The sequence below is a fragment of the Raphanus sativus genome, chromosome 7 (genome assembly GCF_000801105.2).
Source record: "Raphanus sativus cultivar WK10039 chromosome 7, ASM80110v3, whole genome shotgun sequence".
NCBI classification, from domain to species: domain Eukaryota; kingdom Viridiplantae; phylum Streptophyta; class Magnoliopsida; order Brassicales; family Brassicaceae; genus Raphanus; species Raphanus sativus.
The window spans coordinates 21,767,442-21,911,620 of NC_079517.1; the positions used below are offsets into that span (position 1 = coordinate 21,767,442).

Here is a 144,179-nt window from a genome sequence, read left to right on the forward strand (position 1 = left end):
GCCTCTGGCATTTTTCACATTTTCGTGTGAATTTTTCGTAGTCTCCGATCATCGTTGGCCAGTAGTATCCGTGGCGTTTTATTTTTACGGCGAGCGACCTTCCGCCGGAATGATTTCCGCAGGAACCAGCGTGGACTTCTTCCATTACCTTTCTGGCCTTATGTCCCTCCAAACAAGTCATGAGTGGTCCAGAAAATTTCCATTTGTAAATTTCTCCGTCGACTGTTACATAACGGGCAGCTTGGGCTCGGACTTTTCGAGCCGCCCATTTCTCAGGAGGTAATTTTCCGTCAATGATATACGCTCGTATCGCCTCTAGCCACGGCGCATCACAGCCGTACTCGTTTTGTTCTGGCGTTTCTTCTGATTCGACTGCGATTTCGTCCTCGTTATCATCCTGAATAAGATTGATGTTGACGGGAGGTCCAATGCTTGGATGTTCAATGAACTCTACCGAGATTACTCTTTTAAGTCCCGGATCTGAACTCGAGGCCAGGGCTGCGAGTGCGTCTGCTTGCGTATTCTCGGAACGAGGGATTCTAGTCAGGGCGAAAGAATTAAAGTCCTGGGATAAGTTTTGGACTATAATTAAAGTCCTGGGAAAATAATTGACTTTCCCTCTCACCCTTGTTTCATTTTCCCTCCCACTCTATTTTATTTTCCTCCAAATATCTTAAACCCCAAACCTTATACTCTAAAACTAAAATTTTAAAACATCCACTAAGCTCAAAATAAAAACTTTAAACTCTAATATTTTTAACATCAAATCTTAAATATAACTTCAAATCTTAAATATAATTTCAAAATTAATATTTTAAAAAACTAGTCTCAAATCTTATATCAGTATCTCTAAACTATAAACACAAACTTGAAACATTAATATTTTAACAACAAATCTAAAAATTTACCTAAATATTATAAATAAACTCAAAGATTATTATTTTTCAACAATTAATCTCAAATCTCAATACCCTAAACCTTTAGACCTATACTCAAACATATACTCTAAACTCATAACTTTAAATTTAAACTCTAAATAAAAACATTTCAAACTTAAATCAAATTCTTAAAATAAATTCAAACTTTAACTTAAAATCTTAAATCAATAACCCCAAACCTTTAATCCTCAAACCCTATATACATATCATACCCTAAATCAATCACATACCCTTTAAACTCTAACTAGAAGTCTAATTCTAAACAACATACTCCAATTTAACTCTATACCCTAAACTCCAAACAACATATTCCACTTAACTCTATACCCTAAAATCCAAACAACATATTCCACTTAACTCTATACCCTAAACTCCAAACTACACTTGGAAGTTTTTATATTGTGTATGATAAATCTAATGTCTAAGTTTTTATTTTTCTAAATCTTATTTTCAAATTCAAACTTAAATCTTAAACTTTTTTCATCAACTCTAAACTATATTTCTTCATCCAAATATCTATCACAAATCTTAAATACAAACTCAAAAACTAATATATTCAAAAAATAATGTACATTCTCAAATCATGCAATACCCCAAACTTTGAAATATAATCATTTTGTTAATGTTTTATTGTTTTCTAAATGTAAATGGCTAACTTATTGTTATATTATTAAATAGTCAAGTAATATAATTACAATTCATAAATAACTATTATAATTAAAAAATGGGTGAATCTTAAGCCATTGATTAATTTTAAATCAAAGGCCACAAATCAATCTTTTAGTTTTTATGTTCAGCCAATGAGAAGAGAGTGCGTGGATCGTCAATGTAGACCATTGATTAAAATATTCTATGGTCCAGATTCATTCAATCTGTGCTTCTTCCTCTCTCTTTTTCTTCTCTTTTGTTTCTACTTTTCTTTAGTTTCCTTCCTAATCTCACAGACCTATAATTTCCTTGGTTCCTAATCTCACAGTTCTCGTGTCTCTGATCTCTTTCTTTATCAACACCAAACCTCGCCGTCGTCTCCACCAAGCTCGTCGTCGTCACCACCAGACCTTGCCATCGTCTCCACCACCGCTCGTCAGCGTCACCACCAGACCTGGCCGTCGTCTCCACCACCGCTCGTCGTCGTCACCACCATTGCTTCGTCCATTGAGGCGAGGACGATAAAGATCTTTTGACATCCTCACAACCACTACATGTAAAGTCACTTCCCCTTCCTTTTATTTGTTCTCTCTTTCTCTTAATCTTCCTTGTAATCGATTTTCGTTTTGTTTATAGATCTAAGAGGGTCCTGGGAAGGAGAAGCATTGGTGTGTCAGAGAACAAGAGGCTTGGTGTGTTAGGATAGTTGTGAACCAACCCTCCATCATCTACACTAAACGCTAGGTTGAGCATTCCATCTACATACTTGGCCAACAACAATCCTCTCTCAGCAGCAAGATGAAATTTCTCTCTTCCTTGATCAAGTAAATGGAGGTAGAAGAACTCATACATACCGCGCAAGTAGATGGCCTCTAGATTACCGGTTTGGTAGCACAGAAGTCAGAATTTTCTTACAGTATTAACCTCATCAATCCAATCATTGAAGTGAATGAGATCAGCAGATCGGTAGAAGAAGTCATCTCTGCCAATTTGATTGAACCCGGAAAAAGCAATTCTAGCACTACCGAAGTCCCGGATGTGACGTGTTGCTACCTTTGAGAGAACCTTATGGAGGATGGAAGGAGGGACAGAAGCCAAGTTGAAGTTCGGCATGGAGAGATATTCGTTTAATCGAGTAAATGGAAAGATTAACGTTTTTGGACAGGTGAACCTATTTATAATGGGGATGATCCTCTTACCGATAAGATTGTATTTATTATCCCACTTAAGAGTGATTTGATAGACGTCTTTAGAAGACGAGAAGACACGAGACACAACTTCTCACTGCAAGAACAGGCGCATGGGTTGGTTTTGAAACTTTGAAAAACGAACATGCAATAAAGAAAAGTTCTGTGAATAATTAAGTGAAACTCACTGATTGAGATAGTCTAAATTCATGAAACTAAGAAAAAGTTAACGATTTGATTCTATTAATACATGAAACTATGTAAAAAATTAACAAAATTAGATATTATTTGTGTTTTATATTTTGCAAATAAATGATATGTAGAAGTAGAATCGAAAACTTAATTATACTGAGTGGGTTATTTAATAACTGTCATTTCATGATTTCTGTCATTTCATGATTTAATTATAGATTCATTCAATTACCCTAGCGTGTCCCGTAATATTTTCAAAGCGACACGACTTCTCAAGCACGCTTCTGACTCCAATAGTATCTCTAGGCATTGGAACTATGTATAACTCTATATATTTAAGTGAAACTAACTAATTTTGATTGTCTAAATTTATGAAACTAACCAAAATTTCAGAATTTAGATAGTCTAAATTTATGAAACTATATATATCTAGTCTAACAAATTTAGATATTATATTATTTTATTTTGCAAATAAATAGAAAAAAGATAATGGATTATTTAGTGAGCAAGCAGTAAAAAAGATAATTAATTAAAATGGAAAATGGATCAGTAAAAATCAAAAATCCTGTAATTAATGATATTAAAAAGTTTCTTATAATCATTACACTTGCGACTCTGCACTTGCGACTCTACACTTGCATTGAAACGCCACGAAACCATCATCACAATTGCATTTAAACTCCACCACAGTAACATACTTTAGTCACTCTGAAAAATTCACCAAAAAGAGAAGAAAGGATTCATCATCTCATCTCCTCTATCATCTCTTCTTTCATCTCTCTACAAACAACTCCAAGATGACACACTACAATAAGCTTTCCGAGGTTTCTTATAACCCCAAGGTCAGGTCTTGGCGTTTCAGAGTCAAAATACACAGGGTCTACCCTGTCTATTCACTCTCCTATCTTACCAACAGTGAACCTTTCTATACCTATGTCCTAGCAGATGAAGATGTAAGTGTTATCATCACCTCTCAAGTTTGTCATTCATAACATTTAACCGTGACAAACAAAAACTTGATCCTTGTACTTTATTTATTAACGTAGGGGTCGAAGATGGAGATGACCGTTTATGGGGATAATGATAGGTTTAGAGGCTTCGAGAAGCAAGAAGGAATATGGGTGGAAATCTTTCGGGTAGAAGTTGAACATTCCAATCCAGGTTTCCAGGCAACTAACTCTCGGTTCAGACTAACTGCTACGCACTACACAGAAGTCCACATCATCGAGCCTCTGAACAATCGGCTTTTCATGGACTTCAAGAACATCCATGCAATCCCTCACATGTCCTACAGGGAACAAAATTATCTCATATGTATGAGTTCTGCTAAAATATATTACACATATTTAGATGTTGGTAATGGCGACATTGTATAACTATGTAGAGGTAAGTGAAACGAACTGATTTAGAACATTGTATAACTATGTATAGGTAAGTGAAACTAAGTGAAACAAACTGATTTAGTTGAGTAACACTTATATGGTAGATACAATGGGAGTGGTCTTCAATACGGAAGCCCATTTTGATGACCCTACAAGACCAAGGATGGTGTTTTACATAAGGGACAACATGTAAGTAGAAAGTAACATATGATCCAAGATAAATTTATCTATATTGTAATTGACACACCTTCTCTCAACAGTGACAGCCAGATATGTGTGGCAACTGGAAAGCAGGCATATGCCTTCCGGGATGGTCTTAAAAACAGGAGAGGACAGGTGATTGTGGCCCTTAAGATGTGGAGGGTCTGTAAGCGTTGGAGTAAGTATAGTTTCTGTGTCTACTTTTAAATAAGATAGTTGAGTTAAATGTTTACTAAAATCATTATTTATACAGATATTATTGGTCCTGCTAATCTATGGCTTGAGACCGAAGGTGGAATGTCGGACTTCAGGTTCAATCCATGTTTGTCCGAGGTTGAGTACTTCAGGCAGTCTCTACTAAACAGCGACCCTTATGTTAAGAAATATGGGGTTGAAGTCTTGTGTAAATCTTGTTGTTCTCACTGTTATCCAACTTCTGGTTTCTCTTAATCAATTGTTCCAACTTCTTGTTTCACTTAAGTTTCATTTCACTTAAGTTTCATTTAATCAATTGTTTGGCTTTTCGTATAAATAGGTCAGATTTTGTGATAGTTTCACTTTTTCAAATTGTTCCAACTTCTGGTTTCATTTAAGTTTCACTTAATCAATTGTTCGGCTTTTCTTATAAATATGTCAGATTTTGTGATAGTTTCACTTTTTCAAATTGTTCCAACTTCTGGTTTCACTTAATCAATTGTTCGGCTTTTCGTATAAATAGGTCAGATTTTGTGTTAGTTTCTCTTTTTCAATTGTCTAACATCGTAAGAATAATAGAAACTTTTTCGATAGATCAAACTTTATAGTTATCCAACTTCGCAGAACTTAGGAGAAACTTTTTTGTTAGATCAAACTACATAGTTAATTGTACATCATAGTACCGGCTACAACTACAACGACACTGATGCCGACAATAACATGGACACAACCTCCTGATATCGTAGGCATTAATTTCGGACCTTCGCTCCTTATTGTTGCTTTGAGCAATTGAACTTCTTCTTCTAGGATTCGAACTTGGTTGTGCAACTGTCGAATCTCATCGGTGAAAGCTTCATCGACCCATTTGAAGCATGGTCGTCGTTCTCCAGCTACAACATTAGATCCCGCAACATTATGTAAAAAAAATAAACGTGAAGCTTAAGAGAACATGGAGAAACCGATAATACTCTAAGTGAAGCCGCATAGAGACACCGATAAAACTGGCGGTATGGATTTGGCCGGGATTTGGATATTACCTCGACGATTCTCTCCCCGCACAAACATTTACTAGGTATTCCTGCAGTTCTTACTCGTCCCCGACCACTGGTAACGGTAATATCTCCAGTCGTAGAGATGAAGCGGCCGTTATTGGGTTGGACATTATCTGACAGAAAAGAGGTTGAGAGGAGACGAATACTCGATTGAGCAGAAGAGAGATGGAAGAGAGAGAAAATTTGAGATAGAAATGGGGACAACCTAAAAAAGGTCTTTAACAAGATTTTGGGATTTTAGCAAATTGGGAAGAGGGAAATTAAAAATTCGAAAAGTTGGGCGGTAAAATTATCACAGGGTTTTTTGTGGTCTAAATATCACCAAGTACTCAGTTTTACATAAAGCATCAAAGTTCTACTTTTTAATTATTTCCATTTATCTTGGTTATACTCTACTTTGATTAATGATTTTATGGTTATACCAATTCAATTATGTTTCCTATGTTCATTTCTCATACGATCATGTACACATAAACTTGATTTCGTACCATTGAGAGTTATCAAATCTAACAAGGTCAGTTTTAGTGATAAAGCTATGATAACACATTGTATTTCTATATGATTGCTACAGATAGAATTTTAATAATTCCGATTAAATCATAATTAACATAACAGTAATAATAAATTACAGTCTTATTACCTCCATACCTTATAAATTTTAAAAGTTTAGAATTTACAATCATATTACTCAGTTTACCTATCGTAGTTATACCAGTAAAGAAAACAAGTTTCACTTAGTCATACAACACACAAATATAAAAAATTTCGCCTCAACTCCACAACGATCCCATGCGATAAAAACACCAAAACTGAAAGTGAAAGGCTTACAACCTAATCCACATCAAAACTGAAACACTGAAACAAAAGCTTTACAACCTACTCTTCTTCTGTTTCTGGTGGGGATGTTCATCGTGTAAATCAGTGCCCACATTCTCTTCTTCCCCATATCCATTCTCACGCTCACAATAGTTCCTACTACAAGATCTCTCTCCAACTCTCGACAGTTGCTCGGTTATTTGAACTATTTGCAATATGTCCTCCACATGCAAAATACTTCTTCTTTGCTCTCTATCCACTGATGTAAGATAAACATACACATCTTCATCATCCAAAATATATGATTGCCTCTTAGGTTCCACTACCAATGGAATGTAACCCAAATTGAGCTTCTTCGTAAACGAATTTATTCACATCTTCTTGCATATCCTCTCCTTCAACAACGAATAAGTGATCTCCTCCAATGATGATGTCTTAAAGGATATAGCATACAAACGAGCATCGGTTGGAATCCATTCATAATCATGTCCATCTTTCGAATAATGTCCATCATAATCAAAGTGTATGTTCGTCGAAAAAGGACACATTGTCTGCAATAAAAAAAAATTAACCCCTTAATTACACAGTTATACCATTAAAGTTATACTTGATTATTCAGTTATACCGTTAACGTTATACTTGGTTACACAGTCATACCATTAAAGTTATACTTTGTTATACCATGTTACACAGTTGTGTCAGTAATCAATTAGTAATCAGTGAACGTCTAATCTTCTTTGATTGAATCGTCCTTTCATTCCCGACATTCAATCAGAGTATTCATTCAATCATTCCTTTCCAATCCTCGATTAGTTCACCCAAATGAATAAGAATTTTTCAATTACAACTACAAAAATTTCGAGTCGAGTCTTCAATTCAAAACCAAATTGGAATCAGCTTTGATTACCGACATTCAGTTGTTGATTATCAAATTCCCTAATAAACAGACCATTCAAACTTTCCGATCCTCGACTAGTTCATACACAAATACGAAATCTACTATCTAATCGGAATCCCTGTGAATAATGAGTTCGTCTATGGTGGATTATATACATCGGTCTTAACGACGATTTGAGATACATACCCTGTAAATGATACAGCATCCAAGCGACGAGATCGCAATTCGATGATAGAGAGGAAGAATAAGGAGGGAGGAGTGGAGAAGAAGACTCGACAACGACTGAGCCGCCGATTGAGTAGCTCCCGATGATTATCGGAGGAGGAGGAGAGAGAATTTGAGTAATATTATGAATATATTATTCATTAAATCGGTCAGAGGTATTTTTGAAATCAACCACACTCCCCAAGAGTATAACTATAAAACAGTTTTTGAAAATCGAGATGGAAATAAAGAAAATTCGAATTTAGAATTGGAACAGATAAGAGTATGTCAGATCACGGGAGAGTATGCCAGATCACTTTTTGCCTCATTAAGAGTACCTGAGCACTTTACTCTATAATGAGATGCTTAGTAAATGAGAGTGCTATAAAGTTTAATTAAATGGACCAAGTAGACTTGTAAATAGTAGATTAAAATAGTATCTATTATATTAAAATAGAAGTCATAACTTCTAATTCATGTGTGATTTTTTAAAAAATGGACTACTTACTAGACTTGGTCACAGTGCATTTTTATCTATTATTAATCTTCATATTAAAAAAAATATCATTTAGTATCTTCATTTTTATTTAAGATAAAAATAATATTAATCTAAAAAATTCTAACAAAATCTTTGAAGAATCTTTTCAAAATTCTTTTAAAATTTATTTTCGAAAATTGATTAATTTAAATTTTAGTTGTCATAAAATATAACCAGAAATTTAAATTTAATTTAGTTTTTATTTATAAACAAAAAAATAAAATTATATAAAAATTGTAATGATAATAACAGCCACTTAAAATGATTACTTTTCAAAAATACATTTTACAAAGATTTTAAAAAGATTTTGTTGGAAAGCAATATCCATTTCTGTTTAATTATATAACATGTATAAAAAATTAACTTATCTTAAAATTTTATATATACAATGATCTATTATATGAACTGAATAAACAAAACAAATTACTAAAAGAAATCTAGCACTTTGAATTACGGATCGGGATTATAGTAAATTAAATACAAAATAATTCTGAAGTATCATTTCTAACAAATCTAACAATTTAATTAAAATTACTATATTGAACTAAATATGATAAAATTATTTTAAATTGATAACTTAGTATATTTTATTTTCATAAATATAAAACATTTATTCTAAAAATATAATATGTTGGTAGAATGGTTTAACATTAATAAACTATATAATACTTGTATAAAAAGTTAACATTTCTTAAACTTTTTATATATAATAATTTATTATATAAACTAAATAAACAAAACAAATTTCTCAAGGAAATATAGCACTTTGAATTACGGGTCAGGATCATAATAAATTAAATATAAAATAAATACATAATAAGAAGCAATCTATTATATTAAAATAGAAGTCACAACTTCATTTCATGTGTGATATTTTAAGTTGTACTATTATTTAGAAGATTTTCAAAATACACATAACTTAACTATAATATCATTTAGTATCTTCATTTTTATTTAAAATAAAAATAAATATTAATTAAAAAAATTCTAACAAAATCTTTAAAGAATGTTTTCAGAATCTTTTCAATATTTGTTTCGAAAATTGATTAATCTCAATTTTAGTTGTCATTAAATATAATCAGAAATTTAAATTTAATTTAGTTTTGATTTTAAAACAAAAAATAAAATTATATAAAATATTGTAATGATAATAATAGCCACTTAAAATGATTACTTTCCAAAAATACATTTTACAAAGATTTTAAAAAGATTTTGTTGGAAAGCAATATCCATTTCTGTTTAACATGTATAAAAATTAACTTATCTTAAAATTTTATATATACAATAATCTATTATATAAACTGAATAAACAAAACAAATTACTAAAAAAAATCTAGCACTTTGAATTGCGGATCGAGATTATAGTAAATTAAATACAAAATAATTCTGAAGTATGCCATTTCTAACAAATCTAACATTTTAATTAAAACTACTATATTGAACTAAATATGATAAAATTATTTTAAATCTCAGTTCAAGAAAAAAATATTTTAAATTGATAAGTTAGTATATTTTATTTTCATAAATATAAAACATTTATTCTAAAAATATAATATGTTGGTAGAATGGTTTAACATTAATAAACTATATAATACATATATAAAAAGTTAACTTTTCTTACACTTTTATATATATAATAATTTATTATATAAACTAAATAAACAAAAACAAATTTCTCAAAGAAATATAGCACTTTGAATTACGGGTCGGGATCATAATAAATTAAATATAAAATAAATACATAATAAGAAGCAATTTATTATGTTAAAATAGAAGTCACAACTTCATTTCATGTGTGATATTTTAAGTTGTACTATTATTTAGAAGATTTTCAAAATACACATAACTTAACTATAATATCATTTAGTATCTTTATTTTTGTTTAAAATAAAAATAAATATTAATTTAAGAAAATTCTAACAAAATCTTTAAAGAATCTTTTCAGAATCTTTTCAATATTTTTTTCGAAAATTGATTAATCTCAATTGTAGTTGTCATAAAATATAATCAGAAATTTATTTTTGATTTTAAAACAAAAAAAAAAATTATTTAAAATATGGTAATGATAATAATAGCCACTTAAAATGATTACTTTCCAAAAATACATTTTACAAAGATTTTAAAAAGATTTTGTTGGAAAGCAATATCCATTTCTGTTTAACATGTATAAAAATTAACTTATCTTAAAATTTAATATATACAATAATCTATTATATAAACTGAATAAACAAAACAAATTACTAAAAGAAATCTAGCACTTTGAATTGCGGATCGAGATTATAGTAAATTAAATACAAAATAATTCTGAAGTATGTCATTTCTAACAAATCTAACATTTTAATTTAAACTACTACATTGAACAAAATATGATAAAATTATTTTAAATCTCAGTTCAAGAAAAATTATTTAAATTGATAAGTTAGTATATTTTATTTTCATAAATATAAAACTTTTATTCTAAAAATATAATATGTTGGTAGATGGTTTAACATTAATAAACTATATAATACATGTATAAAAAGTTAACTTTTCTTAAACTTTTATATATACAATAATTTATTATATAAACTGAATAAACAAACAAAATTTTCAAGGAAATCTAGCACTTTGAGTTACGGATCGGGATCATAATAAATTAAATATAAAATACATACTTAATAAGAAGCAACATATACATATATATATATATATATTTATATGTGATTATTTGAAATATTTAATTAATTAACAGCATGAAAACTATAAAATTATTGTAGTTGAAATAATGATTTAAACATTTAAATATATAAATAATCTTAAAATATATACTAATTAAATAAACCAAATATATATATAAACATTTTTAACGATGATGTCAGAAACTATCATTAAAGATATGTTAAAAACTGTCATTGTTAATGGTTATGCTAGTAACCACCATTTTCATTAGTGATATGTTTGAAACTATTATTTTTAATGATGATACATTAGTTTTATTTAAAATTAATCTTTTAAATAAAATAATATTTTGAATTTTCCTCTTTTGTAATTTTATGATTTTTTATTTAATTTTATTTAATTTCAAAATTTTTATTTAATTTTCTATATTTTAGTTTAATCTTATTTATTTTAATATTATTTTAATCTAAGTTTTTTTGAAATTTTTTTAACTATGCTGAATTTCTTTATTATTTTATGAATTTTAATTTAATTTTCTGAATTTTCTTTAGTTTTCAGAATTTTATTTAATTGATTTATATTTAATTTTCCAATTTTTATTAATTTTATTTATTTTATTGATTAAATAATTATTTTTTCGGAAAAAAACGGATACATCATCAAATTTACATGTTAAACATGTTACTTTTCTACTTCATGAAAGGTAAGTCAAGTTAAAAGTTTATTGTGATACATATATCAATTTGAAGGTTTGAAGTGCTAGTAAAAAAACTTTAAAGTTTAAAATGTTAATAGGTGCCACTTTCAAAGTTTTTTATACGATTTTCCCGATTTTGTTTTAATAGTAGTCAACTAGATTTTGATCCGCGCTTTGAAAGCGCGGGATATATTCGAAACAAACAAATTTATATGATATAAATTTGTTTTTTCGATTGTGTATCTATATTTAAATGTTACACATGAAACATTATATTTAATTTTCTAAAACTTGAAACTGACCTGCGGTTAAACCGACAAAACCGACGACCCTATATATGTATTCTGGTTTTTTAAAAAACTTTGTGAGAACCGAAATTCACACTGTCGATTTTTAAGAATAAAATACGGAGGAAGGTCAAGATAACCCGACTTTCCCTGAAGGTCCGGATTCTCTGCGTAACCACACGAAATCAAAAGAGAAAACAGATGACGAAACGTAAATAGAAAACCGCTCGATGGCGTTTTATTAATTGATTGATATGAATACAAGGTTTCTCCGTAAAAAGAGAAGAGATATGCTAAGACAGAAAAGATAGAGCTACAGGTAGCAAAACGTCATAAGCCTTGCCTCGCTAGTCTAACCACCTAAGCACTAAGTTCTCTAAGCTAACAGGAATTCTCTAAGTCTCTGATTTTTCGGATCCCTTTTTCTTCTGCTCCAACCCTCCTTATATACATGTCTAGGTCGGTGGTCTTTCTACTCTCTCGCCTTTGGGCCCAAGTTTATCTCTTTTCGGAATTTTCATTTTTCGTCGATCTTCATAATTATCTTCGAACTTTTACATTTATCTTCGGAAACTTGACATTTATCATATTTTCGGGAAATAAAATAAACCGTCATAGCTTTGTTGGGCCTAAATCCTTAAAATCGTAAGTGAGTCCGTGGGCACGTTTCAAGCCCTTGAACGTTTATATGATTTCTCTGAAAGATTGTCTTTCTTCGTAAAATAAATCGTATAGCTTAAAGAATCGATGTTCAAGTCGATCGTTCTTGTTTTACACGATACACTTTACGAGAAAACCAACCTTCTCAGTTTTTGTCGTAAAACTTCGACGATAACTTCAATCGAGACGAATCGAGAGACACTAGGTCCGTAGCTGAGATGACACGACCATACAGAAGTATACGGAAGTCACGGGAATTGATCTAAGTTGGACAGGCCGGGATTAGGTTGTGCTCGCTGGACGAACTGGACCGTGACACGGTCGGAGCCGCCGGCGCCCGGGCCATGACACGGTTGCAGCCGCCAGCGCCCGGGGCCACGACACGGTCGCTCCCGCCGGCGCCCGGGGCCATGACACGGTCGCTCTCGCCGGTGCCAGGGGCCATGACACGGTCGCGCCCGTTCGCTTCCGATCTTTCTTTCAGTGATTGTTTTGCGGAAAATCCGTAGATATGAAATAATCTTAGCCGTTGATTTCGAGATAACCGTTTTTGACCCCAACAGTTAGCCCCCCAGCCCGTAAGATTCGGAGACAATTTTGCGGGCGAATGATATGAATTAGAAATCAAAATTTTTGGTTAAGAATATTTTTTTGCGGAAATCCACGTCACCCTCATATCCTTATAAGTAGTAGCTCATCACTTCTCATTCTTCACACACTTCTTCCCTCTTTGATCTCATAAGCGAAAATGTCTTCCTCTCAAAATGAAAAGAAGGATTCCGATGTTGAGATGGGTGAGGCCAGTCTAGCTCCGCCGGCCTCGGCTGTTCACGAAGCCCCTGAAGTCCGAGTGCACCCTTGTACCGGATTCGGAGGGCTCGGATGATCAGGGCCACGCAGTCAAGGATCGCGAGGCAGGCACAGATGAGGCAGGCAGTGGTGGTGCGACCAAGGGAGGTGACGGTGAGACCGTTCCTACTTTGGGCGAGTTTGAGGATGAAGGTGATGCTCCAGGGAGCGTCTAGGTTTATCAATACCTTTAGGGATTTTTATTTTGCTTGTGTTTTGACCGTTATGAGGCCATGATGTATGTTTTGGGACTGGCCGTTGGTGGCTTTGAATCCCTGCCCTTTTTAGGGCGGTTGTTGAACTTGCGGCTCAATCTATAAAATATTTCGGTTTTTATAAAGTTGAAAGAACTTTGAAGTTTAGAGGGAGAGGATATGAGTTGTCGTCTCATCCGTAACCCTTATATGATCACCATATCCATCGATTGTACAAAGCGAGATTTTTCGCGGTTTACTGATTTACGCGAAGGTTCGTGAAACGAATAGACTTAAGTGAAGAGACAAGTTTTGGGATCTCGTATCGGGTATTGATACTATGTCTATGATATGTCAAGATCCAGCGTGGTTGGGTTTAGGGTAAGACCTAGGTTTACTCTCAGACTGAGGCTTTGCGATGCCAAGTCGGCTTTCATTTTGCCTGTTTGCGATTTTAACCTGACTCTTACCGTTTTAAAATCCGCGAAGTGTTATCGGCTTATATGATTTGTCTGGGTACGAATTGAGCTACTTCCGTTTAGAAGTGCTAACCAAAATTTTGGATTTCTTGTATAGCGCTCTATGTTATCCTTGTCGGATGTAAGAGAGCCTACCCTTTCAAAGGAGGCTATTGTCTGTTTAGGACGTTAGAGTTCGTTTGTTGTGATAAGCAACAACGAAATGATACCGTTTTGAAGGCGTATGAAGTTTTCGTCGAAAAATATTTGTTCGAGCACGAAGCGACGTCTCACAGTGCTGTGAATTTATTTTTCTTATGCCATGAGGGGATTATGGGCTTCTGGAAGAAATGTTTACTTAGACCGGAAGTTGTATCGGGTAATTTTATCATTTTTCGGATGTGATAATCGTTTTGTGGATACTGGATCCGTTGTTGTAGTCGTTTAGTAGTTGGCGAATTGTGTTGTCTGTAAAGAGTTTCGAAAATTCAGAGTCTTCGAAAGTCGTGGGAGTATACGAGTATACGCACCCCACCCCCCCCCCTTTTTTAATCGGGGGAATAGCTGAACCCGTCGGTTAGCGAGTTGCCTACGTACCCTTTTTTGGGGATCAAGCCGTCTCGTAGTTCTTTGCTCCACTTGTGGTTAGTGGTAGTATTTCTTAAGATGCATCGCGTTCCAAGTTCTTGGTATTTTTACGTCTTTGCATATTCGCGATTTGATACGAACCTGGTCATACCACTTTTATGACTTTGTATGGTCCCTCCTAGTTTGCTCCCAGTTTTCCTGCGTTTCATTTGGCAGTGTTTTGGAAGACCTTGCGTAAGACTAGATCGCCTTGATTCTGCGATGGCGTACGTTCGCGTTATAGTATCAGGCGGCAGCGTGCTGGTAATTTTGGATCCGAATGAGCGCCTGGTCGCTGTGTTCATTGATAAGATCGAGATTGTCCAGCAGCATGGCATTGTTTAGATCTTCCCGTTCGGGGAGGAATCTTCCTCGTACACCGGGAAATTACACTTCCGCCGGGATCATGCATTCCGTTCCGTAAACGAGGGCGATTGGAGTTTCTCCCGTCGCCCATCTCGGGGTGGTTCGATGCGACCAGAGAACCCCTTCGAGTTCTTCTGCGCATCGCCCCTTTTTGGCTTCTAAGCGCTTTTTCAATCCGTTTAGGACGGTTTTGTTTATAGTTTCTGCCTGTCCGTTGCATTGTGGATATCTAGGAGTTGACTTGTTAAGATGTATTTTCCATTTCTCGCAAAATGCTTCGAATCGGGTAGAAATAAACTTAGACCCGTTATCTGTTACGATTTCGTATGGGACCCCATGTCTAGTTATGATATTTTTCCAGACGAAGTTCTCGACCTGTGCGTCTTTGCTACTTGCGTAGGATTCTGCTACTACCCATTTCGGAAAGAAATCCGTGAGGACTAAGAGGAAACGTTTCTGCTTTGATTTATGTAAAGGTCCGACAATGTCCATGGACCATCGCATGAAATGATACGGGGACGAGATAGAGGAGAGGACCTCCGCGGGTTGGCGAATCGTCGGAGCGTGCCTTTGGCACTTCTCGCGTTTCCTCGCGAATTTCTCGCAATCTTTGATCATAGTCGGCCAATAATAACCATGGCGTTTTATTTTGACTGCGAGAGATTTTCCGCCGGAGTGATTTCCGCACGATCTGGAATGGACCTCTTCCATGACTTTTCTCGCCTTTTCTCCTTCCGCGCATGTCATGAGAGGGCCGGAAAAATGCCACTTGTAAATGTCTCCCCCTATCGTGACGTACTGTGATGCTTGGGTTTTCACCTTTCGGGCTGCCCATTTCTCAGCGGGTAAAGTTCCGTCCACGATATAGGCTCGAATCGGTTCTAACCAAGGGCTGTCGCACCGTACTCAGTTTGATCCGTGTCTTCTTCCGGCTGATTTTCGATTTCTTCCGCATCTTCAATATGTGCCCTGATTAGATTGATGACCACTGGTGGTCCAATGCTCGGGTGCTCTATGAATTCGACGGGGATTATCTTTTGGGTCCTGGATCTGAGCTTGAGGTGAGGGCGGCTAAGGCATCGGCCTGGACATTTTCCGAACGGGGAATCCTGGTGAGGGCAAACTGGTCGAAGTCACGAGCCAAGTCATGGACGAGTTTCAGCTATGCGTCCATTCTCTCATCCCTTACTTCGTATTCTCCGCTGTATTGGTTTGCGACTAACTGAGAGTCGCAGTAAGCGTGAATTTTGTGGACTTTTAGTCCATGGGCTAGCCGTAAGCCTGCGACGAGTGCTTCATATTCCGCCTCATTGTTTGATGCGTGAAAATCCAATCAGAATGACTGCTCTAGGATTTCTCCGGTAGGCGAGGTGAGTCGAATTTCGATCACGGACCCTTGTTTAGACGACGATCCGTCGACGTGAAGGACCCAAGTTTTCCGAACGGGGAATTCTACCAAGAAATCCGCGAGTACTTGCGATTTAGCGCATGTCCTTGGGCGATATTAGACGTCGTATTCGCTTAATTCGATCGCCCAATTTGCGAGTCTGCCGGACTGGTTTGGACTGTGCAGAATTGTCCGCAGGGGGAACGTGGTGAGAACCACTATGTTATGGGACTGAAAATACGGTCTTAGTTTCCTTGCCGAAGTTATGACAGCGAACGCTAATTTTTCCATCAACAGATATCGAGTTTCTGCGTCTAGTAATGTCTTGCTTACGTAAAAGATTGGTTTTTGTTCGCCGCGTTCTTCTCGTATTAAGACGCCACTGACTACTGTTGCGGAAACCGCAATATAGAGAAATAGAGGTTCGCCTTCTACAGGTTTCGCAAGAACGGGAGGAGTGGCCAGGTAATGTTTTAACTGTTGGAAGCCTTTTCACACTCCTCCGACCACAACTTTTTGTGTTCCCTTCAATGTTTCGTAAAACGGAAGGCACTTATTCGTGGAGGGCGAGATGAAACGATTCAGAGCTGCGACCCTTCCGGTTAATCTTTGGACCTCTCGCTTGGTTCTCGGGGAGACCATCTCTATCAGTGCGGCGATTTGTTTAGGGTTGGCCTCAATCCTGCAATACGTCACGAGGTAACCGAGGAACTCTCCCGATGCTACCGCGAATCTGCATTTTGCCGGGTTAAGTTTCATGTTATGCTGGTTTAGCCTTGCAAAACATTCTTCTAGGTGAGTTATATGATCGCGTTCGTCAAGTGATTTCACGAGCATATCGTCGATATACACTTCCATGGTTTTTCCGAGTTGCTCGGAAAACATCCTGTTGACGAGCCGCTGATATGTGGCACCAGCGTTCTTAAGACCGAACGGCATCACCTTGTAGCAAGACGTCTTGCGATCGGTGAAAAATGCGGTTTTTTTGCGATCATCGGGGTTCATCATGATCTGATTATAACCGGAGAAAGCGTCCATGAACGATAAGAGCTTGTTCCCCGTAGTTGCCTCGACCAGTCGGTCGATATGCTGAAGCGGGAAGCAGTCCTTCGGGCATGCCTTATTGAGATCGGTAAAATCGACGCATACTCGCCACGGGATTGGCGAGCCAGTCAGGATATCTAACTTCTGTTATCGACCCTACTTTGAGGAGTTTTTCGACTTCCTCGTTGACTGCAGTGGCACGTTCGGGTCCCAGCTTTCATCTTTATTGTTTAATGGGTTTGTGAGTCGGGTCGATGTTAAGTTCGTGACATGTTATGCTGATGTCGATTCCCGGCATATCTTCCGTGGTCCAAGCGAACGTATTAAGGTTCTTATTGAGACACGCTACAGGCTTTGCTCTTAACGGTTCGCGGAGGTTGGCTCCAATTTCGACGCATCGCTCTGGAAGACTCGTCGAGGCAGATCGAGATTAACGGCTCGCAAGTGGGTTCACGCTTCCCCTCTACGGCTTCGGCTCTTTGCAACTGCCAGAAGACTTCCGGAGAGTCTTGCAATGCCGGTTCGTGAATCGTTTGCTTTTTCCGGGGGGTTTCGATTTCAGAGCTTTTTCATTTTAACACGGCGGCGAGGCAGACTTGCGATACCTTACGATCCCCTTGTATTGTTTCGACCCCGAAAGGAGTCGGAAACTTGAGGCATAGGTGGAATGTTGAGGGGATTGCTCGCATGGAATTTAACCATGGAGTTCCGACGATCATGTTGTATGATGTCGGACCGTCGACCACCAGGAATTCCACGGTTTTGGTGACACTCCCGGCTTTGACTGAGAGATCAATCGAGCCAAGGGTCATCGTAGTGTTTCCCGAGAGTCCGAATACTGGACTGGGATCGTCTGTGAGTGTGCTTAGATCGATCTCCATTCTCTCGAGGGTGCTTTTGTAGATAATATTGGCCGAGCATCCGGTGTCGACCAATACTCTTGCTACGTCGATGTCCTGAATTGTGAGTTCGATTACGAGGAGATTGTTGTGAGGTTTGGCTTGGCAAGCCATTGCTCGATCCTCGAATGACACTATCTTGCGGACATCCGAAACGGTCATGCTGAATCTTAATCGATTGGCGGTTTTTGAGTTAGAGAATCCGGCCCCCCCCTCCTTCTAGCGCCAAACTGTGGGAACCGAAATTCACACTATCGATTTTTAAGAATAAAATACGGAGGAAGGTCAAGATAACCCGACTTTCCCTGAAGGTCTGGATTCTCTGCGTAACCACAGGAAATAAAAAGAGAAAACAGATGACGAAACGTAAATAGAAAATCGCTCGATGGTGTTTTATTAATTGATTGACATGAATACAAGGTTTCTCCGAAATAGGGAAGAGATATGCTACGGCAGAAAAGATAGAGCTACATGCAGCAAAACGTCCTAAGCCTTGCCTCGCTAGTCTAACCACCTAAGCACTAAGTTCTCTAAGCTAACAGGAATTCTCTAAGTCTCTGATTTTTTTGATCCCTTTTTCTTCTGCTCCAGCCCTCCTTATATACATGTCTAGGTCGGTGGCTTTTCTACTCTTTCGCCTTTGGGCCCAAGTTTATCTCTTTTTGGGAATATTCCATTTTTCGTCGATCTTCATAATTATCTTCGAACTTTTACATTTATCTTCGCATACTTGACATTTATCCTATTTTCAGGAAATAGAATAAACCGTCATAGCTTTGTTGGGCCTGAATCCTTAAAATCGTAAGTGAGTCCGTGGGCACGTTTCAAGCCCTTGAACGTTTATAAAATTTCTTGGAAAGATTGTCTTTCTTCGTAAAATAAATCGTATAGCTTAAAGAATCGATGTTCAAGTCGATCGTTCTTGTTCTACACGATACACTTGATGAGGAAACCAACCTTCTCAGTTTTAGTCGTAAAACTTCGACGATAACTTCAATCGAGAGGAATCGAGAGACACTAGGTCCGTAGCTGAGATGACACAACCATACGGAAGTCACGGGAATTGATCTAAGTTGGATAGACCGGGTTAGGTTGTGCTCGCCGGACGAACTGGACCGTGACACTGTCGCAGCCGCCTGCGCCCGTGGCCATGACACGGTCGCAACCGCCGGCGCCATGACACGGTCGCTCCCGCCGGCGCCCGGGGCCACGACACGGTCGCTCCCGCTGGCGCCCGAGGCCACGACACGGTCGCTCCCGCCAGCGCCCGGGGCCACGACACGGTCGCTCCCGCCGGCGCCCTGGGCCATGACACGGTCGCGCCCGTTCGCTTCCGATCTTTCTTTCAGTGATTGTTTTGTGGAGAATCCGTAGATAGAAAATATTCTTAGCCGTTAATTTCAAGATAACCGGTTTGACCCGAACAAACTTTGTTATTTAAAGGGTGAATTAGGAAATTGGGCAACTTTTAAGTTTGAATTAGAAAATTGGGCAAGTCCAAGTTTTAATTAGGTTGTTGGACAACCTAGTAGAGAGAGAATAAATTTATAACTTTTTTAACCTTTTTGCCTATTAAACTTGGCAAGTTGGAAAAGTAATTTCGTGGGACCCAAAATCCAATTTGCCTGTAAAAAATAATTTTTTTCCCACTAACTTTTAACAACTAACTTTTGTAGACCCCATAAATATTTTTTATTCATTAAACTTGTGGATCATATTTAATATTTAAAGATCATATATGAGCAAATACTTTTAATATAATACAGTTTTTTTCATATATAAAATCAACATAAAATCTATACGAATTAATATAAAATCGATGTAAACTCTAAAATTTATGAAAGTTACCCAATAAATTATACATTTTGATCCATAAAAGAAACTTTCATATTTATGAAATCTACCTAAATAAATGATAATTCATAAAATTATGTAAATTTATGGATAATTATCATAAATCTGAGTAAATTTAATAAACTTGGAAACCTTCATAGATCCGTCATTTTTTGCCAAAATGGCAGGAAAACAAATTTGTCTACACTTAACTTTAATATATTTGGGTAAATTTAATAAATTTGGAAACCTACGTGAATCTTACATTTTTTGGTCAAAATTGATCTCACACTTTTTGTTTTGCCAAAAAATAGAAACACTCACGAAATATTACATTTTTTCCCAAAAATAAAATGACAAATTGGGATCTGGCAGCAAAGTGCATTCGTTATAATTTTTATGTTTATATAATGACAAAAATTGTTAATGAAATGACAAATTTGTTAATAAAATGACAAACCCTACACCTTTCACGATGAAATGATCTTATAGCTTTAATTTTCAAGGATCATATCTACTTGCTAGAACCAATATAATCTCATATTGAGTACAACCTGCAGATTTCCAACCATCCCAAGTTCTTGATTAGTCATAGGTAGAGCCGTGCTTATAGTCTATTGAAAAAAATATCCGCTATAGTGCTATTTCACCCCAAAAAATATAGGATAATTTGGTGCCCCCATGTCAAGTATCTAGTGATTTTTATGTCTTAAGAAGTTAAGACTCAACCAGAGTTTGACCAAATTCTCTCGCATAAACTTCTTATCTTAAATATTTAAAATCGCCAACAAAACACTAAACCTAAAATCTCTAAACTCTAAACCATAAATCCTAAATCCGGAACTCTTGGGTAAATCTGGAATCCGAATAAATTATACATTTTGACCCATAAAAGAAACTTTCATATTTATGAAATTTACCCAAAACCCTAAACCCTAAACCCTGAACCCTGAACCCTAAACCCTAAACCATGAATCCTAAACCCGGAACCCTTGGGTAAATCCGGAACCCTTGGGTAAATCTGGAATCCGAATAAATTATACATTTTGACCCATAAAATAAACTTTCATATTTATGAAATTTACCCAAATAAATGATAAATTATTCATAAAATTATATAAATTTATGGGTAATTTTCATAAATCTGGGTAAATTTAATAAACTTGGAAACCTACATGGATCTTTCATTTTTTGTCAAAATGGTAGGAAGAACAATTTGTCTACATTTATCTTAAATATTAAAAATCATCAACAAAACACTAAACCTAAAATCCTAAACTCTAAACCTTGAATCTTAAATCCGTAACCCTTGGGTAAATCTAGAACCATTGGGTAAATCCAGAATCCGAAACAATCTGGAACCCTTGGATAAATCCGGAATCCGAAACAATCTGGAACCCTTGGGTAAATCCGGAACCCTATGCCTAACGTTTAATACAATCTAATTCACTATAACTCAAGAAATAAGTATACGTATACATAAGATGTACGAATATCTAAAATGTACGAATATATAAGGTGTACGTATACATAAGTATACATAAGGTGTACGAATACCTTAGGTGTACAAATACCTAAGGTGTACGAATACCTAAGGTATACAGAAGGTGTACGAATACATAAGGTGTACGAATATCAACATAACCCATCTAATACTTAAGATGTACAAATATATAAGGTGTACATATACATAAGTATACATAAGGTTTACAAATACATAAAATGTATGAATACCAACATAACTCATCGAATACTTAAGGTGTACGAATACACAAGTATATGTATACATAAGTATACATATATTTAAGGTATACGAATACATCGGTGAACGAATACATAACATCTATGAATACCTTTTGTTTATATCCCTTATTGCATTGGAGAGTTTAAATACATATTAAGTATGAAATTTAAATACATCTACGAATACAACGAGAGCACAATGCTCTCCAAAACAATTATACGTTAATTATTTAGAACTCACATTTTACTCTATATAAAATTTAAATATTTTGCTAATAACCTATTGGTATTATAATCTAAAATTTTGTCAATCTCATTATAAATGATCTAATTAACTAAAAGGTGGTAAAAACAATCAAATAATTTATAACAACATTTCATTTGTGAAAGCTGATATACCAAAATATTTTCATTAAATTCAATAAAATAAATTAACATATTAGTTTAATTGTGTTTTCATATATGTGAAGCACATTCATTTAGACAACATAATTTTTCATATAAAATTTATGATTGTTTAGAAATGAAATGTTGAAATAAATAAGTGAAATACATCTTATAATAAAAAAAACTAAACAATTAAATATTTTTTATAATAAAAAGCTAAACAATTAAAAAAATTAAACAATTAAAGATTAAACAATAAATAATTGACATTAAAGACATCTAAAATGAAATATAATGAAAGATTTCTTTAAAAAAATACATCATATTTTTATTATGAAATATATAATACAGTTACAAAAAAAAATCAATAAAATCGAAATAAAATCTAGATAAATTTTCAATAGAAAAAAGACATTTTCTATTAATTGTTTAGTTTTTTTCAATAAAATCACAGCCATGAAAACTAGAATTTTAGATGGATATAAGATGTTTTAATAGAAAATAGACATTTTATATTATCTTGTATTATTCAAAGATTTTTTAAAAACTAAATTATTAAAAGATAATGAAATATAATTTTAACAATTAAAAGATAATGAAATATAATGAAAGATTTTTTTTTTAAAACCAAACAATTAAGAGAATGTAATATGTAATACAGTTACAATAAACTTCAATAAAATCGAAATCTAACCTAGATAATTTTTCCCATTAGATTACTTTTTAGAAATCAATTTTTAAATTTTAATAAACATTTTTAGTATTTATACTTTTAATAATTAATAAATGATATATAGTATTTTTGTATGATATTAAGCATCATTTTAATCATTTTTAGTGTATAAATATTGCATTTAGGTGTCATTAGGAGTTGCATATGTATAAATTTCATAAACATGGGCTTGGAGTGCACAGGGGCGTAATGGTTTCTTATTCTTCAGTTAAAAAAAAACGCTTTCTTCTTTCAGTTAATTTAACTGTAAAGGTGGTGGTGTAGAAAAGAATGAGAGAGAAAAAGAAGATAAGAGGAAAAGAAAGAGAGGGAGATGATTTTCGTAGATGATGGTTGGTGGTGTGGAAAAGAAGGAGAGAGAAAAAGAAGAAGAGAGAAAAAGAATGAGAGAGGTGGTGTGACAAATTAAAGAATGAGAGAGGTGATGTGACAAATTTTATTTTATATATATTTTAATTAAAATGGCAAAGATGTAACTAATCAATCTCACAAAGGTCCCAAATGATATTTAGACATAAGTTTACATGGGCAAATGCAAAAAGTTGCCCAATTGGCTAATTTAAATTTGAGGTCGCCCAACTGTCTAATTACAAACTTGCGATTTGCCCATTTTGCCAATTTTTTCTTATTTAAAAGTTCTATAAGACCCGCAAAAAATGCTACAACACGGGATTCGTCAACCGGTTGAACCGATGGATGACCCATTATGTAATACAATTTAACTTAAAGTATTCTAATTTAAAGTATTCATATTTAAAGTATTCGAATTTATGAATGTTTAGATGAATGGTGAATATATTATGAATACAAAACTTAGCTATATAAATTTTTATTTAAGTAATTAAACTAAAATTTACATTAATATAATTTTATGAAAATAAGATAATTCATTTATATAATCCGCATGATATCAATTTTACTTATATTTTAAAACTTTTGATTATAAGACAAATTTATTTTAATTTTCATATTTTCAAAATTTATTTTTATTATTATATTTGTTAATCATTATTATATAAATTAACTACTGTCATTTAACCTGTCTTATACTTGATAAAAATATTAAATTATTTTTAATATTATAATTTAAATATATATTAAAATATTAAATTATTTATTAGTTTATATATATATATTTTATATAATTTACGTATGTTATAAAATCCATAAATATATTTTATTTTGTTATTTTATAATTTATAAAATAGCTAATAAATAAATTATATTACTTTATATTTACTAACTCGTGTAGTAATTTAATTATGAATATAAATTTTGTATATAAAAATATTATTGAGATGTTATTTCTTATTATATAAATGAAAATGAATCAATAATTCGTTTTTAATTATAGTTAATATTAATTATAAATTTTATTATCTTAAAACTAGATATTAAAAAATGTATATTTATATTTTAAATAAAATATATTAAAAGATATTATCAAAATGTAATCTTAGAAAAAGATACTTAAGAATATCTTTTTATATATCTTATTTCGAAAATATTAAAATAGTTAGTTAAATATGATCTATATACATATATATATATATATATTAAATAACAACTAAGTTATTTGTAGGAGAAATAATAAGAAATTAAATCAATGTAATAGTCCAACATAGACTATTTGCAACTAGATAAAAAAATTTATTGTTTTAATAGTATTGATACGACAGTTTCTGATTTAATATATTTTAAAATATTAGACTCGCTGATTTTATTGTTATTATAATAATAAGTATAATTTTTTTTGTTTAATCAATATTTTTCATATAATTTTTAATTTATATTTCATATTTAAAAAGTATTAATCATATTTTATTAATATCTGAATAAAAAAATATATTCTCAAATCTCTTATATAAATAATAGATATCTCCTCAATCTAAACAAACCATCTAGAAACAATACAGTATTCTTAAATATCTGCTCTCAACCTAAACAAACTATATCAAAAATATTTCTAAATATGCAGCCAACGTTTATAACATATCTTAGTATCTTATTCTTACATTAATGCTTAGTTAATTTAGGTTATTGTTGCCGTTTCTTTGGAAAATTCAAATTAATAAAATGAATTTATAAACTCGAAAAGACAATTATAATTAAAAAGAGTTTAATTTATTATGTCAATGGCATTCTAGTGTAAATAACTTGAAAATTTAAGAGTTAATTTATTTTTGTATTTCTAATTTAATAATAGAGATATATACCAAACCGAACAATATCAAAACCGTACCAAGAAAAGATATTCCCGATTGTAAATCAAACCTATGTGAACGGAACCGAACCGAGTGTTCTTTCAACTTCCAAGTTCATAGAGTCACCGGAAAAACATATGACTGATAAACCCTAATCCAAAGAAGATGACGATGGACGGCTCAGATTTCTTTCAGGATGATTGTGATTCGATAGCTACAGAGATAAAGGATCAAGAGGAGCGGATTCAACTCAAAAGAAGGTTTATACGATTCTCGAATTATTAGATCTTGAACAAATCTCCCTATTTACTAGTTCTATCTTTATAAAATAATAAGGTGGCTGTTGGGTCTTGATACGCCTAAACCTGAGAATCTCACTACTGAGTTTCTCGAATCTGAGGATCACACTCCAGGAAAGACTGAGTTTCTTGAATCCGAGTGAGTTAGTTACTGAGTTTGTTTTTGTCTGTTGTACTACTTGGATTATACAACTATGATGAGCTTCTTGAGTGTGTTTCTTTTTGACAGATGCCTCCCTGAATCTTTGCTCAGGAAAGATGATGTAAACTCTTGCTCACTCTCCCTCCATATTTTTCATTGAGATCTCCAGCCTCTGATGAATCTTCTTTTTTCAGTTATTCTACGAGACAGCAAAGTCGCGTGTAGAAGAAGCGTTTGGGTGGTTCTGCAAGAACCAAGAGGCTCAACGTGAAGACTCCAAGTTATGCACTGAAGACGTTGTTAGAAGGCTTAGCATGTATCTTGATTCTTTAACTAATGAAGGTCTATCCCTCGTTGTAAAGATCATCACCGGAGGCTCTACTTCGTTTGACAAGACTCGGCCGAAAATGAAACAGATTATCAGAGAATCTGTCCGCACAGATTTGAAAGAGAGTAGAACAGACGACATTGTTAAGCAGTTGCATCAAGTTCTCAGTGATCCTGGAAACTTCCGGAAAGACTGCACCATGGATTCCGCAAAACCCATGTTTCCGTCTCATCATGATTCTGTGGTGAAAATACTTAATGAGCTAGATAAGTCGTCGACTCAGACACTACTTGCAATGAAAAGGAAACTTGTAGGTTCAGTGACGATACCTCGGTTGAAACCAAGTAAAATGGGTAAAAAGAAAATGGACCTGATAAACCAAGTGAAGCAAGCTAGCGAGAAGATGCTCTCGGAACTTTCTCCAGGGGAGAAACTACAGGAGCCATTGGCTAAGGCAATGTCATTAGTAGATTTATCACTTAAGTTAAGTCCTGGGTACAACAAAACTAGAGCTCCCACTGATTTTTTCCAGTTTTCACCAGAAACAAAGAAGCTACAGAGCGAGATAGTGAAGGCAGTTTGGTTACTCCGTTCGGCCAGGATTGATGCTGCGTTTGAAAAAGTGGGTCTTATCTTAGACCCAGAATCCCAAGTATCAAATCACAGCTTAAGGTCAGCGGTCGAGAGAATGTTGATTGAATATCTGTTTGAGTGCTGTGATATGGACGTCATTCCAAAGTCTTTGACAAACGCTCTTTCATTCGTCAACAAGTTTACGCCGAGTTTGGATCATAGAGTATGTACAGGGGAAGCAATTGAGGAAGAGACCGAGTGTATATTAAATGTGAGTGCTCAAGTGAAGCAAATAGTTTGGGAATGTAGACCAGATTATGAGCTTGATCAGGACTTTGGTGATGCTTATATGGAGGAGCTAGAAGACAGTGATGATGGTTACAGTCAAGAAGATGCTTTGGTTACCTATGATCCGTACCAAGACGAAGTTGGTGCAGAATGCTCAGACGCAACCAACCAGCATCATATCAGCTCTTCTCTTGTTATAAGGGACCTGACAGAGAGTATTACGAGAGCTCATCCTAGGTGTCTCTCTACCACTCCCACGTCCATTAAATCTACACCTATCAGTGATATAAATGACAGAGATAACCAGATCAGCCCTCGTTCGTTGTATTCTGTTGAAAACATAGAGAGTGATGATCGTGGTGCGCAGAATCCAATCAAAAGAAAGAAGAACCATTACCTCGCAGTCCAAGAAATTTGTGACGACACAAGCTTGGTTGCCTATAACCTAATAGGACGCTTACTTGAGAAATTTGCAGAACAAAAAGGCCTAGACATAGAAGTGGATCAACGTTCGTGTCTTAGAGGAGAATCCATACTTCAAGAAGATGTAGAAGGTGAGGAGGGTAAGCAAAACACCTTTTCTTCCCGTATATGTTCATTCTACTTGTGTTAACGTCTGCATATGTTTCAGTGAGTGAAGAAAAGCAAGCTTCACAGTTTCAAGGGAAGTCGTGTGAGTCCATCACACTTTCTGCTGTCCAAGAGATAATACCCTCCCTTGATAAAAGGTATACACTGTATTCCCATTTGTTTTTCATTTTTGTAATGATAGTTTCATCTGAAGCGTGCTGAATATCTCTGTTTTCAACAGTGTCTTATTGAAATTAAAGGAGTTAATGGAATAGCTGCAATGGAATGAAAGAAGAAAGAACGCAAGTATATTGACCAAGTTTTCTGTTTTTTTTTGTGTATGGTAAATGACCAGAGTACAGCATTAGCTTTTGATAAAGCATCCAACTTTTAATTCTCTGCTCTATCCAAGCTTCTCCTAAAACATCAAAGTTTCATGAAATTCCATACTGCTTGATTCGCTCTTTATGTGATGAAAGCTGCTTAGCGAGTAAAACAAGCCCAGCTAGAAGAGATTCTCTCAGAGACTGCCCAGAAGAACAAAACAAGAGAAGGCCGTTTAGAAGGGAACATATTTTCCTTAGAAACTTAGATTAGTTGAATTATTTACAAGTTATATCTGGATTATACCAGGCAATTAGAAGGGAACATATTTTTCCTTAGAATTAACTTAGATTAGTTGAATTATTTACAATTATGCTTACAGATCTAAACTAAGATATATCTATCTTATTAAAACAGAAACATTACAACTTCTGCTAGGTGGATTTTTAAGTTGGACCTTATGTAATTAATGTTATATTAATCTACTTATCATTAGACATGCCTTTTTATAAATAATTAATATCAACCATTACCATAGTTTTTCACTTCTTACCTTATTATTATATCTATCACGCATGTTTCCTTATATTACATATATTTTACTATAAGCTAGATACATCCACTAGCATATTATACTATAAGATAGATTATTAATAATACATTTACTAACATATAATACTATACGGCATATTACTAATAATACAATATATTATATGTATTCATTAACTTGCATCTATCAATATTAGCAATACTACGAAGACGACTAACTATATACTTTGGACCTATAAACCATGATATACTAATTTATAACAAAAATGATATTACTGTTTCAAATTAGTTTTTATAAAAAATATTTATAGCAGCAATTTGTAATATAAGATAAATTTAATCAAAGACCCAAATCTTTTTTTTTTCCTGTTCAGAAAAAAAGAGACCTACGAATATATATCATTAAGTTAGCCAGAAATCTTCCGAATAAATAGTAAATCTCACCAACCCAAAAAAAGAATTAAAATATTATGTTTGAAATTTAGCTCACTTGGTTCGGTATAAATCTGTTCATTTTAGGTATGAGTTCTTCGAGTTCTCAACATTTGGATCTAAGTAGATATTTGATTTTTTTTTGTCCGGATCGATTTTTTTGGTTCCAGATCATTTTAACTTTTTTATATTATAAATCTTAAATAATATATAACACATATATAAAATATGTGAATCGAAAGATAAATCCGCGCAGGCGCGCGGATCATGATCTAGTTTATATATAAACCGGAGGCCTCTCTTAACCTGTGACCCAATTTTCCCTTTTTCCTTTCTATTCTCTCAAATTATCGATTTCCTCCTCTTTCTCTTGTTTCCTTTCTCTTCGAAATGATCGCGTTATAAAATAGTTGAAACATGGCGGTTAGGGATGTTAATACGGGCAGCCTGGACCGTTTAGGCCCTGCCCGTAGTACCCACCCGTTTAAAGCCCGTCAAGGTCTTAAAAGCCCGTCAACGTCCCACCTGTTTAGCCGTGTATCCGTTTATTATGAAGATACCCGTGAGCCTTTTTATATTTTTGTTTTTTCTAAGTACAATTCTTTTTTTTTTTAAGAATTCTAAGTACAATACTGAAGATTTTATTCATAGACTTTTGAAAGTGAAAACACAACTCCATCCAAACGCAGATTGATGTACAGAAGATGGAATCCAAATTCTCAAAAATAAAAGGAGAATCAATAAATCAAAATCAAGAAAAGAGAGACGTTGAGCAAATATACGAGCGAAACCAAAACTGAGTTTATGACCTCTCCTACTCACCATTAATCCATGATATTATTACAGTTTAAAAATATCCAAACTATATCCTATAATTCCACCATCAACTAACGAACATGATTCAGCAATAAGCACTCGTCTCTTGTGTAACACACATCATTCATAGTTTCATACGCCATATCCAAAGTTCCCATTTTTCTTAATTTCGACAGAGGAAGAACATACACATAAGTTCCAGAACGAGAAGCTGATTCAGAGTAGAAGAAACTCACTTGAAGACTTCAAGTTGAAGTATTAGGAACAGCAAACACGCTCGCAGCAAAAAAAAGGTTTCATATCATAATTTTCTGAGTTTCATCGACAGAGACCTTAGAAAGTTAGAAGTGAAGAACTGTCGGCAACGAGATTAGTCTATTTTGAGATCAAAAGAAAACCTAACACACAATAAACGTCGTTTTTGTAAGTTCTGAAAGAAAGAAAAAACACTAAACGGGCACCCTTTTACTTCGCGGGTAAACCCGTTTAATAAACACTCTTAACGGACCGGTTCTGTTGCTACTGCGGGCTTTACGCAATCGATCGGATCATCTAGATATCCCTTCAACTCTTAACGGACCGACCCTGGACGAACCCGTTATAATTTTATATTGAATTAAACGGGTATGGTCGTCGCCCGTTTATAGATTATCCATTAGGCCCACGGGCGCCTTACCCGTTTAAACATCCCTAATGGCAGGATAAGAGGAAGATTGTGGAAGTTGTGGAGTCAACGGAGATGATGAAGGAGACAGCAACTGTGAAACATGAAGTGCTTTCAGAGCCGATAAATGTGCTCTTGGAGACTGCGGTGGTATTGATAAAGAATGCTATAAACTGAACAAATCTGCTCCGACTTCAGCGATTGGGCCATCGAAGAACGAGGAAGAAGTACTGGAAAACGACGAAGAAAAATTGGAGAACGGCAATGAAAATGGCAGAAAAAGAATCCACCAAAATGTCTTGGCATTGTTATCTAGGCTTTTTCTAGATCATCTATATGTTTCTGACTAATAGTATAGCAGAAGCTAGGTTTGAGAATATTCTTTTTGGTGTTTAATTAAAAGCTTTTTAGGTTTGAAAATATTATTTTCCATGCTATAAAACTAGTATAAAATCTTTTTCTTATTAAATCATCATAAAAATTGAATTTATTTCCAAATATTATTAATGAGATAATTTTTTTAGTCAACAACGAAAATAGACTCATATTGACTATGTGAATCAAACGGGTAACTCTACATCCATGTAAACGACGAAAGACGATTGATTCTTGATACTACGTGTTACACTGTCCGCCTTTGAATTTTGCGTTCGTGGTACATGAATGATCTCTGACTTGAGGAAACTTTTCTTCAGGGTCTTGATATCTTCTAAATAACTTGTAAAAGATGGCATTCTTTGGTTCCGAAACCATCTTCACTAATTGAGAATAATCTATTGCAAATGTGACCTAAAACTGACGTAAGTTCTTCATACATTCCATTGCCAAAAGTAGCGCCTCTATTTTCGCATGGAGAGGATAGAGACTAGCTGATAGAGCCAAAATCGGATCACTCGACCGGTACAAAGGGATATGAACTCCGAAGAGAACTGATGGATTGAACGCTGACACAAAGGGTTGCGGAAAGACCCAATGATACTACCAGACTTCGATTGTTGTCGGATGTGACGCATCGGTCCAACAAATGAAGGATCAAAACTTGGAGATAATCTCTCCAAAAAACTAAGAAATGTTCTTGACAAAGAACAGAGAAAAAAAAATCATAAAAATGAAAGGAAAATCAATTATTCATTCATCAGATCTGATTATATTATTTATAGAGTTTCTGAGTCAAAGAGAAATAAAAGAAAATGCAGAAAACAATACATAGAAAATATAAATTTTGACTAAAATAGTCAAAGTGTAGAAAACAAGGAAGAATGATCAATGTATGGCCTCAGATGTTTTACTGGTCGATACGTCCGAGTGTCTAGATTCGTCCATGATGATAAGGAGAAGGACATATGATAGACTATTCGCGATATGTTTTGAATGTAATATAATTACATTAAATGATTATTTATTTTATATATTAAATAACACTAAATTATAATATATAAAAAAATTAGTGTGTTACTTTTTTGACTGGAAAATTAAAAAAAAATGTAATTTTGAAATGAGAAAATTGGCGTCTATGCCTCTGCACATCACCCTAATTAGGAGAGTACCCTCCAACTTCACAAACTATTTTTATTCCTATTTTGCCCCTACTACAACCTCCACTGTATGTCTCCAGCTAGATCATTGCTTCTGCCACCCTATCCATCTATCTCTAGTCTGTCACCCTATCTATCTACTTCTTGTTGTGTCATTGTCTTTTCTGTTTTTCTTAATTAATTTTTAGTTTATATATTCTCTTGAGAGACAAATGAAACATACTTTTTTCAGAGATTAAATCTCAGTTTCAAACCAATCTTCCGACTAGATGATTATTCATTTGAACTTTGGTATGTTTCTTTTTTTCGCTTTTATCTTTCTCCTTGTGATTTTTTTCATTTTGTTTTAACAATTTTCTTCTCTCCAAACTTCAAATCTAGAATTTTTTATTTTTATTTTTCTACAGTTGGACGAGTTAAATCTGCCTCACATCCTCTATGCATGTCTGGATGATGAGAGTGAAGCAAAAGATTGAGATCTGATATTTTTTGTTGGGAGTTTATATTTTCCTCAGAAGAAAACGAAAGATTCATTTGGGATATATTCCAAAGAAAATCTGGTACATTTCACGGTATAGTGTTACAACCTCCTCTCCAACTCCATTTTTCTGTATTAGTTAGAAATCAATGTTTGGACTTCATCAACCACAACATTTCAGTTGACTGTTATAAATATGCATAGTTGTTACATGTTGCATTTCTGATTAGAAACTATGAAATAGTCATAGTTAACTGATACATATTTTTTTGGCTTCTACAATATAAGTTACAGTTTATTGATCAATTTTTTGATAAAATGCTACATGTTTGGTTAGCTGTGGTAAAATAATGTACCAATAAAAAAAGTTTTAATATAGGTCTTTACAACTAAATATTTTAACTAATTAGAATAGAGCAATCTTATTACATATTAATATACAATGTTTTTGTACATGGTTTATTAGGTGATATATGGGTAGATACATCAGTTGTTAGTTAATACATTGTTTGATAAATTTTTGGTGGTTGATTATTATTTGTTACATGGTACATGTTCATCACCTCCTTTGGTTGGGTTCATTACTGTTTTATAAATCGTTTGTTATCTGGTAAATAATTTGATATCCGCTACATGTCTTGTTAGCTGATACAAAAAAAACTTCCTTAATTGATACCAATCATCGATTATTGAGTGAGCATCACATACACCAAACAATATATACACACTCTCATTTTTACTCACCTAAATTTGTTTCTCATTCTCTTGTATTTCTTTGTTATCTGAGAAAAAAATTGTAGATAAACAATGAGTGAAGACGAAGGAGAAATCAAAGACAATAACATATTTGAATCTCTATCATCACAATACAAGGTATATCAAATGCACTTCTTTATTGTTTTACTAGGATCGACCCGCTCTACGGGCGGGATGTGGATTTTATAATAATTTCGAAAGATAATCTATATGTATAATATACATTTTGGTAAATTATTGTTGTAGTTTAGTTGTAACTTGATTAGTATTCGGTAGGTAAAAGAATATGATAAGTGTGATATTTTTTTTCCAGCAGGAACAAATAGATGTGAATAATATGCTAATAAGAAGGTTTAATTTTGGCTATGTAATCGGAAAACCACAAAACCATATGATATTCTAAACTATTATATATTTATATAACTTTCTATCGAAAGCTTAGGGGTTTTTAAAAAAAAAATCAAATAGAATCTTGCAATTGTTATGGATGTACCAATTTTTTCATCCGCACCGACATTTCTTAACGTCCTAAAGTGACAGAAAAATAAGATGCAGTGCTAACGACTAATATATTAATTACCGTAAACTATTTATCTATACACACTGACTATTATATTTATATTACTAGGTAATAATCCGTGCCTTTCACGGCATGAGATTATTGATTTTCTTATCTTTTTAATAGGTATGGGTATTCGGATATATCCGGATCGGTTCTTTCGGATATCGGGTTTTTTGAGTTTGAAAATTAAATTCTGTTCGGGTATTACAACTGAGTCGGGTTCTTCCGGGTTCGGGTGGGTTCGATTTTGATGTAAAAAATCTGAAAATAACCGAATAACTAAAGTATCTGAAATAGGTTTGGATAATAGTACCCAAAGTAACCATATTACACAACTCGGTTCGGATATTTCGTATCCAAACTATCCAAAGGAACCAAAAATAACTAAAATTACTCATTAGACACGGTTTTTTGAGTAATTCTATCCAAACTATCATATTTTATCCAAAAATACACAAAAATAATTAATATATTTATTTTAATCATAATTTTAATTTTTAAAATAATTATACATATAATTATAAATAATATTTTTAAATATTTATTTACATTTTGGATATCTTTGGATACTCATTCGGTTCTTGGTTCCGATCGGGTTGAGTACTGGTTCTTCGAATACATCAGTTTAAGATCCATTTGGTTATTTATCCTGGGTCTGATCGAGTTCAGGACCCTGATTTTTGGTCGGTTCTTCAGTTTTAGATATTTTTCTCAGCCCTACTTTTTAAGATAAAAAGACATTATGTCTGTTTAATCTGGATATTCGTTCGGTTTTACATTATTTTTTCTAACCTACTAAAATATAAATAACATTCTAAATCCATATTTATTTTGTTTTGTTCAGTTGAAATGATCGAGGTTTTTAAATTTTCGGTGATAAACCTAAAACTATTATATTTGTTTGGTTTCATGTAATATGAATTTTTGACGGTTTTTATGACGAACCAATGGTTTCATTTTTTAATTTTTAAATGCTTGCAAAATCAAATAAAATCTAAATAATAGTTTAAGAAAAAAGACATCCAATATTATTTGTATTGTTTGTACAAACAATATTGGTGACATTTTTAGATTGTGTATTTTATATAAGATAATCTAATATTATTTGTGTTGTTTAAACTTTCATATATGCTAGACATAATATAAAAAGTTGTATATTTATATTTATATTCATAGAAATTAGTTTTTGTTGAGTTTAATAATTCTTTAGTAAATTTGCCTAAAAAATCATAGGCAAATTTTGTATTACCTTACTCAACCGACTACATTTAATATCTTCTATATTCATTTTCTTTTCGAATATGATTTAGTAACTTATATAAACTTCCTACTCAAGCTAAAAATTATTCTAATTAATTAACTAAATATTTGTTTAATATTATTAACATACATTTCAAAAAGAAAACTATAAATATATGTCAAATTGGTGTAGACTAAATCAATTTTTGTACTTTGGTTTAGACTAAATCATTTTTGACTTTGTTATATGGTTTGGATTATATAGATATATAGTCACTGAGTCAAAATTCACCCGTCCGACAAAAACATGCACCCCTTTTCTAATTTTTAATGATATCTAAAAATGATTTTCCAAAATGATTAAAAAAAAAAGGTAAACATCCAGCCACCATCGACTTATTTGATTATTATGAACTTATTAATATATCTAAGTTTTTTTAACTTATAAAGAAAAAGTAAAATACATCCAAACAACCATGCATGTAAAGCTTAAGCAAAAAAAAAACATGCATGCATACGTCAACATGAATGTAACACTTGAAGGTTCGTTTTGCTATATGCTTGCAACCATGAACACATACGTTTTATTCTTTTTTCTTTATATATGTTTGCTAATTTGCATATGTGTACATATGTTTTGTTTATTTCTCTTCGCATATTAAACTTCCGCGAAGAAGAAACACATAATTCTTTATTTTTTGCTTCAAGGAATTCATACAACATATAACTTACATAACAGCAAATGACTCCGCATATAACTTACATACAACAAACATCTGTGTGGATAAATCTAGACGAATAATACTAAAGCATACAGAAAAAAAAACATAAATCACTATCAAACATTACTATAATGTTACTGGTTGGTTCCATAGCAATTATGGTTATACCATAGCAGCCAATGTCTCCAAACATGATTCACCCACTTGTCTTGTCAGAATCAAAGACTTCCTTTGAATGTTTGATCACAACTTGATTACTAACGTAATGCTTGCGAGAAACGGGGATATAAACATCAGCTCCACGATCAGCTCGGTTCTACAAAACATAATTCAACAGAGACATAAAAGAAAATTGTGGTCGAGAAGGAAGCTTTGTTTGGGTAATAGTTGTAGACCGATAACTAAACTAAAAATCAGTGTAGAGAACAAAATGTGTGATACAACTAAATTTTTAATATAAAGGACAACGAAGTTCTGTAGTATATAGTCCTATATACAGTCAAAGACTATGAAAAACATAAAGTTTATTCTTCGTAAACGTATCAAATCGTCTCCTTCTCTTTTACAATCTTCCATAGTTACTACTATGTCTCTGCTCATCCCTTAGCTCTCCCTGTTTGCAAACGGAAACCTCACCACGGATTTCGAGGGGAGTTTGGCCTTCGCAACTGGAGTTCCAGCCAATATAATGTTCTCACTAACTTTTGTCCTCCTCGTGCTGCCTCATCGATCTCGGGTCAAGAACCCGCGACAGAGCACAGCAAGAATCGAAGGGAGAGAATGATGACTCGGGTCCATCCATCGTCGACAGGAAATGCTTCTAAGTGTTTCTGGTTCGTGGTGGTGAGTTTGGTACGATCTTTATCCCCTTGATGAGATGGGGATTAAAACTATATGTTGTTATTGTGGTTGTTTCTTGTCGTTTAACGTCAAAGTTATGAAAAAAGAATGTCAAGAAAAACTGTTCGAGCATGAAAAAAAAAATCGTTAAGTTTCTTGTCATTGAAGCAAATAAGAAAAGAAAGCTAAGCATTAAATGATCCGTTTTTCTTAAAATCGCTCACAGAGTGACACGTGGAATGGAGTATTCTCATGCATTCTCACAAAAATCGTTTAAGGAAAGCATTAAAAATGCTTCGCCTGGATTGATAACATTATAAAGACCTTTATTAGTGCATGCGACGCTCACCTTACTATATGGCTACGTAAATTGGAATTTCATGCCCTAAACTAACTAATAGGATTATAACACATGTATGGAGGCAACAGCTATACCAAAATGCTAAAATCTCAAAATCAAACTCACACGGAAATGCTAATACTTAAACTTAAAATTGCCCATATAATTGAGCATATCCAAATTCGTGAAAATAAACAAAGTTGCATAAGCAGCCCATATAATATAGATAGCCAAAAGAGAAAGACATATCCAAATACGTGAAAATGAACGAAGTTGCATAACCATTATTAAAACCGAGAGTCTGAGCATAATTATTAATGGCTGATATATCTCAGCCAACCCACGCCTTCTTCACCCCCTTCGACAATGCAACGCCCGTCTTCTTATGCGCCGAACTGACTGTACCCGTACCTCCATCAGATGATGCCCCACCGATGGCATCAACATTTCCAAACTCATCAGTTGTCGGATCTCCAGGCGGTTTGTCATCACCGTCGTCATTGTTTCCTCCCTGTTCCACTAATGGTGTTATACATACACATACTTGCAAATAGCAAGACGATAGTGAGCGAGCATAGTACACAGTATACTTACATTGTCATCCACGTCATCATCTGGCAGACGACCATGATCTTCAGCAACACGCGTTACGGTGAATGTCTTATGATGCTCGGTGAAGTTATACGCAGTGACTCTAACTTGGAACGTGTATCCTTCCTTCCGTTTCTGCAATAAACGGAGGTATCCTGGAATACTCAGGATTCACTTCGTCCTCAGCCTATATGACATGATATCAGATGGGAAATAGAGTACGCTCAGCGGGTGACACACATGCATGTAAACAGAGAAGTATCGTACCAGCATCTGTACAGCCTCACTTACTCGGAGACTATGCAGTTTTGTCATTACCCCGTCAAACCAAACGAAAGTGCTTTCCGCAGTATCATCAGATATAGCCATTCCACATGATAGCTATAATAAGATAGCAAAGCCGAAGCCAAAGCCAAATTAAAAACAGATATATAAATAGTTATCCAGCAAGAGCGTTACTTACCGAAGAGTCCAACAGCATGCGAATTATTGCATTGTCCACACGTATAGGCAGAGTCAGTATGTTGCAATTTTTTTACTGCATTTGGAGCAAGCAACATAGCACCACCCCTTATCGGTGTCAACACGAACAACCCTCCCAGTGCACATGAAATCAATTTCCTGCATTATACATCACTCACATTCAAAGCGAACTATAAGATTCAAAATAATCCTAAAAGACACTGCCAGTTTTTTTTTACCTGAGACGCAGCAGAGACAACAAAATTGTTGAGCTCATGGATGGTCATCTTTTCGACCTTCGTATATGATTTGAGCAGCGGAGCGGCTGACGGTATACCGGTGTCCCTGGCGACCAACCTAGAATAATGATCAGGTATTCAAATAAGTAGCAGTACACATACATGTTTAACTAACGATAAACCTACTGATAGAAACCAACTCCCCCTGAATCAGTCTCCTTATCGAAATACACATGCGTTCCTGAAGTTGCATTGAGAAACAAACGACCTACACAGAGAAATAAAATTATAAGGATCCAAGTACTACGAAATTAACTAATACCATACGAACAGGAGCATGTCACTACCTCCAACCATTTTCGGGTTGATGCTCGTTTCAACAATGACCTTCGGATCAACACGCATAGACTCGAGTTCTCTGTGGAAAGCAACGGCCTGAGAGTCAAATAAGCTCAGAGTGACAGTTTCATCACTGCACACATCCAAAAGAGCAATCATTAAGACAAAAATACTCTGAAAAAATCCATTTGAACTACAGTATTTAAATTGCGGATTGACATGTACCTATCCAATTTCATTGTCACCATGACCCGATTCTTCTCCTCCGGAGGATCAGTAACAGTACTCCAAGAACCTCTCCTATGACATTTACAAAAAGTTCAAAACCTATATCACTTCTCCTTATAAAAAGGGAAATCAACAACATAAGAAACATGTGTGAAAAATGTCATCATACCTGGTAGCTGGCTGTTTGTGTTAGCCAAACCAAACAGTTCCGACTGGTTACGGAACCGGAAACCTTCTTTGGGCAAGGGTGAGACTGGCTCAAATATCTCTTCAAATGAGGTGGACTCATTGAACCGGATGAGGAAAGAAGAATCTGCAAGCCGTCAAATCCGGATATGGAGAACATTGATCCGGCAGTGAGTCTCTCCTGGAACCGTGGGAGCCGATTAGCACTGATGCTTGCCTGCACAATGGTTCCCTGGAATAAAGATGGGAAATTATCAACGTCCGGAAATCAAAATCAATTATAACAACAGAATAATAAATCAGACAAACAAAGATATTAAAAAGACAAAAAAAAGTCATGATCAGTTCACGATATGTTGTTTCGAAAGGATTATCAATCAGACAAATCAAGATGTTAATTAAAAAAATATTAAAACACAACCAAAGCACACTGATCAGTTCACCAGAACCCAATTACAAACAACATGGCAATAAAGACAAACCAAGATACTAACCAGGCCCGTCTCAAACATCAAATAAGCCCTGTGCTACAAAAATTTTGAGATCAATATTTCAATACACTTTTTTTTTGAAAAAAAATCAGACCCTAATCTAAGCTAAAAAATTGTCAAAATTGAAATGGACCCTATGCAAATGCACCTCCAGCACAGGGTCAGAACCGGGCCTGATACTAACATCTCGATTGGAATATTAACTCAGACCAATCGAGACCTAGAATCTAACAACAGGATAATAAAACATGCTCAGTTCACCGGAACTCAAATATAAACATCAGGATAACAAATCATACAAACCAACATACTAAAAAAACAAAACTTAAATAAAACCCAAGTAATGGAAACAGAGAGTTTAGAAATCGAAACCTCTCAGAAGCGAGATACAAACCAATTTATACACGGATTAGCCGACTGAAGAACGCAATTATTGACAGTCATGAAACAGAACGGACCGATTCTCAGATCCGATTTCAGTAACGGAAACAAAACGAATCCCAATCGTCTTCGCCGTAGACAAAGAAGCGTCGCGAAGAAAACAAAAAACCGTATATTAGAGTTTGTGGTGAACGATGTGCACAGCTGGGCCAGGACATGAAGATAACGTGATAGATAAAGCTAAGCCCAAATAGAAGCCCATTCATCAGGCGCAAAATAAAATGCATCGTTTCATTTAATCTGACGTGTCGGACAAAGAAGACATCAGTTTCCACGCTGGAATCTGACGTGGCTTAACCTGGAAAGAGTTAACTGAATTATATATAAATAAATTTGCTAATTTTTTTACTTAACAGTTAGAAATTTTTTATTTCTCAGATTGAAGAAGTTATACTTCATCGAGCTTATATTTTCAGATGACGAACAATCTAGGGGAGAACAAAGAAACTCGTACCCCAAAATAAATATGCTGAAAAAATATATTTTCTCACTGTAGGATATGTAAGGTTCTGAGTGACACTTACATTAACCACTATTGGTTATTTTAGCCGTAAAAGACACAATTAACTGATAATAGTTAATGTAAAAGCTAATTGGTTGCATTTAACCGCTATTAGATAATGCAATCTTTATATATACAGGTAACACATAAGCATAGTTATTAATGTAAGATGTAGTTGTTAATATAAATATTAATATAATGGATACTTGCATTGATAACTCGTACACTTTTGTAGTAACGGATGAATGTACCTTTTAGCAGTCACTATGAGGTTTCTTTCACCTTATCATTTTTAAAAATGCAATAATATTTAATATTTCATACTAAACCAAAATGTAGTTATTAACATAAATTTTTCTTAGTAGCAGTTACAATTATCAATATCAGTTATTTGTGGCCGTAGCAGTAGACTGATACCACTAATCTTAATTAAGAAACTAAAGCTAATCTAGTCTTATAAAAAATATTTATCATATTCAACATTTTGTAATAACTCATAATTTTTTATCCTTAAAAACAACAACTCCATTTTTTTTTTGGATATTAATGTTTTAATTAAAAAAAATTAGTTTAAGACTAAAGATCTTACAATCATCATTATTAATTTGCTTAATGTTCATCACTTTCTTTGGTTGGGTTTATTAAATTTGTTACAATATATTATATTTAATATAAACATCACTTACATGTTGTTCCATAATGTATTATATTACAAAAAATTGCCAAAAGAGAACATAAAAACAACTATATTGTCCCTTTGCCATAAATCACTTTTTGGTCTGTTTTAAACTTAGGGTTTGATTGGTAGAGCATTAGCATTAGCATTATGCTCCTTATTATCCAATCAACATTGATAACAAAAACATTTAGAAAAGCATTTACATGATGCTAATGCTCTCCCAATGCTATTTGCTCAATGCTCTCATATGAAGCTTTTGGAAGAGCATTTGCATTTAGAATATATATAAATTCAAAAATAATATTATATAATTAATTTATATATGTTTAATAATATAAAAGTTATGTTTATAATAAAAAAAATTATATTTTCAAAAAAAACTAAAAGTTGTGATTAATTATTATTATTTTTTAAATAACAATATTTCACATTTAAAATATAATAAAATTTATATAATTACACATATCATTCATTATTTTTAATAAAAAACATAACATAATATATATTTATATATTATAAATAAAAATATTTATATTATTTTTAAATAAATAAATTATATGTCATAGATTATTTTTATGATAATATTATATATGGATCATTTATTGCTCAACCAATAAATAAATAATGATGATTTTATATAAATTATTTTTAATTTATTATTTTATTTAATTATATCAAATTATTTTATATCCACAAATAATTTTATTTTAAATATATTTTATTTTTTAATAATATTATTTCACATTTAAAAATTAATTTAATTTATAAATTAAATAAGATTCATTATTTTTAATAATAAATATATTATTAATATATATTATAATTTAATATATATTAGTTTCAAATAAATGTATTATATAATAATTTTTATGATAATTTTAAAATTATATAATGCTACTGCTCTACCAATCACTTTATTAAAAATTTTAATGAAAGCATACCGCTTCTGCAGCATACTGCTTCCACAGCATTCTGCTACTTCTTCTTCATCTGCTGTACCAATCAAGGCCTTAGATACCCCTGAATAACTTTAAAAAATCATATCAATTATTTTAAGAGTCAGAAAAATATGGAAAAATAATCAAACTGTATAAATAAGTAACTATCATATGAAAAATAATTTTATAGACTAAATATTATTATATCAAAATATCATACTTAGATCTACGGACAGAAGAAAACTTAATCTACCAACTACGGGCCGTAGATAGTATATTCATTAAATAACTTAGTTATCTACATCTGGTAGAACAATTATATCTACCATTGTACATATCTCTACCATCGTAGAAACAATCAGCTGCCAGTAAATACATTTCTACCATGGTATATTTATTCAGCTTCCATTTTCCTTATTTCTGGATTTCAGTTGATTTCATTAACTACGTTTTCTAATATATCTACTGATGTATGCCTGGCATTTTCTACCAAAGTACTTTACTCTACCGTGGGCGCCTTATGCAAACTACTGTTTTATCTACTTTCTACGGCAGTAGAAGGTATATTCTACCAAGTGCGAAATGTATATTTTCCTAAAATCTCTCTAAAATCTGTTGAGAATATATTTTAAATAAATATTTTCCTTATTTATCGTGTTTCCTAAGTTAGTTTTTTAAAAAAAACGTGTTCTCTTCTTCATCCTCATCGATCTCTTTTTTTTCTTTAGAAACCATCAAAATTTTCTGAATTTCTTGTTGAAGAAGATGCATATTTATGCTTCTTGTGGGATGTGGAAGTTTGATCCCCAAAAAGGGTGGGGATTTGATGTTGATATGAAAAAACGAGGCAGAGTACTGGTTTTGGAATTGACAAGTTCCTTTGAAGATCTAAGGCTTATGGTTTTCAAGGATTTTGGAATAGACGAAAACGATGTCGAGCTTGAGTTAAGCTACCTACCTATGGAGTTAATCGGCACCATCGACTGTCCCCCAGTTATCATTGAGAATGATAGACAAGTCAAAAAATTTCTTACATATGTACGTGGAAAACCTTCGACAAGGTTGTGTGTGTCTACTTCGCTTATGTATGGGAACAACGACAGCTTTGGCGTTGATAAGGAGGAATCTAACTCGCCATTCAGAGAGGTCGGTGAAGCTTCATCGGTTTCAGCTAGAGATGAGAGTGGTAGTTCATCTGATTGTAACGCGAACGGCTCGGAAGAAGATGATCATCTCGCCATACGTGGAAAAGAAGATGATAGGGGGAAAACTGTTCGATTTTCTTTGATCTATGTTGTCAAGAAGGGTGAAACGTTTCAAAACAAGTCGATGTTGAAAGCAGCGTTGGAAATGTCAGCTATGAAGCATAACTTCAATTACAAAGTTGTGAAATCGGACAGAAAACTTTGGTACATTCGATGCATTGACAACCATTGCAACTGGAGTGTTCGTGCTGAGGGGTTATCAGGCTCCACATATTTCATCATCAAAAAATATGTGGCGGATCATACATGTGCTGCGTCCAGTATGAATAATGGTGGTCGGACAGCTTCTGCAAAAACTATTGGCAGTATAATAATGCATAGATATGATGGTGTGAAAGAAGGTCCCAAGACTAATGATATCATACAGATTATGAGAATGGATCATGGATGCGAGATATCTAAGTCGTTAGCATGGGATGCTCGTGAATTTGCAATTCATGTGGTTCGAGGTATTCCGGAGCAGAGTTTTGGAAAAATTCCGAAATATTTGTACATGCTGAGGGAAGCTAATCCAGGAACACAGACGTTTTATGAAACTGATGTTGATGGTAAATTCCGATTTCTATTCCTTTCGTTTGGGCAATCAATACGAGGTTTTCACACATCCATGCGGAAAGTTCTTGTTGTTGATGGGACATTTTTGAAGAGCAAGTACAAAGGAGTATTACTTGTTGCTACAGCTTTAGATGGAAACTCTAACTTGTATCCTATTGCATTTGGGGTTGTGGACTCAGAAAATGATCGTTTTTGGGATTGGTTTCTGAGACATCTAAAGCTTGTTGTTGCGGACGAGCGTTCTCTAGCTTTTGTGTCAGATAGAAATGGCTCGCTTTGCAAAGCAATAGAGAATGTGTATCCTCTTTCTCAACATGGAATTTGCATTCACCATTTGTTGAATAACGTGGTCACACATTACAGAGGCAAGGGACTGGTCGGATTGATTGCAAAAGCTTCCAAAGCTTATAGAGTCGTTGATTACGAGAAGCTATTCCATGCCGTGTGCAATATAAGTCCAGCTATTGGAAAATATTTAACAGATGCAGAAGTTGGAAAGTGGGCTCGCTGTCAGTTTCCAGGATACAGGTACGACATGAGGACGACAAATCCAGCTGAATCAATAAACTCTGCTTTGCGCACACCAAGAGAGTATCCAGTGATTCCTTTGTTGGATAGCATCAGAGAAATGCTGACCCGTTGGTTCTTCGAACGTCGGACTCTAAGCAGGAAGCACACTAAACCATTAACTATTGCTATCGAAAAAAAGATAGATAGGCGGATTAGAAAGGGTAGAACGTTTATTGTCCAGCCGGTTAACGAGCATCGTTTTTTGGTTCTTGGAGATACAATTGACTGCCTGGTTGATTTGGACAGATGAACTTGCTCGTGTGGGAAATACGATCTGCTAAAAATTCCATGTAGACATGCCATCAAGGCTGGTTTAACGGTTGGTCGAGCCCCATCCTCGCTAACGGATGACGTCTACACTACTGCCACATGGAGAACAGCTTATCAAGAGACTATAAATCCAATAGGTGTTCCTGAGGATAGTTGAGTTGTTCCAGATGTAGTTGGCAATGCTAATGTGCTTCCTCCTGAATCAAGAAGAAGAGCAGGAAGGAGAAGAAAACGCAGGTACGAAACAGTTGAAGACAAGCTCCGTTCATCGCAAGGAAGGCAACAAAAAAAGAGACGCAAATGCAGTCGTTGTGGCCAAGAGAATCATAACAGGGCTACATGTGACAGAGCTATTTAGACATTTCGTTGTTTCTGATTTTCTTGTTTTACTGGTTTGGTTACTGGATTTATGTGTTTTTCTTGGTTTTGGTTTTTGGAATTTGTTCTTCATTATCGTGAACTCTAGGTGATTATGAACTGAAGGTGATCCTTTATTTTTGCTCTGTTATTTGTCACTCTACTATAACTAGCTTTTAACACACAAAGAAATAAAAAAATCACGCATCAATAGTGAACTGAACCTCATTCAAATCAACCAACGATTGTAAACAAGAAGCCATCTAATGTATCAAAATGAAAACAATACTTTTGTTTAAGACAATAAGCCAACCGATCACTGCAATTTTCTCAGACAGCAAGAGAATTCCATATCCCGACAACAGCTCCTACAACAACCATAGCCACCGTCGCAATCTTAAGCTTCTGTTTCATCCCCTTTTCAATCTCTAGCTTACCTTCTCCTTGAGCTTTTCAGTCATCTCATCTTCAATTCTAGCAATCTCAGACTTAACATTTTCAATTATCCTTTCTTCAAACTTCTTAAGCCCTTGCGCAAATCTCTCATGTTTCGCATCTACCGTTTGTATCTCCTCAAGCAAAGCTTCATCGATCCATTTAAATAGATGATTCTCAGATTTTCTCTACAACAAATGAAAACAAAATTCTATGAGCAGAAACAAAATTCTCAGATTTCAAACTGTAGTTCTAATCGATATAGTATGTTTAATTTGAGCAGAAACGAAATGAAAACATGGACTTACATCTTTTGCAATTTGACATCGGTAGAATCGTCGATATCGATTCTCCGCCGTCGATGAACCAAAAGTTTTTATGCCCTCTCCACACCAACATCTTGTAGGCACACCATGAGTGGAGATTTAATGAAACCCTTACTGGTTTTGATTCCCCTTTTATGATCTTTGAGGGTGATTTGGTTTATGGGTTCGATGGGATTGATAGAACAATGGTTTCTTTGGATAATGAGGATAGATGGGAGATGGTTTATGGTTGAAGATAGATATGGTTGATGATACTTCAGTGTGAGATCGATGGGAGGATCAAACACTTGTTCGATGTGCTTGTGATCGAGCAGGGCACCGCTCAGACGTGATCAACAAGCAAGAGCAGAGGATTTTACTCCTAAGCAAACAATGTTCAAAGATGAACAAAGGATTCACAGTTTTAGAGTGTTTTTGATAAAAAGAGTGAATGATCTTATTAGAAATCGAAACAGAGTATTTGTAGAACAAAGAACAACATTGGAAAGTAAAACAAAGAAATCAAACTTGTAGTTTTCGAAAAAGAATTTATGAAAACTAAGTAAGACCAAAGACTGAGTAATTGAATATCTTGACTCCGGTTTGGTCTTGGTCTTTGATTGAATCCGAGTTTGGTTTGAAGCAAACCAAACCAACAATTGCTTCCTTCAATTTCCTGGTTTGTGATCGAGTGATTGGCCCACTAGGAAAAGAGAATGGGTCTCGGTCCATCTTGCCATCAAGGTTGAGCTTGCCACTTGTCGAGTGCTGGTTTAGCTCACTTGTCTCCTCATCAGTATCAGTGAGCTGGTTCAGCTCATCTGTCGCCAATTCTTCAGCAAGTCTAGGCTTGGTTGCATCAAGATTCGAGGAAAACGAGAAGAAGAAGTTGATGAACTTGTCATTGATATGCTGTTTCTAGATTCGCAAAGACAGAACCCTAATCTCCTCCTCTGTCGGCTTTCGTTTTCTAATATTTGGACAAATGAAAGCAAAAGACGTGTTTGGGGGGGGGGGGGTTAGTGGATCCGGGTTATGGGTCGGATCTAAAGAAATATCGGGTGGGTCTACTGGATATAAAGCATTTTAGGTTATACACTAAACACACATAAATCAAGTTCTAAAATAAGACTCTAATACACTAAATCGAAATCATAAAACTATAAGAAGACAAAAAATAGAGAACACTAATTTGTATTAGTGAAAGTGTAAACTAAATCTTACTTACCACTAAAATCGTCATGTGACATATTAATTTGTATAAGTGAGTGTAATACTATAGTTTAGTGCAATGATTTAGGGTATAGGGATTGAACCCGCTATGATTTAGGGTATAGGGGTTTGAATCGTATATGATTTTGGGGCTGTATAACCTAAAGTCTATAACTTAGTAAAACAGAAGTAAAATACTAAATTCATACCCATTCCATCTTAATGCAATTTAGGGTATAGGGTTTGAACCCTATACGATTTAGGGATTTAAACCATATCAAATTTACAGTTTAGAGTTTCAACAATTTCTTATTGAAAATTAAATAAGAACAAAACAGTTAATTATGAACTATAATTTAGTTAGGATTCAAAGCCTATTCCCTAAATCGAAAATAGATCAGTTTCATAACAATAATCATCAACTAAAATACAAGATCAGTTGCATAACAATAACAGTAGTGTATGAATTAAAATGATAAACCGAAAAATATCAAAGACATCATGAACTCAATTGAGGTCAACAGCTTTCCCAGGAGCACGCTTTGGAGGCTTAAATGTGGACATCCGAAACTGTAAGACCTCATCATTTGCTGCTTCCCAAAGATCATACACTATCTTGTGTCGGGCTTCTTGGATGTTCTCATCATTCACCAAAGAGAGATCCAAGCCTAGTAGATGGCATTCTATAAACTTCAACGAGTAAGCACCACAATCATTACCACTCATGTTTACGCATCTCATCGGGACATATGAAACAGTATACTGTTTAACATTGAAATCTTTCTTCTTATCTGAAGACTGGACAGCCTTGACGATTCGTTGAATGAGGACGGCGAATGCTTCCACGGCCTTGGTGTTCTTCTTACCCCCACAATCGAAGACATCTATTGTCCGGTTCACAAGATTGACGCATATAGAGATCCAGTGGGCTTGGTTAATACAAATAGGGATGTAGAGACGATCGATATCAACGTACCATACTGATCCCCTGCTTCCATGATATGGAAGGTCGCCTCTTCCATACTCTAGAAAACTCTCGTCGAGTTTGTACCCTCTCCTGTTTCCGTCAAACTTGCCGTAGGCAGTGATGATCTGATTACTAAACAGGCAGTTCAAAAAAGCAACTCGGTCTGGCTTCCATCGACGCAATGAGGTTCTTTCCCAAAACAAATACATCATGGCGTCCATGTCCTGAAAAAGAGAAAACAATTTTTTTTAAGAATGAGAAGCAACCACACAATTCATTGTACAAAATAAATGAGCTAAACTCACATGGTTCTTCAACCATTGATTAGGGCCCATTATACGCGAAACTAACTCTGCATCAAATTTAGATGGCCCAATCTGAAGTACTCTGTAAAGAGAAAGCATTGGTATAAGAGGTAGATTTGAGAAAACGAAGTCAAACAATAGAAATATTACTTACGTGGGATTCATGGTCCATTCCATTAGTTTGGCCCATTTGTCTTCTGGAACAAACACCAATTCGTAGTCGCTGTCTTTGCAACGGACTTCTGGATCATCAATATCATTCAAGAATGGTCGCTTCGAGATCTCTGGCCGAAAAGAAGTCATAGGCGTAGTGAAAGCACAAGGTTCTTCGAACTGCTTATCTTGAGATGGATCAAAACCATCAACATTTGACTCTTGGGTAAGGTTGCCCATCGTCTTCTGTAAATGCTCTTGGGTCCCTAAATTGGCATCTAAGGTGCCAAATAAGCTGCCAAACACATCAGACAAGTCTGTATCCTGGTTATAAAACACAAAACATGACATTAATAATTTTAAAACATATATATTACACCACAAAATACAATAATATTACACACATGATCCAAAACATCATCCTTACATCAATATTGCACACAGCAAAGACAACATCATCCTTACAAATATATTACAAACCGCAAGAACATCAACCGAGGACATGAAAAAAGAAGAGCAACCGAGCACATGAAAAAAAGAGCATCCGCAGACATGATTCAAAGAAGAGTAACCGAAGACATGAAAAAGCTCTACTTCTTGTTTACCTTTGTCTGAGACCTTGTCTTCGCAGCATTTGCAGGACCACCACTGCGAGAAGGAGCAGAAGCTCGACTGCCAGAAGGACCAGTAGCTCGAGTACGAGAAGGAGCAGATGCTCGACTGCCAGAAGGAGCTTCACCACGAGTAGAAACCGAAGTATGAGCTTCAGTAGAAGCCGGAATAGGAGCAGGAGTATAAACCGGAGCAGGAGTATAAACCGGAGCAGTAGTAGAAACCGGAACAGTATCCGCAGCAGGAGTGTCAGCCGGAGCACCACCCTGATTCTGAGATGAAAGGAGCTTCTCCTCTAATTTGGCAAACCGGTCATCAATCATGTCGCGTACCTCGAGCCCCAAGGCAGTGAAAGAAGACTTGAACATAACCTGGATATAAGACTTCATTTCCTCTTCAAGATCTCTGTACTTCTCGGTTGATCTTTGCAAAATCAACCTCTTCTTCCTTGACTCGGCACCAGTATCCTGATATTTCTTCTTTCTCTTCCTTGGAGCAGACACAGGGGTGGTTTCTATTTCTTCTTCCACTCCAGTCTCACTTGTTTCTCCAGCCTCCTCTTTATCTGAACCATCTTCATCAGAACTGTCCACAAATGGCTCTACAGTTTCCTTGAAACCCCACTCATGCTTACTCCAATCATATTTCTTTTCGATCATCTCCATCACCAGATCGACTCTTTCATCCTTCATCTCAGAAGCTCGTTTAAACTCCTCACCTAAAACGACATTGTAATTTCCAGTGGAAGATAAATATGGAAACACATCTCCTTACAAAACATAAAAAAATGTTCCATATTTTCTTACATGTCATCGATAAGCACAAATTGCAAAACAAAATATGAATTGAAGAGGAATTATTCAATTTAGATGAATTGTGTGGTGGAGAATGATGAAAAAATGATCTAGTCTATAGTCTGAACATATATCTGCAGTTCCGACACACCTATTTGTTTCAATTGTTGTGTCAGTCTTTTTTTGTCAAATGAAAGGGCAATTTCGTCTTATTTAATACTAAATGGCATGAGAAAATACGGTTATGTTCCATCATAGACAAGTTCCAAATTTGAACCTCCATTTGGGGTAATCTCCTAAATCTCCCTTTTGAAATTCCACTAAAGCAATCTAATTTAACACAAAAAATGGCGTTATCTGTTATGGATAGGAGATGATGCAGCTTAAGGTAGATATCTGATATCGCCAATCTAATTCTGCACAACTGAGATCTAGGTGTATTACAAAATTACTGCCTAAAATTCTAGTTTCCTTAAAAAATTGTTACCTTTGGTCAACGTAAATAATATTTGGTTTCTTTTTTTGGATCAAAATTTTAAAATCTCCTTTGAACATATCTAGTTACTGAAGAAAGACAACGTATTGATTTATTACCAATTTTAGTCAATTTTCTTACCATCTCTATATATATGTATACATATTTTTTGTTCAACCTTACCATCTCTATATTTAACATCAGAATCGTATCCTACTTTCCATCTGTTACATCTATCTAATCACAGCTTGTCGTCCCAACTCATTTAATTTAATCCAGTCCTTCTGTGATTGTTTCACCTAATTTCTGTTTACATGCATAAAAACTCTTTAATCTTCAACTTGTCCACCCACACAAAGTTTGCAATTTTTTATTTCTTGTAAAAACAAAGACTCTGCAAACAATTAAGTTATAAAATTTAGAAGAAAATGACTTCGCATGGTGAAGGGATCGAAGAGGAGCAAATATCAAGAATTGAGAAAGGCATGGGAAAAGATTGTCATGGAGGAATCGAGACTGTCATATGTACTTCTCCCAGCATTGTTTGTCTTACACAAAAGGTAGAAAACAATGTATTTTTTTTTTCTTGCATAGTTATAATGAATAAATGTTTTAAGAAAACTGATTTGTTGTTTCTTTTTTGAAAAAACAAAATTCTTATAGTTGATAGCAGAGTTGATTGGGACATATTTCATAATATTTTCTGGATGTGGAGTGGTGGTGGTGAATGTGTTGTACGGTGGAAAAGTAACGTTTCCAGGGATATGTGTTACTTGGGGTCTTATTGTTATGGTCATGATTTACTCTGTCGGTCACATCTCCGGTGCACATTTTAATCCTGCAGTCACCATTACTTTCGCATTTTTCCGGCGGTTTCCTTGGTATCAGGTCATTCATCAACTCTCAGTCTTAGTTTTTTTTTAATATAAAAGACGTATGCACTGTTTCAATTGTGTATAGCAAATGGATAGTTTGGACAACAAATGTGCGATTGAATTTCTGTAATAATTGTTTTGGGCAGGTGCCATTGTATATTGGTGCACAACTTTCTGGATCGTTACTTGCGAGTTTAACACTCAGACTTATGTTCAATGTCACACCTGAAGCTTTCTTCGGAACAACTCCGGCTGATTCAGTGGCACGAGCGCTCGTCGCAGAGATCATTATCTCATTCCTCCTCATGTTTGTTATCTCCGGTGTTGCCACTGATAGTCGTGCGGTTAGTGTATTATATATATGTCACCATTGTTTCATTTCTTATCTCCTTCTAGTTAAACATATTGGTAGTTCTTATTAATTGAAATGGGCACACAATATATTTTCGGCATGGTAAACAATAAAACACGAAACTATGCAACTGGAAGTTCTCATGTTTTGGGTCTTTTCTTAATATATATTGACAGATTGGAGAACTAGCTGGAATTGCGGTAGGGATGACTATAATCTTGAACGTTTTTGTAGCTGGGTAAAACTACTATCTTTTTATTTCATTTTATTAGAAACACAATTCATATGTAATTGTAAATGTTTATTCGGATTTTGATTATTTTGTTAGCCCGATTTCTGGAGCATCAATGAATCCAGCAAGAAGTCTTGGACCAGCAATAGTGATGGGAGTATATAAAGGAATTTGGATTTACATTGTTGGCCCTATCGTCGGTATCATGGCTGGAGGTTTTGTTTACAACTTTATAAGATTTACCGATAAGCCACTCCGAGAACTCACCAAAAGTGCTTCTTTTCTTCGTAGCGTTTCTCCTAGTTCTAAGAGCTAATCCTTCTGTTCTCCTTTTGTTTTTTTATCTTATTGTTACTTGTTTAATATTTTTTATATTATTCTAGTAACTCAATTATAGTTGAAATATATATTTAAGTAAAACAGAATTTATCATCACTTCAATGGTGTTTATAAAGTCCACCATGATAATAAAGACAATAATGAGTTGCATTCATATTTTTTTGTTAGTAGTATTATTAATTTGAAGATTTATAATGGACATTTAAAATTTGAAGTTTTAAAACAGAAGTAATTATCACTTCAGAAGTTTTTAATGGAATTTCCCAATTAAAAGTGAATCACGTATATTCTATTAGATGATGGTGATAGTACATCTGGTTTTTTCTCATCAAATACTTTCATTCACCAACATAGTTTCGACACAACCTGATACTTCAATTATATTGGCACTACATAACATAACTTAGTAACATTTGAACAGAAGTGAAAGATTCTTTTGATATTCTATCAGATATCTTATTTCCACTTCTAAGATAAACCCTCACTACATAACTCTGGATCTGCAACAAAGTTAAACGGGTCACGTCGATAATTGGTTGCAGGACCGGCTGAACCTCCTCACTTCCATTAATCATCTTTACAAGAGAAAGATAATCAGACTCGAAGATGATATTCTTATAGTCAAAACTTGCCATTGTCTCTACCCTCCATTTTAGTGCCTCTGCTTCCGCAAAGATGGATGATGCCGCATTTGTCACAACTCACGCCCTTGCCCATATTACTCTACCATCCTCATTCATGTAAATCTAACCTAAACCGCTGATCCATGTCTTTGTGCCAAGCACCATCACTATTACAATTCAGCCAGTTCTTAGGAGGAGGAGTCCAAGATCGTGTATGGTTAGTAGCCATGAGTCTTTTTGCCTCAGTTCTCTCAACCTCAGATACATCTGCCATTTTTCTTCTCTGCCATTCCTCAGCATCCTCTTTAGCTTTCCTTAGTATACTTTCCGCCTCATATTCCTTTCCTTTAAATAGCAATTCATTTCTGTTTTTCCACAGACGCCACAACAGCCAAGGAACTATTTCACAGTATATGCACCCGTCTTGTTGTATTCTCATATGTAGACATCTTTACTGTTTTTTTCCACAGGTTCAAATCTTTATAATTCTTTTCACTCCTTCCTCTGGAAAGATCTGTGTCAGTACTTCCAGGTTCCATTCCCGTCCTTGGTTGATCAGCAAATCTCTAACTTTCAGATTATGGGGGGGGGGGGGGATGTCAGGTTTTTCCTGTTCCATCTCACCACTTGCGCCCTCCTAGCCGGTTTCTGACCAATCCACAAGTCTTGAAAAACCTTGGTATTTTCTCCATTGCCTATTAAAGCCCTCATCCCCTGTTGAATCAGTTTTTGTGCAGAATGAATGCTCCTATTATAGGAGGGTCTAGATCCTAAGCCTGCACTAAGGGGGTCTATCTTGGCAAAATATCTACTCTTAAAGACTCTAGCCGATAGAGAATCTTTGTGAGCCAGCATTCTTAGGTTGAAAGATTCAATGTCTTTGAATCCGAGTCCTCCACAAGCTTTCGGTTTTCTCAACTGATCCTAGCTTTTCCAATTGATTCCTCTAGTTTCCTTCTTATTCCTCCACCAAAACCCTGACATGATTGAAGCAATCTTCTTACCAACTTCTTGGAGCAGGAAACATGACATCGTATATGTGGGGAGAGCTACAGCCGCTGCCTTTAGCATGACCTACTTTCCTGCCGGAGATAAGAAGCTTGTCTGCCAACCCTAAACTCTCTCACTCATTCTTTCTTTCAAATAACTCAGAATCGATACTTTGGAACCTCCAAAAAACCTTAGGTAGCCCCAGATAAATACTTTCTCCTCCTTCTTGATCAATACCCAGCTTAACATTTATCTGGCTTCTCCTCTTGTGCGGCACGTTCTTACCGAATTATATACTGGATTTTTGGTAGTTTATTCTTTGCCCCGAAACTAAGCTATAGCTACTCAGAATCTGGTTCAAGTGTTCTAGCTCCTCTGTGTTCCCTTTACAGTAAAACATGATGTCGTCCGCGTATAGAAAATGAGAAATCAGAGGTGCTCCTCTAGCAACCTTTAGGCCCGTGCACCAGCATCTCTGTGCAAATGACGAAGAGATACATGGAGATCGGGTCACCTTGAAGCAGCCCTCTTGAGGGCTTTTTATCTCCATATGGGCTCCCATTGATCAGAACTTGATATTGAGCCGAGGTAACACACGCCATGATCAACTGACACCACTGCTCAGAGAATCCCAAGGTTTTCATTGCCATCCTCAAAGACGACCACTCAACTCGGTCATACGCCTTGGAGATATCTGTCTTTACTGCAATAAATTCCTTTGAGCATTTGTTGTTTGATTTTAACGCATGAAGGAGTTCCTGACCGACCATGATATTATCCTGAATGATTCTATCTTCAATGAAAGCAGCCCGAGTTTCTGAGATGATCAGCGGGAGTATCTTTTTGAGTTTTTAGCCAAAAATATTTGTTATTATTCTTGAAAAACACATTACATAGACTTATCGGTCTGAAATCTGCTAGCCTATTTGCATTTAGCTTCTTTGGGATCAAGCAAATACTAGTTTTATTAATGCCTTCCTGTAGCTTCCCAGACCAAAAAAACTCATGCACCATCTCAGTAAGATCACTTCCCACAGATTCCCAATCAAATGAGAAAAAAAACATCCAAGAGATTTTATTGATTAAAAATTGTATTAGAAATAATTTTTAGAGTAAAGTGAATCCAAGAATCTATAAAATCCTTATAGGATGTGTTCTAAATCTAAGAATGGAAAACGAGATCCCTTCTAAAAAGGAGGTAACTCCTTATTTATAGAAGAAATATGTCTAGGGTTTCCTAGTGAAGTTGGCTTAATTCATTGTCTAATGAACCTTGAAGGAGATGTAAATCCATCCCCAACAGTAAGTACCCCCAAGTTCGTAGAGAGAGATGAAATCCCTCTCTGTGAATTTTATGAATAGGGTTTATTAGACAATGAACTAGACACATTCATGCCTATGCCGATTTAGGCAAGTTTAATTTGAACTTCTGCCTAGTAAAAGGCGACTTTACTTTAAACTTGTGCTTAGTAAAAGGCGAGTTTACTGGACTCATGCTAAGACAAAGGCGAGTTTACTGAGAACTCGTGCCTAGTAAAATGAGAGTTTCTGTAAACTCATGCCTAGCCAATGGTCCGAACACCTTTCCCCTTCTCAGACTTTGAAAATTTCTTTTGGCTGGACCCCATTGATCGAACCAATAACCAGCGACGACGAGTTCACCGGAAAACACTGAATCGCGGCAGTAGATTGGAAATATCAGCTGGAATTTAGAGAAGAAAAAAAAGAGAAAGGGGGAGAGAGAAGGAGAGAGAAAGTACCTTAAGCTGGAGAAGAATAGAGAAATGAGGGAACCCCACCCTTATTTATAGAAAAGAATCACGGAACCCGAGGTTAATATAATTATTATACCTATTAAGCCTAGGAGTCTACCATGTCTCTTGCGCGAATGATCATTATCCCTGATGCAAACCGGCCGGTTCGAGTCGACCGCTACAGGAAATGAGTCGGTTAACTAGAACCGAGTGATCGACGATCAACAAATCCGCGAGTTGAACGACCCGGACAATGGGAGAGCCCAGACTTGTGTCGATTGATCGATTGACTTGTGTATCCATCATGCGAGCACCTGTGTATTGAGCGATCGATTGAACCGAAAGCAGAATGACCCGGTTAACTAGAACCGAGTGATCGACGGCTAACAAGCGCTATCCGCGAGTTAAACGATCATGAAAATGGGAGAGGCCAGACGTGTGTTGATCGATCGATCGACTTGTGCATCCGTCCTGCGAGAACCTGTGTATTGAGCGATCGATCGAACTAAAAGCAGAAACTCTACTTCTAATGCATTATTATCAATCGACCATCCGGAAGCACCAACTGTAGCTCGATGCAATGGAAGAAGCCAGATGTGTGCTGATCGATCGATAGACTTTTGCACCCCTTCTGCAAGCACCTGTTTGCCGAGCGATCAACCGAACTCAACCGAGCATGCAAAAGGCGATCGAACTACGACGAAGAACAATCCGAATCCATTATTCTCAGAGCCAAATCTTGATACTCCACTCTTGAGGAATCAAGTTCCTCATAAGCGAACTAGGGGGCTTACTGTTGGAGAGTAAATTAACATTCCTCTACAAGATCCATCAAACAAAAGGATTCGGTCCGTTAACGCCAAAAGACCAGTCGAGATCAGCTCGCCTAAGTAGATCAATGGTTTTTGGACCCATTCAGTCTGGATTGTGCTAGCGAACGATAGATCTACCGGTTCGATATCGGACAAGTGAGCCCTTATCTGGATGGAAGGCCCATCAAGCATGGGCTCAGACACATGCCTAGGCCTTGTGGGATTAGTTAGCGCTAAGGCAAACTTATCCTAGGGCGAACGAGCGAGAGAAAAACTGAAGATATAAAAAGAGGACGAATAGGAAAAAGAGGAGGATCGGCAAATACACACCAGAACAATGACAGTAAGATCTAAAGTTTTACCAACCAATCGAGTTTTTGTGTTTTTGCTGGCGCTTTTTTGCAAAACTCCGGCCTTCTTTATTTTCCTTAATCTCTTCGTAATTCGTTCGTTTTCACATACTGATCAATAAAACATCTTTAAAGAGTCCACAGTCGAATTTAGTTTCGTTTCATTTAGCCTAACCAAACTCGGATTCGAACACTTCTACCCACCAAGAACAATTCAGGCTCAAAACAGAGCTATAAGTTATAATTACAACTAAGCAAACATAAATATACCCGACACCTTTATTGTCTTACATTTTTCAAGATTACACCACCAATGAAACGTTTTTACAATGCCTGAATCGTTGAGTAACAAACATAAAGTCAATTACAGCTTATTCACTACAAGTCCGAAGATATTTTGATTATCTTTTATTTTTTAGGTACATAAATAGCTCTTGTTCTGAATCAAGAGTCTTTTCTTTATTTTATTGAAAGTGGCCCACATCTGACACAAAGACACCAGCAAACATGATAACTTACGAGGGAATGATGAGTCACTCAAACGTCTGAGCCAAATCCGCCACCGCCCGGAGTAAGAATCTGTAGGATTTCACCGGCTTCCACGTGTACAGTATTCTTGCCTCCAAGATAGATTCTCCGTTTGTCTTTAGTGATGAGATAGTTTGCTCCACGAGCTCCATTTTGGCCACCGTTCAATCCGCGTGGCGAATGAACTCGTCTCTCTGACAGAATACTAACCACCACAGGCTTTCTGAACTCTATCTCTCTCACCAATCCATCTCCTCCTTTGTGCAAGCCACTGCCTCCACTCTTCTCTCTCAATCCAAATCTATGCAACAGAACCGGGTACCTAAAAACAAGCCCTTTTGTTAGTCTAGCTAGTGCAATGTAGGTTTAAGAGGAAGTTTTATTTTATGTACCTCTGCTCGAAGATCTCGGGATCAGTCATCCGCGTGTTGGTCATATGGCACTGGATTCCGCTTGTCCCATCCCATGTCGGTCCAGCTCCACATCCTCCTCCAATGGTCTCGTAGTACCCAAACGTATCATCTCCAAATGTGAGGTTGTTCATGCACCCTTGTGAACAAGCACAAGCCTTGAAAGCTGTTAGTACAACATCTGTAACTCTCTGAGATGTTAGAACGTTTCCTCCAACAACAGCTGCTTTCTCGCTTGGCGACAGAAACGAACCAGCCGGTATAAGGATCTCAACCGGAGCTAGGCAGCCTTGGTTTAGGGGAATGTCGACATTAACCAAACAACGGAGGCAGTAAATAACTGCTGCGGATGTAACTGCTTCCGGTGCGTTCCAATTACCGTATACTTCAGGGCTCGTGCCAGTAAAGTCGAAGAAGGCTTCTCCTCTGTCAGCATCGATTGTGAGTTTTAAGTGAATCACGGATCCGTCATCCATGTAATCCTCTTCTTCTATGGTCACAGAGTTACCCACTCTCGAACTTGGTGTTTCCGAAGAAACTCTAGTAGCGACAGATTTCAGCATTTCTCTCACTGCTTCTTCTGCGTTAAGCTGCACGTATTTCATATAAGCCTGAACAGTTCCAAGGCCATACTGCTCAATCAGCTCTTTAATAAGAGAAATTCCTCTCTGGTTGGCAGCTATCTGAGCTTGAAGATCCGAGAGATTGTCCTGAATCCTTCTCGTTCCAGGAATCTTAGCTGTTGTTTCATCAGAAGAAGGGAACTGAAGAAGTCTGATGATTCCTTCTTCCTGGAAAACTCCTTTTTCAACGACTTTAAACGCTTTTATCGCAGCGCCTTCCTCCCAAATCGCCTTTGAGAAAGGAGGCATGCTTCCTGGAGTTATGCCTCCAACTTCTGCATGGTGACCTCTGCTCGCCACAAAGAACACAAGCTTGCCCTTGTCGAAAACAGGCGTGATAACGGTTATATCAGGCAAATGGCTACCACCGGCGCAAGGATGATTCGTCACCAAAACATCTCCTTCGTTCATATTTTCACCCCAGTGTTTGAGCTGCCAGCGAACAGTACTCGACATGGCACCGAGATGAACTGGAACATGCGGAGCATTAGCAACCAAACCGCCGTCAGGACTAAACAAGGCACAAGAAAAATCCAACCTTTCCTTGATATTCGTCGATATGGAAGTACGTTGCAGGGTCCTTCCCATTTGCTCAGCAATACCCATGAATCTGTGATTAAAGATGGACAGTTGAACAACATCTGCAACATTCTCCGCAAGCTTCACACTGCTCACTGCAGACTCTAACTCGATTCTAATGTTCCCGTACTTTGTTATTATGGATTTACACCGAGGCTCTACAATTACTGTACTATTGCCGTTCATGATGATCGCAGGGCCAGGAATCTCATGGCCAAATCCTAAATTCTCCAACTTGAACAACGGTGTGTCATGCCATCCGCCTTCAAAGTAAACCTTGTAGTGACTTTCAACCTTAGGAGCACCAGGTGCAGCTTCGACTGCCCGTGGTTTTAGTATACTAGTCACTCCAATTCCCCGAACTCGAACATCACATATAAGAAGACTTCTGTTCTGAAGTTTAAAGCCATACTCTTGTTCAAAGAGCTTTAGAAACTCAGCAGCATAATCAAATGTCGATCCATCTCCAGTTTTCTTACCCTTTACCATGATAGCTGTATCAGTGCCGTCATATCTTATGTTCAAATATGTCTCAGTGGAGATATTCTCATCACTAAAGCCCTGCTCCTGAAGTTTCTCTTTCACTTCTGTCAGTAATAAAGTTTCCCTTCTAAAGACCTCCGAAAGAGACTCAGGGCCATAAACAGCTGAATACGGCTCTTGGGCATCTTCAATGACATCTGCCAAACCCATTCCATAAGCACTTAAAATTCCACAGTATCTGTGAACAAGAACTTCTTTCATGCCCAAAGACCTAGCTATTGCACAAGCATGTTGCGGTCCAGCACCACCAAAGCACGCAAGTGCGTGGTTCTTTGTCTCGTGACCCTTCATCTCCGTCAATTGCCGTATGGGACGGCACATCGTCTCATTAGCAACACTCACAAACCCCATTGCTATTTCCTCCACGGTCATGTCCTTTGCAGATGGATCCTGGCTCTTTCTATACGAATTTATCTGTCCAGCAAGCTTCTCGAATGCTTCTCTTGTTGCTGCTACGTCTAAAGGCTGATCTTCGTTGGGACCAAATATGGATGGAAAATAATCAGGAATAACAAATCCCAAAACAAGGTTGGCATCAGTGACTGCTAAATCCCCTCCTTTCCGGTAACAAACCGGACCTGGGTGAGCACCCACAGAATCAGGTCCAACCCGGAAAGCACCAAACTGAAACTTTAACTTGGACCCACCACCTGCAGCAACAGTGTTGATGTCAAGCTGTGGTGCTTGTATGATGGTTCCAGCAATCTGAGTTTCTATAACTTGCTCATAACTTCCATCATAGCGACTAACATCCGTTGATGTACCACCCATGTCGAATCCAATCAGCGGTTTTTCAGTTTCGAGACCAAAGAGTGTCTGCGAGTAACCAACAACTCCTCCTGCTGGACCTGATAACACAGCCTTGTGCCCTGAGAACCTATTCTCTGGTGCTAGACCTCCATCAGATTGCATGAACAGCACATTCACTTTCCCGAGATCATCGTCAAACTTGGAGATGAAACCGGACAAGTACTCTTTGATCACAGGTGTTAGATAAGCATCCACAGTGGCAGTAAGCCCCCGAGGAACAGCCCGGACCATCGGAGTCAATGCAGAAGACAAAGAGACATGCCTAAAACCCATCTCTAACGCCAACTTCTCAACCGCCAACTCATGTTTCGGATACGTGTAGGAATGCATCAGAACAACAGCCAAACAAGTAATCCCTTTATCAAGCAAACCCTTAAACAAGGGTTTCAAAGCTTCTTCATCAAAGGGCTTGGCAACTCTAAGAAGCTCGCCAGACACTCCCTTAATCAAACCCTCATCTTTTTCAAGGGCAAGCTCAACTCTTTCATCAACCTCGATAACCTCTTCATAAAGATTGGAGGGTTTGGCCACAGTGAGATCAAAGATATCAGGGCGAGCTTGGTTGCCTATCTGCAACAAATCTTTAAACCCTTTGGTAACACACAAAGCAATCCTTTCTCCTTTCCTCTCAAGCAAAGCGTTTGTTGCCACGGTCGTACCCATCCTTATCCACTGAATCTTGTCCGTTGGTATCTTTGACGCTCTTGGGATCTTCTTCCCCGTGTACTCTTCGAGTATCCTCCTGATTCCTTCCACCGGAGCGTCGTCGTAGTTGGCTGGATCCACCGATAAAAGCTTCAGAACACGACCATCAGAGTGGCCAGGGATCTCGGCGTATACATCAGTGAAAGTACCTCCTCTGTCAATACAAAACCTCAGCTTCCCTTCAACCACAGTACCCATCTCTGCCATACATAATCAAATTAGATATCACATGTTAGATCCATTAGATAGATGATCGTGATCAGTGGTAGATAACGAGATTTCAGGTACAATCAATTTCAAATTAAACTACAAGAGTAACGATATTCAGATACCTTTCGCAGGAGAGGAAGCTCGAAGATCGAGTTTTAGCAGAGAGTCAACAGAGCTTAGTGGGTGGGTGAATGATTAAGGTAGGTGGTGATGACGATGATCTGGAAGGATATGAAGGATCGCTCTGGTTAAATTTGCTTTTCTGGTTTAACTAAACCGTTTTTTTGTTTTATGGTTAGAACCTAACCGGATTACCAATTTTTCAGTTCAGCCTCTCCTGTTGATAAAGTTCTTTTTTTATTTTATTGTAATTTGGTTTGCGTCTGCTACATTTTTTTAAGATATAGATTTAGGTAGTTGAACATGTTTTATTGAAGGTTTAATTAGCCTAATTAATTATATGATAATATTTGGTAGCTGGACACATGTTAAACATGGGGTTTTGTATGTTATAAATAATTTAAGATTTCTAAATTATTTTAGTGTTGTATTCACCAGCTAATAAAGTTTTAATTAGTGCTGTATTCATGGAAATAGTGTTGTATTCTCGAGTCACATCTTTGTAGACTCCACCAATCCTAGGTGAAAGGTTATGGAACCCTTAGCTGGTTCTATCTTGTTGGGAATGATTGTAAATTAAAAATTTGTTGACAGAAACCCTCAATTTTAATTGCTTTACGTTTGTCGCCCTTTGTCAGTGATTATTTTAAGATCTATTTTGGTTGAAATTTTTTTTAAAAAAAATTATTGAGTGTTTTAGAATTTTTTTTATAGCTTAGACATTGCTTAAAACTCTCATAGTCGATTTATAAGCTTTTATAAGTATTTAACGATAAATAAAAGCTTAATGAAGATTTTAACTTCTAACCTTATAACCGATTTATAAAAATTTATAGATATTATAATATGCTTTTACAAATGATTAATAAAGTTTAAAAATGATTTTATAAACTTTTACATTCGTGTTACTTGTTAGGGAAAAATAGTGCAAAATTATTTATGATACTAATGAAACAAACAAAAAGTAAAACAAGAAAGCAAAAAAAAGTAGATCAAAAATATTATTTTATCGTTCAATATGGTCGAAGTACAACGTATTGGTTCCGAAATTAAGGAAAATATTTTTTTTTTGTATTTTTCATATCACTGTTGTAAATTATCAAATAATTTAAGATTTCTAAATTATTTTAAGTTTTAATTAGTGTTGTATTCACCAGCTAAGTAAGTTTTAATTAGTCTTGTTTGTATTCATGAAAATAGTGTTGTATTCTCGAGTCACATCTTTGTAGACTCCGCCAATCCTAGGTGAATGGTTATGTAACCCTCAGCTGGTTCTATCTTGTTGGGAATGAAGCATTTGTCATGTTCTTCACAACTTGCGCTAGTCATTATAGAAAGTCTTTGTTATCAAGTTGTTTTTATGACATTTGTTACTTTGATCTTAAGGGAGTCTAGCCTTGTTGCTTTGGTGTATTTCATATGAACTGTTGTTGCTGGATGTACTGCTGTGGTTTTGGTTTGTTGTATCTCTCTTTTCTCGCTGGCTTTGTGTATCACTCATGTAGCCGACTTTCGAATCCGTCAATGGTTAATTTACATTTTCAGTGTTCAAAAAATGCAGGGTTTGTTGTATTCATGCCTAGTGATCAATAAAACAATATCTTCAATTTTTTCTTTGTTTTATTATTTTACTACATGTTTTCATGGTATCACGAATAAGCTTGTATTACTTTACCTTTACAAATAGCAGAAATTCTAAAAGAATATAAATCATTATTAGACGTATTAATTATTTGTAAAAATATTAAAATATTTATAAAGCTTTATAAATCAGTTACAAAATTGATAAAAATGTCTAAGGATTTATAAACTAATTTTATAGACTTATAAGTTGATTCTAAGAGTTTTAAATACTACATAAGTAATAATATAATTAAAGTATTAAACATTTAAATGATTTTTACTAAACCTTTCAACTAAAGAAAGATCGTAAAACAGCCGTTCAACTAAAATTTTGAATAACCTTCAATATCTACTTTATTAAAACAGAAGTACACATAAAAAATACCCTTTAGATTTGCATAAAATTTACAACCAAATGCCATTCAAAATTTAATTAACTTACCGTAAAAAACATTTGTCTTTTCCACATATTCAATGTTGTCCTAAACTACATAAAACCAACTAAAACAAAGGAAACAAATAATTTAAAAGCTACGCTTTTGTTCTCCAGGTAGACAATATTTTGCTTTACCTGCCATATCATTTCTCCTGGAATAGCAACACTAAGTAAACTTCATGAATAATTCAAAAAAATGACAAAGCTCAGAAAGGGGATATATAAAACCTATCCAAAAATAAACGCTTCCATATGAGATTCGAGTTAGCCAATATATCCATATCAACTTTAATTACACAAACAGTTATAATATTACCTATTACTAAATCACAAAATTAATTTTCAAAATCATTCCTTCCCTTGACTTGCGGATCAATCAAATTTAATTTTTAAAATTAAATGTATAAAATCTATCCCAAAATCAATAATATTAAAATAGAAGGACTTTTTATCTACTTAATCCATCTATTAACTATTTTCTAAATTATAAAATAACATAATATAATAAATGCATGAATTTTACAACATACTTCAACTTATTAAAAAAATATTAAAGTACAATATATAAACTAATAAATAATTTCATAAGTTAATATATATATTTATATTAAATATTTTTAAAATTTTAATTTATTTATCAAGTATAAGACAGGTTGAATGATAATAGTTAATTTGTATAATAATGTTGACCAAAAAATATAATAATAAAATAAATTTTACCAATATAAAAGATTACAACAAAATTGTGGGTTTAATATAACTTTTAAATAGAGTTTAACGAGATTATATATAGAGTCATCGATGTTATCGGTTTAACAGCGGGTCCGGACCGGGTTACAGTACACTGAATATAACATTTCATCAGTAACATTTAAAAGTATATACGCAATAAAAATAAAAAAAATAATATTATTCGGAAGTAATCCCGCCCTTAAAAAGGGCGGGTCAAAATCTAGTTAGTTCTGTTAAAGTCTCTCACCCTTCATCACGGGTTATAAATATTAACAAAATTAAAATTAATAGATATCTATTAAACTAGGGTTGGTCCGTGCTTCACGCGAGATGTATATGTTTGATCAGTGTAGAATCGACCAATTGTCAGTTTATGAGGTTAATTAATCAGGTTTCGTAAAGTACATGTCTAGGATCATCCTCGTTGGGGTTTTATGCTCGTTAAAGTTGAATAATCATCTAACAGTTGCTGAGATGGATTGTGTCAACTAAATTCTCGAAAGCTATTTGAATAAGTATCTTTGTCATGGTATGTATGTACATGATTTTGTGTTTCTTTATTTCTCTTCATGTCACGGGTACGAAACATGACTTTGTTATTATTGAATATAATTTAAATTTCTGGAAAGTATTAATGATTTGCAGTGACACATTTTGAAATTTATTAACGGCTAGGAGAATATAATAGAAATGCATAAAATTAAAGGTGTGGATAGCAAAGGGGAGATCGTGGGTGGGTTCTGTAGGTTGAAGAAGTAGAATGCCACAGAATAAATTGGGAAAGAGAATAGTTGGGCTAGATGCATGAAAGATTAGTACTTCCAGCTGATGTTTTGTTCTCCTCTTCAAGCAATTCACAACGTTCATGGTGAAACTCATGCTAGAGTTATGGGTTTATATTTTAAAATGCAACAGGAAAACTGGATGTTTATATAGAAGATGTAAATAACAGTCTCTTTTCCACTAACAAATCTCCTTTAAGCTCTGCATCAGACTTGTATTTCCTCATATTCCCTTTACTATTTCTTCTTATTTTAGTTGTTGCACCTATAAGGATAGAATGTATTAAGGGACTTACGTGTAATTACTGATAGTATAAACCCTCACATGTACTCTCTATATATTATAAATCATTGTGTATAATGAATAATAAGCTTTCCATAATATGGTATCAGAGCTACGATTCTTTCAAACCTAAATTTTTTGGCCGCCTCCCTTCTCATCTCTTCTTCCCCGTTCTTCTTCTTCTTCTTCTTCTCTCTTACCGGCCATGTCGAGTTCTTCTCACTCTACACACACTATTCAACTCCCAGACTCTGTCTCCATCCACAACGTTAACATGTCAAATGTGACAAAGTTAACGGCAACCAACTATTTGATGTGGAATTGCCAAGTTCTTGCACTCATGGATGGTTATGATTTGTCCGGTTATCTTGATGGTTCCAACGAAGCACCATCACCAACTATCACCGCCGATGGAGACACCGCTGCAAATCCCGCCTATACGGCATGGAAGCGCCAAGATAGGCTTATCTACAGTGCTCTCTTGGGTGCGATCTCCATTGGAGTTCAACCCATTCTCTCCACCACCAACACCTCGGCTGAGATTTGGAGTACACTGGCCTCCACGTACGCTAAGCCGAGCCGTGCACACGTGAAGCAACTCAAGCAACAACTCGAACAATGGAAGAAGGGAGCAAAACCTATTGACGAGTATGTTCAAGGGTTTACAACCCGCTCTGATCGCCTTGCCTTGTTGGGCAAGCCCATTGAACATGAAGACCAGATCGACTTCATCATCGGTGGTCTTCCGGAAGAGTACAAACATCTTGCCGATCAGATAGAGGCACGAGACGCTCCTCCCTCCATCACTGAGATTCATGAGAAACTGATCAACTATGAACTCAAACTCCAAGTTCAACCTCCAGCCACTGTGGTACCTATTACGGCGAACGCGGCTTACAGTCGCAACACCAACAATCGAAATCAAACTCGATTCCTGCCAAAGACCAATCAGCCGTGGCAGCAGACCGACAGACCTTCATTGGCAAGCTGTGAAACGGGTCTTGAGATACCTTGCAGGCACAACATCTCATGGGATTTTTCTGAGTGCTACTACACCTCTTACGGTTCATGCATTATCCGATGCGGACTGGGCAGGGGATGTTGATGATTACATATCTACAAATGCTTATGTCGTCTACATTGGTGGTAGTCCTATCTCGTGGTCGTCGCAGAAACAACGAAGTGTTGCGCGTTCGTCAACGGAGGCTGAGTATCGAGCTGTAGCCAATACTGTTTCAGAATTAAGATGGATCTGCTCACTCTTGTCTGAACTCGGTATCAGACTTCCTGCATCCCCGGTCATTTACTGTGATAATGTCGGAGCCACATATCTTTGTGCAAACCCAATATTTCATTCTAGGATGAAACATGTTGCTCTTGACTATCACTTCGTGCGTGGCAACATACAGGCTGGAATCTTGCGTGTGCAACATGTACACACCAGAGATCAACTAGCTGACTCGCTGACTAAACCATTGCCTCGTCCGCTCTTCACTGAACTAAGAAGCAAGATTGGTGTCAAGGAACTGCCTCCATTTTGAGGGAGGGTATAAGGATAGAATGTATTAAGGGACTTACGTGTAATTACTGATAGTATAAACCCTCACATGTACTCTCTATATATTGTAAATCATTGTGTATAATGAATAATAAGCTTTCCATAATAGCACCTGATCAAACAGAGATGACGGGTATCATCAAACATGGAAGAAAATTAACAATCCTTATTTTGAATATTAGTGAATTCTAAATAGATTCCAAGAGCATCGTCTATATTACTCGAAAGCTGTGACAAAAATATGAGAAATAGTCAAACTTTTATGCAAAAGCATTGAATCAGTTTTCAATCTTTTTACTCTCTGATTCTCCAACAATAATTAGTGTACTATCACAAATTTCAACATGTGATATAACTTCAATCAGATGTTCAAAAAAGTATATGGGACGTTTTGTATTTTTAGACAGGAGATATAGATACAGTATAAGCCCACTGTTTTTTTTTTTTTTGAACTTCTAAAAAAATCAGTATAAGCCCACTGTTGTTTTCACTAAAGCAAGATGGAAAAGAACAGAGGGCTTCGAGAGAGAGATGATACCTATCAATCTTTTCCTTTGGCAAATCCGTAATAAGTCTTTTCAAAAAAAAAAAAAAAAAAAAAAAAAAAATCCGTAATAAGTAGTCAATCATCACCATAAAGCAACTGAAATAACATTCCAAAACATATGTACAAACGTAACTGGCGAGAAAAGACCCAAGTAATATAAAATAAATATTGTAAGAAGCAGAGTACACATGAGCCTTAAGAGCAATCTACGTCACTTTGTTCTATCCGAAGAAGAACGAGAACCATTAAGAACCAAAATACAGATCTAAGATTGAATGTGACATATATTAATCTCAGTTACATATACTCCATAAAAAAAAGAAAAAAAAAACAAAGAAACCGACATTCCATTGTGTCTAAACTCTTGTCTGAAGTCTGAACTCCTTGAATTTAATATTTCTCATGTTTTCAACAAAATCATATTTCCCGATAGTCTCTCTGATTCCATTAACAATACTTTCCTTGTGCTCCTCCCTTCCTTTCGCCTTTGTCTCCGACAAAGTAACTGCAATAACAGCAAAAATAAAATACATTTAGGAACCATTCATCCATTGATCTAACAATATAAAAAAGGTTTAGGCTTTATTCAAATGAGTTCCTTTAAAATATATTAGAACACCTAAACCATTGACGGCGTTCACAGAAGAACACACAACTTCCCAGCTTCCCAACATATAATAGCCTGAAACATGTGTAAAGGGCAAAACCTCATCAACAAACGGGATTGAAACTATCTCCCAAAGAGTGAAATAAATATTTGGAGAAAAAGCTACAAAATTTTAAGATCACAGCCGAATTCTGTTTTAAAACTACTATGGTCATGAGTTTGAAGAAGTAAATAACCTTACCGTCAAGGCGGAGCATGTCTACGCCCATCAACTCCCAACCACGTTTAACATTTCTTGCTTCTCAAAATCAGAGAAAATCTGAGAAGCACCTCCACATGGTTGAAGAACAACGGCCAGTCTTTTGGTCTTCAAATCAGAGAGTAGGATAGATGAGGTAGTATAATGATTTTTCTTTTTGATATTAGGAATTGTGAGGATGATGCTCAAGAGATCAAACCTTACCTATAAACCCCATAGAAGAGAGATAAGATTCATTGTATGATGCTCAAGAGATCAAATAAGGCAGTTTACCTATAAATATTATAGAGGATATTCAAATCGCTAGCAAATGTTCATTATTTAATAACTTTAATTTTCATATTTATTGTGAATCATATTAAGGTAATTCCTTATCCTTTATTTAAAAGAATGAGTAGAGGTAAATTTATTTACGAACATTAGTTAAATATTGGAGAAAAATGATAACACAAATAATATTTTTGTAAAAAATCAATAACCCGTGCGAATATGCGGATTTGTTTCCTAGTATTTTAAATAAGAATATAAAATCATTATATCGATCTATTTAACTTAATGATGGGACAGTCAACAGCAGCAGTGAGGATGAATGATAGATGGCGGCAAATAAATACTAAAAAGTATATGATTGGTTAAGGAAAGATTTGGGTTCTAACCGGTGACCAAAGGAATAAGTGGGAATGGATAATTCCTCTTTATTCTTTAAACTTAACACCATTTATAAAGAATAAAAATAATTAATTTCTCTTCATTCCTTAAATTCGACACCATTTATAAGGAATATCTTTTCTTTAGTATTCCTTATCATTCCTTTTAATTTAAGGAATCAAAAAAGAAATATATTCCTATGAAATCCGGGAAGGAACAATAAGAAACAACATTCCTATTATTTTTTTCCTTTCCATTCCGTTCCTGGTTGTTCCTATTATTTCTTGCTGGTCACCAGTTAGAACCTTGATGTTTGGTTAAATAAAACAATTGAAACTAAGAGGTTTGGTTTAGTGTTTATGTTGGTTTATGCCAGTGATAATCTTTTGTAATAATTGAGGAAAACTAAGGGTTAAATATTATTTATACTTCCATTTTAATAGATTAGATTACGCAATGTGGAAACATCGGAATGGATCAAGAGCAATTTGTACCGTTTATCCTCCCATTTGAGCAACCCCCTGCTGAGGGAGAAGTACTATGAGTAACTTAATCAACGATTTCCTCCCTTGATTATTAAAAGAAGGAGCAGGACATGAATTCTTCGACTTTTATTACCGAAAAAAAAAATCACACATCGGTAATGAAATTGCTGTTTCTATTAAAGGAAAGCATAAATCACAAATCACTCAGAATCCATTACAGGAAAGTACAAATCGACTCAACACTCAGAAATTCAAACCGGAGCCTTTGTATTTTTCCTGGATGATCATGTCGATTTTGTTTTCCATCTCAGGAGTCAGATGATTCTTGAAGTCACCGACTTCTCCTTTGCGGAAAAATGCAGAATATGGCACCTTGTTTAAAGTTTTTCCTGATTTGTTGATCTCCAAACCGCTCAGATTACGCAGAGAACAAAGTTCCAAGATCTTGTCCACAGAACCCTCTTCTTCTTCCTCAGTGAATGGACAACCCAAAAACTCTGCAAGTCTCTTAACCTGAGCAGATGGCTCTGATTTCATTTCCTCGTACCTCATGAAGAGAACCTGCTTAGGATATTCCAAGCTTCCTCTCCAATAGCTCAAAACATGTTCCCAAAAGGGTCCAAAAAAGCCAACTCCCTCGCATAATGACTCAAACAAAGGCTCCATGTCAACTTTTTTTTGAAGCTGAACGCACCTGAAATACCATAGCGATACCAACACGTCCTTCACGTTCCTGCACACGTACACGATCTTGCAAGGAGAGTCCTTGAGGGGTAACTGAAGCGTATGAAATGGCATGTGAGTCGAGAACACCCTCGGAGTTGAGAACTTGGTCAGGTCAGGTGTTGAGGTTTTGAGATACAGACCAATCTCCAAGACGGGTACTATGCGATGAGGATTATGGGATTGGAGAGGATGAAGCTCATCAGAGGAATTGTTCTTCAGTCTCTCAAAGAGAGCGATGGTGAGAGCTTTGAGCCAAGTGGCGCCGGATTTAGGGTAAGAAGCGAGGATTATGTCTGTTTTTTGAGGCTTGAAACCTCTCTCGAAATTCAGGACTCCTTGGATAGCGTTTGGATAGTACCAACATCCTCTGTAGTTGTACAGATTCCCTACAAAATCTTTATACGAAGGAAGTGAAGAGATTAAAGTCTTGGTTTCTTCGCTTAAGTTGTCTTCCCTGAATTGCGGGGGGATTTCCTTCTCATTCATTATTTTTTGTGAGTTATGAGGTATCAAGAATCTGATTTCTCCAAATGCGAATATCAAAATTTTTATATATGGATGCCTTGGCCGGTGGTTCACTGCCTATTTTATTATATCTCTTTCTGATGTAGCATGTTTCAACGTGAATTTTTTATGATCTGAGTCTATCATTGAGGAGAAGGGACAATGACAGCAAGAGAAACTGCAGACCCACAATCTACACCTAAACGTTAAGAAAAAAAAAAATTTCTAAGAAGACTATTTTTTTCTAATATTATTATTAAATGAACCATCCACGTGAAAAAAATAGTCTTCTTATAAAAATTAGTTTCCTAATGTTTTGGTGTAGGCCTGAATATTTTAACTTAGACTCGAAAACACGAATTAGAACTGATCCGAAAATATCCGAATCAGAACCAACCCGAAAGAATTGAAACCGAAAAGAACTAACACGAATAGATTTGAACCCAAAAAGAACCAACCCGAATACATCCGATAAGAACGGATTCATTCCCGACTTAAAAACATGAATATCCAAAACTATGTTTTTTTGTGTTCTATTTTCTATATATTTTATTTTATGATTTCGTTGATATATTCTTTGTTAACAATCTTTGTTATTATTTTTGTAACATTTTCAAGTAATATGAAGTTTTACATGTAAAATTTAGAAATTTTAAAATATTTTATTTTAATTTTAATAGTTTATTTTAAGTTATTTTGTAGAATTTTAGATATACATTATATATTTTGACTAAATTTGATAAAATTTACGTATTTCTTATCTTTTTAAATCCTAAATACTTGATCCGGACCTGAAAAGAACCGATCCGAACCGGACCAAAAATTTAGAAGTACTTATTATAATCAAATGTTTACGACTTGAAAAATGCGGATCCAAAAAGAACCGGCTTCAACCCGACCCAAAGATCCAAAGACCCGAAAATGTGAACGTCCAGATCTATTTTGGTGGCTCGTTGCAATATTGTGTTTATACTTTCAAAGGTGAATTTATGAAATGCAAATAGTAGAGAAAATATTAAGAATATAGCCATGCTTGATCGAGGAGAAAAATGTGACTATTAAGCATGTAAATAAACGACTTTCTCCTTCTCCGCCGCATGTGACCATTCGTCACATTATACTATACTACTAGGTGGTGATCCGCGCCTTGCGCGGATGATATACCATGGATTTCATTCATTTTCTACCATAGTATACTAGTATTTTATGATATAACTAATGTGTTTTCTAGCCTGTTAGGTATGTTTTCAGGTTCAGGAACGTTTCATGATAAAGTGATGTTTTGGAGCTTTTTGGAGTAAAAGAGATAATACACCGAATTGATCATTCAAGACCAAGTCGGAAGTCAACATTGTGATAAGAATCGATCTATACTCATCTAGAGTTGTCGATCGATGTAGCTGAGAAGATCCGCGTACTAGAAGATTATAATCCATCGATACACATCTTGTGTTGTTGATCGATATCGAGGACGAAATGGTTTAACCGACTACTTCACCAAGATATCACCAAATTACGAGATTGCCCCTGACCAGTTTTTAACCTAATGGAAATGCTTAAATATTCATGCTAAGTGTTTTTGACGGCAAGCTTGGAAAAGTCTAAGAAGCACAAGTCTTGAGAGGAAAAGCAGAGAGTGTGAGAGAGAGACTAGAGTTTTATATGTTTTGAGAGATTGGAGAGATTTGTGAACTCCATTTGTTTTCTACTCCTTATCTTTTTTTTTTTTGACGGCAAACGGCTATTCTATTACTCAAACTTGAGGTGGTCTGGGTAACCAGACCGGAATAGAACAACCAACAAAAAGTAACTTCCTATGGAAGAATCTAGCTATCTTAGCTAAATAATCTGACATCTGGTTACGCGCTCTTGGAATATAAGAAATCTTGAAGTCCGGGAAGCATATAAGCAAAGTCTCTATTCTCTCTAGCTCCGTAGCAAAGCTTGGCCAAGCATGAGGTTCCTTGATCATAGCAATCAATTCTTTGCAAATTCCGAAATTCTGACAAGTTGAGTGCTGAAGCATTTCCTCCATCGCCCATCGTAGAGCTTCCACCTCTGAGTGTAGAGCTGATTCTCGTCTGGGGAAGTTCTGTGATCCCATGATCTGCGTATTTCCTCCACTATCCAACCAGACCCATCCACATCCACTAAATTGCGCTTGAGGAGTCCATGATCCATCCAATAAGCAAATATTACTCAAGCTTATGACTTGTGTTTCATCTCCGTTACTCTCTTGTATTACTGATGGTATCGTCTCGTTAGCATTGAACCAAGCTTGACATTCACTCTCAGCATGTCGAACCAGTTCCAGAGGATCTCTGTCTATTCCCCTAAAGAGTTTGTCATTCCGAGCCTTCCAAATATACCAAATTAACCAAGGATAAGGATCCCTGTCTTGCTCTGGTTCAAGTGAACCGTTTTTTTCCCAGAAGAGATAGCTCATATTCGTGTAGATGCTTGATAGTGGAAAAACATCAGGATTCGTCGGAGTCGATGAGTGTAGCCAAACTTGAAGAGCAGGTGGACATTCAAAAATGGCATGTGTTACTGATTCCTCTGGTTGACCACATCTTGGGCATTAATTGTCGCATCTCATATTTTGCCTTACAAGATTCCTCGTTACTGCCACATGACCAGTTAACAATTGCCATATAAGATGACAAATTTTCTTCGGTGCCTTTAACTTCCAAGCAAAGGCCTGAAGCTTTGTAATACTTGGTTCTACCACTTGCTTTTCGTCTACATCCTTCAAAAGATTTTGAGCTACCCAGTATCCAGACTTGACCGTCTATTGTCCATGTCTTGTGAAGTTCCAGCAAAATGTGTCAAGCCTATGAGTTGTGCTTATGGCTAAACTCCTTATAAGGGGTATGTCATCAGGGCTGACATATTGTTCCAGTAGATTAACATCCCATTCCTTCAACTCCTGATTAATAAGATCACTCACTCTCATATTTGGATGTATAACTGGCGCTATAGGTATAGCTGGCCTAGCAGGATTCAATGGAATCCATGGATCCTCCCACATCTTAACCTTATAACCAGAGTGTATCTTCTGTCTTATCCCCAGCAACAAAAGCTCTCTCGCAGCGGAGATACTAGTCCAAACATAAGAAAGGCTGTTTACAGAATTTACTCGTAAAGGCGAGCTTAGTCTGTAATATCTTCCTCGTAATACACGGGCGACCAACGAATCCGGGTTCTGTGCTAACCTCCATAATTGTTTCGCCAGTAATGCCAGATTGAACTCATGAATCATCCGGAATCCAATTCCTCCTTCTTCTCTTGGTAGGAAAACTTTTTCCCGTTTCGACCAGTGTATTCCTCTCTTTGGTGGGTTTGAGCTCCACCAGAATTGGGCAATAGCGCTGGCAAGGTTTTCACATATCTCCAATGGGAGTAGGAAAGTAGACATTACATACGTCGGAAGAGCAAGCAAAATGGACTTGATCAATACCTCCTTTCCTCCTTTCGAAAGCCATCGACCAGTCCAGCCATTGACTCTATGCATTAGTTTGTCTTTTAGGTAGGCAAAGAGCTTGCATTTTAAACCACTAATATCTTCTGGAATACCCAAGTAAGTCCCCATCCCTCCATCATTCTGAATTCCAAGTACATCTTTGATCTCTTGCCTTGTAGTTGCGTTAATCCTCTTACCAAAGAGTACAGAGGATTTATCAAAGTTAATACATTGTCCTGATGCTTTACCATAGATCCTGATTACTTTCATTACTTCTTCACATTCACGGGGCTCCGCCTTACAGAAGAAAAGGCTATCATCTGCAAATAGCAGGTGGGATACTGATGGACACGCGCGTGTAACGCGCATCCCCGTTATATTTCCCTGGTTCTCTGCGTGATTAAGAAGGCTAACGAGCACTTCCGTGCATAGAATAAAAATGAAAGGAGACAAAGGATCTCCTTGGCGTAGGCCTCTTCCTGGAATAATGTTTCCTCTTGGTTGCCCATTCATGAGGACTTTGTATTGTACTAATGTAATACATCTCATTATCCATGTAATCCATGTTTCTGAGAAGCCCATCTTTCTCATTACTGCTTCGATAAATGACCATTCCATCCTATCATAGGCTTTGCTCATATCTGTTTTAATAGCCATTCTCTTGTTGCGTCCGCTTGGCTTGGTCCTAAGAGCAGGGAACATCTCTTGAGCAATCATAATATTATCAGAAATCTGTCTTCCAGCAACAAAAGCTGATTGCGTTTCCGATATCAATCCTGGCAGCACTTTCTTGAGTCTCTGGCATTGGACCTTAGAGATAATCTTGTAACTTACGTTACACAAACTAATAGGCCGAAACTGAGCCATATCACTTGGTTTTGTTGTCTTTGGGATGAGACAAATATTAGTTTCATTCAATCCATCGGGCATTATCCCTTCAGTAAGGAACTTATTAACCATAAGAGTTAAATCATCCTTTACTATATCCCAGAATTTCTGGTAGAACAGTGCAGTCATCCCATCTGGCCCCGGTGCTTTCTCTGGATGCATAGCAAATAGTGCAAGTTTGATCTCCCACTCCGTTACCGGTGCTGTAAGGCTTTCGTTCATTGGCTCCGTTATTGTCGTAGGAACTTCAGATAAAGCTTCTTTAATATCCTGTGGATTAGTAGACTCAAAGATTTGTCTAAAATAACTAGTAGCAATGGCTACTAATCCTTCTTCATCTTCCACAATAGTTCCATTTTCACCCAGAAGCTGAGTGATCTTGTTCCTTGCTCTCCTTTGTTTCGTTAAGGCGTGGAAAAATTTCGTATTGCGATCTCCTTCCCTTAGCCAAAATACACGACTCTTTTGTTTCCAGAACATTTCTTCTGCCTTAAGAGCATCAGAAAGCTCCTTCAAAGCTGCTGCAATTTGCTCTGTTGTGGCATCGTCATCTGCATATAGCCCCTCCACTCTTTCTTTAAGCTCTTCCACCAGTTTTGCAGAGTTTATATTATTTTGTCTCCTCCACTCACTCAACGCTTTCCTACAGCTGGAAATATGTTCCATTATAGACGCATTGGGAGGGAGATCTGGGGATTTCCATCCCTCCAAAATAACTTGTCTCAGTTCCTCATTGTCCAACCATCTTTTGTCAAACTTAAATTTCCTCGATCTCCGGGATGGTTTTTTGAGGATATCAGCAAGTATCGGACGATGATATGAACCCCATAACCTCATATACTTCGTCTTCGAATGAGGGAACTTTTCATGCCAGTCGGCATTTCCTACTGCTCTATCCAGACGACATCTAACAGTTACTCTTCCTGCTCTCTTACCAACCCATGATAGCATGTCTCCAGTGTATGGAAACTCAAGCATCCCACAATCACTTAGCATTTGCTTAAAAGGTAGAAATGAACTATCAGTACGTTGTCTACCTCATTCTTTTTCATTATGACCAGTAATCTCATTGAAATCACCTATCATAAACCAAGGTCCAGTTCTTGTTGTTGAGAAACGCGTAAGACGTTCCCAAACTTGATCTCTTCGTTCTAGTACAGGATCCCCATAAACGAACGTCATAAAGACTTTTATTCCATCAATGACTGCCTCAAATGGACAATTCTTATCTACTCCTTATCTATGCAATTCTTTTATCTATCTATTATCATGAATTGCTTAGCTATGTTTGAGTAGTCTACTTGTTAGATCTAGGGTAAAGCTGTCAAATGGGCCATCCAGAGCCCATTTGGGCGAAACCAACTGGACCATTTCGGGTTTGGTCTGTAATGGACGGGCCATATTGGACATGGTCCATAAAAATGCCCAAGACCAAAAAAACCCATGTCCAAATGGACAGCCCATGGACACCCATTACATTTTTATTTATATTCATATTTACTCACAATGATTTATTTATTTGTACTTATATAAATTTTATAAAATCTGTAATTATTTATTTGTACTTATATAAATTTTATAAAATCTGTAATTATTTATTTATACTTATATAAATTTTATAAAATCTGTAATTATCATTATATGAAGTCTCAAACTCACAAATATCAAAAACTCAAAAGTCTCAAAGAACTCAAACATATAAAGTCTCAAGTTTCAAACATATGAAGTCTCAAAGAACTCAAACATATAAAGTCTCAAAGAATTCAAATGCATAAAGTCTCAAAGAATTCAAATGCATGAAGTCTCATAATAGATAGCACAAACGTTTGGAGTACACATGAAACAAACACTCAAACAGATAGCACAGCTTCTTTGTGACATCTGATCCCACAGCTTCACAGAAACTTGATCATCCTGCATTACAAACAAGACATCAAGTCATATAACAAGACATCAAGACACGAGAGTGGCATCATAACAAAGATTCAAACATATCATCTATACACTTAAACTCAAGATAAGCAGAAGACAACACAAGTCTGAATTTTTGGAGTTCAACGAATCATTAAAACACATGATCCAATACAGAGAGGCAAAGAATAACTAACCTGTTGACATATCATCTCCTATCTCTTGAAATCCACGGAACCAGTTCCTTGCACAGATAAGAGCTTGAACGTTTGTGGGTAGGAGACAGCTTCGGTACTTGTTGAGGACTCGGCTGCCGATGCTAAAGGATGATTCCGATGCCACCGTTGTGAGAGGGATGCTCAGCACGTCGCAGGCCATTGAAGAGAGCTCTTTGAAGCAGCCTGCATTATCTTTCCAATATGATATAGCATCCAAACTTGAAAAGCTTTCCATAACAACCACTGGCTCATCCAAGTATATGTCTAATGGTGATTTCCCACTACCACCAGTCTTTTGAGAGAAGTAAGCATAAAAGCCCTGTAAACAACAACAAACCAACAAACGAACTTAATAAGAAATCTGAAACAACTTTCAAGCTGAAACAACTGTCTTAAGGTTACAAGTCTACAACAAATCAACAAACGAACTCACTTCTCAGCTGTCTATGAGTCCTAAAAATGCAACCAGGTTTAAGCATGTCTACGAGTCTTTAAGTTTCAACTTTCAAGCATGTCTACGAGTCTTATGGATCGTTGTATATTCATCATGTCCAAAAGAAAAGTAATAGAAAGGCTATAAACAACAGTCAACTAACAGAAGAACTAATCACACTTTTATTGTGTTACCAATATACAAGTTTCATGATGGTGAACCTGACTTTACAGTCATTTACAGAAATGCAGAAACAAATGTTCTAAAATTAATTCTGGACAAACTTACAGCACAAGTAAGAAACATATCTCTACTTGATCAAACCACACATAGACAGTCTTCAAATGCATCTACAAACAGTCTACAAATGTATCATATAGGAAGAACCAAAGGAGTAAGAGACTAGGAGGAACAAAAGCTCAAGCAAGTTCAAAACAGAAGCTCAATACAACTCTTACTTGAGAAAGAGGAATACACAAACGCTCATCAATACACTAAGCAATCTCATCCTTCTCAACATCAATACACTAAACAACGCTCATCCTTCTCAACATCAATACACTAAACATCAATTCTCAGAACAACCCAACATAACTAAGTCTCTCAGATTCTCAAACTCTTTAACAACCAAACGCTTACTTGAGATTGAGAGAGAGGTCGCCGGAGAGAGAAGGCCTGAGGGATGGAGAGATCGCCGGAGAGAGAGAGCGTGTGAGAAACGGAGAGAGAGAGAGGTCGCCGACTCGCCGGGGAGATGGAGTCTGAGAGATTGTGACCGTCGGAGACAGAGAGACTGAGAGAGAGACTGAGAGATCGCCAGGGAGAGAGATGAATCGTCGTTGTCACTTGTCGTCGTCGCTTCACCGTCAATGAACCGTCGTTGTTGATGAATCGCCGGAGACGAGAATCTAGAGACGAGAATCACCGGAGCGAGAGATGATTGATGAACCCAGATCAAGCTATGGAGGAGAAAAATCGAGAATCGCCATTGATGAACCCAGATCAAGCTTGACAAACGAGAAAGCGATAAGAAGAATCGAGAGATGGTTTTATTTTTTGGGCAGTTTGGGCAGACCGAAACCCAGTTGGGCAGGACCAAATTGCCTATGGGTGAAATGGGTTTTAGGCCCAGTTGGACCATTGGTGATTTGGTTGTAACCATGGGCCGCCCATCACAGTTTGGACTGGTCAAGCCCATGGGCTGGGTGACCATTTGACAGCTCTAATCCAGGGTTTAAATAGGTTTGTGGGATTAGTCCTAAATTATAATTTCTAAGTTGTGATATTCATCAAATAGATTGCACCCTAAGCTTGTTCTAGAGTAGCTAACTAGAGCATAGATCACTAGGATCTTTGATATCTTGAATTATCTGTTTGAACTAGTGTCTCCTTGGAGAAGAGCTAACCGTCCTCCTTGAGATCTAGTGTTCATTACCGGTTCGCGCCTAGGCATATCTAGAAGCCGTCGATCGATATCCCGACAGGTGAATCGATCGGCGCTGCAGAAAGGTGTATCGCTCGATATATCTAAAGGATATCGATCAACTCTTTTTCTCTGTCAACATACGACAGTTGAGGCCATAGATCTAGATTATTTAACCAGTGAGACATCACTGAGAGTTAAGCGGCTGAGTTCTATAGTATCATCCATTCCTGAATGAAAGCCCTAAGTCTAGGACTCTTCATTATCATTTAAACAACCATCATATTGTTAGTTAGAGCAAATACCTTGCTCATTTTAGGAATTGTCATTTACATTTCATCATTAAAACCAACTTCACCTAGGATTGATTAATTGATTAGATTTAATTGGTTCCCTAGCTCCCGTGATACGATCCCTAAGTACTACGGCTGAACCTCTTATTTGAGAGAGTAAGCTCTATAGGGTAATTTGAGCACTATCAAATTTGGCGCCGTTGTCGGGGAGGTTTGATCGCCATTAGATTTAATTTTATCAATTTTAGGTTTTTCTTTAGTTTACCCCCTTTCTGATTAAAAATTTTCTTGTCTTTTCAGGTACATGCCCAGCAGTACCAGAAGCAATAAGGGAAATCAAATACTATTCTCAAAAGATCATGCACACTTGGAACGTTCAATCCGCAAAGACCTACGCTCCGCATCGATCGACAGAACTGCAGTACCGTCGACTGATATTCACGTTCAACCGTCGACCGACACTCAGACAGCACCGTCGACCGATACCGTTCGCCGATCCACATCATTCGATACTACCCAGCGTACATCGATCGACACTAACCCGCGAGGCATGGTTGCGATTGTTATTCTCACGCAAGACGAGAAAGGAAACATGTATGACCAGGATGGTCATCTGCGTAATGCAACAGGTCATAAGCTAGATGCACAGGGAAACATAATCCTTGAGCCTGAAGCTGAGGCTACATGAGAAGCTCAAACACGATCGTTGGCAGACTACAATCGTCCTGATGAATACTACACCAACATATCAGCTATTCGACTTCCAGAGATTCAGAAGCCAAACTTCGAGCTCAAGCCTTAGTACTACTCTCTCGTGTCATAGATACCTTACTCTGGTTTATCACACGAGCATCCTATGGACCATCTGGAGAGGTTCGAGGATCTTATAGCTGCTATTCGTATGGATGGAGTCCCTGAGGATTACCTACTCTGCAAGCTCTTCAAATACTCACTGATTGGAGAAGCTTCACACTGGCTCAAGCAGCTACCTACAGGATCACTGACATCCTGGGCCGACATAAAAAACGCCTTCCTGCGTAATTTCTTTGATGAGGCACGTGCTGAAGACTTAAGAAGCAAAATCGCCACTTTCGCGCAAAAGCCTGGTGAGACTTTTAAAGAAGCGTGGATCAGATTTAAGTTCTTCCAGCGAGACTGTCCACACCATGGATTCAATGAAGTGCAGCTGCTAAGCACTTTCTACAGAGGTATCGCCTTGAGGTATCAGATGGCTCTTGATACTGCTAGCGAGGAGAACTTCAACACCAGGAAACCAATAGAGGCTGTGAGACTTATTGAGAACCTAGCCAACAGCAGCAGCACCAAGAATGCTGACTCTAACAAGAAGAAATCGGTTGCAGCCATCGGGGAGAACCAGATGAATGAAGTCAGAGCTAAGATAGATGCTTTACATGCATTTCTGGGGCAACCAGTCTGCTCAGCTGAAGAAGGAGAGGCTAGAGAAGATGATACATAGGAAGATGTGAACTACATTTGAGGTACTGGATTTCAGAAATATGGAAACCAGAGTGGAAACATAAACTTTTTTGGCAGTGGTCAGAATAGTAACTACAACCAGAGTTCACAGTATCAGAAACCCTTCACCAACACCAGGAACTACGGCAACTCAGATTACCAAAACCCACCACCACCCACCCAGGAGAGTAAGTTTGATGCCATGATTGATAAAGTTCTTGAAGGACAGCAGAAACTTACAGTGAATTTCAATGGAAAGATTGACTCTGTCTTCAACAATCTGAACACAAGAATGGATACCATTTGTACTCAAGTTAGGAAGCTTGAGACACAGATTGTTCAAACTGAAGACTGTATCAGGAGAATTGGAACTTCTAAGGAAGTAGGAGAAGGAAGCATGAAACACCACGTGAATGCCATTATAGATGATGATTTCTTGCAAGTGGTGAAGCATGAGAAGCTATAAGAAGGAGATTTTGAAGTGGAAAGTTCACTAAGTTTCGGAGCATCACAGTGGTGTCGATCGACACCAACTAGTCCACATCGATCAACACCAACAATGTCATTTCCAGATACGACTGCAGATTGCAACGCGGTTAGGATCTTGACACATGCTGAATTCACGGCTTCGCATCCTCATCCACCCACCCCCACCTACGAAGATATCGACCGATGAGACGAGCCACTCATCGATCGACACAAAGATGAGACACGCATCGATCGATCCTTTACTCCACCTATCGATCGACATGCACCTCTCACATACCGAGTGCAACTACCATCGATTGACATCAACCGAATCAATGCACTCCGACCCACACCGAAACCACAAGCTAACCCTGCAGAGACTACTAGTAACCCTTCAGACACTACACCTACATCAGAGGGAACTGAAGGAAGAAGGTTAAGGAGTAGGAAGGAGAAAACTCCTAAGAACCTTAAGAGGGAAGCTAATGAGAAGGAGATTGATGGTTTCACTAAGAGAGTTATCAGAATCCCACTAGAGAAACCCTTTGAGGAGGTTTACTTCACAAGTAGATTGTGGATGTTCTTCAGAGAAACAAGGGAAACTGAAAATGACATTAGAAGAAGGTTTGACAATGTCAGAGAAGATATGAGGGAAAGGATTAAATTGAAGAAGAAGATTGATCCTGGGAAGTTTGCAATACCCTGTGTAATACAAGGGATTGAGTTTCCTCATGTACTATGTGACACTGGTTCATCAGTCAGCATCTTACCAAAAGTAATTGCAGACCATCTGGGTATGAAAGTAGAGCCTTCGCCAGAGATCTTCACATTTGTGGACTACACTCAGAAAAATTATGGAGGCTTGATCAGATACCTGGAAGTGCAAATTGGTAATGCACTTGTCCCTGTGGATTTTCATGTCTTAGACATCAAGTTAAATTGGAACTCTGTCCTCTTACTTGGAAGAGCATTTATGCCTACCGTAGGAGCTATGTGTGACATGAACACCAACAGAATGTGCTTGACTATGATAGATCCAGATATCCACTACGACCTTGTTAAACTTGGCAAACCACCAGCCAAAACCGTGGTCAAAGAAGATGATCTTGGTATCATTGCAGTTTGTCATTGTGAAGTCGAGTATGAGACAGAGTACTCGGGATCGATCGACAACACTTCAACATCATCGATCGACACCAGCAAGTCAGAAGAGATCGACACCAACCATGTATTATCGATCGACAGAGGCCCACCAGATGATGAACTCGATCTACCAGATCATTGCAACCCAAATTTTTACCATCCAACCCAACATCAAAGAAGATGATTACTCAGTAAGAAGTTGGGCAGATAGCGGATTTCATGAAAGTTTTGCAGTAGATACAACCAGATCTTCCCACAGTGGTAATCACATTGAAGAATATGATGAAGATTATTGGGAAGAAAGAGCTTGGGAAAACTACATGGAGAATGATAAATTTGCAAATCGTTTCCCAAAATCGATCGACATCCACCGTCCACCATCGATCGATTATCTACTTCACCCATCAAAACGACATCGTCCATCGATCGACATCGCCAGCATCATATCGATCGATATTGACCAAGACGACTTAAAGGACAAAATCGGGATTTCACCGATTAGGGCAACCTATGGGTATATAAAGTTGTCAACACCAGCCACGCAAATTCAAACCTCAACAACTTATACCCAGCAGCTTCCAGCAACTAGCAACATAACCATGGAGGACTGCAACATCAAGAACAATCGATCCAACTCTGCAGCTAGACGATCACCATCGATCGCCACCACCACTGCACCATCAATCAATGCCCATACCAGAGCTCAATCTCGATTTCATGATCCATATGATATCAGGAATGTTTCACTAACACCTGAGGAATTTGGTATTTTCAGGGACACAAATGGCTTTGCAAGAGCAATGGATGGAAGAGTTCTGCACATAACCAGAGAGGACATAGAAGACATCCTTCAAGTTGCCAATGGACCAAAAAACATGTTCACACAGCAACGTGGCCATCCAGACATCCTAGCTCACGTCCAAGACAACGTCACCATGAGAGAGGATACAGATCCTCAAAGTTTCGGTCAACCTAGGAGTTCACCATCGATCGATATCGTTTCATCACCATCGATCGACGGCGAGCTACCCTGATCAATCGATAGAACAAGAGTCAGATCGCCCGACAGACGTATTGAGTTTGGACGACATGCCTTTAATACCGATGGATCCAGAAGATTCAGATGGGAAGCAAAGGATGAATTTGGTGTCCACAGAGATGAGTTTGGACAAGCTAGAGGAGTTGATGATGAAATCATCCCTGTTACCAAGGAGCACATAAGGAGAATCCTGGAGAGAGCATCTCTTTTTCACAGGGGTTGCTTACGCCTTCCAGATCACACACACCCTTACCATGCATACAGACCACCACCAGTACCCTACAGTAGAAAGGAGATAGATGATATGGTGACTGATGTATGGAGAGGAGATAGATGATATGGTGACTGATGTATGGAGAGCTCAGGCACACCTTGAGACAGACTTTCATACATTGGTGGAAGATACTTTCCAACCTTTGGATAGCAGCTATGAAGCTCTCCAAAGTGATATGCCAGTGCTAAGAATGGAGATTGAGAGCATTAGAACCATGCTTGAGAAGGAAGCCATGCCACCTGTATCGATCGAGACAGCACCTACACCATCGATCAACATCGGCAAGACTACATCCAAAGACCAACCAGAATGCTCATCACCTAAAAGAGATGAATGGGAGATTGCTTACATCAATACACGGATTGGAGACGTCTACAGCCCTCTCAACAACAATGTCGAATGGTTAAGCAAGAGGATTGATCTTTTACAGCAAGAGTTGGAAACAATTCGCGGGAAAGGTTAGGCTCAGAATGCTACTGTTCCGTCGATTGACACAAACTCTTCACCATCGATCGACACAAGGTTCACAGCAATGGAGGATAGGATGAAATCATACGAGAAAAGGCACAGTCGCTTCAGTTCACCTATCATGCTATACCTGGATACATTGTCACAACAGTTAACGAGTTGCAACAAGACATCGGCATAGTTCAAGATCATATGGTCTTCATGACAGAAACGCGACATCGATCGACAGGATCAGACCGGTATCGGTCGACATCGAGCCACCACCAGCGAAGAGAGCATGCACAGCAGCAGAAGTTGATAAGATCAAACATGAGATATACGAAGCCATGGATGCTATGGAGAAGAGACTCAACGGGAGCTGTGATGACATTGACAACACTGTCAACGAACGAGTAAACAGCCTATGCAGAACTACTCGTCAATTGAAGAACGATATACGTGCTCTGCAGTACCAAGGACAGCTTCCGGAATCGATCAACACAGTTAACACTAGATCGACCGACAGAACGCCCAGCGAAACGACCGACGCAAATGTTGTGGCATCAATCGACACAGAGTCCTTGGCAGACAGAGATCAACTGATTCATGACAAGATCAATGTAATACAGAATGAACTGAGGGAATTGTCAGAATACTCCTACAACACCATCCACAGGAATCTATTGAAAATACTTTGAGGGAGCTCACAGATACAATCCTCAAGATAGATAAGAAACAACTAAGAAGTGATGATGCCACAAGAAGCTTCATTGCCACATGGTTTGATAAGAGGAGACACGAAATTGAAGCTGTTGTCCGATAAGCAGCAGTTTCTGCACTATCTGAGTAACACGCCCACCAAAATCAAGCTAAATGACTATAACAAAGCGCTGAGTGGGAGGCAACCCACTATTAGGTTTTCTTTTATTTTCTTTTAATTTATTTTTACATTTTTACTTTTATTTTTCGCATTTGATTTTTGCAGTTTTAAAGATCCAAGTAGAATGATGATTCCGTCGACCGACACGATCCATTCACATCGCTCGACACCACACAACCATTACTAACGATCGACGTACATCCCTACGTATCGATCGACGCCAATATCGGTCAGGTTTAGTTGTTCTATCTTGTTACATTCAGTTTTTATGATTTATTCACTTCACTCCGGCTGTGTTACACTGGGACAGTGTAATTTAAGTCTGGGGGAGTTTACTAATATGTGTTTTTATTTTGGTTTTTATTAAAAATGTTTTTCAAAATTATTTTTTCACATAAGTATTAAATGGGGACATTGATATAGATTTTTACTTGATTGTCTAACCACTCTTTAGCACCATTCTAGATTTACTTATTGCAAATAGTACTAAAGATGCTAAAGTGGATCAACATGTCGCCTATATACACTAGCTGAGATTGTTTGAAGGAACTAAAGCTGAACTCCAACACTAATACTGACTTTATTTGCTTGTCTTGGGGCTTGGAAATCACTGGATCGGAATCCTCTTACAAGTCTGGAAGGTAAAAAGTCTGTGTGTTTCTGGTTCCCTTCCTTCTCTCTCTTCGGCATCTCAAAGATCTAAGTTTTATGTTATAAAAGATTGAAATGATTTCTTGAGAGGCAGAGGGGTAGGAGTGTCTCCTGCGACCCCAGTATTCTAAATCTCAGGAATGATCACACATTGTGGAAACAAGGGATAGGTAAATTACCTGAGACCCCAGTATTCGCTACACTTTGTCAAAATGTATGAGTTACAAATGCAAATGTCAATGAGATAGACTAGATGACCTTTGTGGCATCGAAACCTGTTGAAATTGAAACTAATAAGAGATTCAGAGAAGAGAGATGAGGGGAGAAAGGGATCAGAGAAGACTACATGTGTGTTCAGATTCTTGTTTGAATTGAATCCATGTGTCCTTTGATCGATACTCCAAAGGTAAAGCCTGCACTTTTATTTTATGTTAAGAAATGAGGTTAGTAGAGGGGAATGTCAGATAAGATTTGCTAAGTTGTTGACTAGATGAATTTGGTTGCTAAGCTAGGATAAGGCATAATGAACTTATGTGATTAGGATGTTTAGATATGAATTGCAAACCCATAGAGTGATGACTTCAATATTTTGAATCTTTGAGTCCCTACTATTTTCAAACCTTTTCCAAAGACTACTGGTTTTTGCTTGAGGACAAGCAAATGAGTAAGTCTGGGGGAGTTGATATACCATGGATTTTACCTATTTTCTACCATGGTATACTAGTATTTTATGATATAACTAATGTATTTTCTAGCCTGTTAGGTATGTTTTCAGGTTCAGGAGCGTTTCATGATAAAATGATATTTTTGGAGCATTTTGGAGTACAAGAGATAATACACCCGAATTGACCATTCAAGACCAAGTCGGAAGTCAACATTGTGATAAGAATCGATCGATACTCATCCAGAGTTGTCGATCGATGTAGCTGAGAAGATCCGCGTACTAGAAGATTATAATCGATCGATACACATCTTGTGTTGCTGATCGATATCAAGGACGAAATGGTTTAACCGACTACTTCACCAAGACTTCACCAAATTACGAGATTGTCCCTGACGAGTTTTTAACCTAATGAAAAGGCTTAAATATTCCTGCTAAGTGCTTTTGACGGCAAGCTTGGAAAAGTCTAAGAAGCACAAGTCTTGAGAGGAAAAGCAGAGAGTGTGACAGATAGACTAGAGTTTTATATGTTTTGAGAGATTGGAGAGATTTGTGAACTCCATTTGTTTTCTACTCCTTATCTATGCAATTCTTTTATCTATCTATTATTATGAATTGCTTAGCTATGTCTGAGTACTCTACTTGTTAGATCTAGGGTTTAAATAGTTTTGTGGGATTAGCCCCAAACTATAATTGCTAAGTTGTGATATTCATCAAATAGATTAGCTAACTAGAGCATAGATCACTAGGATCTTTGATATCTTGAATTATCTGTTTGAACTAGTGTCTCCTTGGAGAAGAGTTAACCGCTCTCCTTGAGATCTAGTGTTCATCATTGGCCCGCGCCTAGGCATATCTAGAAGCCGTCGATCGATATTACGACAGGTGAATCGATCGGCGCTGCGAAAGGTGTATCGCTCGATATCTCTAAAGGATATCGATCGACTCTTTTTCTGTGTCAACATACGACAATTGAGGCCACAGATCTAGATTATTTAACCATTGAGACATCACTGAGAGTTAAGCGGCTGAGTTCTATAGTATCATGCAAGCAACTTGTTAGGCATTTATAGATATTATAATCTCCATTCCTGAATAAAAGCCCTAAGTCTAGCAATTTTCATTATCATTTAAACAACCATCATATTGTTAGTTAGAGCAACTACTTTGCTCATTTTAGGAATTGTCATTTACATTTCATCATTAAAACTAACTTCACTTAGGATTGATTAATTAATTAGATTTAATTAGTTCCCTAACTCCTCGTGATTCGATCCCTAATTACTACAGCTAAACCTCTTATTTGTGAAAGTAAGCTCTATAGGATAATTTGAGCACTATCAGCGGAATGAATAGATTAAAAGATATTATAATTTTTAATCAGTCGATATTAAAAAGTAAAAGCCATACTCACAAATAATACATGTTATATAATAGAAAATGTAAAGTTTGATATAAAGAGTAATGAAAAAACTACAATTTGGGTTTGTATGTTTAATGGAATATCCAGTTACCAATAATCTAATTATGGACAACAAACTGTAATAGTCTTATTAATAAATTTGATTTGTTATAGTTTTATTAAACTTAATTGTTTTCTGAGTACATAAAATTGTGAACGAATAAATGTAATTTCAAGTATATAATATAACTTTTCAAATTAAATAGGTCGATTATTACAGAGGAGATATGGAAATTATTGCATATTCAAATCTGCTAACAAACATACCCAAAGTTTTGATACCGTAGATATTAGTTCACATCATGTATATATAGGAATAACTGATATGATTAATTCCACCTTGATTTGAAAAAAAAAACTAATATAATATCGCCAAAATTGAATCCTAAAAAAGTAAAAATCCCTAAGTTTTAGTTTATAATTAAAAAAATTGGAAAGCATTATAATTAAGGAATTAGCTAAAAAGACTTGATTCTTAAGTAAGAATTTGCAAAGACTAAATTTAATATTGTACAGTCAAGAGATCTTATCAATTATATCAGTTTATTCAAGTTGTAAATATAACTTGGAATATGTTTTACCTTAAAGCTAATTTGATTTAACTTTGAACAGTAAGAAACCTAAACTAAAGTTTAAAAATTCACATATGCAGAAATTGACCAGTTACTAAAAACCTTCCGATTTGATTTAACTATATAATAAAACCATTGAAAATTATATTTTAATCATTAAAAGTAATAAACCTAAAGAAATTTTATTTGTTTCAATAGTGATTCAGATAGTAAGATTATAATACGAAGAAAATATATTTGTTTCAATAATGATTCATCAAAACTATTGAAACTCATTCTGAATAGATTAATGCATATATATATATTTGTGAAATAAATATGATACAGAAATCCTCATTGAACACCAAGAAACCAGACACTTGATCATGTTGAGTATACTGTATTTGGTCAAGTCATATTTGAAATTATGGCAAGTTACCCTCGCCATACATTAAATTTGCATTGAACAACACATAATCAACATATATTCGAAATATATTCTAAGAATATAAAAGTATCATTTTAATACAGAATTAATTAAATAGTTATTTCAATACATATATATATATATATATATATATATTCGGTATATGTTAAACCAACAATATAAATACAACACTGCAAAGCTCAGTTGTGGTTAATTATTGTTCTTTGACCAGTTAATCAACCTATGTAAAATATGCAATATATAAAATCGCATGAGTATAAAACGAAGTGTGGTTTACACACAATATGTTATAAAATTAAGCGGGGAAACGTGTTTTTTGTTATTAATCTCGACCAGGGATCTTACATATATATATACATCATGTCGTGTTTATCCTAAGTGGATAAGTACAACAGTCGATAAGCATTATCTCCTACAGTCGGTACGGTCCTGGTCGGTCCGGTTATGTCGATCACAATCTGGTACATAACACTCCCCCTTGATCGACACATCCGGTATTGGTTCGTTGCATGCTTAATGTTGCCTCATTAAAACCTCTCCTGAAAAACCCCAAAACCAATGTGGCAAAATGGGAAACAATGGACAGGAAAAAAGTACAACACATGAACTCCCCCTGATGAATGCATCACTGTAGATCTTTGGACGATGCATTCCTATCTGGTCGATGAGCTCACTACAAGAAAATCGAGTATTAACAACACCGGGAAAACGCTATGTAACGATACCATAACGTTATTAGGTATGCTGTTTCATCGGCCGCGATAATAGGTCGAAAACATTAGATAGCGGTTTTTTGCACTGCTACCGTGTATGATTTGATATAGCGCTTTTTGTATGTAATTTAATATTCTTTAATAGCGTTTGTTTTTTGTTATTAATAACTTTATAAAAAATTAAAAAATACATAAATATTTTAAATTATATATATATAAATATATATATATATATATTGCAATTTATAAATCAAAATTGATATATAAATTAAACTTGAATTACAAATGATTCATAAGTTAAACTGGTTTACATATAAAAAATAATTCAAATTTGGTTAACATGTAAACCAAAAAAAAAAAAAATAATAAACAGAAAAAAACTAAACCTAACAGAACCCTAATTCAGACACATCCTCCATCGTTATCCTTACCCTAGCCGCTTCCATCACGAACTCCTCCTCCATCCTCGACATTTCAGCCACGCCGTCAGCCACGTCCTCCATCGTTATGCTCTCCGCCAGATCTGGTCCTCTACTCCTCTGCCTCTGCAGCTTCTTCGTTCGTCTCGTTTCCTTTCTCCATCTCCAAACCCGTCTCTTTCGTGTGAGCTTTAGGAGCTTGCTACATCTGTACTTTGTCGACAGGAAGAAGAGAAAGGCGCCACTTCGTCACGGAGAAGAGGAAGAGAGGAGGCGTCTCTGAAACCCAGTTTTATAAACACAGACAGAAAAATAATCAAACTTTACACATTCAAAAGGTTAAGAAAATGAGAAATCAAAAACACATTTCTATAGAGAAACTGAAAAGAAAAGAGAAATCTAGGGAAATAGAGGATATGAGGAATAGATATTGGGAGATGGGTTTGAAGTTGAAGCGGTTTTGGTGAAGAACAACATTGGTCGGATGCGTCAGATCTGTCAACACCAAAATCGATCTGTGAGGGTGGAGGCCAGAGGCCGAGACTGTTGTTGATTGTGTACAGAGACAATTTGAGATTGGAGATGGTGAGACACAGAGAGATTTGTGAGAATGAGAATGGTGAGATAATTGTGAGAGAGAGATTGTGAGACTTGACGAAAAAAGAACCACAGAAAATTCATTATGGACCCTTGGATTAAAAATATTAATGGTCAAGATAATGATCCATACACAAGTGTTTGGACCAATAGAAAATGAGTTGAGATTATTAATATTTTTTGTTTTGTTTTAATAATCCACACACTCTTATTTTAAACCAATGAGAAGAGAGAATAAGAAAACTAAAGGATTAATTTGTGGCCTTTGATTTGAAGTTAATCAATGGTTTAAGATTCCAACAAGAAATATTTTTTTTGATAGCTATTTTAGTAACTGTAATTATATTTTTGACTAAATTTGATTCTTAGAAATTAAATTAATAATTTATATTTATAAAACTAATAATAACAAAATTAACAAAATGGTTATATTTCATATTTTATAAGCAATTTTAAGTTAAATAAAACCAATGATATGAGATTGACCAAATGATTAGTGAGTTTAGGGTTTGGGACATAGTATTTTGGGTTTGGATTTAAGATTTAAGATTAGATTTTGAGATTAAACAAATATTTGAAGTTAAATAGTAAAATATAGAGTTTAAAGATTTTTTTGTTAGAGTTTAGGATATATGATTAATTTAGGGTATGATGTACATATATAGGTTTATAGTTTAGGGTTTGAGGGTATGAAAGTTAAAGGTTTGGATATTGATTTAAGATTTTAGATTAATTTTTGAAAATACTAATTTTTGAGTTTATATTTAAGATTTGAAGTTAAATTAAAGATTTCATGTTAATATATTAGAGTTTAAAGATTTTATTTAGAGTTTAGGGGTTGTGATTAAAATATCAGTTTTAGGGTTTAGGGGTTATGTTTTTTGGAGGTAAATAAAATAGAGTGAGAGGGAAAGTTAAATAAGGCTAAGAGGAAAAATCAATTATTTTCCCGCTTTAGTTATCAATAGCGTTTTAAAATTCAAAGTGCTATATATACTATGCTTCAAAAAAGCATTTGAAGAATTAAAATCGGACCAACCAAACATAGCGTTTGTATTTTCGCAAACGCTGTCTAAAAATAAGAGGTATGCCAATCATAGCAGAATCGAAAAAAACGCTATCCTGTTCTGCTATCAATACTTATATTTCTTGTAGTGGCTTCTTGTAATATTTTGTAATTTCGCCGGCCTTCTGGAACTTCATTTGGACATGGTCAAGACGTGCTCCTTTGATGCTGACCACTCGACAATGTCTTCATGTTCTGGTCGGATGGATGATGCTCAATCAGTACTCGGATAGTACTCGACCAGTACTTGGATGTACCTCTATCCTGCGATTAAATCTTTCTTGCAGGTCCTCTCATGTCCCACGGTTCCTCTAGTCTCATGGCTTTACCATACCGTGGACACTTTTATTTTATTATTGACTCAGACATTCTTCTGGCCACTATCTCTGGATGATGTCTCATGACTTCTTTCATTTTGTCGTAGACAATGCTATGTTTTCGAAAACATACATGTTAAGTCATAGACCTTGTCATCACACGCCAATATACTCATATATGGCTAAGGTTTCCAGTCCCATCATATTCTGTCCAAAATCAATCGATAACTTGTATCATTGAAATCATTGAACCATTGAACCTCTCTTTAGGTTGGTTTGGTATAAACATAAACACAAGGAATTATAATATCCTCTATAAGGATCTATGACTGATTGTACAAGTATTTTCTTAGTCTATCATTTGCAGCTACCTTGTTTCAGTCCATGAATAGTTTAGGAACAAAACTATTCTATGAAAATTTCTTTTCTCATATTTTTGATACTCTTATCATTTCTTTATCCAGTGATCAACATGCTGCTTACTACATTTCTTTCTTACTTATATCCAGACATTTATCATTTTCGAATTTATAGTAGCATCCACCACATAGGAGTACATCTCCTTATAATCTGTTCCTTAGTCTTTGTGTGTATCCTTGTGTAATCAAGCCATTCATTGAATGCTTTAAGTAGGAATATGAACACCTTAGTCCATGTCTCACGATTTCTTTTCCTTTCCCATACATGACCTATTTTCACTTGTTTATCTTATCAGATGGTGTTTATATATATGGCCAATACACCCATCTCTTTTATAGATTCTTTGAATCTTTCTTTTAAACCCCCACGGTTTCAACCTTTTAATCTATGAATGCATTCTTGTATTCACGTGGGTTCTGATTCTCGCTTATATATTTTAAACTCAAGTGCTATTTCCTTATGCATCTTTATCTTTTATGTGTGTATGTGTCGACACTCTTTTATATGTATGGTGACAGCTTGTCCTGTGGGAGAGTTGTTAAAGGGTGAGGTCGGGGGTTCGAACCTCACCAACAACAGCATATTGGGAATATATGTTTGATATGAGGATGCTTTCTCCCACGATTTTATAAGAAACCTTGAGCCAAATATGGGTGATCAGATTAAGGCCATGTTTACGGATTGCATGATTAAATCCGACTATCCAACATGGGAGAAAGAAATAAGCTGGTACAAGTATAAAGAAATGGAATTGTAACATCCCGAGTTGTGATATACGAAAATGCTTAAGAGAATTGATTTGGCTACCTATGAGCCACCCACACCCGCTCTCTCCGCCCGTGGGCCCCATCGCATCCGACGGTCGGTCCGTTAATTTTCCAAGGCTCGAAATCATTGTTTACTGACCCTGCAATCACCACCCGACCTTTCCCCGTGCTTTGGCCTCACTTACACGGTATCGCGAATCACTTCCCGATAGGCCACCCATCCTTTCACTACTCCAGCTCAAGCACGCTTAACTCTGGAGTTCTAAACGGATGTGTGACGGAAAAGGTAAGTCAACTTTGGTGACATAGGTAGCCAAATCAATTCTCTTAAGCATTTTCGTATATCACAACTCGGGATGTTACAATTCACCCCTCTCAAAGAACGCAACACCCTCGTTGCGCCCCACGACAGGTCTCCAGACGCCTCTCAGGTCAGAACTGAGACGGCTAACCAGCTCTGATACCACTTGTAACGCCCCGACCGCCCACGGCTAATGAGCCACCCACGCCCGTTCTCTCGGCCCGTGGGCCCCATCCCATCCGACGGTCGGTCCGTTAATTTTTCAAGGCTCGAAATCATTGTTTACTGACCCTGCAATCACCACCCGACCTTTCCCTGTGCTTTGGCCTCACTTACACGGTATCGCGAATCACTTCCCGATAGGTCACCCATCCTTTCACTACTCCAGCTCAAGCACGCTTAACTCTGGAGTTCTAAACGGATGTGTGACGGAAAAGGTAAGTCAATTTTGGTGACATAGGTAGCCAAATCAATTCTCTTAAGCATTTTCGTATATCACAACTCGGGATGTTACAATTCACCCCTCTCAAAGAACGCAACGCCCTCGTTGCGCCCCACGACAGGTCTCAAGACGCCTCTCAGGTCAGAACTGAGACGGCTAACCAGCTCTGATACCACTTGTAACGCCCCGACCGCCCACGACTAATGAGCCACCCACGCCCGCTCTCTCGGTCCGTGGGCCCCATCCCATCCGACGGTCGGTCCATTAATTTTCCAAGGCTCGAAATCATTGTTTACCTTCCGATTTGATTTAACTATATAATAAAACCATTGAAAATTATATTTTAATCATTAAAAATAATAAACCTAAAGAAAATTTATTTGTTTCAATAGTGATTCAGATAGTAAGATTATAATACGAAGAAAATATATTTGTTTCAATAATGATTCATCAAAACTATTGAAACTCATTGTGAATAGATTAATGCATATATATATATATATTTGTGAAATAATATGATACAGAAATCCTCATTGAACACCAAGAAACCAGACACTTGATCATGTTGAGTATACTGTATTTGGTCAAGTCATATTTGAAATTATGGCAAGTTACCCTCGCCATGCATTAAATTTGCATTGAACAACACATAATCAACATATATTCGAAATATATTCTAAGAATATAAAAGTATCATTTTAATACAGAATTAATTAAATAGTTATTTCAATACATATATATTTATATCTATATTATTAAAAGAGAAGTACACATATATAATGCCCTTTAGTTTTAAGTGTTATTTACACTTCCATGCCACTGGCATTAAATAATACTTCCTATTTTAATGTTGTCTTTTCCACTTTGATTAATGTGTTTTCCAAAATTAAATTTGAATTAAATACACAATTAAATAATACTTCCTATTTTAATGTTGTCTTTTCCACTTACATTAATGTGTTTTCTAAAATTAAATTTGAATTAAATACACTTCATTAACTTCTCAATTAAATCAATGTCAAATTCAAAAAAAATACATTTTTCACTTTGATTAATGTGTTTAATGGACAAACGATTTTTATTGGACAAACGATTCATGGAAATTATAATATCAACTATTCATTGAACAAATCTGAACGAAAAAAAATATTACCAAATTTGAACCGAAACTAGATAATATCCAAACGGATTTACCATTTTGGTATCTAGAGAACCATAACTAAACCTTATTCGAACGAAATATTTCGGATATTCGAATGTATTTAAATCATATTTATATACTTCAATATATTAGCTATTTTCGAGTTAATATCCAAGATATAAGCTATTTTAAGTTGATTTGAAATATAAAAAATAGTCAAAAGTAAACATCTAAAGTAGATAAACAATAATCAAAACACCAAAAATATTTCAAATATATGTATATTTATTCTTCATCCAAATATTCAAGTTAAATTTATTTTAATTTTTAATTTAGATACTTTAACTTATATTACTCAAATTTACATGTTATATTTTTTTAGATTTAAAGATATTTAAAGATATATAAATTTTGAAAATTTTAAAATAATTTAAACAGGTTATCAAACCCGCAAAGATCTAAATCAAACCGGAATCAAAGTTTATAAATATCCGAATAGAGCTAGAATCTTTAACTCAAAAATCTCAAACCCGAATAAATTTTAACCGAATTCGAGTGGATACCCAAATACATATCCCTAGCTTAGTCAATATAAAACGATCAAATATTATAAATATACTATTTAGTATAAATAAATAAAAATTAAAACTGAAAATTAATATCCGTGCGGTCGCACGGGTCAAGATCTAGTATATATATATTCGGTATATGTTAAACCAACAATATAAATACAACACTGCAAAGCTCAGTTGTGGTTAATTATTGTTCTTTGACCAGTTAATCAACCTATGTAAAATATGCAATATATAAAATCGCATGAGTATAAAAACGAAGTGTGGATTATGAAACTAAGCGGGGAAACATGTTTTTTTTGTTATTAATCTCGACCAGGGGTCTTACATATATATATACATCATGTCGTGTTTATCCTAAGTGGATAAGTACAACAGTCGATAAGCATTATCTCCTACGGTCGGTACGGTCCTGGTCGGTCCGGTTATGTCGATCACAATCTGGTACATAACACTCCCCCTTGATCGACACATCCGGTATTGGTTCGTTGCATGCTTAATGTTACCTCATTAAAACCTCTCCTGAAAAACCCCAAAACTAATGTGGCAAAATGGGAAACCATGGACAGAAAAAAGAGTACAACACATGAACTCCCCCTGATGAATGCATCACTGTAGATCTTTGGACGATGCATTCCTATCTGGTCGATGAGCTCACTACAAGAGAATCGAGTATTAACAACACCGGGAAAACGCTATGTAACGATACCATAACGTTATTAGGTATGCTATTTCATCGGCCACGATAATAGGTCGAAAACATTAGATAGCGGTTTTTTGCACTGCTACCGTGTATGATTTGATATAGCGCTTTTTGTATGTAATTTAATATTCTTTAATAGCGTTTGTTTTTTGTTATAAATAACTTTATAAAAAATTAAAAAATACAAAAATATTTTAAATTATATATATATATATATATACATATATCAAAATTGATATATAAATTAAACTTGAATTACAAATGATTCATAAGTTAATCTGGTTTACATATAAAAAATATTCAAATTTGGTTTACATGTAAACCAAAAAAAAAAAAAAATAAACAGAAAAAAACTAAACCTAACAGAACCCTAATTCAGACACATCCTCCATCGTTATCCTTACCCTAGCCGCTTCCATCACGAACTCCTCCTCCATCCTCGACATTTCAGCCACGCCGTCAGCCACGTCCTCCATCGTTATGCTCTCCGCCAGATCTGGTCCTCTACTCCTCTGCCTCTGCAGCTTCTTCGTTCGTCTCGTTTCCTTTCTCCATCTCCAAACCCGTCTCTTTCGTGTGAGCTTTAGGAGCTTGCTACATCTGTACTTTGTCGACAGGAAGAAGAGAAAGGCGTCACTTCGTCACGGAGCAGAGGAAGAGAGGAGGCGTCTCTGAAACCCAGTTTTATAAACACAGACAGAAAAATAATCAAACTTTACACATTCAAAAGGTTAAGAAAATGAGAAATCAAAAACACATTTCTATTGAGAAACTGAAAAGAAAAGAGAAATCTAGGGAAATAGAGGATATGAGGAATAGAGATTGGGAGATGGGTTTGAAGTTGAAGCGGTTTTGGTGAAGAACAACATTGGTCGGATGCGTCAGATCTGTCAACACCAAAATCAATCTGTGAGGGTGGAGGCCAGAGGCCGAGACTGTTGTTGATTGTGTACAGAGAGAATTTGAGATTGGAGATGGTGAGACACAGAGAGATTTGTGAGAAAGAGAATGGTGAGATAATTGTGAGAGAGAGATTGTGAGACTTGACGGAAAAAAGAACCACAGAAGATTCATTATGGACCCTTGGATTAAAAATATCAATGGTCAAGATAGTGATCCGTACACAAGTGTTTGGACCAATAGAAAATGAGTGGAGATTATTAATATTTTTTGTTTTGTTTTAATAATCCACACACTCTTAATTTTAAACCAATGAGAAGAGAGAATAAGAAAACTAAAGGATTAATTTGTGGCATTTGATTTGAAGTTAATCAATGGTTTAATATTCCAACAAGAAATTTTTTTTTGATAGCTATTTTAGTAACTGTAATTATATTTTTGACTAAATTTGATTCTTAGAAATTAAATTAATAATTTATATTTATAAAACTAATAATAACAAAATTAACAAAATGATTATATTTCATATTTTGTAAGCAATTTTAAGTTAAATAAAACCAATGATATGAGATTGACCAAATGATTAGTGAGTTTAGGGTTTGGGACATAGTATTTTGGGTTTGGATTTAAGATTTAAGATTAGATTTTGAGATTAAATAAATATTTGAAGTTAAATAGTAAAATATAGAGTTTAAAGATTTTTTTGTTAGAGTTTAGGATATATGATTAATTTAGGGTATGATGTACATATATAGGTTTATAGTTTAGGGTTTGAGGGTATGAAAGTTAAAGGTTTGGATATTGATTTAAGATTTTAGATTAATTTTTGAAAATACTAATTTTTGAGTTTATATTTAAGATTTGAAGTTAAATTAAAGATTTCATGTTAATATATTAGAGTTTAAAGATTTTATTTAGAGTTTAGGAGTTGTGATTAAAATATCAGTTTTAGGGTTTAGGGGTTATGTTTTTTGGAGGTAAATAAAATAGAGTGAGAGGGAAAGTTAAATAAGGCTAAGAGGAAAAATCAATTATTTTCCCGCTTTAGTTATCAATAGCGTTTTAAAATTCAAAGTGCTATATATACTATATTTCAAAAAAGCGTTGAAGAATTAAAATCGGACCAACCAAACATAGCGTTTGTATTTTCGCAAAAGCTGTCTAAAAATAAGAGGTATGCCAATCACAGCAGAATCGAAAAAAACGCTATCCTGTTCTGCTATCAATACTCATATTTCTTGTAGTGGCTTCTTGTAATATTTTGTAATTTCGCCGGCCTTCTGGAACTTCATTTGGACATGGTCAAGACGTGCTCCTTTGATGCTGACCACTCGACAATGTCTTCATGTTCTGGTCGGATGGATGATGCTCAATCAGTACTCGGATAGTACTCGACCAGTACTTGGATGTACCTCTATCCTGCGATTAAATCTTTCTTGCAGGTCCTCTCATGTCCCACGGTTCCTCTAGTCTCATGGCTTTACCATACCGTGGACACTTTTATTTTATTATTGACTCAGACATTCTTCTGGCCACTATCTCTGGATGATGTCTCATGACTTCTTTCATTTTGTCGTAGACAATGCTATGTTTTCGCAAATATACATGTTAAGTCATAGACCTTGTCATCAAACGCCAATATACTCATATATGGCTAAGGTTTCCAGTCCCATCATATTCTGTCCAAAATCAATCGATAACTTGTATCATTGAAATCATTGAACCATTGAACCTCTCTTTAGGTTGGTTTGGTATAAACATAAACACAAGGAATTATAATATCCTCTATAAGGATCTATGACTGATTGTACAAGTATTTTCTTAGTCTATCATTTGCAGCTACCTTGTTTCAGTCCATGAATAGTTTAGGAACAAAACTATTCTATGAGAATTTTTTTTCTCATATTTTTGATACTCTTATCATTTCTTTATCCAGTGATCAACATGCTGCTTACTACATTTCTTTCTTACTTATATCCAGATATTTATCATTTTCGAATTTATAGTAGCATCCACCACATAGGAGTACATCTCCTTATAATCTGTTCCTTAGTCTTTGTGTGTATCCTTGTGTAATCAAGCCATTCATTGAATGCTTTAAGTAGGAATATGAACACCTTAGTCCATGTCTCACGATTTCTTTTCCTTTCCCATACATGACCTATTTTCACTTGTTTATCTTATCAGATGGTGTTTCTATATATGGCCAATACACCCATCTCTTTTATAGATTCTTTGAATCTTTCTTTTAAACCCCCACGGTTTCAACCTTTTAATCTATGAATGCATTCTTGTATTCACGTGGGTTCTGATCCTCGCTTATATATTTTAAACTCAAGTGCTATTTCCTTATGCATTTTTATCTTTTATGTGTGTATGTGTCCAAACTCTTTTATATGTATGGTTACAGCTTGTCCTGTGGGAGAGTTGTTAAAGGGTGAGGTCGGGGGTTCGAACCTCACCAACAACAGCATATTGGGAATATATGTTGGATATGAGAATGCTTTCTCCCACGATTTTATAAGAAACCTTGAGCCAAATATGGGTGATCAGATTAAGGCCATGTTTACGGATTGCATGATTAAATCCGACTATCCAACATTAGGGGGAGAAAGAAATAAGCTGGTACAAGTATAAAGAAATGGAATTGTAACATCCCGAGTTGTGATATACGAAAATGCTTAAGAGAATTGATTTGGCTACCTATGAGCCACCCACACTCGCTCTCTCGGCCCGTGGGCCCCATCGCATCCGCGGTCGGTCCGTTAATTTTCCAAGGCTCGAAATCATTGTTTACTGACCCTGCAATCACCACCCGACCTTTCCCCGTGCTTTGGCCTCACTTACACGGTATCGCGAATCACTTCCCGATAGGTCACCCATCCTTTCACTACTCCAGCTCAAGCACGCTTAACTCTGGAGTTCTAAACGGATGTGTGACGGAAAAGGTAAGTCAACTTTGGTGACATTGGTAGCCAAATCAATTCTCTTAAGCATTTTCATATATCACAACTCGGGATGTTACAATTCACCCCTTCTCAAAGAACGCAACGCCCTCGTTGCGCCCCACGACAGGTCTCAAGACGCCTCTCAGGTCAGAACTGAGACGGCTAACCAGCTCTGATACCACTTGTAACGCCCCGACCACCCACGGCTAATGAGCCACCCACACCCGCTCTCTCGGCCCGTGGGCCCCATCCCATCCGACGGTCGGTCCGTTAATTTTCCAAGGCTCGAAATCATTGTTTACTGACTCTGCAATCACCACCCGACCTTTCCCTGTGCTTTGGCCTCACTTACACGGTATCGCGAATCACTTCCCGATAGGTCACCCATCCTTTCACTACTCCAGCTCAAGCACGGTTAACTCTGGAGTTCTAAACGGATGTGTGACGGAAAAGGTAAATCAACTTTGGTGACATAGGTAGCCAAATCAATTCTCTTAAGCATTTTCGTATATCACAACTCGGGATGTTACAATTCACCCCTCTCAAAGAACGCAACGCCCTCGTTGCGCCCTACGACAGGTCTCAAGACGCCTCTCAGGTCAGAACTGAGACGGCTAACCAGCTCTTATACCACTTGTAACGCCCCGACCGCCCACGGCTAATGAGCCACCCACGCCCGCTCTCTCGGCCCGTGGGCCCCATCCCATATGACGGTCGGTCCGTTAATTTTCCAAGGTTCGAAATCATTGTTTACCTTCCGATTTGATTTAACTATATAATAAAACCATTGAAAATTATATTTTAATCATTAAAAATAATAAATCTAAAGAAAATTTATTTGTTTCAATAGTGATTCAGATAGTAAGATTATAATACGAAGAAAATATATTTGTTTCAATAATGATTCATCAAAACTATTGAAACTCATTCTGAATAGATTAATGCATATATATATTTGTGAAATAAATATGATACAGAAATCCTCATTGAACACCAAGAAACCAGACACTTGATCATGTTGAGTATACTGTATTTGGTCAGGTCATATTTGAAATTATGGCAAGTTACCCTCGCCATGCATTAAATTTGCATTGAACAACACATAATCAACATATATTCGAAATATATTCTAAGAATATAAAAGTATCATTTTAATACAGAATTAATTAAATAGTTATTTCAATACATATATATATATTCGGTATATGTTAAACCAACAATATAAATACAACACTGCAAAGCTCAGTTGTGGTTAATTATTGTTCTTTCACTACAAGAAAACATATTATTTACCAGGGCGATATTCGTTGTAAATTCGTTGTAAAAGAGGGATTACGACGAATTTACCTCGAAAAGCGATTCGTTGTTATTCGTCCGTCGTAAAAGAAGATTCGTCGTAAACGCCACGTAAGGGTTACGAGTTAATGAATTCGTCGTAAAGGCGAAGGAAAGCATTCGTCGTAATGTCCACGTAAAGCCTCGTTGTAACTAACTCGTAAAGATTCGTCGTAAAGAAGTTGTAAAGAATTCGATGTAAATTCGATGTAAATATTCGATGTAAATTCGTTGTAAAATTTACGACGACTTTACATCTCCATCGTTGTAAACTCGATGTAATTGTTTACATCGTATTTACGAGTACTTCGATGTAAATTCGTTGTAAACTTTACGACGAATTTACATCGTTATTTTATTTATTATATTAATAATTATATTAATTTCATTTTATTTTATTTTTATTTATAATAAATTTGGAAATTATAAAAATTAAAATTTCAAATAATAAAAAACAATTGTTTAGAAAATAAATATTCCATAAATAAAATTTAAGTTTTAATATTTTACAAAACAAAATTATAAAAATAAAAATCTACGGGAGCGATACATCATCAAAGTAGCCGGTCCCGCTCGGTCCCTCTCCGCTCGTTCCCGCTCCCACTGGATCGGTAGATTCGGGATCCCGTTGTTGCATCCCGAGAGCTTCTCGTCTGGCCGCCAACGCTCTCTGCATGTTGGGGTTCCCCATCGCCATAATATCCAACAGGTTCTCGAGAGAGTCTAAACGCTCCTGCTGGGTATCCAATCGAGCCTGCATCTGAGAAGTCTCTTGGGCCCGTCTAGAAGAGTAAGACGAAGTCGCCCTTGCGACTTCGTTTACAGAACCGATTCCCACCGTCCGACCCTTCTTTCTTGGAGCGACCTACAAAAAATAATATTAAATAGTTAATATTGTTGAAATAGTAAAATTAATTTAAACAAAAGCTTTTAAATTTTACCTCCTCGAAGATCCTGTCGACCTCTTCCGTCGTCAATTTGACGGGTATTCCATCCGGAGACTGCTGGGTAAGTTGCGTCTCCCGCTCATCAACCCGAGCAGCCACAGTGTTGAAGAGCTTCTCGGATGCAGGATCAACAAAAGTCCCGTCCGGTTTGGCGTGAGTCATCTTGAAGAGGTCGGACAAAGATGGCATGACTCCGGTCTTCTCAAACTACAAAAACCAATAATAAAATATTAAATATTGAAATTCAAATTTATTAATAAAATAAATATTACAACTAAAACTTACAGCGTCGAGACGAATCCCGGCATGAGGTTTTTGCCCGGTGGTATGAAGCATAGGCAAATTCCCGTCTTTATCCTTGGTCCTACGGGAAGCGGAGCAGGAGTTGGCCTTCTTGATTGAGCTGGGTAGCTTCCAAAAGGCGATGAGGCCATCCCATACATCCTTGGTGACCCCAGTGGGCTTCCCGTCATAGCCGTAGATCTCCCACTTATCCTTCCAATCCGAGACCGTGTTGGTAAGGCGAGTCTTCGCCTTTGCCTCGAATTCCTTCTTCACCATTTCGGTGATTCCTAAGGACCAATTCCACCTTTGCTGAAACAAACAAAAATATGAAACCATTAATAATTAATTATTAATAATTAATAAAATTAAATATAAAAAAGAAAATTGAAAAATTACCGCAAACTGTTTAAACCAAGTGGTCTTGACGTGATCTGGAGTCAAGCTCCAGTTTGGATAAGCTCCGTCGAGGTATCCCTTCATCGTCTTTGAAACGCTCCGGGAAACACGGTTGTTGGCCCCAAACCTGCAAATTGAACCAACTTGTTAATAAAATATATAAAAATGATTTGAAAATTTTAAATTATAAATTTACTTACCAATAAGTACCCGGCGGTCTATCGGGGTCCAAAACGTCCATACCCTCCCGTCCAGGCGCGGAAAGCAAATCCTCCACTGTATATCTTGCGTATGGTGCATGAGGAGGCACCCGCAAGTCTGGATGAACATCTACCCCTGGAATGGGCTCCTGCGGAGCTGCTGGTGGAGGAGGTGGAGCCATCTGAGCTGCTGGTGGCGGAGGTGGAGCCATGTGAGGTGCGGGAGGAGGACTCCAAACTCTCTGAGATGTCTGAGAGTCCGGAACGGCATCAGAAGATGCTCGGCCGCCGGAAGAAGAAGACGTCCCGGCACCGTCGCCAAACATCTCATCATAAGTCGGTGGTGGTTTTTTCCTAGGAGCCATGATCTACATTATTTAAAAAAAAAAAAATTAAAAATCACAACACTATTAATTAATTATTTTTTTTAAAAATTCTCTATACTAACCACCTAAACTAATTCCCTAAACTAATTCTCTAAACTAATTCCCTATACTAACCACCTAAACTAATTATAAAAAAAACTAACTAGAGAGAGAGAGAGAGGAGTTACCTTAGAGAGAGAGAGAGAGATTTGTGAGGAATGAACGAGGCTTCCTCGTTCAGGCGTTGCATATATAAAGAAAACACGTTCCTCGTAAATTCGTCGTAAATTTACGAGGAATATACCAGGCCCGCGTTTTTGGGTTTACGACGAAAGTACCAGGCCCGCGTTTTTGGGTTTACGAGGAATATACCAGGCCCGTGTTACAGTTTACGACGAATTTACAAGGACACGTGCTTTCTGGGTTTTTGGGTTTACGACGAAAGTACCAGGCCCGCATTTTTGGGTTTACGAGGAATATACTAGTCACGTGTTTCAGTTTACGACGAATTTACGAGGACACGTGCTTTCAGGAATTACGACGAATGTACCAGGCCCGCTTTTTTTGTTTACAACGTGTTTACAACGAATCTTTGAAACCACAAATCAAATCCCTAAACCCTGATTCATGGTTAACAACGAAGTTACGACGAATCTAAACTTTACGAGGAAATTACCAGGCCCGCGTTTTTTTAAATGCATATTATATAAAATAGAATTTGATACACATATGAAAATAAGATCTTCTAATAAAAATCAACATTTGTTACATATTTTACATCATGAAGAATCATTTGAGTTCTCATCAACATCACTACAATGATCATCATCGCTTCTATCGAACTCATCTTCACGTGCTTCATCCGTCACATCTTCGGGAAGATCTTCATATTGACGGTTATCCGGGTCGATCAAAAGAATTTCATCAGTTTGTTGATCAGGTACCTCAACTTCATTGATTGCATCTTCTTCTTGCAAAGGTGGTTCTTCTCCAGCAACAATCCGTCCACGAGGTGTTATTTTGATAGCAGTTAACCAATTTATCCCAGAACTTCGAAGGCGAGGGTATGGAAGGAAGCTAACTTGTTCGGCTTGGGAAGCTAAGATGAAAGGCTCGAATTTGTTATATCTTCTCCCAGAATGGATATCCACAACACCAAATTTGTTAAACCGAACACCACGGTTCTCCACCGGGTCGAACCACTCGCATTTGAAGAGGACACATTTTAGCTTCAACAACCCTGGAAATTCCACTTCAATAATCTCTTGCAAGATCCCGTAAAAGTCTGTTTCACCTTTCACACATATCCCGTAGTTGCTTGTTGCCCGACGTCTCCCATACTCATATGTATGAAAAGTGAAACCTCGTGTGAAGTACATAGATGATGTGGTGACCTTTGCTACTGGACCTTGGATCAAATCATGAAACCATACAGGATAATATGGATCGTCATAATCAACCTACAAATTAATACATCACTGTTAGAATTTTACATTAATAATAATAGTACCAAAGATTACTTAATATGTTAATATTACCTGTCCTTTTAACCACTTGACAAAGTGCTTATCTTTCCTTGCATCCACCTCGGTTCCGGATATTCCTGGTATTGCTTCTTCAACTTGAGATACAAACAAGCTGCAAATTAAACAAATGCATCATATCATATAATTAATTAACATCATATCATAAAATACACACGAATATTATTTACCTTTCAAAAGAACGCATCACAGCATCCTCGCAGTTGAGCAGAATATAAGTGTGGGCACTATGCTTATCCTCATCACTGGACCACCATACTTCTCTCAGTTTACCACCAAACCGTCCAATTTGGCAGAAAATGTCAGGAACACCGTCTACTGCATAAGATTGCGGTACTCCACCATCATCATATCTTCTAGGAACTCTTTTCCTCGTACGAACCGTTGAAGCAAAGTAGTATGATGTGAAGTTAGATGTTTCTGCTGTCAAACTTCCAGCCACAATCGAACCTTCCACCTTTGCAAGATTTCTTGCTTTCCCCTTCAAATGTTTCATAGAGCGCTCATATGGATACATCCATCCATTGTGAACAGGTCCGCGAAGTAATGCTTCGTACGGGAGGTGGACAACTAGATGTTCCATGACGTCAAAAAATGATGGAGGAAATATCTTCTCTAGGTTGCACACTATGATCGGGATGTTCTCATGAAGTTGTTCGATGACTTCTTCCTTGAACGTACGTGTGCTAAGGTCTCTGAAGAAAGCTCCGATCGCTGCATATTGCAAATATAACCCAAATTAGTAACATTTCATAGTATATATATATATGTATATTATTAATTAATATTTACCTGCAAGTGCTTCATGTACATTTGTTGGAAGGAGCTCAGCAAAAGCGAATGGAAGTAGTCGTTGCATAAACACATGACAATCATGACTCTTCATTCCTGAGAACTTTTGACCTCGTTCAACACATCTTGACAGATTTGAAACGTAACCATCAGGAAACTTCACTTCTGATGCAACCCAGTCAAACAAAGTTGACTTCGCTTCTGATGACAATCGAAAGATGGGAACAGGAACATTTCCATTGCTCTTGATATGTAACTCACTTCTTGAGCAAATATCGGGTAAGTCCATCCTTGACTTTTTGTTATCTTTTGTCTTCCCTGGGACGTTCAGTATTGTATTCATGATGTTGTCAAAAAAGTTCTTCTCTATATGCATCACATCCAAGTTGTGGCGTAAAAGAAGATCTTTCCAGTAAGGTAGCTCCCAAAATATACTTTTCTTATGCCAATTGTGAGAAACCCCATACCCATCAGGCATATTACCAGGAACATGCCAGTTTCCTCCTTGCTTCACAGTTTTCTGAGCTCCGTAATAATCAATGTCCTCCTCGATCTGCTGGCCTGTGAGATATGGAGGAGGACTGTCTCTGACAACTTTGTTTTTCCTAAACAATGTCTTATTTCTTCTGTAAGGATGGGCAACAGGAAGAAATCGACGATGACAATCAAACCAACAACTCTTTCTACCATTCTTCAGTTGAAAAGCATCCGTAGATCCATGACAATATGGACAAGATAACCTTCCATGAGTTGTCCAGCCAGACAACATTCCATAAGCAGGAAAGTCACTTATCGTCCACAGCAGAACTGCTCGCATCGTAAAATTGGTTTTCGTGGAACAATCATAAGTTCTTACCCCTTCTGACCACAACTCCTTTAGCTCCTGTATCAGTGGTTGAAGAAATACATCCAACGACCGTTTTGGATGCTTCGGCCCAGGGATTAATATGGTCAAGAATAGAAATTCTTGTTCCATGCACATATCCGGCGGCAGGTTGTACGGCGTAAGAATAACTGGCCACAAAGAATACTGTCTCCCAGACATACCAAATGGACTAAATCCATCGGTGCATAACCCAAGATAGACATTCCGAATATTTTCAGCGAAATCTGGGTATACCTTGTTGAAATGTTTCCACGCCCTTGCATCTGATGGGTGAGCGACCTCGCCATCCTTCTGGACATGTTCAGCATGCCACCTCATCCATGCAGCAGTCCTCTCCGATTGGTATAATCTTTTTAACCTGTCTTTAATGGGTAGGTACCACATCCTTTGGTACGGTACCCTATTCCTCCCACGTCCTTGCGGCTTGAATCGTGGTTTCTTGCAGAATCGACACTCTTCTAACTTCTCATCATCCTTCCAGTAGATCATGCAGTTGTCGATGCAAACATCTATCATCTCCGAAGGCAACCCAAGACTATAAACCAATTTCTGAATCTCATAATAAGATTCAGCTGACACGTTGTCTTCTGGCAAATACTCTTTGAACAACTCCGCCCAAGCATCCATGCAATTCTCAGGTAAATTATGATCCGTTTTAATGTTCATCATCCTAGCTGCTAGAGACAATTTAGAGAGACCTTCTCTACAACCAGTGTAGATTGGTTGATTTGCAGCATCTAACATTTCATAAAACCTTTTTGCATCCAAATTAGGTTCTTCTACATTTCCAGTTTCATGAGCTATTGCAGTAGTTGTTTCTAAAAATGCATCAGTAATCATGTCTTGAACCCTATCATGATCTACCATCTGCTCCTCCTGATGATAACTAGATTCATTATGCAAATGATTCGGTTCTTCACTATTACCAGCAGCTTCAAAATTATTACTACTACTAGCTTCATTTCCACCATAACCCTCCCCATGTTGATACCAAATATAATATTGTGGTGTAAATCCTCTGTTTAGTAAGTGCTTCCATACAGTTTCACTACGAGCAAATTTTGAATTCTTGCATTTCCGACAAGGGCAGAACATCTTACCGCTTTCCTGCGTGATCGGTGTACAGCCCGCCTGGTGCATGAATGTCTCTAGCCCGCTTAGAAATGCATCCGTCACTCTACCGGAATCATCTTTATGCGAATACATCCAACTTCGTAACTCGTAAATATTGAAGCCATCAGCCATTTGTTTTTCTTTTTTCTGGTTTTTTTTCTTTGATTTCGTTTGTGTGTTATTTGAATTGAGAAATGATCATATATATAGACGATTTTCGTAAGTGGTAGGTGAAGGTATAACATGGATTTTACAACGAAAAGTTTTACTTTGCTTTTACATCGTTTTTACATATTATTTACAACGAATTTACAACGAATTTAGCTTATTTTGAACCCCACTATATGCACGTTTTCACCAAAAGTAACGGTTACATGATTCCTCGTAAATGGCTTGTATATTTACAATGAGTTTACGACGAATTGGGCTTTCCACGTAAATCACTCGTAAATTTACAATGATTTTACAACGAAGTTAGTTACTTTAAACCACACTATATGCACGTTTTCACCAAAAGTAACGGTTACATGATTCGTCGTAAATGACTTGTATATTTACAATGAGTTTACGACGAATTGGGCTTTCCACGTAAAAGCCTTGTAAAATTACATTTGGTTTACGACGAATCGTTTTCGTTGTAACTTTACAACGAATTTACGACGAATATTTATTTACTCGTAACATCGTCGTAAACACCATGTAAATTTACGAGGAAATAATTTCCTCGTAACGAGTCGTCGTTATAGACGCGTTTTCTTGTAGTGTTTGACCAGTTAATCAACCTATGTAATATGCAATATATAAAATCGCATGAGTATAAAAACGAAGTGTGGTTTACACACAATATGTTATGAAACTAAGCGGGGAAACATGTTTTTTTTGTTATTAATCTCGACCAGGGGTCTTACATATATATATACATCATGTCGTGTTTATCCTAAGTGGATAAGTACAACAGTCGATAAGCATTATCTCCTACGGTCGGTACGGTCCTGGTCGGTCCGGTTATGTCGATCACAATTCTTTGCCCATTGGTTCAATGTGGAAACCATTCATTTTCAAAATTTTATAACTCAAATGGATCTTTTATTTGGGTGAATAATTCATGCCCCCTTTAGGCAATGCCTTTGGTCGGATAATTTTTAAATTTTCATTTGTCATTTATCAATCAAGAAATTATCAAGCAAGTCAAACATGATAATATAAAACTAAAACAACTCTTATTATATAAAAAAATCGTAAATGACAAACAAATCAAAACATAAAATCAGAATGTCGAAATCTCGATTCTTAGGCAATGTATATGCCGGCCACTCCTTTTATTATTGTGGACGTGGCTTCTTTGGATTCATCCTTATTCTCTCCAGCCTTATTGGCTTCAGGAAGTCTCATCTCACTGGTTTTGCTTTAGTATCTTATTATTCTTCTCAGCTTGTAATAGATACGAGATCAAATTCGTATAAGTGGTGAAACCTTTTTCTGTAGGTATATTGTAACAATAGATCCCTTGGATCAGCTGTGAGGAATGTCTTTTCCAGTAATTCTTCCTCTTTACCTCTTCACCACATAGTTTCAATTTAGAAATGATTTTGATTTAGAGCTGAGTTATATTCATCTACGGACTTAAAGTCCAGAAATCAGAGATTTATCCACTCATGCCTAGCCTTTGGTAATAACACTGTTGTGTATCTGGATTTTAACTCTGTCCAAAGGTCTAGAGGGTTCGCAATACTTAGATACTGATCTCTGAGATCTTTAGTGAAGATGTTGGCGAATAATTGTTACTGCCCCATATTTTTCATTTTCAGTTGCATATTCGCCTTTGATGATACATTTGTCAAGTCCTCTTATCTTCAGGATAATTGCAGTGTTCATGGCCCATTTTAAATAATTATCTCCAGAGAGATTAATGGCTGGATAATCCAAATTCGACATCTGAAAATATAGATTTTAGAGTCTTATTATTTGACTTATAATCGGATTCAAACAATGCATTTTTGGGTTTCTTTCAACCTTGTAATTATGCAATGTGATTTGGTTTCTTTCAACCTCTAAATTATATAATTCAATCTGATTTATTATTAGTCAATATAGCAATGCGACTTTGGTTCTTTCAACCTTTGAATTTATGCAATGCAATCCGATTTTTCTTTCAATCTAGCAATCCGATTTTCTCATATGATCAAACAATAAAAAAAAATTTCATGATGCAACCTTAGCAATCATTGTCTACATGATCAAGATGAGCTAAAAAAAAATTAAAATCAGATCAAACTATTGATTCTAGATGATTTAAAATGTTATCGGATTCTAGAGAAAGAAAATAGGGTTTAGGGTTTCGAAAATATAGGGTTTCACTTTTTAATAATTATTTTTGAAACCATTGATCTGAATAGTCATTATATGACTTAAAAAAAATCAGATCAATCTTAACAATTATAGCATTTTTCTAATCTTTCAAAAGAAAAATGGAAAGTTTTCAGCAACTTATAAAAGACAATTTCTCAAAGACGGAAGTTTTTTAAAAAGTTAATTTTGCATTCTAGCAATCTGGAAACATTCAATTATGGTTTTAAACAAGTTTTAGCAATCTTCCATTATTCTAAAACTAATATGGAAATTTTCAGAAACCATAAAAGTCAATTTTCACAAAACCGGAAAGTTTTTTAAAAAAGTAAAATTTGCAATTTACCAATCTGGAAAAATCCGAAATTTTTTTCTAGCAATCTCTAATGATTCAACCAAAATCAGAATGAGATCCTAACAATCGTTTGTAGGTGATTCAAACACTTCAAATAATCACACGCTTTTTATGTAGTTTTTCGATATGAAACATTTACACTATGTCTATATGATTAAAAACGAATTTGATGAAACTACTTATAGAGTTTCTTAGTTAGGATTTATCATGAGTTTTGGTGAATTTTAATTAATTTTCGGAATTTATTTGAAGAGGTCAATTTCTGACCAGAAACCGAAAAATAGTTTCCACATAGTTCCAGACCAATGGGTTGGATTCTGATGATGGAAAACTAACTTTGGGGATTTTTAGGAGATTATTATGAATTTTAATTAATTTTTAGACCATAATACATAATAGGTCATATTTAGGGTTTTAGTTACTTTATAGATCAATAGATCAGGCTGTGAGATTTAAAACCATTAGGGTTTCGAGTTTAATTGTTAGAAACAATCTCTGTTGAACTTAACAGCTCCAACTTACTCAAAGGGTTTTGGGATCTATTATGTTAGGATTTGGGATTTTGCAAATTTTAGTGGTCTTAAACCTTTATCAATCAACCAAATTCAGTATGTGTCCTCTTTTAGGTTTCAGAATTTTAATTACCTAAACTTTGATGTTTGTAGAACCGGACCACCGAGAGCAGGAACGAGTCGGGTCGCGAACTGCATGACCGGAATGGATCAGGAGTTGGTCGCCTCTTCTTAATCTCCAATTGGGTTGAATGGAATTTATGAATCAAGGATTTGATCTTGGTTAAACCTTAAACACAAGAGTCAAAAACAAGTTAGAATAATGATCAAACACAAATTGTAAAACAAACGAAGAGATTAGGGTTTTATGGCAGTTGACGGTGCCGGATATAACAGAGCTTGAGGGCGCTTTTGAGATTAGATTGATACGAGGTTTGCGGCGATGGATTCTTCACGTCAAGAGCTTCAATTTGATATATTACAAGTCGTCTGGATCTTTACGGTTGGAGAGAACGAACGGTTTGAAATCGTCGGATGAGTTTTAGAATTTCAAGGTTTTAGGTCACTTGACGGCGCGTCTTAGAATAGAGCGTGAGGACGCGTCCGGAGTCAGATAGAGGCGAGGCCGACGGCGTTGGATTCGTCTCGTCGAGATCTTTAATTTGATATATTAGTCGTCGTCTGGATCTGTATGGTTTGAGAGAACGAGCTGTTTGAAGTGGAGCCATCAATTAGGGTTTTTGAGGTAGCTCGAAATTTAAGAGTCTCGTGCTGATAACGTGTTATGAAACTAAGTGGGAAAACGTGTTTTTTGTTATTAATCTCGACCATGGGTCTTACACATATATATACATCATGTCGTGTTTATCCTAAGTGGATAAGTACAATAGTCGATACGCATTATCTCCTACGGTCGGTACAGTCCTGATCGGTCCGGTTATGTCGATCACAATCTGGTACATAACACAATATTTGATTAGTCGGTTTTAAAAACGTATTGTATGAGTTACACAGGAAAATAGGGATATACTATGAACAGTTGTCCATTTTAAACTCGCAGCATATTTTAGTTCACAATAATAATAAATAAACATTGTAAAAGTCATTATTCTGCTTACTGAGTTCTGTGCATCCGTAAATTGCTGCCTCTTGTCTCTCCCTCTTCCTTTTTGTTTTCTTTCCCTCTCTCTCTCTCTCTTTTGTGGCACCGTATCTTTTGTTTTGTTTTTTTAATACAAACAATCAACCCATTTGGTGAATAATTTAACAAAACATAGTAGTACTAAACCCAAGTTTGATGTTTGTGTATATCCTTGAATCTTGATATTTTGCTTTGGTCAAAAAGAAACCATCTTTTCTGAAATATGAATAGCCTCTTTAGGCGAAGGTCACAGGTTCGAAACCTGTATATGCCACAAAATTGAAGTGGCTAGTTTCGGTGAGAAGGAACTCTCCCAGACGCACTCTTCGATGCAGAGTTGACTTGCTAATATCCAACGGTCCCTCCAGAAGAAACATCACTCTCTCTTGCCTCCTTTGATAACTACACACTGGTATATCCACTACCCCATAATGGAAGCCCTAGTTCTTTGCCATAAGAAGGTTCCTCCATCTCCGATCTAACCTCCACACCGGTTCACCAGATCTCGTTCTAGCTCCAGATTACAACTCCAATGACTGAACCTGTGTATCGGAAGAAGCTTTGGTATCCTACGCATCGACTAGCAAGCTTTTCCCCCCTCCTCAAGTTTCATATCTCCATGAAGCCTAACTTGTTTCTCGGAGTCGACTGACTACTCCTCCAGAACCACCCTCTCCTCCCCTGTTTCCACGCTTTACTCTCTGTCCTATAGACGTCAAACCTCTCCCACTCAAACTCTCCAGCCTGGTCGCAATGGCCCACCGTTTCTCGGCTGCTGAAAAAGGGAAAGGCAAGATGACAGAACAACAAAACACCTCAATCAGAAGAATAAAAGCGCCATGCCTGGATACTACTGCTTTAATCAAGGAAAATGCTCTCACCTTGATAGGGAGGCTCACGAACCCGAAAGAGCAGAGAATGTGGGCCCTCCTCCCGTCTCTTCCCCGTAAATGGCATCTCTAGGGTACTGCAGTCGGCTCTGACCTGGGTAACAACTGTTTCCAGTTCAGATTTGAATATGAAGAAGATATCAGGAGAGTTCTGGACAACAGACCCTACCATTTTGCCTATTGGATGGTCATCATCCAACGTTGGGAGCCTGTAATCTCCGCTACCTTTCCGTCTCAGATTCCTTTTTGGATTCGCATCAAAAGAATCCCCCTCCACTACTGGCATAGAGACACAATCTGCAATATAGGAGATGACCTTGGCGCACGGGAGAATTATGAACTCACAAAAACAACAGCACGAGTTAGAGTCTCGATCGACGATCTTAAACCTCTGGTAAAACAATCAATCCTAGAGTTTGATTCAGGCGAGGAAAACCTTATTACCTTGGAATATGAGAGGTTGGAAAATCATTGCGGCATATGTTACTCTCTCTCTGCCACTCCAGCAACGACTGTCCTCAGAAAGCTGACCTAGTGAACTCCTCTGATGTGATCAGATCTCCCCGTAGACAAGAACTGACGAGTGTACCTACAAGTGAAGCCCCCAATGAGAACAGAAATCCACCTCTAGCTCTACTAGACAACCACCACACAAGACCACTGGAGAAATTAAACTCTGTAGTGATAAGGTCAGAGGATAGAGAAAAGAGACAACAACTTACCCATTCTGAATATCAGAAAAGAGTTGACCGACATGGGAAGAGCTTTGGAGACATAATCAGTACAAAGCAGACGCAAAAACCTCCTTCACCAGAACAATCCAGAGGCCAACAGCCAAGCTATTCCCAAGCTAATTGGAGAGCAAAGAGCCGCCGCGAGATCCCCCCAAAATACTCCTCTCCTCCCTTTGTAAGGAACAGAGGATCACATCTGCAAGCGTCTGAAAGCCGCTACAGACGTCCTCTTTTCCCTAATGATAACAGAACTCTCTGGAGAGAGAAGGTTGCATCTCCTTTGCAAAGAAATGATGAAGACTATCATTTAAACGAGCCAGAAACCCCAGAGGCAATCACTGCGAGAACTCCACAAGCTCTTCCTAAATCAAGTGTTATCCCAACTCGAGAGGAGGTCATGGAGGATCTTAACAGGGCTACCCTCCTATACTTAAGCTGTCCAGACCCAACGGAGGCAGCCGCTTGAAGACAAAGGGTTTTAGCGGGTGATGCTGAAGGACAAACGGAAGAAGCTGCTGAAAGAATCATTACTGCAGCCATTGAAGCAGCTAGAATAGCGCAAACCCCGCAGCTGGCTATAGCTCCCCAAACACTTCCTCTGGCAAACAAAGCTGACTTTACCTCCTACCCTGTAGAAGAAACATCCTCACAAAGATTTGAGAAGGTTCCGCAAGAAACCCATACTTCTAATCGGAAGAGAAGAAGGTCCTCACCTTTCTCTAGATCGCTTATCGAGAACCTCCCAGCATAATCAACATCCCTTGAAGTGGAATCAGCTAGAAATCCACCACCCCAGACAAACCTGCAAGGCAACAGGGAACAAATTGAGCTCCAAGAGGAACAACAACAAAGATTAATGGATGACAATTCTCACCCTAACCGTCAAGTACGTGCAAGGACTAGTTCTGGGAGATCTAAACAATCAACCGCTAGTCCAAAGCTGTTCAAAGGCGCTAACTCGAGTAAGAAACTCCAATCTATTGTCTAGAGATCACCTGCTAAACAGTCTCAGCGCAGAATCCAGAGTCAGATCCATGTCCCTGAAAGCACCTCAAGAGATGCAGCAGGCCCTTTAGCTCCAACGGCTCAAACCACTATACGTGTCATTCCACCGAGTATCAGGAAAAGGAAGGATTTTCACAATCCTCCACCCCGGCTCCTTAGTCATAGCAAGCTGGACTGTAATGGTTTGGGGAATCCCATTACAGTCCAGAGACTAAAGGAGATACAGATGATTAATTCTCCTGATATCTTCTTCCTGACAGAAACAAAAAACACTGACGATGTAGTTAAAAAAGACCTCGAATGGATGCTGATGGAAAACGACTACATTGTCTCACCTTACACTCTGGGAGGAGGTGGCCTCTATCTTGCTTGGAAAAAGGAGGTTGAAATAACCATCAAAGCCTCCACAAAAAACTACATTGACACAAATGTCACCTACAAAAGAAACTCCTTCCACGCTACTTTCGTCTACGGCGAACCTGATCACACAAAGAGACATGCAGTTTGGGCAGAATTATCAAATCTCCAACAGAATCAAGGAGAAGCATGATTCTTAACGGGATATTTTAATGAAATCATAGAAAACAGTGAAAAACAAGGTGGACCTGCTAGAGCTGAAGGCACCTTCTGCTCATTCCGATCCTTCCTCTCACAGAATGATTTATTTGATCTTAAACATTCTGGCAACTTCATGTTGTGGAGAGGCAGAAGAGGTACACACCTTGTACACTGCCAATTGGATAAAGCTATAAGCAATCCGAACTCGACAGAGCTCTTTTCTTCTTGCAGAAGCCGGTATCTCCACTTTGAAGGCTCGGACAGTCGTCCTCTCCTCACTTTCCTGGACCCTACACGAAAAAGGGCAGCCGTCTCTTCAGATATGATAGAAGACTAAAAGGAAATGAAGAAGTGATGAAACTAATTGCCGATATCTGGTCCAACTTCTCTCACCTTACAGTGGAAGCTCAATTGTCCCTTTGTAGCAAAGCCATATCCAAGTGGAGCAGAGAAACCCAAATAAACAGTCAAAAAGAGATATCTTCTCTCAAGCTACAACTAGAGTCTGCAATGTCAAGTACGGATGCTAACCTCAGTGAAAGTATCATCCAGGAGATCAATCTAAAACTCCTAAAAGCCTATAAGGCAGAAGAAGCCTTCTGGCAGCAGAGGAGCCGTCTCCTATGGCTCTCCTTGGGTGACTCCAACACTGGTTTCTTTCATGCAGTAACAAAGGTTAGATGAGCAAGGAACAAACTCACAGTAATGGAAGATGATTTAGGAGTACCTTGGCATGAGGAAGAAAAAATAGCTAAAGTTATCTCGCAGTACTACGAAACCCTCTTCACTGCTGGGAATTTTGAAGGAGTTGCTACGGTAGAAAGAGCCCTCACTCCCTGCGTTTCACACCAAATGAACTTAGAGCTCATCAAAGAACCTACTTATGATGAAGTCAAGAGAGAACTGTTTGCCATTCATGCAGATAAAGCACCTGATCCCGATGGCTTCTCAGCCAGCTTTTTCCATTCAAACTGGGAAACGGTTGGATCAGCCATCGTCTCTGAGATCAAGAGCTTCTTCTCTTCAGAAATCCTTCATGCAACTATGAATGTAACTCATGTGAGGCTCATCCCTAAAAAAATAGGAGCAAAGAGAGTTGCGTATTACCGATCCATAGCTTTGTGTAATGTCTTTTATAAGATCATTTCAAAGCTCCTCTCACTCCGCTTGAAGCCAGTGCTCGGCGCCATCATCTCTGAGAACCAGTCAGCATTCATTCCGGGCAGAGCTATCACTGACAACGTTCTCATCACCCACGAACTGCTCCATTACCTAAAGACATCATCTGCGGAAAAGAAATGCCCAATGGCGGTTAAAACCGACATGAGTAAGGCATACGATAGGGTTGAATGGGCGTTTGTTTCACAGGTTCTACAGAGGCTATGCTTTCATGAGAAGCTAATCAACCTAGTGATGCAATGTATTACCACAGTTTCCTACTCCTTCCTAATAAATGAGACAGCCTATGGTTCAGTAACGCCACAAAGAGGAATTCGTCATGGGGACCCTATCTCACCCTACATCTTTATACTATGTGGAGAGGTACTTACCGGCTTATGCAGAGATGCTGAGAGAAGTGGACTCCTTCCGGGAGTGCGTGTTGCAAGGGGAGCCCCCGCCTAAATCATCTGCTTTTTGCAGATGATACTATGTTTTTCAGCTACTCCACTCCCACGTCGTGCTCTAATCTCAAAGGTATCCTACAGGAATACGAGAAAGCCTCGGGTCAGAAGATTAACAGTACGAAATCCTCGATAAATTTCTCTTCTAAGACACCCACTGATATGAAAGACTCTGCTAAATCAATTCTCGCTATATCTAAAGAGGGAGGTGTGGGGAAGTATCTGGGCTTACCAGAACATTTCGGTGGGCGAAAAAAGACCTCTTCACCTCCATAGTCGATAGAATCCGCTAGAGAGCGCAGAGATGGTCCACGAGACATCTCTCAAAGGCCGGAAGAATGACAATGGTCAAGGCTGTCCTCACAGCAGTACCCTCCTACTCTATGTCATGTTTCCAACTCCCTATCAGTTTATGTAAAAGAATACAAGCTGAGCTAACTAGATTCTTGTGGGATGGAAACGATGAAAAGAAAAAGCTCTGTTGGATTTTGTGGGCAAACCTGACATTGCCAAAGGCTGAAGGGGGGCTCGGCTTCAGAGACATCCAGATTTTCAATCAAGCTCTCCTAGCGAAGGTAGCCTGGCGTATTATAACTGTTCCATCATGTCTCCTAGCCAGAACGCTCACAGGCAAATACTGTCACAAGGGAGCCTTCCTTGAAGTAGAACCCTCAGCTTCTTGCTCCCTTGGATGGAGAAGCATCCTCCATGGCAGAGACCTCCTCAAGCAGAACCTGGGAAAAGCAATCAGAAACGGGTTAACTACTAAAGTTTGGCAAGATTCCTGGATTTCCCTCTCAGAAGATTTTAAACCCTATGGACCGATAACAGAAGATGCTAGAGATCTCCGTGTATCAGACCTTCTCACAAGAGATCTACAATGGAATGTAAAGAGAATCAATGAGCTATTACCTGAACTGACGAGTATAATTCGCTGCTTGTAACATAGTCAATTGGGAGTGGAGGACGCCTTCATCTGGCAACCACTAACGTCCCGTATTTATTCAACTAAATTTGGATATCCCTCAGCCATGACTTCAAGCGCTCAGCGAAGTACACACACATCAAGCTCCTCCGCTATAGACTGGTACAAAGACGTGTGGTCCACACAATGCTCTCCAAAGCTCAAAGTTTTTATCTGGTCCATTCTCCACAGAGCTCTCCCAATTGGAGTGAACCTCCAACGCCGTGGAATTACTGCTGCAGTAACCTGCCCAAGATGTGGCGAACATGAATCAACGATGCACATCTTCTTCTCATGTACTTTTGCAAAGAAAGTATGGTCGCTGTTACCTCTAGCTAACGTAGCTCACCTAGCTACATTTCAAAGCTTTAAGTCTATCTTAATAGAGTTCAGAAGGAACCCCTGTCTACCTCCCTCAGGTGTTTCAACGACCATACTCCCCTGGGCGTGCTGACAAATCTGGATCTCGCGCAATCAGCTTGTCTTTGAAGGGAAGAGCTCGACAGTGGAAGACATCGCTCTCCGTATCATCAAAAATGCTTGGGAATGGATTCAGGCGCAGAATACAATCTCGCAAACCCAATCAAAGCAATCAACAGCTTCAATCACGCATATCTTAGACCCGGACCAAGAGAACTCTCCCTGCTGCTTCACCGACGCCTCATGGAACAAAGATTCTCTACAATCGGGACTATGCTGGATCTTCCGAGATCAGAAGGTCACGATCTGCAAAGGATCGGAAATAAGGAACTCTGTTAGCTCCCCCCTGATGGCTAAAGCTCTCGCCTGCAAATCAAGCCTTCGACATGCAATCTCCATCGGACTTGAAGACTTCATCGTTTTCTCGGACAACCAAACGCTCGTCAGAGCTCTAAATAGCAAGCTCGCACAAAAAGAGATCTTTGGTGTCGTCGCTGACATCAAAGGTCTAGCAGATGATCTCTGCAAGACAGTCTTGCGTAATCCTTCATCTGTCTTGGGCTTCTCTTTGGGCTGTATCTCCCCTTTGTCGGGCTTGTATTGGGCTGAGCCCTAAACCTTTTATATTTTGCTAATGGAAATTTCAGTTGTTCAAAAAAAATCATTGTAAAAGTCCTTTACATTTTCTGTATGTCGTTATTTGACAATACATATACATGTAAATAAATACGATGAGGGGTTCACAGTTAAGTTATATTCTTTAGTCGAAATGTAAATAAATATGATGAGAGGTCCACGGTTAAGATATGCATGTTTTATATTCTTAAGTCGACGATATACTATAATGCATGTTAATGGTACCAGTGGCAATTTACGTAATATGTTTAGTAAATAAATTATTGTTTCAAATGTGGGCTAAGAGAAAATTTAGTAATGACACATCATCATAATGGCAAACTTGTTAATAGTTTATAAAATTAAGGTTAATTATTTAAAATATTTCCCTTTTAATAGAAAAGAAATTAGTATGTATTTTCATACGATGTATAGTTTAATTTAAATGATATGAAATATATATATATATATATAAACCTATTAAAATGAAATTATTTTTTCATACGGTTTTATAATCGTTGTATCCTAATATAGAAAAATATTTAAACCTTGACCACAAAAGTTTATATGAGACTTTTAACAATTTTAGTAATTTATACTCGTTTTGAAAAATTCAAAATACAACATATAAAAATCTAATTTTTATTATATGATTAATGTAATTGTGTAATTTATTTTAATAATAAAAATTAAACAAAAATGATAGAACATATACAAATTGTTATCCAATCTTTATTACTCCCTCTGGTCTAATTTAAATGACGTTTTACAAGTTTTCACGCATATTTAGGAGACTAACATAAAACCTATTCTAACCTTGTGTATTTATTATTTTGCTCTATCTCATCATTACGGCTGATCAAAGTCAAAGGGTAAAAAAAAGGGGAAAATTGACATTTAAATCCCAAACTCACCAAAATAAGCCAAAACAAACCTGAACTCTTAAACATGCCATTTAAACTCTCGACCATTATGCTAACACAAAAAAATCCCTAACTATCGTTGACCAAGCCAAAAAAGACATTAATTTAATCAAACGTTAAATTGTCATTAACAGACGTTTAACCACAAAACGACGTGTTTTAATCTATTCTAAAATCCTCAATCTGTCATGAGTTTCAGAGAGAACGTGGATTAAAGCATGTTTTCATTAAGCTTACAAAGACAAGACAGCGAGACAATGACACAATTCATAACAGAAAAAAAAGTTCATGGATGTATTGAAGAAGCTTGAAGCTGGAAACGAAAACAGAGTGAGGAAGTCGAAGGAGAGAGAGTCAGAAACAGAGGTGACTATGGCTACTTTGAACGCCGAGATGCGTAAGACATGTCAGAGATGGCTAAAGCGGAAGCTGATGCTGCATGAAGAGTGCAGCAGCAATGACCAAACCTGTGAGCGTCAAGGAAACAAAAGAAAAGGAAAATGGAGAGGAAGAGAGGAGGAAAGAGCTGATGAGGAAGATGGCGAAGGAGTATCATACACTGGATCAAATACTTGATAGTAACAAAGGAAACAGAAACAAGTATTTTGCAAAGAAGAAGAAGAAGAACCCTGCTGTTCCTCCTTTGGGAGATTCTAAATAAAATCACGTACACTGCAAGTGTGTGCATATATATATATATATATATGCATGTATGCACTTCAATATCGGTGATATCTATGTATATGTGTGTGTGCTCTTTATTTGTTTCTCTTTGATTTTTTTGTTTGGATTTTGTATGCAAAACAGCAACGTGTGTGTTCCCTCTTTTATTCTATAACAGTTTTAACTTTTAATCTAATGCTATCACATACTAAAGAAAAGTAAACATAGAACAAGGTCATCAAAGAACAACTCTTACGATTACTAACATTGCAGAGAAACTGAAAAGGAAAAAAAACCATGAAGTTGTTATGCATATATCATTTTAAACTCTAGTCGAAATAAGAAAAAAAAAACACCACCCATCCGAGACAAAACAATCCAGCAGGAACAACGATTAAAAAAAGCATTAGACTGAGGCTTTAAACTCCAAACAATTCAGGGTAGCTGTGATTGTCCTTGAGACATTCCTTCAGATTGTCCTTGAGACACTCCTTGTGAAGGTTCTCCCTACAAAAAGAACACGTTGTTATTATGTTAAACAAAACAATGTATAACCATCAAACTTAAGTCTTGGTCATACCTCAAAATTAAGTCTTGGTCGACCTCTTGGTCTCTTTGGAGGTCTCTCAACAGTTTCATTTGGACATTTGGTTTTGGTGTGACCTTCTTGAAGACAGTTAGAACATGTCATCACACGCCTGTCTCGGGATAGCTTAGTTTGTTGTGACGAAGAAGACTCATTCTGTCCTTTCTTCCTCGCGTAGTTACTTGGTCTGCCCCGGTTTCCTAATCTATAGGGTGGTGGTAACACGGGTAGCCTGTTAAGCCTAGGCCACAACTTCATCCCTTGTACAGGTCTGATACCTCGAGAATAAGTAATCCGCCACATGTTTGCAGTGTAAAACTTAGATACAAAGTCATCAAACCTTAACCTTTTCTCCATTATCACACATGAAGCATGAATACATGGTATGCCTGTCAACTGCCATTTTATACATCCGCAAGTGTGAGAATCCATGTCCACAGTATAAGCAACATCGTGATCGTCTACCTCATGAAGATTTCCACAAGCCATGTACCTTTTGCAAACCTTTGACTTTTCTTTAGTCTGTTCAATCTCAGCATGTGCTCGTTTTGTAAATTTGGTCTTTAACCGTGAAGCAACCAAAGCTCTTTTCGCATTACGAACCATGCACTGCCTCCTTATATCTTCTAACATTTCAAGCAAAGGTTTTTTTCTTGCTTCTCGAATAGTCTTATTGAAAGACTCACTGAGATTGTTGAGGTTGTCACTACAACACGATCCTATTTTGAAGAAAGCCCTAGACCATGCTGAAGGGTTTGTTCTGAGAAGAGTATCATGCGCACCTGGATTATAAGCCTTGAGAGCTTTTAACTGGTCTTTGTAATCTCCTTCTGTGTAGGCTCGTGCTATTTTCCAGAAAATCCTTTCTAGCCGTGGATCTTTACTGTCTCTTTTCCAGTTGGCAAGAATGTGTCTTGAACACATCCGATGTTCAGCCTCTGGAAGCTCCTCTTTTACAGCATTCAACAAGCCCTAGACAAGAAGCAAAATAAATTAGTTAAGAGCAAACTATATGCTTACTTGATAATAAAATGACTGACCTTTTGCTTATCTGAAATTATTGTTGTTGTAGCACCATTATTCAATCCTAAATCTGACTTTAAAAGCTTCACAAACCATTCCCAATTGATATTATTCTCAACCTCAACCACAGCCCATGCGATTGGGACTATTCTATTATCTCCATCTCTTCCTATAGCAGCTAATAGATGGCCTTTAATATCCCACTTCAGAAAAGCACCATCTAATCCTATTATTGGCCTACAACTCTGAATCCAAGTTTCCCTTTGTGATGTAAAACAAACGTAAAACCGATCAAACCTTTGCTTGCTAGTCGGAGTTACCCCTGGAATAGTCTCAATCACCACTGTCGAATATGGATTACTTCTCCTTAACTCTGCCTCATAATCCCATATGCGAGAGAAATGTACTTCATGGCTAGCTTTCCTTTCCCGATAAAGTTTGCTCTTGGCCTTTGCGCATTGCTCCTCAGTGACAATCAAGTTGTACTCCCTTTTTATCTCCTCAGCCATTTCCTTTTTGCTAAATTTCGGGTTCAACCTTAATCTCTCTTCAAAAAGCATTGCAATTGATGACCTTTTCAACATCTTAGAGTAACCTGACCTTAAACATATATGCTCATTCACATACACTTTGATTTGCATTTTGTGTTTTCTTCTCTCGTATGAGCAATATACTCTCCACGGGCACTCTGATTCCATGTCAGAACATTTTGCACCAAGCTTCTGAGCTGACGACTTGTATAGCTTAATGTCATATCTAGTTCTTAGAGAATACCGTAGTAGAGCAACTTTGAAATCTGCAGCACATCCGAATGTCTTTCCCAGAAAGAGAAGCTCTTCACTATCTATTGTATTTGCACGCATTTCTTTACGCTCCGCTGCTTCTTCATCATCGTCTGATGACAATGGATCAGGAATATTGCTGTCATCCCAAATATCGTCGCCACTATCTGCATCACTCGCCTCTTCTTGTTCTCGAGCCATATCTCCAAAGAGAACTTCTAAATTTGGGCAATCTTCTTCTTCGACACTGATTCCATTTACTCCAACATCCTCATCTAACTCATCAGTTGCATCATCCACGATGGCCTCACAATCATCTTCAGATACATCTCCAGCTGCATCAACTTCGATAGTAGTACCTTCTTCTCTATTGTATTCCATCCCAGTATCTTTGTTTCTAACATCTTCCACCATAGTCTCTCTGATTATATCTCCTTCGACACTAGTCTCTTCAACCCTAGCCTCTTCCACCATAGCCTCTTCCTCTCTAGTATCTTCGACACGACTTGTTTCCGCTTCAGAATTATTTTTTTGCCTCGGTTTTAGTTTAATCCTCATCTTTTTCAAGGTTTCGGGTGAGACGTGAGAGGTAAGAAGAAGATTGATGAATGGTTCTGAGAGAGATGATGAAGAAAAGTGAAATTAGAGATTTTTAGAGACGAAACTCACGACAGATTAGGGATTCTTGAATAGATTAAAACACGTCGTTTTGTGGTTAACGTCTGTTAATGATGATTTAACGTGTAACTAAACTCGTGTCTTTTTTGGCTTGGTCAACAATAGTTAGGGATTTGTTTGTGTTACCATAATAATTGAGAATTTAAATGGCTTGTTTAAGAGTTTGGGTTTATTTTGGCTTAGTTTGGTAAGTTTGGGATTTAAATGTCAATTTTCCCGTAAAAAAAAGTCGTTCTTTATCATTTTTTGTCTAGATTTCAGTAAATGACATGTAAAACAGAACAAAATGAAAACTCTAAAATGTTATATAAAAGGGAACGGAGAGAGCATTTAAGATTATTAATTGTCGTATATATATTTTAGTCACATTAGATAATTTCGTAGATTTTATTTAAGAAAAAATATATGCGACAAATGTAATGCTAGAAAATATAATTTTTAGACTATAGTTTATACAAAGTGCTCTAGAATTCTTTGAAATAGGATTTGAAAAAAGTACCACATAGGATGAGATCTTTTTTTAATTCTTACAAAACTGAGAAAAGATCCTCGATTAAAATATAGGAGATATGACATATTTAAAACTTGGATCGGATAATTTCAGTTCAGTATATAGTTAAATTTTTCAGTCGAAGCTAATTTACTTTTGCATTAATTTACCGTAGTTGGTATCTCAATCCCGGTTAGGCCGGTTTGTATTTAGTGTGGAATCTCGCAAATACTATTACGGCCACAAATTTTGTATTTCATAATGATCATTCCCTAAAATAAATCCTAAGACAACGATTCTTAAATCACAGAAAACCATTATGCTGCCTCAAAGGTTAAGTTCACAGACCAAATCATATATACACCTAAAATGTGAGAGAACGAAATAACAAATTCAATTCTTTCCGCAACCTCAGGCATGACCATAAGCCCGGCCACGGCCAAGTAAAATCCGCGAACTACCAGACAGCATATAGGAAGGAATCACCATGAAACCATCTTCTGGTTGTTCATTCCTCAATTTCTGAATGTTCTTCATCATGGATCGCTGCACAAGCGAGCCATCAACGGCTAAAGGTACAGTCACCAGATAGTATGAGAAGTTTCCCACTTCCCGTGCCGAAGGAGCAATACAGCTCACAACGACATACACAACGTGCAAACCCCTGAAAACTTGAACTACCATCACTTCCCCATCGTTTTCTTCCTGAAGGATTGTGGTCTTATCCAATCTAATGGTTATAGAAACGTCCCACACAAAAGGAACCACCTCGTCTTTGTGTTTAGCACGTACGTGGGTGTTGAGATCCTTGTAATAGCCAGTGTAGTCGCAGTCAAGTACGGGGCAGGAACACGGGGCGAAAACACAAAGCTTCTCGTGGCTAAATTTATTACCATATAACATTTTCTCCTTACACCCGTACTTGGCGTAAGGACAAGAGACTCTAGATGTTTCTATGACCTTCTCCATGGCCCTGCAGCGAATGTAACCAACGGGTAACGTGCAGGAGGGACATATGTTCCTGACTTTGGTGCAGCACACAGAACAAGCTAGATGACCATTATCACACTAAAACACAGAACAAAAGAGTTATTACAATTACACAAGAGAATCAGAAACGAAATGAGAAGGAAGAAAACCTGAAAGATGGGAAGCTTGAGGGGCTCGCAGCAAATAGGGCAATCGAGAACATCTGGATCCAAAAGCGTTACGGAAAGAGAAGAATCTCTGCTCGAAGAGATCTGTCTGGTTGTTGCCTCTTCTATCACCACTTCACGATCGCTGTCATCGCTCGTGGATTCAATCAGACGGTCATCTTCTTCTTCGTCTTCTTCACCGGAACTTCCGGCGGTTTCTTCATCTTCATCGATGGAAGGAAGTCGTTGTCGCTTGCGGGGTTGATGGTTGCTTGATCCTTCTCCGTCATCGCCTCCAGATATTGAGAATCTCGCCATCTTTTTATCGGATCAGATCTACGCATACGGCTCCTGAAGAATAAATAAGATTTATAAAGCAATCAAGTAATAGGTCGGACAAAAACTCAAACCAAACCGGTTTAAACCGATCATTTTCTTAGATCTTTTGTTTATTAATATGTGAGAGACCCACAATTATCTTTTGGCTCGAACATCGATTTTCATTTTGCAAATTCGTGTCGATACAAAATTTCAACCTTAGATATTTTAACTCCAACCCGCACAACCTTAGATATTTTAACTCCACACTAGATCTCGGGTATCTATCTAATACTATAAAGAAGAGCTACTCTCTTCTTTTAGGCTGCCACATCATCAAATAATTCACTCTGAACGTGACATGTGTCCTCCTAACTTGGTACACTGCGTTTCATTAATAGAGTTCTGAACTTCATTTGGGCTTATTTGCATATAGGCCTTTTGTCGTTTTCAAAATTAGGGTTAGACTGTGTTCTTCTTTGTCGCTTCTTCAGAACTTCGCAATAGCTCTTTCATCTTCTTCCTCATATAGACAGAAACGATACCAGTTACAAATAATCATCTTAAAACCTTCCATTACTCTCTCACACACGATCTATATTCATTGCCATTTTTGGATCTGTAAGGCCGTTAAAGTTCATCTATAAAAAGGTATGATTTACTCCAATAATCATCTTCTCATTCTTCAAAGCTAACCAGTATACTGATTCTGTGAAATATGTAACGTTTCAGTTTCTTATACGATTTGCAGACTGACGGCGTCTCCTCCACGTTCAAGTTTGTTTGCTACGTTTCTGGGAGGCTAGGAATGTCCACCATGGTGGAGAGCTCATGGGAGTGGATATGCTCCTACTGGATTCTCAGGTATCTTATTTACATCTGTTTTTCTGTTCATAAATGGAGTCTTTCACGGTTAGTTCTTTAGTTATTTCCACTGTCCAGAATCCATAGTACAGGGACAGGATTTATGTTTTAGTAGTTTTGTTCATAATCAGAGTAGTTTTCCGGTTAATATTCTTTAGAAGTTTCTGCCTTGATATTACAAATTATTTTTTTTCATTTTTAAAGTTTCATATTTATGTTTTGAATGTGTACGTAAGTTTGTAGTAAATCAGTGATTAACACTTTTATGCTTGGACGCTTCACGGAAAGATGCTTGGCTCATCGGTAAGGCAAATTCTTTTCTAGCTGAAAATTCGGACACCGGGTACATAACTACATATTACTGAGGTTACAACACTGTGGTTAGCGATTATAATACTCATATGTATCCAGTTCCTTCTGGATCTGTGAGCTTGATTATAAGATTGGTTATACAACAATTAAATCTCTATAATATTATTTGAGAAATCAGTTTCATATGTGTCGCGATTACATTGATTCTCACAGTGGTTGATTACACGAATACCCTTAATGAATTAATTTTAGTTATACATAATTATCTTTACTAAAAAATTGTTTAGTTTCCTTTTTGTTAATAAAAAGGAAATATCTATAAAATATATAGATTTTGTATATACAAAAAACGGATTTATTTTTTCTTACTTTATATTTTCCCTAAAAACACAAATAAAAAGTGAATATTGAATAATTTTCAAAATATATAGGTTTATATATATAATTTACAAAAGAAAATAGTTAAGATAAATTTTAAGAAAACATATTTTATAATAATTATATTTTTGATTAAATGATTTAAAGAAAATTAATTTCAAACAACATAAGTGATCATTTAATATCATTAAGAAAAATTATAAATTAAAATTAAAATTTTACCTAATTTTCATTGATAAAATTATAAAATGTATTCACAATTCTAAAGAAGTGATGATTTACCAATTATTAGGATTTAGTTGTTTTATAAATATTCAGATATGTACATGAATTCTAAAATATTATAAATTATGTTCATGAATGCAACTACAGTGTGTTTCTATCTTTTTAAAAATAAACTTACCAAATTTTATAATATTTATAAAATATATTTCGAAATATAAAAGGATGAACTGAACTAAGTTAAGCTAAAAGTAGTAATCCAATTTTAATCTTATTAAAGTAAAAAAATAGTTTTTCAATTTGAAATAATAGATGGGAAAACATACCTAACAATAAACACTTGAACTGTCTAAAATATTATGTTTGAAATAAGATACCAAATTAAGATGAAAAGATACATATAAATACAACCTTTTGAATTTCTGGATATAACTACCTTATGAATTCGAAATTAATCAATGAAGTTTTGAAATATTTCTGAATTGGTTTACTTATTCAATTATCAATCTCCTAGCACATTAATTTATTTTATATAATTTTATCCAAAATAACATATATTAAAATTTAAAATATTAGAAGTATTTATTAATGCAATTCCAGCTTTATATTTCTTTTTCTCAGAAAACATATATAAAATTATACAAACTTGGATAAATATATTTACAAATCTAATAAAATGAACCAAACTAAATGAAATTAAAATAACAATTTAATTTTAAACTAATGAAAAATTGTTGTTTATTTTGAAACCAAATATGGAGCTCAACAATACCATACATGAATTGATCCAAATTACTGTATATGGAATCACATATCTAATTAAGATGAAAACATAATGATACTTAATATTATTTTCATGATATAAATTAAGATAACTTAAAAGTTATGAACAAATGTATAGATATTTATATTCATATAATGATACTTAATACAATTCCTTTTTTTCATCATATATATAAGTTATAAAATTACTTGAAAGTTATAAAAACATATGTAAATGTTTAACAATTATTATGTTTTGATTATTTTATAAATATTTGTTCCCGTGCATGAACACGGGAGAATCACCTAGTTATTAGTATTAGAGAAGTTTATGGTAGCAATTTGTTTTCATCTGTTCGCTACTGATCAATCTTATTCCAGTTTTTTTTTATTGTCTTCAAACCCTCTATTTAATGTTAGATTAAAGTCTACAACTTCTGTAACTTTCTTTGTCTTAGGTTTGTCCTCTTCTTTATGGAAGAGGAAACGCAGAAAAAGCTATTGTACCCATCAGAAGAAACCTTCCAATCCCTACCGGTGTCTTCCTAAAAAATACAGAGACTTTCCATAAACTGGAACTACATAGACTGGCCCTAAAGTGGAGCTTGGTTTTCCTGGAGTGGAACAAGACTTTGAATTCACGTAAGTTTCCTTCTTCTGCTTTAGTTTCATTATAGATCAGTTTTTTCGTCAGTGATGATCCTTTTTATTATGAGATTTCAATTACCTTTAAGCTTATTCAATCTTTAGTAAAAGCTGACATGCCAGAACTCTGTCATTTTTCTATGTTACTGATGCAAAGGATGACTTATAATAGTGCAGAAATGGACCACGACAAGACAGCATGCCAAAGCCCACCCCAAGGTCCCAAGCTATGCATCAACAACTGCGGTTTCTTTGGAAGTGCTGCCACAATGAACATGTGTTCCAAGTGTAACAAGACTATGTTGTTTCAACAGGAACATGGAGCTAAGCTTGCATCTGCAGTGTCTGGATCACCCAGCAACATCATCAAGGAAACGAAATCCGTCGAGCCAATGGCTGTCTCAGTACAAGCTGTTGCAGAGGTAGTAGCACCAGAAGAAGCTGCAGCAAAACCAAAGGAAGGGCCAAGCCGATGTACTACTTGCAATAAACGGGTTGGTTTGACTGGATTCAAATGTTGCTGTGGTGGCCTCTTGTGCGGGACGCACCGCTATGCAGACGTACACAACTGCTCTTTCGACTACCATGCTTCTAGGCAAGAAGCTATAGCTAAAGCAAACCCGGTTGTGAAGGCAGATAAGCTTGCCAAGATTTGAAACTCAAAACTCTGTTTCCTTCTTCCTGTATGTGTCTGGTTCAAGCGTGTGTTGATCTTTATGCTTTCTATTATGCTTGGACGCTTCATGGAAAGATGCTTGGCTTAACTAGAGTGGTTACTCTTCTAGCGTCATTCTTCTGCTACCTCTGAACCGATTTTAACTTACTGATCTCATCAGTTTCATCGCAGAACAGCAGCCAATGTGTTATTGAACACTTTTATGCTTCGACGAAGACATTGTCTTCGAAAATAAAAATTCTGATATTTTGAAACTCTTGACTCTGTTTTGATTTAAATATCATTAACAGACAACTCTATCTTATCTTAGAGTTTTGCATTTCCCGTTCTGATGGAACCATCATATTAAAACTTACACAAAAGCCCAATTATTGGTTACAAATATAGAGTCCCTAATATGTATTTACTATGTTTCACTGGTTAAATATATCCATGGAATATATCGTACCACTTTATTCACCCATAAAATAAAATAAATATATTCCAAATAAATCAACACAACTGGTGCATGACATAACCTCATTAAATCTATAATCCAGTCAGCATAAATTACTCTAACATAATTAGTAATGCAAACAATTATTGTTAAACGAAATATATATATATATATTTTCTAAAACATACAATGAAACTATATTTTCCGTATGTTTTTGTAGTCATTTTAATTATGTTATCAATATTTTAATTTCAACTACTAATTTTTAATCGGAAATATATGAGTTATCGGTTTATAATCAGTTTTAAAGTTTCAAATATAAAATATACGGAAAAAATTAAAACCCCTAAGTTATTTCTTACATTTTACTCTTACATTAAAATTGTCAACTCATTACCATAAACATTTCTTTCACCAAAAGTGCATCGTTAATTAGTTTATATCAAATTTAAGCTGCTCAACATGTCAATATACAATACTTTAATGTTATTGTTTTCGGTTTACATGACTAATAATTAACTGTCCTAATAAAAATTTCCACCTCTTATTTTACTAATCTTTTTTGTCAACCTATATTACTAATCTATATTTACAAGTTCTTTCTTTCCTCACAATTTTATTTATATTCATCCAACTCCATAAGAAATACAAAAAAATGTAATGACACAACCAACTCTCAGATATGATAAAAGCATCGATTACTTAGAGGAAAATCATCTAATCTTCCAGATATCATGGTTTATTTAGTCTTTACAAACAATAACGTCTACAAAGTTTAACAACAAATCTAAATTTAATAATAAACAAGATTAAATATTATATATAACTATTTAAATTATTTTTTAATTTACATCCCGCCCGTAGGGCGGGTCGACCCTAGTTTATGTATATATATACATTTGTTTTATATAATTAGTATATGTTTTTAAAGTTAGGAGAAATTTCATAACTACACTTTGTGTAGTACCACAGTTAAACAATACCATCAATCCCCTTCTTATTAATCAAGAAGCATTTTTAAAGAATAACCTTTGGTTTGTAAGTTATTTACAGGTATGCCATACTGACGTGTCGGCACCATATTCATTCTCAGCCCATTTGTATATTTGCCCTCAACTCACTAGAATAATTACATAAGTCTGCCATTGTCATATAATATACTCTCATCGTCAAACATTAATATAATTCATCGAATTATTTAGCATTCAATTCCGATTTATCCGTTTATGGCAACGTTCATATAATTGCGTGTATGACTTAAATGTTTGAATTTATTGTGTTTTGTTTCATTTGTTTATATATGGGAAACTCGGCTGGTGGACTTTAATTTGGTGTCAGATTTGGTGAGTACTATGATTTGCAATTTATGTTCTTTCTATAATGATTAGGCAATTTATGATCCTTCCATATATAATGATATTGGTCTGTCCGAAAAGTATGAATATTTTAAATATAAATGTAAGTGGTTCATTTTATAGTTTTGTTTCATTTTAGGAGACAACCTTCATTTTATAGTTTTGTTTAGATTGCAATTATATCCTACTCATAATAATTATTTTCAAAAATCTATACTCGGATTACTATTGGATATATCCCCTTCTTATTAATCAAGGAGCAATTTTTGAGAGTAACATTTGTTTTGTAAGTTATTTACATGTGTGTCATGCTGACGTGGCGGCACCATATTCATTCTCAGCCCATTTTTAGATTTACCCTCAATTTACTAGAATAATTACATATGAATGTCATTGTGATACATGTGAATAATCGACTTATATAATATAGTCTCATAACCAAATTATTCGCATTCAATTAATGATGCATCCGTTTATAGCAACCTTAATTTACTGCCTTTAATTTCGTGTATTAATTTAATGCCACTAATTTATTGTCTTTAGTTTCGTGTGTACATTTATAGCAACCTTTGTAGAGCGATTTTAATTTGGTTTCGATTTTAGAAACTACTATGATTGGCAATTATGATCCGTCCATAATGATTAAACAATCATTCCTTATATCATTCATTCATTTTCAAAATAGACAATTATGCTGTCATTCAAGGAGTGGCAATTATGAGTAAAAAAATATCGGGTATTAATTGCATAATACTAACGGAAATTTAAACTTGGTGCACAAGATCTAAAAATATATATAATGATAGTGGAGGTCATTCCGAACAAAATAAGTCGTGTACATGTAGGTGTGATTATATAAGGTTTCTATTACTTTTATTGCCTTATAACTCGTGTACATGTTGCTCCTTTTTTTTGTCTGATAGCAATCCGTCTAATGGTTTTCAGGGTTTTAACCAGAGCATTTTCAAGCGAGAGACTAAGAATCAAAGTGGAGCTTTATCTTTCCAATTCACAGGTTTTTGTAATTCACATTTTTTTAATGTTTACTTTTAAGTATATTACTTTTATCTTTACTTTTCTAATTCACAGGTTTTTCTGCGAGAGACTAAGAATCGAATTTGAGCTTTACCTTTCTAATTCACAGCTTTACCTTTCTAAGTCGGTAAAAAAATACTGACTTACTTTACCTTTCTAAGTCGATAGGTTTTTTTTTTCAAATTAGGCCACAAGTATCTTTCTTTATTTCTTTTATGTTTACTTTTAATAATATTATATGCAGCTGTTTGTTACTCTTTGTTATTTTAATATTTTTGATTAGCAGTTATATAATTTCGGTAAATGAATAGATTTGAATTTTTTTTGAATTGTTGTTTATTGATTATTAGCTAATAATCAAGAATTTGATAATAGTCTCATTCATGGAAGACCAACTCAGAGAAAGCAGCCACACAAGATATGTTTTATTATATGATTTATATTTGGTGTTCATATTTTCATATACAAATATGAGGACTGGCCACATATTTATTTAATTTATTATAATTGTCACACATATAAATAATATGGAGAATATATATATAGAGAATATGAAATTTAATATAAGTAGGGAACTATATATCTAGCATATTGTAAAGTCGGAAATATAGAAATTTATATCAAAGTATTTTTTCTCTATATGGAATTTCGGTTACCGTATAATTAAGCTTATCTTACTTGGTAAAACAATATATTTAAAGCTTCTTCACACAAGTTTGTCAACATTAATTGGATTTTTAATTTATGGAAATATATGAATATATGGTGGAGCATTGATAGTAATACATTTACTACTCAAAATATTCTCACGAGTTTATATCTTTCTTTTTTTAATATAAAACGAATAAATTCAATATTGGACTAACAATCTAACATATAGTTACTTTTCCTTTATTGATTAATAGGTGAATACATTTATGAACAAATTCAAATTAATAAATATGTATCATCCCTTTCTTATTAATAGGGAAGAAAAATAAAAAATAACCTTTTAGTTAATACTTATTTACCCCAATACCATGATGACATGTATGTTCCACAATTCTCTTCAAACCATATTTAGAAATATCCTTAACTTACTAAATATATTACAGGTTTTGCCATTGGTCTCACTTCTCTCAAATATTGGTTTAGACTATAGTTACGCATATAAATCTTTTTTCTATTTATGACAGTGTTTCGAACACCATAAATAAGAAATATGAATCCTTGCATTACGCAATAAGAAAATTGGAAATAAGCAGTGAATAATTACTCTATATATTTGACTATATTAATAAAGAGAATAATTTAGTTTCTTATTATGTACAAAGTAAGTTACTTATAGTTAGCAACATTTATGCGAGATTTTCCTAATCAAATATGAAAATTTACTTTTGCATTTAAAGTAAAGATACGCGTACTAAGTATGATTATTTAATTTGACCAAAAAGTATGATTATCCTCTATATATTAATAAAGAAACATTTAAAAAGTTGTAACCTTAAGTTTGTATTAACTAAAAAAATCTTGCTTAAGTGTCACTTAATTATGATGTTAATTTTGTTTACGTGGCACCATAAAAATTAATTAAAAATTAGTAAGTTCAAAATCCAATTTCTAGGAAATATTATATTAATCCAAACATAAATGTATATGATATGATAAACTTAATACTCGACGATCTCATTAAATTAATACTCGGTGATCTCATTAAATTAATACTCAACGATCTCATTAAATGATACTTTCTTTAAATGGCTCAAGGTTGATTTATATTGTGATTCAACATAATATTTTTTTTTTTTAAAAATGTGTAAGATATACTCTTAGTCCATATTACTAAAACAAAAATTTAAATAAAAATTTACTATATATTATGGTCTAAGTATTGCATGCTTTTGGTATAAAACAGAAACTAATGATTTTCTAAGTGTTGTTTTTTTAATTAATAACAAAGAGACGCTTTGATAAAATAATAGCAAAAGAGACGCAGCTATTCAAAATTGTTTTATTAATAAAAGAGAAAATATTTTATAGCAAAGAGACACAATTTTAGTTTAGTTTTCAAATTTGTAATTGTCTTTTTTAATATTTTAATTTTCCATCTTATATTTTCAAAATGAAAGTAAAAATATGATATTTTGAAAATTAGTATAACTTCAAAATTGAAAAATATTTAAATTTTATTTACTGACAAGTTAATAAAAGAAAATATCCATATGTATCAGCCCAACATATAAATGATTATATAAACAAACAAAAATTGTAAAAAAATTCAATCATATATAAATCTTAAATTTGTCAATACAATATGTTTAATTAGAAAATAACTATTTATTTCGGATTATCTATAATCAATGTCGTTTAAATGTTCTTTTTAATTTTAATTGAGTCGAAATAGGATCAATCGTAAACTGCCGGTATTATGATCATTAGAAGACAGTAAAAATCCTAATATTTGAACCAAATTTTCCTGATACACAATTTATGTATCAAACTCTTTTGGTAAGTTTAAATTAATTGTTTTTATACCATATTATTTGAATAGTTGAGAAACGTTTTGACCAAGTTAATGATTCCACCAAATTTTTAAGCTTGGTACAAAATTTTGAAGAAGTTCTATATGGTAGGTTTAATTTAAGATAATAATATAGTTTGTCACCAAGTCTAAAATTTCGACAACTTAAAACAACTTTGCTAAATATGTTTGTGGTAGTTATTGAAAATTTACGTAAATATTGGTTCAATATATCACATTATAATATGGTTTTTAGATAATTAGTGCTAATTATTTTAACTTTCCAAACAATCCGAAAACCTATCTATGCTTACTATATATATACGGTTGAATTTTTCCTTATAAATACCAAATGTTTTCATAACCCTTAATCTATGATTATAAGAATATCAATGATATCTCATTTTAATTGTTTGATTTGAGCTTCTATATTTTTTTATGTGTACCAAATATTTATACTTAACTAATTATTCTACATTGAAAAAAAAAATCAAATATATTTTAAACACAAAAACACATGTATTCAGAAATCATGAAATTTTACAATATGAAAAAATAAATTTTAAAATAAATATTTCACCCTGCGCAAGGCGCATGTCTTATCCTAGTAAAAGATTAAAAGGACATTTTCATAAATACATCAAGTATTAATGGGTGAATTACTAAACTGACTCTTGTCTATTCTTCTCAACCATCGTTTTCTTCTCTACTCTGTAAAAAAATTCTCCGACGAGAACAAAGTGTCTTCTCTCTTACGGCAACGAGCGACGACCACGAGGTCAAGCGATGGCGACGAGATCGAGCGACGGCGACGAATGCGACGAGATCAAGCGATTGTGACGAGATCAAGCTACTGCGACGAGATCGAGCGAAGGCGGCGAGATCGAGTGTATTCTCTCTCACAAAGAAGATGAAATCGAGACTCAAAATCTCAAAGTGTCGAATCCTCATCAAAAATCAAAAGTTGTAAGAGAAAGAGTTTTATAACCCTTTTGTAAATCTGGATTTCAAGTAATTTTAGAATTTTATTACGATACCACATAGGGTTTGACTATATACATCCAATATATTTTGATTAAGTGATGGTTCATTAGCTTCCATATTTTATTTGTTGTGTAGTTCACGAGACTACTCTCAGAAGAAGCGAATGATGCTACTGACGAAATGATGGAGCAAGAGATGGCTTTAGCTAAATTAATGTAACTTGTTACCTTTTAAGCACTGAAAGTTTTGTCCTTTTATGTTGCCATTCATGTCTTGATGTATGTGTTCATTGTGAGATTACTCTGTTTGACAGATCATGTGGTCAATTATCATAACTAAAGGAGGTTCTTTTTTCTAATGTGCATTGAAAGTTTTGCCCCTTTGTGAATAATACGTGTAGATTCTGTTTGTGCATGTGAAAGTGTTTGTTTATGTTTGCTAGATTCATGTCTTGAAGTGTGTGTGTTCATTGTGAGATTAATTACTCGTTGATTGATTTTTGTTTTCACAGGCTAGGGCTTGTTGGAACTATCAAGGTAACGTTCTTCGTCTCTTTCTGTTAAACTGGTTTGGTAAATTCATAGCATGGAGATATGTTGTTAGAAAGTTTAATGGAGTTTTTTTTTTGTCGTTAATGACGATATGTAGGATTGGGCTAATGAAATATTTAAGAGGCTGGAGGATCAAAAGTCAACCAGGAAAAGAAACATGATGCACTTTGGCAGCCTGCTTATACATTTCTTGTAGACAAGAGGACAAGCCACAAACTATTAAGAGTTTATAAAATCATTTATAAATCATTTATAAATTTTATAAGAGCTTATAAAACCTTGTATCAACCTTCTATAAAGTTAATAAACACACATAAATATTTTTATAACTATTTATAAAAGTTTATAAAACTATTTAAACTTGCCTTGGGGATAGCAAAGAAGCAAACGCCCCACGTGGTGTTGTAATAGAATCTCTGAAACTTCACCTGGATAATAGTTGTTTTAATAATTTATAAGTTTTTATAACTTTTATAGCTAATTTATAAATCCTTATAAAATAATTTATAAAGTTTATACACCATTATAAAGGATTATAAAAACAATTTATATGGGTATGTAAAATTTTTGAAGCGGTGAAGCCTTGCTTGCTTGCTGTCCACATGTGCCTCAGAATCTGCCACGTATCATCATCTCTTTACAAAGCCTTATAAGGATATGTAAAATTATTTGTAAAAGTATATAAGCTAATAAAGGCATATAAAACAAATTATAAAATCTATAAACCATTTATAAATGTTTATAAGAAAGTTATGAAAGTTTATAAATCATTTATAAGGGGTATGTATACTATTAATAAGGGTTTATAAAACGTTATGAAATCTTATATTCAATTTATAAAGGGTATTATTAGTGTTGTATATATTTATAAATCAACTAAAAGAGTCTATAACCATTTAGAAAGCCTTATAAAACATTTTATAATGTTTTGTATAATAACTTATAAGGGTTTATAAGAGTATGTAAATAATTTATAAGGGTTTATAAAAATAATTTATAAAGTTTATACACCAATATAAAACAATTTATAAGGGTATGTAAAATTATTTGTAAGATTATATAAACCATTAATAAAGGCATATTTTAAGAGTTGTAAATGTTTATAAATCAACTAAAAGAGTCTATAAGTATTTAGAAAGCCTTATAAAACAATATATAATGGTTTGTATAATGATTTATAAGAGTTTATAAGGGTATGTAAACAATAATATAAGAGTTAATATATTGTATATAAAAGCTTATATGATTCATAAATATTTATAAAGATTCAGAAACTGATTTATGAAATCTTATAAACTAGTCTATAAGATATTTTATTTTGATTTACAAGAATGTATAAATTGATTCATACAAGTTTATAAATTGATTTATAATACTTTATAAAATATCTACTGCATTCTATAAGTTAATTATAAATATTTATAAACTAAATTATAAAACTTTGTAAATCATTTGAATCTAGTTCCAACAGAGTTTGTACTTGCAAAACTCAGTTCTTGTTAGTCATTATTAACATAATACGACAACATCAAGACTTCTCCATATCTCACTCTTCTATGAAAGAAACGACTGAACCAAACTCACTTACACGTCCAACCAATCTCTCCAACTATGCAACTCATAAGAGAGATACAATTGTTTTCGTATAAGAGATGTCTTAAGAAGATGAGAGAGAAGAATGTATTAAGAAACATACTCTGCAACTTTTATAAAGCGTTATAAATAGTCATTCTTTAAGGGACAATAGGTCCAATATACCCAATACAAGCACAAATTAGTCAAATGCACATGGATTTGGATAAGGGTAAAAGTAGTATTTTTTGATAGCAAAGTGACGAAATTGCCCTTGCTTTATGTAAAAACAGATGCGCCGTTCCAAGCGTGCGTGTCAGACTGCAGAAAATTCTGCGATTTGATGGAGAGTTGTTCTGAGGAGCAGGGATGATGGCAGGAAGCGCTGCAGAAGCCGATCTATTGGATAAAGAAAGGCTTCGTACTAGATGTGATTCCTCCAAAAGCAATCCCTTTAAGAGGTAAAGTTTGGCCTTTAACTTTCTGTTTTTATGGTAATATGCAAGGTTAACGATTAGCTATGGATGTTGCTTTCAGATTTTCGTAGGAACTCTCTCAATCTCACGAGAAATGATACTATCCAGCCTCTTGTTCAATCTGAAACGGACTCATCTGATGAAATAGATGTTTTTACTACAACAAGAGATGGGATAATCAGGTTTGAGGAAGTGGCTAGAGAACCTCCACATCAAACAAGTCTCACGTTAGCCTTAGGTATGCTGCTGGATGTTTTTAAAATAAATACAATTTCTTATGATAATGGAAGTTGTAGGCGATAAATAACATGTTACCGTTTACCTGTCTGTTTGGCTGCTACTGATGGAAGTGCTGGAGGGCGTTTAGAGTCAACTAACAAGGGAAAGGAAGAAGACACAGATTCAATAACTGGTGGAAGTCAGTTCTTGAATTTGTGTCTAGAGAACCAAATTTAACACATAACAGACAATGATTTAAATTTCTTGCGAAGCTATTTGTGGCTAGAGAACCTCTACATCAAACTAGTCTCACATTAGCCTTAGGTATGCTGCCGGATATTTTTAAAATAAATACAAGTTCTTGTGATAATTGAAGTTGTAGGCGATAAATAAATGGTTACCGGTTACCTGTCTGTTTAGTTGCTACTGATGAAACTGTTACAGGGAGTTTGGAGTCGACTAACAAGAGGAAGGAAAAAGACACAGATCCAATAACTGGTGAAGTCAGTTCTTGAATTTGCAGATAAGTTTCTGGTTCTATGGATCAAGGCTTGGGTAGGGCTGACATGGGGCCAAATATTGGTGAGACTGAGGATTGTGTGATACTTGGTAAAAAATCACTTAGTTGTTATGTTTAATAATATCAGCTAGTAGTTACATTTAGACTGTTAGACATCATTTAGTTGATATGTTTAGTAATGTCAGCTAGATCATAACCTGTGTATATATCTCGTGGAGCATCTCGTCGCATCGTTTTAAAAGTAGAAAAAAGAAGTCAAACTGTAAGACATGACTTAGTTGCTACGTTTAGTAATATCAGCTACTTATGTATGTGGATGTTAAAAATATATTATGCAGTGACCATTTAATTAAGTTTGTTATTTTAGATGGTGATGACATGAGCAAGGTCACGTAGCACTTCATTAACATCACACAAAACTTCTTTAATATGACTGTCAGATTGACGGTTCATCCCTCCGTCGCCATCAGCCGTCTGGTCCGCGCTCCCTCGCTATGTTTTGATTATCTATCATATCAGTAAACTCCTCAAGCACTACGGTTTGCATATTCTTCAGGTTGTCAACTACAGCACTAACTAGCTTCCTCTCAATCTCCTGGAGGCTTTGCGTAACATTGGACGACAATGGAGCTACCTGGTACTCATGATTACCTAAATCGACGAGTTTCTCTATACTCTTGTCCATTGACTGATCTAGGCACTTCTCCAGTGAGCTAATGTCCTCACTTAACCTCTACAATAATCTTTACCAGTTAATACATGAAGTTAACATTTAACATTATATATAACCTCAAAATGCAACTAAATCGATTATCTGTCTGTAAGAAAAGTTATAACGTATAATATTTTTTGGTGATCACTACCTAATATTTACGCTGTCGTATACTATTTATCAGTCGACAAACTAAATTTAACATTTAACAAAAAAACATCTAAAAAAATAAATAGTCAATTAGGTGCTAATGAAACATATAGCGTGTAAGATATCCTATAACAACTAAGGATTTTGTTGTAACCTGCAATTATGATTTAGGGATTTAGGGTTCTAAAGTCCATTCGAATTCTCTGGGATTTTGTGGAGGAGAGAAGAAGAATAAAACAAAAAAAAGAGGAATGAAATACAGTGGTGGTTGGAAGAATACAAATAAATATGTCTTATCTGATGGTTGCCAATTAAACAGAGAATGCAAACTCATGCCTTTTGAATTTTGATATTTTTTTTTGGAAAAGCAAGGAACCATTGCATTGTCTAATGGTTACAAGAGCACTTCTGACACGCAACAGAGAGTTTGGTCGTCATAGAGAGAGGAAGCATACAGGGGCAAAACGGTCAGACAAATTCTATAGAAAGATGCTAGGGCATTTGATAAAATAGATGAGCTTTTAGGTGTACTGCAGCCAATTTCTCATTCTTTAATCACATAAACTACTATTCTTGTTGAGAGTCCCTTTTGCTTCTTCAAACAGCTCACCAACCTTATCGTTCTTCAAAATCTGAACTCAAGCCAGTCACATATTATTCATAAGCATCAACACTCACTTCCAAAAACAAGATACAAAAATAACATGCTTTCGTAACTCAACAAACTCATGCTCAATCTACACTGCTTCTATAGATATTATAGACAAAACAAGACATAAAATATGAATCTCATAAGTACCAAACAGAACATTACAATAACAAAACACCAACATTTCACCTCATATATTGCATATACTAAACCTTGCTAAAAAAATAAATAGTAGCATTGTATTACCTCAAGAAAGTGAGGTACTTGATATGCATATCACCCCACATATTCTCCACAGTATCCTTTAAATCCAAAAGCTCACATCACACCTTTGTAATTCCCTGTAACATTACCAGATCAATCAAGAGAAGAAGTAATCATGGAATAAATTTACTCTTAGGTTAGTCATTTCTCATGAATTAAATATATGTTAAGCTCTATGTCTTTTGATTGCTAACAGATGAACAATAAGACTTGAAATGACCCAATTTATAAAGTTTTATAAATTTTAGATTTCAAAACTTCATGAGAAAAACTTCTGTCCTCTTTCTCAGAAACAGATCGATTTTGATAAATCAAGATACAATTACAGAAGGAGACGAAAATCACCATCTATTATCCTCTTACCTTTGTTAGTGTTTCTTATGCGTCGGGAGAGAGATCGTCTTGTTTGTCTGAGCTTGTAGAGTCTGTCAGTTTTGCTGGAGAACTCGTTAGCCACGTCAGATCTCGTCAGAAAACTCGTCAGCATCGTCAGATCTCACCGGAAACTTGTCAGCATTCGTCAAATCTCGCCAGGAACTCTTCAGCGTCGGATCTGGCCGGAGAACTCGTCAGTGTCGTCGGATTTGGCCAAAGTCGTCGAATCTGGTCGGAGAACTCATCACCACCGGAGAATCTCAATTTTTAAGAAATCGTGGAGAAGAAATGGTAGTTTTAGGTTTAATTAGTTAGGGGTATATTAGTATTTTGTCTATTAAATTTTTAATGGTAAAGTTGGTTAGTGTAAACTTGAAAAGTGGTATCATGAAAGTGGTATTTTTGGCAATTTCCCTTAAAGTTACTTATATATTTAAATGTGTATGTAATTTTTTCAAATACAATAATTTTATATTTTTCATGTTGTAAACTAAATAATTATTTCAAATCATCATATATATATATATTTTATTATATATTTGTCCTATTGAATTTGCGTTTGATTATAAAAATTTTATGCACGAAAAACCATATTTAAAAATTATTTTTATTTAATTTATTATGATCCTAACCCGTAATTCAAAGCGTTGGATTTCTTTTCGCATTTTTATGTTTATTCATTTTAGATAATAAATTACTGTATATATAAAATTTTAAAATAATTTAATTTTATAGATGTATTATATAGTTTACTAATGTTAAACCGTTCTAACAACATATTATATCTTTAGCATATTTTTTTATTTTTATGAAAATAAAATATATTAACTTATCAATTTAAAATAATTTTATCATATTTAGTTCAATATAATGGTTTTCTTTTAAAATGGTAGATAATATTATAAATTGATAAAATAGGATATGAGTTGATTCTTTTCATTTTATAAAAGATAATTGTATATATATTAATGTATAATAACATTTTACTAATTACGAAATTAATGTAAATATTTATTTACAATTTTCGACAGTTAAGATCTTGTTACAATATTTTTCAACAGATTTGCTAGAATTTTTAAATATATATATATCTATTATATTAAAACAGAAGTCATGACTTCTCATCCATGTGTGATATTTAATAAAATGGACCCTTACTAAAAATCACAATTCATTCATTCATTAATGATATACATAGACATATTTGTTTTCTTAATAAATTATAAATAGATATTCCTAGATTTTCTCTTAATTACATTCAAATAAAATCTTTTCAAATCTATTTATTTACTATATAAATATATATTCATATTAATTTAAAATATTAATGTTGTAATTTGTTTTTCACTTTACAAATTTTTCAATATTTAATTAATTTCGTAATTAATAATAGACTAAATGTATATTTTATTTTATAACATTTTAAGTATCTAATTAATTTTGTTATTATATTTAATCCATGTACAATCTTGTATTAGTTTGCCACATAAATTTATTTAATATTTTTCAATTAAATCTTTGATCTCTAACAATTAAGATTTGTTAATATTTGTATCACATGATTGAAAAATATGTCATCAATATGAACAATTGGTCTACAAATAACTATCTAGTTTATAATAAATTAGATAGTTATTTGTAGACTTATCTAAATGATGATCTATTATTTGTTTCCTTATTAAATGTAATCTTATTATTTATTTAAATGAAAGAAATTTTGAAAAGGAAATTAGGTTACTTTACTAATATATATAATTTTGTTATATTTATTTATATAGCATATCTAATTTAATACAATATAAACTATAATAAATTTTATAAAATATAGCACATAATTTTATTCTAATTACGATTAATTTATAATAACATTATATTTCTAATCACGAAATTAATTAATGTATTATTTTATAAAAATATTTAAACTTTTTGGTAAGATCTTGTTAGATTTTTCAACAGATTTTTTTATGAAAATATGGAATGTTATAATAAATCATAATAATAATGATAAGATTATAATAAATTATAATAATAATAAGATTAGAGAAGAAATGTAACATAACTTTCTAGGAATATGTCCAACTTAAAAAATCACACATAAATCAAAATTTTGACTTCTGTTTTAATATATAAGACTAGATTTTGATCCGCCCTTAAAAGGGCGGGTATTTTTCCGTTATTTATCAATATATTTATTTTTTAACTTAGGAGTGGTGAATGATTTATGTAGATGTGATAAAGTGTTTGCGTTTTTGATATTTCTTAGAAAACTTTTTGAAAATTATGCTTGTATGTTTAAAAGTATATTAACTGTGAAATCTATTTATATGTATTGCTATTTATATATATATATATATATATATATATATATATATATATATATATATATATATATATGGTTATTATACATATATGTATATATTATATACGGTTTAAAAAAACCCATATATATAAAATGGATTTAACTGTAGTTATTATCGAAATATAAATTTTTAAAAGTCAATAAATTATAAATCTAAATTAAAATTTTAGTTTGGGAAATTTATGATTACAGTTTTTATGTTCTTTTATTATAATTTATGTTATATAGATTTAAAATGGATTTAAAAAGAATGAGCTTTTATAATATTTGGATTCTGTAGATTGGGTTTTATTAAACTGGGCTCTATTATCTATTATATTTGTTTGATTAAATGTTCAGGCCCAATCCCATAATTCACTTTCTCTACCGACAAAATATCTTTATGCTTTTGTCTGCTTTCAGACATATCGATAGGAAAAAAAAACATAGGTTTCTCCGATGGCGATTCAAAACCAAAAGAGAAAGGAGAAACCAAAAGAAAAAGAACATAGCCCTCTACAATCTTCATTCGCTTATTAATTCCTTGTTCTTCTTCATTTTTCTAAAGTATTCGTCGGTTTTGAAATTTTTAAAAACAAAAAAAACAAAAGGATTCTTCGATGTCGATTCAGCGGCCACAAGAGATAGACTGCGACTCGTTCCTCTCAGATCGGAACAGGTAGTGTTTCTCTCTTGTTTGCTTTCGTACATATATAAAAAAGCAAACTTTTTTGGTAAATCGATCTAGATCTAACCTTTGTGTAAATATTATATATAGTTTGTATGTTGTTTCCCAGACAAAATAATCAGATATCGGACATATCTGAAGCAATATCCGATGAAAAAATGTAATAATTTTGTTTTTTAAAGTTCGTTGGTTTACAATAATTCATTTGTTATTTGTTTTCTAATTTTTCTAAAATATTTTCAGGGATAATAAACCTTCTAAGGTGTTAACAAATTGTGTCCTTATGT

The 144,179-nt window shown here is 35.7% G+C and overlaps 10 protein-coding genes, 2 long non-coding RNA genes and 1 other non-coding gene across 15 annotated transcripts in view; 4 read left to right on the forward strand and 9 right to left on the reverse strand.

Moving 5' to 3' along the window:
* The first annotated feature begins 25,328 nt into the window (after positions 1-25,328).
* On the forward strand, positions 25,329-27,873 carry LOC108814377 (uncharacterized). Of its 2 annotated transcripts, none has more exons than XM_018586933.2 (6): positions 25,329-25,537; positions 25,614-25,715; positions 25,806-25,839; positions 25,913-27,470; positions 27,539-27,635; positions 27,719-27,873. In XM_018586933.2, the coding sequence occupies exons 1-6, from the start codon at positions 25,443-25,445 to the stop codon at positions 27,750-27,752; spliced, it is 1,920 nt and encodes a 639-aa protein (XP_018442435.1). In that variant the 5' UTR covers positions 25,329-25,442; the 3' UTR covers positions 27,753-27,873. The 2 variants fall into 2 exon arrangements, with proteins under 2 accessions (XP_018442435.1, XP_018442436.1); XM_018586934.2 differs by having other exon boundaries at positions 25,913-27,461.
* A 4,136-nt stretch (positions 27,874-32,009) lies between these two features.
* On the forward strand, positions 32,010-51,888 carry LOC108829349 (putative aquaporin NIP4-1). 2 transcript variants are annotated; one of them, XM_056990794.1, is made up of 8 exons: positions 32,010-32,088; positions 32,205-32,369; positions 33,076-33,148; positions 50,553-50,665; positions 50,769-50,993; positions 51,127-51,324; positions 51,509-51,570; positions 51,661-51,888. In XM_056990794.1, exons 4-8 carry the CDS (start codon positions 50,591-50,593, stop codon positions 51,878-51,880), a joined length of 780 nt encoding a protein of 259 aa, XP_056846774.1. In that variant the 5' UTR covers positions 32,010-32,088; positions 32,205-32,369; positions 33,076-33,148; positions 50,553-50,590; the 3' UTR covers positions 51,881-51,888. The 2 variants fall into 2 exon arrangements, with proteins under 2 accessions (XP_056846774.1, XP_018458511.1); XM_018603009.2 differs by lacking the exons at positions 32,010-32,088; positions 32,205-32,369; positions 33,076-33,148 and having other exon boundaries at positions 50,534-50,665.
* Positions 37,447-38,276, reverse strand: LOC130497729 (uncharacterized). Its single transcript, XR_008936735.1, has 3 exons — positions 38,027-38,276; positions 37,789-37,946; positions 37,447-37,706 (listed from the first exon to the last, which is right to left on the reverse strand). It is a non-coding gene; the product is annotated as an uncharacterized LOC130497729 (long non-coding RNA).
* A 4,788-nt stretch (positions 51,889-56,676) lies between the features above and the next one.
* Positions 56,677-61,122, reverse strand: LOC108829358 (5-oxoprolinase 1). The gene is made up of 3 exons (XM_018603018.2): positions 60,963-61,122; positions 57,353-60,830; positions 56,677-57,282 (listed from the first exon to the last, which is right to left on the reverse strand). The coding sequence occupies exons 2-3, from the start codon at positions 60,826-60,828 to the stop codon at positions 56,970-56,972; spliced, it is 3,789 nt and encodes a 1,262-aa protein (XP_018458520.2). The 5' UTR covers positions 60,829-60,830; positions 60,963-61,122; the 3' UTR covers positions 56,677-56,969.
* A 7,905-nt stretch (positions 61,123-69,027) lies between these two features.
* LOC108829344 (cytosolic sulfotransferase 1-like) lies at positions 69,028-70,225 on the reverse strand. The gene has a single exon (XM_018603005.2). The coding sequence runs from the start codon at positions 70,130-70,132 to the stop codon at positions 69,164-69,166; it is 969 nt and encodes a 322-aa protein (XP_018458507.2). The 5' UTR covers positions 70,133-70,225; the 3' UTR covers positions 69,028-69,163.
* Positions 70,226-72,941: 2,716 nt separating this feature from the next.
* LOC108829345 (uncharacterized) lies at positions 72,942-75,497 on the reverse strand. The gene is made up of 2 exons (XM_056991434.1): positions 74,208-75,497; positions 72,942-73,805 (listed from the first exon to the last, which is right to left on the reverse strand). Exons 1-2 carry the CDS (start codon positions 75,495-75,497, stop codon positions 72,942-72,944), a joined length of 2,154 nt encoding a protein of 717 aa, XP_056847414.1.
* Positions 75,498-76,337: 840 nt separating this feature from the next.
* On the reverse strand, positions 76,338-77,114 carry LOC130497676 (zinc finger BED domain-containing protein RICESLEEPER 4-like). The gene is made up of 2 exons (XM_056990666.1): positions 76,610-77,114; positions 76,338-76,415 (listed from the first exon to the last, which is right to left on the reverse strand). The coding sequence occupies exons 1-2, from the start codon at positions 76,863-76,865 to the stop codon at positions 76,411-76,413; spliced, it is 261 nt and encodes an 86-aa protein (XP_056846646.1). The 5' UTR covers positions 76,866-77,114; the 3' UTR covers positions 76,338-76,410.
* A 2,730-nt stretch (positions 77,115-79,844) lies between these two features.
* Positions 79,845-79,952, reverse strand: LOC130498184 (small nucleolar RNA R71). The gene has a single exon (XR_008937105.1). It is a non-coding gene; the product is annotated as a small nucleolar RNA R71 (small nucleolar RNA).
* Positions 79,953-103,845: 23,893 nt separating this feature from the next.
* On the reverse strand, positions 103,846-108,210 carry LOC130497575 (uncharacterized). Its single transcript, XM_056990485.1, has 4 exons — positions 105,450-108,210; positions 104,828-105,371; positions 104,652-104,751; positions 103,846-104,573 (listed from the first exon to the last, which is right to left on the reverse strand). The coding sequence occupies exons 1-4, from the start codon at positions 107,578-107,580 to the stop codon at positions 103,893-103,895; spliced, it is 3,456 nt and encodes a 1,151-aa protein (XP_056846465.1). The 5' UTR covers positions 107,581-108,210; the 3' UTR covers positions 103,846-103,892.
* A 12,279-nt stretch (positions 108,211-120,489) lies between these two features.
* LOC108851275 (uncharacterized) lies at positions 120,490-123,224 on the reverse strand. The gene is made up of 3 exons (XM_018624682.2): positions 121,823-123,224; positions 120,777-121,754; positions 120,490-120,703 (listed from the first exon to the last, which is right to left on the reverse strand). The coding sequence occupies exons 1-3, from the start codon at positions 123,143-123,145 to the stop codon at positions 120,632-120,634; spliced, it is 2,373 nt and encodes a 790-aa protein (XP_018480184.1). The 5' UTR covers positions 123,146-123,224; the 3' UTR covers positions 120,490-120,631.
* A 765-nt stretch (positions 123,225-123,989) lies between these two features.
* LOC130497419 (E3 ubiquitin-protein ligase SINA-like 10) lies at positions 123,990-125,267 on the reverse strand. The gene is made up of 2 exons (XM_056990189.1): positions 124,895-125,267; positions 123,990-124,823 (listed from the first exon to the last, which is right to left on the reverse strand). The coding sequence occupies exons 1-2, from the start codon at positions 125,207-125,209 to the stop codon at positions 124,167-124,169; spliced, it is 972 nt and encodes a 323-aa protein (XP_056846169.1). The 5' UTR covers positions 125,210-125,267; the 3' UTR covers positions 123,990-124,166.
* A 3,303-nt stretch (positions 125,268-128,570) lies between these two features.
* On the forward strand, positions 128,571-129,088 carry LOC108831491 (zinc finger A20 and AN1 domain-containing stress-associated protein 2-like). Its single transcript, XM_018605033.2, has one exon. It carries the CDS (start codon positions 128,572-128,574, stop codon positions 129,046-129,048), a length of 477 nt encoding a protein of 158 aa, XP_018460535.1. The 5' UTR covers position 128,571; the 3' UTR covers positions 129,049-129,088.
* A 14,707-nt stretch (positions 129,089-143,795) lies between these two features.
* LOC130497634 (uncharacterized) overlaps positions 143,796-144,179 on the forward strand; it is a 9,936-nt gene continuing 9,552 nt past the window's right edge. Inside the window, exons 1-3 of the long non-coding RNA XR_008936633.1 lie at positions 143,796-143,883; positions 143,983-144,052; positions 144,136-144,179. The exon at positions 144,136-144,179 is cut by the window's right edge and continues 25 nt beyond it. This is a non-coding gene — a long non-coding RNA (uncharacterized LOC130497634). The remainder of the gene's footprint in view (positions 143,884-143,982; positions 144,053-144,135) is intronic.

Bases quoted from the DNA above. Each gene is read 5' to 3' on its own strand.
- LOC108814377 (XM_018586933.2), top strand. From the start codon at position 25,443: ATGACGATGGACGGCTCAGATTTCTTTCAGGATGATTGTGATTCGATA. The intron at 25,538-25,613 runs GTTTATACGATT...TAAAATAATAAG, and splicing joins CGGATTCAACTCAAAAGAAG to GTGGCTGTTGGGTCTTGATA. The intron at 27,636-27,718 runs GTATACACTGTA...TGTTTTCAACAG, and splicing joins ATACCCTCCCTTGATAAAAG to TGTCTTATTGAAATTAAAGG.
- LOC108829349 (XM_018603009.2), top strand. From the start codon at position 50,534: ATGACTTCGCATGGTGAAGGGATCGAAGAGGAGCAAATATCAAGAATT. The intron at 50,994-51,126 runs GTCATTCATCAA...TGTTTTGGGCAG, and splicing joins GGCGGTTTCCTTGGTATCAG to GTGCCATTGTATATTGGTGC. The intron at 51,325-51,508 runs GTTAGTGTATTA...ATATATTGACAG, and splicing joins TTGCCACTGATAGTCGTGCG to ATTGGAGAACTAGCTGGAAT.
- LOC108829358 (XM_018603018.2), bottom strand. From the start codon at position 60,828: ATGGGTACTGTGGTTGAAGGGAAGCTGAGGTTTTGTATTGACAGAGGA. The intron at 57,283-57,352 runs GTACATAAAATA...GCTTGTTTTTAG, and splicing joins CCCGAGATCTTCGAGCAGAG to GTACCCGGTTCTGTTGCATA.
- LOC108829344 (XM_018603005.2), bottom strand. From the start codon at position 70,132: ATGAATGAGAAGGAAATCCCCCCGCAATTCAGGGAAGACAACTTAAGC.
- LOC108829345 (XM_056991434.1), bottom strand. From the start codon at position 75,497: ATGCTAAGTGATTGTGGGATGCTTGAGTTTCCATACACTGGAGACATG. The intron at 73,806-74,207 runs GTAATGAGAAAG...CTCTTTGGTAAG, and splicing joins AATGGTCATTTATCGAAGCA to AGGATTAACGCAACTACAAG.
- LOC130497676 (XM_056990666.1), bottom strand. From the start codon at position 76,865: ATGGAAAGCTTTTCAAGTTTGGATGCTATATCATATTGGAAAGATAAT.
- LOC130497575 (XM_056990485.1), bottom strand. From the start codon at position 107,580: ATGGCTGATGGCTTCAATATTTACGAGTTACGAAGTTGGATGTATTCG. The intron at 105,372-105,449 runs GTAAATATTAAT...TGCAATATGCAG, and splicing joins TGTACATGAAGCACTTGCAG to CGATCGGAGCTTTCTTCAGA. The intron at 104,752-104,827 runs GTAAATAATATT...TTTAATTTGCAG, and splicing joins GTGATGCGTTCTTTTGAAAG to CTTGTTTGTATCTCAAGTTG.
- LOC108851275 (XM_018624682.2), bottom strand. From the start codon at position 123,145: ATGAGGATTAAACTAAAACCGAGGCAAAAAAATAATTCTGAAGCGGAA. The intron at 121,755-121,822 runs GTCAGTCATTTT...CTTCTTGTCTAG, and splicing joins TAATTTCAGATAAGCAAAAG to GGCTTGTTGAATGCTGTAAA. The intron at 120,704-120,776 runs GTATGACCAAGA...TTCTTTTTGTAG, and splicing joins GACCAAGACTTAATTTTGAG to GGAGAACCTTCACAAGGAGT.
- LOC130497419 (XM_056990189.1), bottom strand. From the start codon at position 125,209: ATGGCGAGATTCTCAATATCTGGAGGCGATGACGGAGAAGGATCAAGC. The intron at 124,824-124,894 runs GTTTTCTTCCTT...TCTGTGTTTTAG, and splicing joins TCAAGCTTCCCATCTTTCAG to TGTGATAATGGTCATCTAGC.
- LOC108831491 (XM_018605033.2), top strand. From the start codon at position 128,572: ATGGACCACGACAAGACAGCATGCCAAAGCCCACCCCAAGGTCCCAAG.